The sequence below is a fragment of the Pseudorasbora parva genome, chromosome 15 (genome assembly GCF_024679245.1).
Source record: "Pseudorasbora parva isolate DD20220531a chromosome 15, ASM2467924v1, whole genome shotgun sequence".
NCBI lineage: Eukaryota > Metazoa > Chordata > Actinopteri > Cypriniformes > Gobionidae > Pseudorasbora > Pseudorasbora parva.
In genome coordinates this window covers 1,803,146-1,906,437 of record NC_090186.1, presented here as the reverse complement: position 1 = coordinate 1,906,437, position 103,292 = coordinate 1,803,146, and the positions used below count along the sequence as shown (strand labels likewise).

General features: G+C 40.3%; 2 protein-coding genes across 3 annotated transcripts; one reads left to right on the top strand and one right to left on the bottom strand.

Annotated features, from left to right (window-relative positions):
* Positions 1-5,438: 5,438 nt before the first annotated feature.
* Positions 5,439-16,067, bottom strand: tmem244 (transmembrane protein 244). The gene is made up of 6 exons (XM_067416680.1): positions 15,818-16,067; positions 15,548-15,633; positions 12,164-12,240; positions 6,403-6,528; positions 5,738-5,782; positions 5,439-5,640 (listed from the first exon to the last, which is right to left on the bottom strand). Exons 1-6 carry the CDS (start codon positions 15,908-15,910, stop codon positions 5,543-5,545), a joined length of 525 nt encoding a protein of 174 aa, XP_067272781.1. The 5' UTR covers positions 15,911-16,067; the 3' UTR covers positions 5,439-5,542.
* Positions 16,068-23,528: 7,461 nt separating this feature from the next.
* l3mbtl3 (L3MBTL histone methyl-lysine binding protein 3) lies at positions 23,529-84,462 on the top strand. Of its 2 annotated transcripts, none has more exons than XM_067416678.1 (22): positions 23,529-23,791; positions 26,298-26,403; positions 26,547-26,658; positions 30,909-31,059; positions 33,756-33,867; positions 35,351-35,435; positions 35,726-35,820; positions 36,885-36,989; positions 40,222-40,357; positions 43,998-44,089; positions 44,285-44,436; positions 47,366-47,442; positions 50,614-50,699; positions 50,864-50,974; positions 60,725-60,839; positions 67,178-67,280; positions 69,150-69,293; positions 71,857-71,949; positions 74,302-74,393; positions 82,313-82,467; positions 82,552-82,614; positions 84,099-84,462. In XM_067416678.1, the coding sequence occupies exons 1-22, from the start codon at positions 23,739-23,741 to the stop codon at positions 84,240-84,242; spliced, it is 2,382 nt and encodes a 793-aa protein (XP_067272779.1). In that variant the 5' UTR covers positions 23,529-23,738; the 3' UTR covers positions 84,243-84,462. The 2 variants fall into 2 exon arrangements, with proteins under 2 accessions (XP_067272779.1, XP_067272780.1); XM_067416679.1 differs by having other exon boundaries at positions 23,530-23,791; positions 26,480-26,658.
* Positions 84,463-103,292: the final 18,830 nt, after the last annotated feature.

Sequence of the window (103,292 nt, the reverse complement as noted above, 5' to 3'; positions counted from 1 at the left end):
GAACCAGCATTAACTTCTGGAGCAGTTTGAGCTCCAGTAGCTCGTCTGTTTGATCGGACCCCACGGGCCAGCCTTCGCTCCCCACGGTCATCAATGAGCCTTGGCCGCCCATGACCCTGTGGCCGGTTCTCCACTGGTCCTTCCTTGGAGCACTTTTGATAGATACTGACCACTGCAGACCGGGAACAGCCCACAAGAGCTGCAGTTTTGGAGATGCTCTGACCCAGTCGTCTAGCGTCACAATCTGGCCAAACTCGCTCAAATCCTTACGCTTGCCCATTTCTCCTGCTTCACACACATCAACTCTGAGGACAAAATGTTCACTTGCTGCCGAATATATCCCACCCACTAACAGGAGCCGTGATGAAGAGATCATCAGTGTTATTCAGCGGTCATAATGTTATGCCTGATTGGTGTAAAAGGGTTGAATGTATGAGCTTAATAAATGCAAAAGTGAATATTAGAGAAAGAATTGTGAAAGTGGAATTAGATAATGTCCCGTAGACTTCCTGTCACGCTGCAGACTATTTAAAATATTTCACTTCCTGTGTGTCACAATTTTATGGAGGGACATTATATTATAACGGCGTCCTCTGCTCAGTTTGGGACACAGGCACATAACACATTATTAGTCATAACAATAATTTCAAATGTATTTTTCTATAACCAATTAAATTTCAATCAGATAATCACTCCGTTGTTTGTGAAGAGCAACCCTTTTTGTGGAAAGTGCTGTTTCAATGCAGACGTTCACTACACCCTCAGAAAAAGAAAAAAAGGTACAGTGAAGGTACAATTTTGTTTCTTGGGGAACAATACGTATAACGCTACCTTTACAATTAGTCCTTAGGGTCCAATTATACCGTAGTTTTCTTCAGTTCGGTCCTAGAGAGCCGCTGTCCTGCAGAGTTCGGCTCCAGCCCTGACAGACGTCTACAGAAGCTCGTATTGAGAATGAACAGGTTTAGCTTTTGATGTTTTATTGAAAAAGTTTGGTCACCATTATGGAGATCAGCGTTTCCTTTAGGTGGGCCGTTTGACTCCGACTTTTAAGTGAGTTTGTGGTTTTCGTTACAGTGGAAACAAAACACATAATCTGTTCAAAAACAAACGGTATCAGGAAGAATAGTGTTTGACTAAACTCATCACTGAATACAAATAATAATAAAGAATATTCACCAACAAAACTTTCTTGCCACAGATCAGACGTTCTGAATTTAGATTTTTAAACACATACTAAGGGGGAAAGTGTAGCCATAAACAGGTATCCAGAATCAGCATATGACTCAACAATGATGCATGCTGGGAGCCGTGAGTTTATACTGTGGTGCAGAGGAGGACAAACTACACAACTCCATTACTTGAGTAAAAGTAACAGTACTACAGCACTGTCAGAAAAAAAGGTACAGTGCTGTCACTGGGGCGGTACCCTAAGGTACAAAACTGAACCTTTAAGGTACTAATATCTACTATTTAGGGCTAAGTAAGGTACAAATATCTACCTTTTTACTTTTGTAACTTAGGCCCCAGTGATAGCACTGAGAGAGTGTGGTCAAATATTACTCTGTTACTCTGTTAAGTGAAAGTTGTAAAAACTGATTTTTACTCGAGTAAAAGTACAGAAGTATTTGTTTTCAAAAGTACTTAAGTATCAAAAGTAAATGTCCTTCTTTATGTCGCCGCATTATTGTATTATAGTTGTAAATGTGCTTTTTCTGCCAATGCATTATTTTATTAGTTGTATAAATGCACATTATGCCATCATGGTTTAAGCCAGTCAGTGACGCTCCATCTGACACACTAGCAGACGACTAACTTAAACTCATTTAAATACTTGTAGAAAAGTTACAAAGCTCTTTATAAAGCTGCTGTCACTTTAAGGGCGAATGCACGGATCCAATACACTGATACACATCTGATATTCTCACACTTTACCTTCCCAGACGTTTACATTTTTAACATTTTATAAGACATGCACCAAGTGTATGCCAACTAAACTAATCTTGAATTTTTTACTGAAACATACTTTCAAAGTATGGCTATGGGTGCACACACTGTGCCTAAGAACTGTCGTCTTCCATTTTGCTATAAACTGATCAGTGTTTAAAAAAAGTTGGGAAAATATATACGACTCTATAAGAGAGATTCCTGATAGACTGTCTGAAACAACAACAACAAAAAACCTTTGAAAGAAGGAAAAAATCATCCTCTGACTTTCAAAGCTGCGACAGAAACGACTTTCCACTTCGAGGACCTTGATAGAAATGTAGTGGAGTAAAGAGGACGATATTTGTCTTTCAGATGGAGTGAAGTTAAAGTCAGAAGTTTACAGAAAAAATAATACTCCAGTAAAGTAGAGATACTCAAAAAGTGTCCTTAAGTACAGGACTCGAGTAAATGAGCTGAGGGACTGTCCAGCTCTGGTGTGATGGGTTAGTAGGGTTGGAGCTAAACTCTGGAGGACATCAAATCTCTAGGACTGAACTTACCTATCCCTGACTGAGAGGTACAAAAATCTACAGCCCCTGTGATCGCCACTTCTACCTTAAAAGGTACCATTTTGTATTCTCAACTCAAACTCAGAGCAATACATCACAAAAGAGTAAATAAAACACGAGGAAGACGGCTGAAAAACTCCACAGAATCTCTTCCTGCTTCGGCGCTTCTCGTTTCTCCGTGTGAAATGGATACAGGCCGGCTGGAGAATGGACTGAAATGTTATCTGTTAATAGCAGAGGTGTCAGTACTGGAGTCGCTCGACATATAGAGCTGCTGTTTTACACACATTTTCAATGAGCGTCTTTAGGATGCTGTTTTTCTAAGAGTGCAGCAAATACAGACCCATGATCTGATGCAGACTTTAAGCAAGACTCAAACAGCCAGAAGTGTCTGAATGCCTTACAAACACCTCATTTTCTAAAGGACTCCAGCCGCCTTACAGAGAATAGAAAAGCAGGCGTACTTACCAGAGCTGCAGATAGCACCCCAATTTGGTGACCATGACCTCAGGCCGGGGTCAGAGGGCTGTGTGACCTCTGTATCGCAGCATGTACTGAATGCAGTCTACACACACACACACCTGTTTCCAAACGCCCTCCCCTTCTCCCTGCCTATGCATAATCTTATTAAATCATTAATGAATTTTTGACACCAAGAGAGAATCCTCAGTCACAGGACCTGAGCACAGACCGCATGCGCCAGGGAGTTCTTTGCTATTTTACTTTTTTCCTTATCTTTATGCTGAATCTGTCATTTTACAACTGCTTTAGCGTATTAACCATATCAGAAAGACTTCTCCATGTCTCCATATATATATATACACACATACACACACCAATCAGACATAACATTATGAGGTGAGGTGAATAGCACTGATGATCTCTTCATCACAGCTCCTGTTAGTGGGTGGGATATATTAGGCAGCAAGTGAACATTTAGTCCTCAGAGTTGATGTGTGTGAAGCAGGAGAAATGGACAAGCGTAAGGATTTGAGCGAGTTTGACTAGGGCCAAATTGTGATGGCTAGACGACTGCCTCCAAATTCCCCAGATCTCAATCCAATCGAGCATCTGTGCGATCGAACGATCCATGGAGCCTCCACCTCACAACTTACAGGACTTAAAGGATCTGCTGCTAACATCTTGGTGCCAGATACCACTGCACACATTCTAGAGGAGTTCATGCCTCGACGGGTCAGCAAAAGAGGGACCAACACAATATTTTAATAGTCATAATAAGATCATAATGTTATGCCTGATCAGTATGTATGTGTATATATATATATATATATATATTGAGTTCACCAAATACACCATGTAATGGGCACAATTTGGTAATGCTTTCCACCAGAGCTATCATGAGGCGGTGGTGTGTTTCTAAGGAACTGCTAATACTTCATTCACTTAATCCAACCTGATTAGAGGACAGCAGCTGTTCAGGATTAGAATGACTGCACTACATCCATAGTTCCCTTCTTAAACTTAGAAGCTCACATTTCACCACAAAACCAAAAGAGAAAAAGCCTATTTCAGTTCCTGTAGATCTCTTGCATTGTGACAGTTTCCCTCAGAAGTGGAACTTCGACACTGTGTCATTCGCTTGATGCTATGTGTGCTGTGTGTGTTAGCCTCGCTCCCCTGGCCTCAACAGGTGCGCTAGTGACATTAGCGGCTGAACGCCTTGTTAGAGCGCCTGCCTCCCACGCCGGAGACCCTGGTTCTAATCCGGTTTATTAGAACCCTGTCCTACTCTACCAGCTCTAACCCTGGAGCCGGTTGAGTAGGACCGGTTACATTTGGTGCCATGACCAGGATGGAGTAAGGTTTAGGGTGTCATTCAATCAATCAACAAACCAATCACAACCAACCAATCAACCAATCACTCAATCAAATAATCAACTAACCAATCACAACCCACCAATCAACCAATCAACCAACCAATAAATAAATAAATAAATAAATAAATAAATAAATAAATAAATAAATAAATAAATAAATAAATCCACCAATCAACCATCCAACCAACCAATCAACCAACCAAACAATCAACCAAACAATCAACCAACCAACCAACCAAACAATCAACCAACCAACCAACCAACCAACCAACCAACCAGCCAACCAATCAACCAAACAATCAACCAACCAACCAACCAAACAACCAACCAACCAACAACCAGTCAATCAGACAACCAACCAACCAGCCAGCCAGCCAGCCAACCAATCAACCAACCATCCAACCAACCAACCAACCAGCCAGCCAGCCAGCCAGCCAGCCAGCCAACCAAACAATCAACCAACCAACCAACCAACCAACCCAGTCAATCAACCATCCATCCATCCAACCAACCAGCCAGCCAGCCAACCAACCAACCAATCAACCAACCATCCATCCAACCAACCAACCAACCAACCAACAACCAGTCAATCAGACAACCAACCAACCAACCAACCAACCAGCCAACCAACCAACCAACCAACCAACCAACCAGCCAGTCAACCAACCAACCAACCAACCAACCATCCAACCATCCAACCATCCAACCAACCAACCAACCATCCAACCAACCATCCATCCATCCATCCAACCAACCAACCAGTCAATCAACCAACCAACAAAAATCAACCAACCAACAAAAATCAACCAACCAACCAACCATCCACCCACCCAACCAACCAACCAACCAGCCAGCCAGCCAGCCAGCCAGCCAGCCAGCCAACCAACCAACCATCCAACCAACCAACCAACCAACCAGTCAATCAACCAACCAATCAACCAACAAAAATCAACCAACCAACCAACCAGCCAGCCAGCCAGCCAGCCAACCAACCAACCAGCCAGTCAATCAACCAACCAACCAACCAATCAATCAACCAATAATTTTTATTGGAATTATATTATTTTATTAGCATAAGCAGTTTCAAAACAAATACATAATGCAAAATATTGTGTAGGAAAATCAAAACCATTTCAAACTACACCGTGATGTAAAAAAAGAAAACAACATGATACAAAACTGAGAATATTCATATTCCACAGCGCATCAGAAGTTCTGCAGATCTGCAGGATGCACAAGATTATTTCTGAAGAGCCGGTAAGCCAGGAGTTGCCCTCCAAAAATCATCATGGATAACCCCGAGCCTGGAGGAGAGAGGACAAATGTACAGGTTATTATATACATTTATATTCTCCCATTCTGTCTAGATGATATAGTGTAATGATATGCCAGAGAACTTACCGAGAGCGATCCACCAGTGCTCTGTCGAGGGGAAATCAGACATAACTGAAACAAAAATGACAAAAAAGAGCCATCATGTACTTTCAAATGTCCAATTACAGTGGATATAAAAAGTCTACTACACACAGTGTTTTTTATGATGCAAACAATGTCTGATAAATCTTATCAGAATATCTTGATGTTGAGTGGCATTGCCAAAAAAGGTTGTAGTTTTTACATTAAAGGGATATTTCAGCCAAAAATGAGCCTGTGATGTTTATCTGCTGACCCCAATGCTTTCCTTAGACGTCTGTATGTGTGCATGGGAGGCTTTTCAATTTGGGTCGGCCAAATCCAGGCGGAAATGGTCCCAGAGTAATTTAGTGTAAATACATTACTTTGTGTAAAACAAATGCCAAAGTGATGCATATCTCCAGAAAGACGAGACTCTAAGCTTTCAAATGGTCAGAGCTCCTCCGCAGACATTTAATATTTAAAGTATATATGATGATGTCAGGGTCCGTGGACTTTAAGTGGTTAGTGTTTGGTGCAAACAAGTAAATGGGTTGAACTTTCTTATTCTTTTTCAATCCAGAATGGCATGCACAGCTGAAAGGATTTGGATTTTGGATTTGACCAAATATGCCTAATCTCAAGTCTTCACTGTGTGTTTAGACGTTTCTCACCGGCTCCAGTCAGTCCGACGTGCAGCAGTGTGACGGTGAGGGCGTAATCCCACACCCATTCCTCCACGATCCATGCGAATATCAGACCGGCCAGAGCATACGTCACCTCTGTGGAGATCACACACACTGCACACAGACACACACACACGTCTGAAAGACAACTGCCAACGCAAACGTGTTTTATTATGCACATGATACAAGAGAAGCATCAAATCTTCATTAATCAGTGCTCTGAGAGACCCTTACACCATTTGAGATATTCAGTTTTAAAACTTACCAAGAGCCCATTTCTGTGCAATATGAGAGCTATTTGTTTATTTTGTGTAAAGTATGTATGCTCCATCCCTGAACTGTGTTTTGTCATGTATTGTAAAATATACATCAGCATTGCACTGTTGAAAAAACAGCATATAAGCTGGTTAGGTATCTATTGAAGTATGGCATAAGCTGGTCAAGTGCTGGACCTGAGCTAGAGCTAGTTTCTTAGGACCAGCTTAGGACCAGTCCTTTACCATCTTAAACCAGCTCATGACCAGTTAATGACCAGCTCAAACCAGCTCATGACCAGTTAATGACCAGCTCAAACCAGCTCAAACCAGCTCATGACCAGTTAATGACCAGCTCATGACAAGTTAATGACCAGCTTATGACCAGTTAATGACCAGCTTATGACCAGTTAATGACCAGCTTATGACCAGTTAATGACCAGCTCATGACCAGTTAATGACCAGCTTATGACCAGTTAATGACCAGCTCATGACCAGTTAATGACCAGCTCACACCAGCTCATGACCAGTTAATGACCAGCTTATGACCAGTTAATGACCAGCTCATGACCAGTTAATGACCAGCTCAAACCAGCTCATGACCAGTTAATGACCAGCTCATGACCAGTTAATGACCAGCTCAAACCAGCTCATGACCAGTTAATGACCAGCTCAAACCAGCTCATGACCAGTTAATGACCAGCTCAAACCAGCTCATGACCAGTTAATGACCAGCTCATGACCAGTTAATGACCAGCTCAAACCAGCTCATGACCAGTTAATGACCAGCTTATGACCAGTTAATGACACGCTCATGACCAGTTAATGACCAGCTCATGACCAGTTAATGACCAGCTCATGACCAGCTCAAACCAGCTGATGACCAGCTCATGAGCAGTTAATGACCAGCTCATGACAGCTCATGATCAGTTAATGACCAGCTCATGACCAGCTCATGACCAGCTCATGACCAGTTAATGACCAGCTCATGACCAGCTCATGACCAGCTCATGACCAGTTAGTGACCAGCTCATGACCAGTTAATGACCAGTTAATGACCAGCTCATGACCAGTTAGTGACCAGCTAATGACGAGCTCATGACCAGTTAATGACCAGCTCAAACCAGCTCATGACCAGTTAGTGACCAGCTAATGACCAGCTCATGACCAGTTAATGACCAGCTCAAACCAGCTCATGACCAGTTAATGACCAGCTTATGACCAGCTCATGACCAGCTCATGACCAGTTAATGACCAGCTCATGACCAGTTAATGACAAGCTCAAACCAGCTCATGACCAGTTAATGACCAGCTTATGACCAGCTCATGACCAGTTAGTGACCAGCTAATGACCAGCTCATGACCAGTTAATGACCAGCTCAAACCAGCTCATGAGCAGTTAATGACCAGCTTATGACCAGCTCATGACCAGTTAATGACCAGTTAATGACCAGCTAATGACCAGCTCATGACCAGTTAATGACCAGCTCAAACCAGCTCATGACCAGTTAGTGACCAGCTAATGACCAGCTCATGACCAGTTAATGACCAGCTCAAACCAGCTCATGACCAGTTAATGACCAGCTTATGACCAGTTAATGACACGCTCATGACCAGTTAATGACCAGCTCATGACCAGTTAATGACCAGTTAATGACCAGTTAATGACCAGCTCATGACCAGCTCATGACCAGTTAGTGACCAGCTAATGACCAGCTCATGACCAGTTAATGACCAGCTCAAACCAGCTCATGACCAGTTAATGACCAGTTAATGACCAGCTTATGACCAGTTAATGACACGCTCATGACCAGCTCATGACCAGTTAATGACCAGCTCATGACCAGCTCATGACCAGCTCATGACCAGTTAATGACCAGCTCATGACCAGCTCATGACCAGTTAATGACCAGCTCATGACCAGTTAATGACCAGCTCATGACCAGTTAATGACCAGTTAATGACCAGTTAATGACCAGCTCATGACCAGTTAATGACCAGCTCAAACCAGCTCATGACCAGCTCATGACCAGCTCATGACCAGTTAGTGACCAGCTCATGACCAGTTAATGACCAGTTAATGACCAGCTCATGACCAGTTAGTGACCAGCTAATGACGAGCTCATGACCAGTTAATGACCAGCTCAAACCAGCTCATGACCAGTTAGTGACCAGCTAATGACCAGCTCATGACCAGCTCATGACCAGTTAATGACCAGCTCAAACCAGCTCATGACCAGTTAATGACCAGCTCAAACCAGCTCATGACCAGTTAATGACCAGCTTATGACCAGCTCATGACCAGTTAGTGACCAGCTCAAACCAGCTCATGACCAGTTAATGACCAGCTTATGACCAGCTCATGACCAGTTAATGACCAGCTCAAACCAGCTCATGACCAGTTAGTGACCAGCTAATGACCAGCTCATGACCAGTTAATGACCAGCTCAAACCAGCTCATGACCAGTTAATGACCAGCTTATGACCAGCTCATGACCAGCTCATGACCAGTTAATGACCAGCTCATGACCAGTTAATGACCAGCTCAAACCAGCTCATGACCAGTTAATGACCAGCTTATGACCAGCTCATGACCAGTTAGTGACCAGCTAATGACCAGCTCATGACCAGTTAATGACCAGCTCAAACCAGCTCATGACCAGTTAATGACCAGCTTATGACCAGCTCATGACCAGTTAATGACCAGTTAATGACCAGCTAATGACCAGCTAATGACCAGCTCATGACCAGTTAATGACCAGCTCAAACCAGCTCATGACCAGTTAATGACCAGCTCAAACCAGCTCATGACCAGTTAATGACCAGCTCAAACCAGCTCATGACCAGTTAGTGACCAGCTAATGAGCAGCTCATGACCAGCTCATGACCAGTTAGTGACCAGCTAATGAGCAGCTCAAACCAGCTCATGAGCAGCTCATGAGCAGCTCATGACCAGTTAGTGACCAGCTAATGAGCAGCTCATGACCAGTTAAAGGGATCCCCTGGTGTTGAGACTTGTATGGCTTAATATAACATAAATGATGTCTCTTACTGAAATATGTAGTAGAAAACCCATGAAAGATCTACGTTATTTAAAAAATCGATTTTATATTTGGACCATGGGCGGCGCCATTTTGTTTGCGTTCTAGGTTGATGACGTAGAGTGGTTGAACTCCTCAATCAGCTGGCGTTACCCGTTGCTATTTTTACCACAACGCAACTCGAAAATTGTTTCAGAGTTAAACAAAACCAATGAATTGCTTTGTAATTGTACTTAAAACACACTCAAACATACATGTGCACACAAACTCACCTACACAAGTCACAAACAGATCGGCGGGCGCGCACACACACACACCTAGGTCAGCGACAGACTGCTCTGTCTCAATCGCATGCATCATCACCAAAACATCCTGCCTCTCTTCCTCACGTTACTTTATCCCATCGTCCTACCTAGATATTTCCCTCTGCTGGTCACATTAGGCATTACAGTTAATCTACTATCAACAGTCTATCTAGGATATCAACACAGGGAATAGATTGAGGGTTATGTATGCGCGCACGCAGTGCGTGCGTGTGTGTGTGTGTGTGTGTGTGTGTGTGTTCGCGCCGATCTGTTGGGGTGTGTGTGTGTTCGCGCCGATCTGTTGGGGTGTGTGTGAGTCTGTGTGAGAGAGAGAGTTTGTGTGCACATGTATGTTTGGGTGCGTGAAGTCGGACAGCTGTTGTGTGTAAATCGGCTGTACACTCGTTTTGCGGTGAACGTGAGACTGAATGACTGCACTCGAACATGTCCACTATGGTTTCGGACAACACTACAGATGGCCGTCCCTTCAAATAATGCCCTATTTAAGGGTATAGGGTCGATTTCAGATTCAGCCCCTGTCGTGGAGACTGAGCAGCCCAACATCTCGATTGAAACAGAGCCTGTCGTGTGCGCGCCCACCGATCTGTTTGTGACTTGTGTAGGTGAGTTTGTGTGCACATGTATGTTTGAGTGTGTTTTAAGTATAATTACAAAGGAATTCATTGGTTTTGTTTAACTCTGAAACAATTTTCGAGTTGCGTTGTGGTAAAAATAGCTACGGGTAATGCCAGCTGATTGAGGAGTTCAACCACTCTACGTCATCAACCTAGAACGCAAACAAAATGGCGCCGCCCATGGTCCAAATATAAAATCGATTTTTAAAATAACGTAGATCTTTCATGGGTTTTCTACTACATAATTCAGTAAGAGACATCATTTATGTTACATTAAGCCATACAAGTCTCAACACCAGGGGATCCCTTTAATGACCAGCTCAAACCAGCTCATGACCAGTTAATGACCAGCTTATGACCAGTTAATGACACGCTCATGACCAGTTAATGACCAGCTCATGACCAGTTAATGACCAGCTCATGACCAGTTAATGACCAGCTCAAACCAGCTCATGACCAGTTAATGACCAGTTAATGACCAGCTTATGACCAGTTAATGACACGCTCATGACCAGCTCATGACCAGCTCATGACCAGTTAATGACCAGCTCATGACCAGCTCATGACCAGCTCATGACCAGTTAATGACCAGTTAATGACCAGCTCATGACCAGTTAATGACCAGTTAATGACCAGCTCATGACCAGTTAATGACCAGTTAATGACCAGCTCATGACCAGCTCATGACCAGTTAATGACCAGCTCAAACCAGCTCATGACCAGTTAATGACCAGCTCATGACCAGTTAATGACCAGCTTATGACAAGCTCAAACCAGCTCATGACCAGCTCATGACCAGTTAATGACCAGCTTATGACAAGCTCATGACCAGTTAATGACCAGTTAATGACCAGTTAATGACCAGCTCATGACCAGTTAATGACCAGCTCATGACCAGTTAATGACCAGTTAATGACCAGCTCATGACCAGTTAATGACCAGCTTATGACCAGCTCATGACCAGCTCATGACCAGTTAATGACCAGCTCAAACCAGCTCATGACCAGTTAATGACCAGCTTATGACCAGCTCATGACCAGTTAATGACCAGCTCAAACCAGCTCATGACCAGTTAATGACCAGCTCATGACCAGTTAATGACCAGCTCATGACCAGTTAATGACCAGTTAATGACCAGCTCATGACCAGTTAATGACCAGCTTATGACCAGCTCATGACCAGCTCATGACCAGTTAATGACCAGCTCATGACCAGTTAATGACCAGCTTATGACCAGCTTATGACCAGCTCATGACCAGTTAATGACCAGCTCAAACCAGCTCATGACCAGTTAATGACCAGCTCAAACCAGTCCATGACCTGCTAAGGACCAGCATAAACCAGCTGCCATGCTTCAAATCATAACTAACCAGCATATGCTGGGTTTTTTGAGCAGGGTATACTCTCAGAATCTGCCTTTAAATCCTAATGCAGTGTTTGTGTGACTGTAAGTGTTGCTCTTGATCCAGTACTCAGTCTACAGGTTAACACATCTACTGGATATTTGAACCTACCTAAGTATTTTGGACTTTGCCATGATGGCTGAGTCGTGTAGTCAAAAGGTGCTAACAAGCTGTCCACCTCCTCCACCCTGAGGACAACAAACACACAAACAAACAAACAAACAGATAAACAAACAAACAAACAAACAAACAAACAGATAAACAAACAGATAAACAAACAAACAGATAAACAAACAGATAAACACCCGACAGCTGGATTCATGTCTAACATTAGCTCAGGTCAAGAATGTGATGATGTTATAATGTTAAAGGGGGGGTGAAATGCTGTTTCATGCATACTGAGCTTTTTACACTGTTAAAGACTTGGATTCCCATCCTAAACATAGACAAAGTTTCAAACACTAATGTTGGACGTTTGATGGAGTATTTCTGTGTCAAAAATACTCCTTCCGGTTTCTCACAAGTTTCGGAGAGTTTTTTTTCGAGTATGGCTCGGCTTGACGTTAAATAGAGCGGAAGGTCCTTGTATGGGCCGTACGGGCTCTTCTCCCGGTAGGGTGCGCGCGCGCGTGACTAGAGCACGCTGTAAACAGTCTCTCAGCTGCAGATCCAGTCGTCCGTGAACACTTATGTGGCGCGCCGCGCTCCACTTTATTCCTATGGGTGACGTCGAGCAACTTCAACGCTTCAGCACAGCATTCTGGGAAGGCAGCGCTGCATTTGAACCGATTTGAACGCAGAAATGACGGGAAGCTTCACAACATCGTTTCAGTTCCGTCTCAAAATGGATTTACACGCCACTGCTGTCACAGAACTTCACCAAATCAGACCAAAGAAGTGTGTTTTTGACGGAGCAGTCCCAGCGCTAAAGCTTCGGTCCTGCTTTGGAAGCAGCCGGTGAGTTAAACTGCTTCAGATGTCTGTGCTGTCGGCTACCGTCGCATGAGTAAACATCAGTAAACGACACGATCGCCGCTTCGTCAGTCAAATGCGCTAACGGTTACTCCATTGCTGTTCTCTGTATAACGTTACAGTATTCTGACGTGCAAAACCGTTTTGCTTGCTACTTCTAAGGTCTAGTCGCATACAATAGTCCATAAACCGAATCATGTCCTCATACACTGCGAGTAAAGACACAGAAATGTGGAGAGGCCATTAAATACAGTCCATACCACAGAGACGGACGTCCTGATGTTGCTTCTCCTGTTCAATTTATTTCTCCCTCAGATTTGATTGTGGATCATTATCTGTATTAGCTGAGATAGCGATGGGTCTCTCCACGCTTGAGGACGTCACCGCTTTGCGCGCTCGTCATTCTTTAGCTCCGCCCACACGATACGCCTCCAGGCGCTCGGTTTTTTCCGGAAAGACTCGGTACAGCCCATATTTCTTTTATAAATATGATAAAACTAAAGACTTTTCGGAGATATGAAGGATGCAATACTACTCTATAGGTACTCAAGATTGACATGAGATTGACTGAAACTGAGTGTTTCACCCCCCCTTTAATCGTTTTTTTCCATGACCTGAGGCTACAGGCTGTGTTTCGGCACAGTGCCATCTACTGGTCAGGAGATATGAATATATAGATATAAGTTCTGAACGTCTTATCATTTCTCTTTTGATTCGGTGCAACTCAACGAGTCGAATGATCTCCAGGTTTTCCCATTTTGGGCATTTGCCATTTAGGATTTTTTCACTAATTTCTGTATTCCATTAAGGCATTAGCGCATCATTACGGATCTCGGTGTGTGTCATCAGAACCAGGCCCTAAATCTGCTCCGTTTCAGAACATCACCACCTTCTGGTCAAAATTTATAATGAAATTTTAAAAAATGCTAAAAGCTTTTGAATAATAGTCTATTGTAATGTCTTAATATATTCCTCGAGTCATAGTGTGGACAATGATACCAGTTGTGCCATAATTGGTCAAACATTTTATCTGCTGATTTTATATTCTTTGAAAACCTACATTTTCAAACTCCTCCTAAAGTGCTGGTCTGATTTTCACCAAAAACCGCTCTAAAAGAATCGCAGCAACATATTTGATGGCATGGTGTCAATTTTCTTCTTCTTCTTCTTCTTCTTCTTCTTCTGCCATGGAAGTCAATGGCCTGTAGAACTGTTTGGTATAAAGTTGTGAAATTTGGCGCGCTGATAGAGGACAGTCCAACGGTCACTACAGCCTACACTCCATCCCTCTAGAAACAAAATTCGTTGAATGATAATTTTTCCTCTGATTCACTGGCTGAAGACGACTGCATGCCATTTTTTCATCAGGACGGTTTTCCTGCCAAATCCTTCAGCCCAAAAAACACTTTTTCTAACTCCTTCTAGATGGTCCGTCCAGTTTTCATGTAAATCGAATCAGATCTGGCAAAAGCTTCAATTGACCAAATCATTCTCGAGCAAAGCATTAATGAAGTTGTTGACATGATGCCAAGCTGATTCTGAGGCCATATCTCTGCAACACTTTGCTATTCACACCAAACTTTTTTTTCTGTTTCTGCTTTTATAAATCATGATTTATTCCTCACTTTTGATCTTAGATGAAATCCATGAAATGTAGGATAAATCCGATCGTATATGCGCTTTATAAATGAGGCCCTGGACTATTTAAAAGAATATGTTCTATATGGACCCATAAAGGGTTCCATCAGACACTTTATACAGTATATAGAAACGTTTAGGGGTTCCTATCATGTAGTCATTTTATGGATATAGTTTTATTTCATTCATTATATTTAAATTTTATAAATTAAACAGCTCATAACATACTTAATAACTAGAAAATAACCAATTAAACATGAAAGTATTGTGCCATAAATGTCTTTATGGGCCGACGCTTTGTGCACTGGAGCGCAGTCATGCTGGGACAGGAAGGGGCCGTCCACAAACTGATCCCACAAAGATGGGAGCATGAAATTGTCCAAAATGTCTTGGTGACGCATTAAGAGTTCCTTTCACTGAAACTAAGGGGCCAACCCCCGAAAAACAACCTTACCCCATAATCCCCCCTACACCTAACTTTACACTTGACACAATGCAGTCAGGCAAGTCCCGCCAAACCCAGACTCGTTCTATATAGAACCTTTTCGCATTAAACTAAATGTCTCGTATTAAACTAAAAATATAGGCCCAACAATAACATGCTAATTAATAACATTATATTCACGGGTGGAATATAGGAGAACTGACCACTTTGTGAAAAGATAAAGAACAGCTGCAGTGATTTAAATGAAACAATCAGTGGGACTAATATTACAAAGTGCTGAGAGCCACTGACTATATTCTCTGTACAGGAAGTCAGACAAATCACCACATAAGAGCCAGACACAAATACACAGATAGATAGAGAGAGAGAGAGAGAGAGAGAGAGAGAGAGAGAGAGAGAGAGAGAGAGAGAGAGAGAAGGGGAAGTTGTGAGAGTCTCACCTGAGAATGCCGATGCAGAGACTGACCACAATGTAGTACACCGAGTAGAAGCACACCATACACATCAACAGGTTTTGAAGAACAACCTGACAGTAAGCACACAACACGACTGGTTTTGCAGTGTCTAATCAAACATGTGTTCATAAAAGCCTGAGTTATTCTAATGGTGCCTGTTTTACATTACAAGTGCTCTGGAACTGATGCATAGACATGTGGCTATTAAGTGAGCTCTGCTCAGCTGTGGATCAGGCGAGGATAACGCGTCTTTACCCAGGTGTTATGGATCTTGCTGTTGATTGGCAGCTGGCCATGGCGTTTGATCAGAGTGGTCCCACAGCACCGGCAACAGTAGTCCAACAACATGAATGGCCGGCGGTGCTCTGATCGACGCTACCAGGTAGCATAACACTGAATCTGTGCATCTGTCATGGCTGCTCTTAATAAGATTAGCAGCACTAAAACGCTGCCGTAAATCTGCTGAGGATAAAGCCCACCGGCAGGCCTGGACTACGCTAGCTAATTACCCACACACACTAAAAATACTCCTGGCCCTCACATTAGCATCCTGCTAACATTGGATACTGGTTTACTTCTGTTTTTAGTGCTCAAGAACAGATTTTAGAAATGGTGCAGATTTCAGATAAACAATAAATCAGAATAAATTCGGGTCTTTCTTTCTTTGTAGTATTGTTTGTCAACTCTGTTACCGCATTGTTACTCTACATTGGTAACATAGTTGACCATTTTAAACTTTTGGGGCAAAAACTCCACTTTAAATCATGATGAGAAGACTTTAAATCAACCACTGAATGATCAGTGATGAACTGTTAGTAGATATTTCCTAGTTGTGTGAGATAATTCCACTACTTTAAACGGCACGGTAACAGGATTGACGCAAGATTTATGGACACATTTTTATAAGACAAAAGTCATTTTTAAAGGAAATGTTGTAGAATTAGGAACATTTATATTTAGGGATTTTGTAAATAAAATAAAATAAATGAAATATTACCAAAAGGAAAGTAAAATAAAAAATTTGGATTACACAATGATGTTAAAAAATACACTAATTAGGACAACAACAACAAAAAAACATGATTTAGAGGTTCTGTTCAAGACACTTTTACAGAAAATATTACATTGTTATTGCCTGTAATATCTTGTGATTTATGACAGTCAGCAACAAATTATTAAAATCATTTAAAATAATAATAATTTGAAAAAATAATGACTTTCGACAACAAATGTACCTGCAATTATACAATCCCCCAGAATACAGAATCATTAAAGCTCAAACTGAAAGTATACCACATTTATTTTCTGTTTATTCATGTGTTTGTTCATTCTGCGATTAAAAACCAATAAAATTCAAATACATTGTTTTTATACATTATTATACAATATATTGCCAAAAAATGTTGAGCTTTAATGCCGTCCCATTGTGAATCCGTGGGGTTTAATCTGGAGTCGGCCCACCCTCTCTAACAGCTCCAGCTCTTCTGGGAAGGCTTTCCTCAAGGTTTAGGAGTGTGTTTATGGGGATTTTTGCCCATTCTTCTAGAAGCTCATTTGTGAGGTCAGGCACTGATGTTGGACGAGAAGGCCTGGCTCTCAGTCTCCGCTCTAATTCATCCCAAAGCTGTTCTATCGCGTTGAGCTCAGGACTCTGTGCAGGCCAGTCCAGTTCCTCCACACCAAACTCCTCATCCATGTCTTTATGGACCGACGCTTTGTGCACTGGAGCGCAGTCATGCTGGGACAGGAAGGGGCCGTCCACAAACTGATCCCACAAAGATGGGAGCATGAAATTGTCCAACATGTCTTTGTGAAGCATTAAGAGTTCCTTTCACTGGAACTAAGGGGCCAAGCCCTGAAAAACAACCCCATCCCATAATCCTCCCTCCACCAAACTTTACACGTGTCACAATGCAGTCAGGCAAGTCCCGTTCTCCTGGCGATGGCCAAACCCAGACTCGTCCATGAGATTGTCAGACTGAAGCGTGATTGGTCGCTCAGAGAACACGTCTCACTGCTCTAGAGTCCAGTGGCGGCTGCTTTACTCCTCTGCATCCCAAGATTTGCATTGCTCTTGGTGATGTAAGGCTTGGATGAGCTGCTCGGCCATGGAAACCCATTCCATGAAGCTCTCTCCGCTGTTCTTGAGCTCATCTGAAGGCCACAGAAGTCTGGAGGTCTGGAGCTGTTGACTCTGCAGAAAGTTGGTGACTTCTGCGCACTGTGACCCTCAGCATGCGCTGACCCCGCTCTGGGATTTAACACTTCGTGGCTGAGTTGCTGTTGTTCCCAATGGCTTCCACTTTGTTATAATCCCACTAACAGTTGAGCGTGGAATATTTAGTAGTGAGGAAATGTCAGGAATGGCCTTATTGCACAGGTGTCAGCCTATCACGGCCCCACGCTTGAGTTCACTGAGCTCCTGAGAGCGACCCGTTCTTTCACTAATGTGTGTAGAAGCGTCTGCAGGCCGAGAGCTGGAGTTATACACCTGTGGCCATGAAGAGACTGAACACCTGAACTCAGAGATCTGGAGCGGCGGCCCAATACTTCTGGCAATATAGTGTGTCAAATGTGAACAGGTTTGGGGCGGCAGTGGCTCAGATGTTCATATAGGTTGTCTACAAACCAGAAGGTTGGTGGTTCGATCCCCGGTTCCACCTCAGCTGCTCCCGACGAGCTGGATGGCGCCTTACATGGCTGATACCGCCGTCAGTGTATGAATGGGTGAATGTGAGGCGATATGTAAAGCACTTTGGATGGCCATAGGTCTGTTAAAAGCGCTATATAAATGCAGTCCATTTTTTGTCTATCAGTGCTGCACATACAGTGACACTCTAGAAAACTGTGTTGTTTTCCAGTTTTTGTTAAAGGAGGGTCTGTTTCACAATAACAACACCCCTGGGAAAATAGCGAGTCCATCCAGAAAAACTCGGCCGCTAGAGCCGAGTCCCACTGAACACCTTTATGATGAGGAATGTAAACGGTGACTGTAAACCGGACCTCAGTAATGCTCTGAATTGACTGCAAAAGCCTGACGTTTCTCCTCTTAAAGTAAAGGTTCTGTAGCAATATCATAGAGCAGCGCTGTCCAAACCTGTCCTGCAGAGTTCAGCTACAACTTGCCTCAACACCTGCCTGGAAGTTTCTGTATGCCTAATAAGACCATACTGCGCTTGAAATCAGCCCCTATACCCTCATTCACTATTCCCAACATCCATGGGCGTCGGAACCATTGTGTGTGTGTGTGTGTGTGTGTGTGTGTGTGTGTGTGTGTGTGTGTGTGTGTGTGTGTGTGTGTGTGTGTGTGTGTGTGTGTGTGTGTGTGTATGTGTGTGTGGGACAAGACCAACCCACTTTTTACAACACTGTAAAAAAATATTTTGAAAAAAAGTAACCTGGTTAACCTGAGTTCATTGAAATAAAAATTTTGAGTTAATACAATGAACACCCCCTACACTATATAGCCGGGGTAATTGATCTCCGTAGTTTTGTCTGGCTCAATCAATCGTTGAGTAAACGGTGGTATATTTGTATTTCATGTAAATGGCGTCTAACGTTACTCCAGTAAAAAAAAAAAAGAAATCTGAGAGGACCCACCCACTTTGTATTTGCTTCTGACAGCCATGCCAACATTATGCCAACCACACGCAAAAATTATTTAATTATTTTATATATTTTTTTATTGGTGAAGAGTGTTACCTGAGCTTATTATTTCACTTTTGGTGTGAAAGGGTCTCCACATTTGCTCAAAAACACAACTATAAACCTTTTTTTTTTTGCTATACATAAAACAAGCCCAGCTCAGGTGACAAAAAGTAACGCAAAAGTAACGTAACGCATTACTTTACCTAAAAAGTAACTACACTCTAAAAAATGCTGGGTTAAAAACAACCCAAGTTGGGTTGAAAATGGAAAACCCCAGAAATTGGGTTGTTTAAACCATTCAAACGACCCGATTTCTGGATGTGTCCATTTTAAACCCAACTTGGGTTGTTTTTAACCCAGCATTTTTAAGAGTGTAAGTAATTAGTTACTCTTTACGGGAGTAACGCAATATTGTACTGCATTACTTTTCAAAGTACCTTTCCCCAACACTGGTCAAAACGATGATTTTAGCGACGTCTGGACTTCCTTTCTGGAGCCTGAAAGTTGCGGTAATGCGGCTGCCTGTGTGTGGTGCAGAAAATGATCTAGTTTCATCAGAAATATCTCACTGGTTTGGAACGACTTAAGGATACATTTTGGGTGAACTAGCCCTTTAACCCACATCTCAAATCTACCTCTCTGACCTTTGAACTCAATTTGCAACATGCATTATGTATGTTAGCGTTTGCTGTTAGTAAACTTAACACTGATGACACTGCACTACTGGAAGTGGTAACATGAAAACTAAACCCAGCGCTGCCTACTACATGCATCTACATAAAACAAGTTGTTTTAATGAATTAGCAAACTAAATATTTGCATCTGGAGTCTGAATGGATTACCAGACCCATCACATGAGTCTAAACTAGAGTTTGATAAGCTGTAATGGTTGTTTTTATTGTGAAAGCATGTTGGATTAATCTATAATGTGTGTAAATGTGCTTTATAAATAAATGTTGTTTGATTAGATCAAGTGTGGGTGATAATAGTTAATGCCTGACTTACCAGTCTAGTCGGATCGCATTAATAAACTGCAGTTTTAACCAGAACAAACTGCTTAATACAATCAATAAATCCGGCTCTATAGGCGATCTAATAATATGGCCGGTTTATTTTATCAATGTTCGTCATTTTCCCCATTTCACAGACAAGGGTTAAGTCTAGTCTCGGAGTAAAATGCATTATTAGGCTTAAAATATATATCATTGCCATTGTTTTATCTCAAGATGCACGTCAGTAATGTTTACAGTAAAGTCAGGTTTATATAAAAGTTACTTAAGGCCTAATCCTGGCTTAATCTGAGCCCTGTCTGTGACACCAGGCCATAATACTTCGGCCAAAGATATGAAGATAAAATGCTCTACAGCTGAATATAGTGTTGCTCTTTATAGTTTAGAATAACTCAATATAGTTTCAAGTGGTCCATTATTGGGCTAAAGCCAAACAATTCAGTATAGATTACATTAGTTCAGATCAAAATAGTATAAATTCAAGATTTAAAAACTCCTCATAATACAGAAATGATAAACTAAACATTCAGAACACATTTAGGATTTGACAAACGTTTTTTGATATAATATTAAATGCGTGTGATTACCCATTTAAACAGCACAAACATCTGCTTTACATATTAAAATATCGTCTGTGTGTATATAGCTGGCTACTTTTACCAAATATTGGCTGGATTTATGTTTATTAGTCCAGTCAACATTAGTCATTCTGAATGCTGACTGGATTTTAAAATAACCCTTTATTCAATGTTCTTCCCATGTATTTTATGTTCTCTTAACTAAGCCCAAGCAAATATGAGTTAAACTTAGATATTTTTACTCTTTTAACTAATTGGCTTTTTATATTCTGTGCATTTAGTATCTTTGTCTTGTTTCTAGTCTAAATATCTATAAATTCTTACATTAAGAAACATTTACTAGACAAGCAAAAGTAATTGTCTTGTTTTGGGGAAAATAACTCAAAATGAAGAGAGTTTTTGCTTAAAATAAGATAAATAATCTGCCAATGGGGTGAGAAAAATAATCTTGTTTTCTGTTTGAATTAACATTATTTTGCTTATTTTAAGATAATTTTGATAATTTTCCCCCCAAAACAAGACAATTACTTTTGCTTGTCTAGTAAATATATGTTTGCAACAGAACGGCATGACCACAAAACCAAGAAAAGAACACTGTTCAGGCAGAAGTGGCAGCAGCATCATTTACAGCACAGGTGTTAGCGTCATAAAACACTCATTTAAAGACTGGACTTGTAGAATATAATTCAGCATATTTTATTTTGATATAGTCTGGTATATTTATGGTTGTAAAATACACTATACACATTATACAGTGCAAAACAAATGCTCTTCTTACTCAGTCATTTTGTCTTGTTTAGTCTAAATATCTTACAATTCTTAAATCAAGATGCATCTACTAGATCAGTAAAAGATATTTTTTCTTGTTTTGTTGAGAATAAAATCTAAATGAAGTGAGTTTTTGCTTAAAACAGGCAAAATGATCTGCCAATGGGGTGAGAAAAATAATCTTAATTCTGATTGAAATCTTGTTTCTTGTTTCCGTCCCAATCAGAAATAAGATTATTTTTCTCACCCCATTGGCAGATCATTTTGCCTGTTTTAAGCAGAAACTCTCTTCATTTAGATTTTATTCTCAACCAAACAAGAAAAAATATCTTATGTCATTTTACTGATCTAGTAAATGCATCTTCACTCTCAGAAAAAAAGGTACAGTGCTGTCACTGGGGCGGTACCCTAAGGTACAAAAGTGAAAAGGTACATCTTTGTACCTTACCCACCTCTAAAAGGTACTTATTACTACCTTAAAAGGTACATTTCAGTACTTTAAGAGTGCAAATGAGTACCTTAAAGGTACATATTAGTACCTTTTCGGTTTTGTACCTTAGGGTACCGCCCCAGTGACAGAAATGTACCTTTTTTTCTGACAGTGTTGATTTAAGAATATTTAGATATTTGGACTTGAAACAAGACAAAAATACTAAATAAGAAGAGCATTTTCTGCAGTGTAGCCTTGTGTTGTTCTAGAGCCAAACAATTCAGATAGATTAATTTAGTTTTGATCAGAATAGTTGCTATATTTTGTGGTTATGTGGGCCTGCATAGTTTAGTAACATAAGGCAATATAGTTTCGCCCCAGATAACGAAATTAAGGAAAAATGAACAAACATTCTTCCAGTAACGGCAATATAACATTTGTTCAGTGTTATCTCAAGCACAAAACATTATTTATACATCATTCATGGAACGTTAGTCATTTTTGTTCCAGAACATTCAGAAAACACGTTTCATTTAACCCACTCATTTAAAGACTGGACTACAGCAGAATATAATTCAGCATATTTTAGTTTATAGTTTATTGTAGTGTTGTTCTGGACAGGACAGATAACTTATTTTGATGAGTGATATTGTTTTTATGCTCACACTGCAAAAAAAGCATTTTTAACTTAGTGTTTTTGTCTTGTTTCTAGTCTAAATATCTAAAATATCTTACATTAAGAATCATTTTCTAGAAAAATTGACTTGTTTTGGGAAAAATATCTCAAAATGAAGAGAGTTTTTGCTTAAAATAAGATAAATAATCTGCCAATGGGGTGAGAAAAATAATCTTGTTTTCTGTTTGAATTAAGATTATTTTTCTCACCCCATTGGCAGATTATTTATCTTATTTTAAGCAAAAACTCTCTTCATTTTGAGTTATTTTTCCCAAAACAAGACAATTACTTTTGCTTGTCTAGTAAATACTTCTTGTTTTAAGAATATTTCGATATTTGGACTAGAAACAAGACAAAAACACTGAGTAAGAAAAGCAGTGCAGCTGAATACAGTGTTATTCTTTATAGTTTAGTTTAGAATAATGTAATATAGTTTCAAGTGGTCCATTATAGCATAATGTTGTTCTAGAGCCAAACAATTCAGCATTAGGATCAGAATAGTAGCTATATTGATAGCTATTGATTTATATAGAGATTCTGTAGGCCTACAACATAGAACAATATAATTTAAACATGACTTTTTTATGTTTGACACGCAACAGAATGGACTGCTCACATAAGGATCTCGAAATCAGAGGCTTTTTTAATGCTCTTGTGATATATTAGTGTTAGCCAGTGTGCTGTTTTAAGTTTAGTAGGCTATATGGCTAAACAGAGCCAGCTCAGTTCAGTGTGGCTATAGTTAAATATGCTCACTATCTTCACAATGCACACAGCCAACACACGGTTCGTCACATTTCTCCATCTCAACACTTTGATTGTTTGTATTTACTGAGGTGTTTATGCGCATTTTGGAAGGTTCGGTCGCACGCAGGAATTTATTTTTAGTAACAAAACAGTAATGGCGATGTTTTACGCCGTGGGACCACCTTAACACACACACACAGGCGGGTTTGAGAGGATCCGTGACCGAAAGCGACAGCGTCGCGATTCGACGGAATTGTTTTCAGCGCAAAACTTTCGATATTGTCATGATGGGCGAGTGTGAAGCGCGACGGCTCTGCGCATGCGCACTGGAGTCCGCCTGGCCAATTTCTCAGTACTCGTGGGAGAATTTGGGTAAGAAACAGACAAATTAAAACAATCGCACGCTAGGATAAACTGCTTGTATTGCATTTTATACTGTGTAATGAACCTTTATGCGGCGTGTGCGACTTTCGCGGGAGGTTTAATGCATCGGAATAATAATGAAAGTTAGATATAAAGTAGAAAACGCCTGGACGTGTCATCAATAATATGAGCACAGGAAGAGAGAGAGAGAGAGACAGAGAGTGTGAAATAAAGAATAACGCTAATGAATGACACTCAAAACAGACGCAGTCGATAGAAAGGATCAAAGTGTGTTTTTGTGGCTTATGGCAGGAATAAAGCGTGTATTTATGAGTCTGTGTGGAATAAGTGCATATGGCAGGAACTGATCGTGCGAAACAAAACATGCCTCGATCAGCTCAATCATTCACTTTAAATGTCATTGATCAGCAATAACGACGCGATTCGCCAGGCCTGTGTCTTTCAATTATATAGTGAATATAATTCCTGCTCCGCCATTTTGAGAAACTGCCTTTAAAACACATTAAAGAAAAGTGTTTTAATATCTGATACTGCGCCGTGCGAAATATGCCATCGCTGCTCGTCGTCGACCATATCTAAAGAAAAATATCATATTTTCAGCTCATTCAGGGGAAACTATTTCAATGCAAGAGAGCTGCACGTGAGAAATGCATGAAATAAACGCGTTTAATAGGGAAAAAAACCCGGTGCATTAAAACTCGAGGTGAAAAAATAACATGTAGGATTTTTTGTATCATCATAATCATCGACAATACATTTAATAAAATAAAAAATGGTTTGTGTAAAAAATAGATTGTGCTTAACATTAGAAAAAGTACATATTTGCACGGATTTTTTAAATATTCATTAAGAAAATTATTATTATTAATTGTGCCACGTAATAAATAAGCAGTGGGAATAATTTTACAAGAGAGCTGTTCATCTCTGACTTCGTGTAGTGCTAAACGATGTCAAAATTAATCAAAACACATTGTAAATGTTATAGTGTTGCCTGCATTTGTGTTGATTTCATTGTTTTCAACGGGAGGCTTGAAAGTTTGCAGCGCCGCGGATGAGTGCGGGCAACAGCGACCTCTGGAGGCGGCGGCGCGATCGACACGCACATGCTGTAGGCCTCATGCGCCACTAACACACACACACACACACACACACACACTGTGTGCTGTTCGGTTATGTGTCCTTACAGATCACTTCAGCTATAGGAACAGCTGTACTGCTTTACAGGAGTGACTTAGGCTATAAGAAGAAACAATCCGTCTTCCTCTAATATTTTTATGGTGCATAGAGTGTGCATTAAAGTAAGCATGCAAATGTATTGTCTCCTTTCTAAATGCACAAGAACAGTGCAGTTCATTAGGCGATAGCTGTTAAACCAGTTCTGGGCTAAAACAACATTGTAATTGTTCACATAAAGTTTTCTACGCTGCAAAAAAATGCTTTTGTTATTTTGTATTTTTTTGCCTGTTTTCAGTCCAAATATCAAAAAATTCATAAAGCAAGATGCAATTAACTGGATAAGTAAAGTTGTGAGATATTTTTTCTTGTTTTCTTTTCTAAAATGTCTGCCAATGGGGTTTATTTGGCTTGTTTTAAGCAAAAACTCACTTCATTTGTTTTTTTTCTCTCTAGAAAACAAGAAAAAATATATCTTAGATATTTAGACTGGGAACAAGACAAAAATATTACGAATAAGAAACACTTTTGCAGCGTAATTGTAGGATAACATGTAAAATAGTGTTGTTTTAAATAATTTTTCATTAGTAGATGGGTGAAACCCACAATACCTGTCAATAATGGGCCTAAAAAGCCATATCTTACAGAAAAAATAAATGTGATTCTGATTTAATTGTTAATCTTACAATCTATGATCTCAAAAAAGGCACACACTGCAATAAAAGCTTTTCTTACTTTGTATTATTGTCTTGTTTTAAGTCCAAATATCTATAAATTCTTACATTAAGAAGAATTTACTTGACAAGCAAAAGTAATTGTCTTGTTTTGGGGAAAATAACTCAAAATGAAGAGAGTTTTTGCTTAAAATAAGATAAATAATCTGCCAATGGGGTGAGAAAAATAATCTTAATTCAAACAGAAAACAAGATTATTTTCCTCACCCCATTGGCAGATTATTTATCTTATTTTAAGCAAAAACTCTCTTCATTTTGAGTTATTTTTGCCCAAAACAAGACAATAATTTTTACTTGTCTAGTAAATGTTTCTTAATGTAAGAATTGTTTTATATTTTAACTAGAAACAAGACAAAAATACTAAGTAAGAAAAGCATTTTTGCAGTGTAAATCAGCATTTAGCTTTGTTTTCCAGGAGTAAAAACGCACCAACCCAGAACCGGCCCGCATCCATGTGTTCCAGATGTGAGCCGGATCTGGGCCGACACCATGTTGGCATCTGGGAAGTGTGTGTCTAGATGAAGTACAAAAGCGCCAGAGGGGAATTGACTGATGTGAATTATTATTATTATTATATATATATATAGTGTGATGGCGTCTTCGGGCCCCAGTGCAGCGGCTCCAGAGTTTGACGTATACGGAGCCATGGACTGGAAGGACGGAGTGGGAACGCTTCCTGGCAGCGAGCTCAAGGTGAGGATTTGACATGCGATAAACGGCCTGTCAACCTAAAAACTGCATTAAATCCTTGTGTGTGTGTGTGTGTTAGTTGTGTACACTCAGCAGTGCAGACAGTGTGTGAGCGTCTTTGTTGTGTGTCTGTGTGTGTGTGTCAGTTCCGGGTGAATGAGTTCGGGGTCCTGGAGGTTATAACGGATGAGATGGAGGAGGAGAGGGGCAAGAAAGCTCACGCCACCACCACATGGAGCGTCCCCACGGCTCAAGAGGGTACAGCACAATAACACACTCCCCTTAAGCCCTGCCCCCTTAGTTACCGTCTCTAATGCTGCCTTCACATGCTATCGGAAGTTTCCCACTTCAGAAGTCATGATTATGAGCTTGTTGTGTTCAGGTGCTTTGTTGTCGGAAAGAATGGAGGACGCCAGGTTTATACATTTTGTGTCTTGGGAAAATGTTACTTTAACACTATAACCATTTCAGTCATTTCCCAGGAAATCATACTGGCAAACACTAGCAGCACAACACGAAAGCATATCGTTTATAATCACATTCACAGTAAAGGAATAATGTGGACAAGATAAGGCTGCTTAAAGACTAAAATGGCAATAGTTTTCAGCCATACATGATCCTATTGTATAGTATTTTTACCACACTATCTAGATAGTCAGCTTGCTCGCTATTCTGGAATGATGGTCAACTACATGCGATTCTCGATGTGTTTAAAATACACAATATGCTTCAAATGATTATTAGTTTATGTAAATATGTACTACTTTAACAACAAGACAAGACAATGAAACTACTGCGGAAAAAACCGAATAAAACACCTGCCACAGCAGAAATTCATCTCCCATCTGCCATTTATAACGGTTATGCCACACCCATCTCGGGAATTATTTCCGAACTTCCCAGTGGTAAACACGACATCATGTGCAATTTTTACATCGGAAACTCGTATTTATGATAATTCCAATAGCACGTGAAGGCGGCATAACCTAAAGCAAACGATCAAAGCATCAGTGATTACAGCTGCGCTTACAGACAAATAAGTGTGCTTCAAGTTCACTTTATTAAGGATACTTTAGTATCCTATATATTTAGGTATACCTTATGTAGTAAGTATACTAATATCAGTGTACTAGAAGTATATATACTGCTTCGATACTACTTGGGACTAAACTTGCCCACTTTTACAGTGGGGCAAATAAGTATTTAGTCAGACACCAATTGTACAAGTTCTCCCACTTGAAAAGATGAGAGAGGCCTGTAATTTGCATCATAGATACACTTAAACTATGAGAGACAGAATAAGAAAAGAAGAAAAAAATCCAGAAAATCACATTGTCTGATTTTTCAAGAATTTATTTGCAAATTATGGTGGAAAATAAGTATTTGGTCACCTACAAAAAAGCAAGATTTCTGGCTCTCACAGACGTGTAACTTCTTCTTGAAGAGGCTCCTCTGTCCTCGACTCGTTACCTGTATTAATGGCTCCTGTTTGAACTCGTTATCAGTATAAGAGACACCCGTCCACAACCTCAAACAGTCAGACTCCAAACTCCACTATGGCCACGACCAAAGAGCTGTCAAAGGACACCAGAAATTAAAACTGAAGACCTGCACCAGGCTGGGAAGACTGAATCTGCAATAGGTAAGCAGCTTGGTGTGAAGAAATCAACTGTGGGAGCAATTATTAGAAAATGGAAGACATACAAGACCACTGATAATCTCCCTCGATCTGGGGCTCCACGCAAGATCTCAACCTGTGGGGTCAAAATGATCACAAGAACGGTGAGCAAAAATCCCAGAAGGATCTACACGGGAGGACCTAATGAATGACCTGCATAGAGCTGGGAGCAAAGTAACAAAGGCTACCATCAGTAACACACTACGCCATCACTCAAATCCTGCAGTGCCAGACGTGTCCCCCTGCTTAAGCCAGTAAATGTTCGGGCCCGTCTGAAGTTTACTAGAGAGCATTTGGATGATCCAGAAGAGAATTGGGAGAATGCCATATGGTCAGATGAAACCAGAATAGAACTTTTTGGTAATAACTCAACTTGTCTTGTTTGGAGAAGAAAGAATGAGAGAAAGAGAAAGTTACAGAGAAAGTTGCTTTGAAGCATGAGGGTGGAAACATGCTTTGAGGCTGTTTTTCTGCAAAGGGACCAGGACGACTGAGCGGTGAGGATGTAAAGAATAAATGGGGCCATGTATCGTGAGATTTTGAGTAAAAACCTCCTTCCATCAGCAAGGGTATTGAAGATGAAACATGGCTGGGTCTTTCAGCATAAGAATGATCCCAAACACACCGACCGGGGAACGAAGGAGTGGCTTCGTAAGAAGCAATTCAAGGTCCTGGAGTCTCCAGATCTCAACCCCATCTTTGGAGGGAGTTAAAAATATGTGTTGCCCAGCAAAACCCCAAAACATCACTGCTCTAGAGGAGATCTGAGGGAGGAATGGCCAAACGACCAGCAACAGTGTGTAAAAACCTTGTGGCGACTTACAGAAAACTTTTGATCTCTGTCATTGCCAACAAAGGGTATATAACAAAGTTTTGAGATGAACTTCTGTTATTGACCAAATACTTATTTTCCACCATAATTCGCAAATAAATTCTAAAAAAATCAGACAATATGATTTTCTGGATTTATTTCTTTTCTCATTCTGTCTCTCATTCTGTTGAAATGTACCTATGATAAAAAATTACAGGACTCTCATCTTTTTAAGTGGGAGAACTTGCACAATAGGTGACTTTTTTGGCCCACTCTTTAAAAGTATACTTTTAAGTGTAACAGTACTAAACTTCTGAAACTATGATTCAAGTACTGTATACTGATTAAAGACTATTTAATAGTTTACTACTTAAAGGGGTAGTTCCCCCCAAAATTAAAATTCTGTCATCATTTACTCTCCCTCAAGTTGTACCTTTATAAGTTTATTTCTTCTGCTGAACACAAAAGAAGATATTTGGAAGAATGTTCATAACCAAGCAGAGACAACAACCATTGAATACTATAGTAGGGAAAAAATACTACGGTATTCAATGGTTGATCTATCTGCGCCACCTACTGGTCCGGAGATACGAACAATTTCTATTTTTGCTTATAATTTCTGAACGGTTTGCCCAAAAATCATAAAAAAGGTCTCGATAGATTCAGGGCAGCATGTTTTCCATATCAGCCATTTTGGGCGTCTGCCATTTTTAATTTTGTAGTAAAATGCTGTATTTAAACGCATTAGCGTATCATTACGAAACTCGATATGGGTCATTGGCTCGATATTCACATGCTTATAACTTTTGGTGTGGTCGACTTATTAAGTCCAATGATACCAAACATGCTAGGTTTCGCCTTATGGTTTGTTTGCCATTGTGATTTAGCATTTTAACAACTTTCACAAATATCTTTGAAATAATTAGTCAGATCGAGACAAAAAAAAATGCAATCAAAGTCAGGTGTGGGTTATTTTTTATATGCTCATAAATACAAATGTCTATAACTCCTAAATGAGATAATTTCACTAAATTGTACATGCTTATGTATGGAGGTAAGCGGTGGGACTGCGCCCCCCTCAGGGCCTGTTTTGTGCGAACGCAACAGTTATAAATGAGGCCCCTGGTTAAGTACACTTAAAAATACTTTTATAAACTAAAAAGTGGGCCAATTTAGTCCCAAGAAGAAATTAAAATAGTACACGCACAATTATACAGCTAGTATATTGATTTTAGAATGCTCACCACATAGAGCAGTGAGTCCTAGATGTAGGTCTGTCACGATAACTACTTTTTTTGCGATATTTTGTGCCAGAAATAATTGCGATAAACAATATTATTGTCATTTTAAGACTATTTTATGCCACTGAATATATAATCCTAATATAAGAGCATAATAATGCAAGTAGACCTACACACTTTCTAATGACAACCTTTTAGTTCTTTAGATCATGGAAATTAAGGGTAAAAAATATATTATCTGAAATTAAAAATGTAAAATTGTAATAAATAATAAATAAACATGTTCCCTTGTGAAATGGCTCCCTTGTGAAATGAGTCCATTTGGGGACTTTATTATTCTGCCAAACGGTCAGTAGTTGTCAGGAAAACACTTTATATATATTTTTTCACCTGTGGATAACCGCTCTGTGTATGAAGGAACGGCCCAAAAAACACTTTCGCCTCCGGCACGGAAAACATACAAGATGACGGCACAATCCAGTAAAGTATTGGAGACATTCATTATCATGTAAACATAATGGCCGATATATTGCATCACAAAAAAAAAGGATTGAGGTCATGTACATATATTGTGTGATATATCGATATATTGATTATTGTGACAGGCCTACCTATATGTTAATTTGGCAATGATTCGATATTCATTTAACCTTGTGTTTGAAAGCGAAGACTTCCATCTGAATAGAGCACAGCCCTGTCTGATACCACAGATGATGATTGATCAGTAATATTAGGATCATCTATTATTAATATTAATATTATTGTTGACTTTCCTCAGCTGTGACGGAGCGACCCGTCTCAAAGGAGGAGTCTTCATGGGCCCAGCGAGGCCTGGTTTGTGTGCGCTGTAACAGGAAGGGCTCCGTGGTGGACTTCCTGTCTAATGGACTTCACTGCAGCGAGCGCTGTCTGCAGCAGGAGCAGCAAGAGTAAGTCAAGCTTCATCACTATCACTGCTGATCAGATGATAAACCATTAAAACATCCTCAGCCAATCAGAATCCATCCTGCTTTAACGAGCTCAAGCATTTAAAGGGGCAGCACAGGCTTATAATAACATCTCTTGAGTGAATGATTCAACGACTCACTCATGAAGACTTCACTTGTTTCATTACTGGATGAATCAGTGTTTTTGAACAAATCTCTTGAGTGAATGATTCAATGACTCGCTCATAAAAACTTCACTTGTTTCATTACTGGATGAATCAGCATTTTTGAACAAATCTCTTGAATGAATGATTCAGCGACTCACTCATGAAGACTTCACTTGTTTCATTACTGGATGAATCAGTGTTTTTGAACAAATCTCTTGAGTGAATGATTCAATGACTCACTCACGAAGACTTCACTTGTTTCATTACTGGATGAATCAGTGTTTTAGAACAAACCTCTTGAGTGAATGATTCAGCGACTCACTCATAAAGACTTCACTTGTTTCATTACTGGATGAATCAGTGTTTTTGACCGAATCTTTTGAGTGAATGATTCAATGACTCACTCATGAAGACTTCACTTGTTTCATTACTGGATGAATCAGTGTTTTTGACCGAATCTTTTGAGTGAATGATTCAATGACTCACTCATGAAGACTTCACTTGTTTCATTACTGGATGAATCAATGTTTTTGACCGAATCTTTTGAGTGAATGATTCAATGACTCACTCATGAAGACTTCACTTGTTTCATTACTGGATGAATCAGTGTTTTTGAACAAAGCTCTTGAGTGAATGATTCAATGACTCACATGTTTTATCAGTGTCTTGTCTCCACCTACTGGTGTAATGATGTAACTGATACAACCTTTTTTAATAGCATCAGGTCACTTTCTAAAGGTGATCGACTCTATTTTGATCTCTACCACAGACATCGGTGTTTATATCTGAACTATAAACTTTTATCCAGCACTTCTGTGATAATCTCAATGATTGTAAGACAGAAATAATGATCCTGTGTGGTTGAAAAGACTATTTGTGAAGCTATTTCATGACAGCGGCTCTCTCTGGATCAGATCTGAGTGTTCGCTGTGATCAGACTGTCAAAGCTTTAATAGACTTACAGCCGAGTCGCTGTCTTTTAGGAGTACGATCATGTGGTAGTTTTAATTGAGATTGCTGTATTTTAATAATTAGTTGTGCAAGAACAGTTTTTAAACCGTGGCATGCTGAGTTATAGTCACATGACCTTATTACAGTAAGTGGCATTTAGGCAGGTTGGAAATCAAACAATTATTGTGATTATTATTAGTTTTCCTCTACTCTAAAATCATCCTGACCGTCAGCTCTCTGACCAAACGAGTCGAGAAGGAAATGACTGGCAATATGTCTTCCGGAGCATTTATTCATGCAAAGGAAAGGTCAGCTTGAGGACACAGGGTTGGCACCGTCATGGTAAACCTGGAGATGTCAGGCGGCTCTAAAATGGCTGCTTCAGTGCTGAGTTCAGTTCGCCTCAGTAATCGGCTCGACTGATCCAGCATTTTTTGGTCTTACACATATCAGTAATTTTGCACAGAAACATTTTCTAGCAAAAATTGTATGACTGTCACCAAGTGACAAAGAAAATGTTTAATGAAAAATATTACAAGAAGTATTTTTCCTGACGCAGCAATGTGTTGTTAAGCAGAGCTGTTTATCATGGTTGTGGTAGGTCTGGTGCAACGGTTGGCAAAAAATCATAACACGTATGTGCTGTTTAAAGAAAGAGGCCCAGGATGTTGTGAAAGGGGTTTCCTGTGTCACACACTCTCTTAACCTGAGAATAGATGCAAAGTTTCTGAATGAGAAAACCCTGTGTGACATAAACAACAATGTAATGAAGATAAGCTCTATACCACACACACACGCGCACACACTGCATGCATGCATACATGCAAGCTCACACACATACACCGCACACACACACTCACACATGCACGCAAGCTTAAACACACATGCACACACACATATACACACACACACTGTCACACTCACACATGCACGCAAGCTTAAACACACATGCACACACACATATACACACACACACTGTCACACTCACACATGCAAACAAGCACACACACACACACACACACACACACACACACACGTTTGTTTTTGTGAAATGTGGGGACTCTCCATAGGCGTAATGGTTTTTATACTTTACAAACCGTATTTTCTATCCCCTTACACTGCCCCTAAACCACACACACATACACACACACACGCACACCACAGGAAACATTCTGCATTTTTACTTTCTCATAAAAACTCCTCCTGTGTGATTTATAAGCCTTTTGTAAAGTGGGGCCATGGGTAATGTCCTCATATTTCACCCTCTCCTGTAATACCTGTGTCATACCCATGGCATTATACACATTTGAGTCCTCATGTCACAAAAACAAGCACACACACACACACACACACACACACACACACACACACAAGATGATGGCTAGTTACTGACGTGAACATTATTTTCTCATACTCATATCGACAGGTCATGTCTCTGATCAAGTATTATGTTGTTATTCACACTAAAGTCGCTCAGTGTCTACACATCAGGATGCAGAGATGTAATGAGTTAAACCTCGAGTGTGTGTGTCCTGATGTAATGAAGTTAAACCCAGAGTGTGTGTGTCCTGATGTCCTCAGAGAGCTGAAGAGGACGAATGGAGAGCTGAGGAAGAGATGCCGTCTGACGGAGAGAGCGGCTGAAGATCAGGACAGCTCAGTGGAGGTCGCAGAGGACGACGACGAGGACTACGTCAGTTCACTTTCCCCATCTTCCCTTATTTATAGAGTGTCACATTGTGTGAAGATTTTAAAGGGTTAGTTCACCCCATAATGAAATGTCTGTCATTAACTCCTCTCCCTAATGTCGCTCCACACCCGTCAGACCTCCGTTCATCTTCACACACAGTTTAAGATATTTTATATTTAGTCCGAGAGCGTATGCAAGTGTATGCACACTATACTGTCCATGTCCAGAAAGGGAATAAAAACATCATCACAGTAGTCCATATGAGACATCAGTGGGTTAATTAGAGTCTCTTGAAGCATCCAAAATACATTTGGGTCCAAAAATAACAAAAACTACGACTTTATTCAGCATTGGCTTCTCTTTCGGGGTTTGTGTTCAATCCTCAAATAAAGATTCAAACGGTTATGAATCAGCGAATCGATTCATGATTCATTGATCCGATTCATGAATCACTACACTGATTCATAACCGTTCGACTCTAATTAACCCACTGATGTCTCATATGGACTACTGTGATGATGTTTTTATTCCCTTTCTGGACATGGACAGTATAGTGTGCATACACTTGCATACGCTCTCAGACTAAATATAAAATATCTTAAACTGTGTGTGAAGATGAGCGGAGGTCTTACGGGTGTGGAGCGACATTAGGAGAGGAGTTAATGACATCAGTTTCATTGTTGGGTGAACTAACCCTTTAAGAGTCTCCAAAACAAAACATCTTCATATTAAAAGTAGGGCTGTGCGGTACTGAAGAAAAATGCGATATATAATACCTTGTTAAATAATGTGATATTCGATATGTGATATGAAATTGCTATTAGTGTGTAAAATCCATTTATAATATATATATATATCTCTGGGGAAACAAAGCATCGCTACAACTTTGTTCACTTTAAGCACAACCGACTGTGTTTACACGAATACTCATCAAGGCAGCCATTTTGACACAAATGTGTGTGTATTTTGACAGTTTGAGTGTGTAGACATGAAACAGAACTGAAGGGGTCACACACTTTCAAAGAGGCGGGTTTTATGCACACTTTTCGGTGTGTGTGTGTGTATGTCAGACAGCGAGAGACTGCAAGTTGTTTTTCGCAAGTTATTGTGTTTAGTAACACTCTTTATCGTCAAGCAAGTCACATGCTCATGTGTCTATCCTCTGCTATATGCGTCGAGCTAAAACACACACATTTCACAGTAGCCTATTAAAATCATTCTCATATTGCGTGCCGTTGAGATATGAATATTGCGATTTGTACATTTGCAATATTTTGATCATTTTTATATATTGCACAGCCTTAATCAAAAAAGACACACACTCACACACACACACGTCAGGACGCAGTTCTCTTAGCCACGGCTGTTGAATTAGCAGATCACACACACTCACACACACGTCAGGATGCAGTTCTCTTAGCCACAGCTGGTGAATAAGCAGATCTCACACACACACACACACTCCTGTTCTGTGTGTGTGTAACAGGAAGAGAAGGAGAGCAGGCGGCCGGCACGCGGAGCTACGAGAGGCCGCAGGAAGCGCAGAGGAGACGCAGCGCTGCTCAGATACAGTGAGACACACACACACACACACATTCTGCTCAGATACAGTGAGACACACACACACACACACACACACATTCTGCTCAGATACAGTGAGACACACACACACACACACACATTCTGCTCAGATACAGTGAGACACACACACATTCTGCTCAGATACCATGACTACACACACACACACACACACACACACACACACACACACACACACACTGCTGCTGAGAGTCACGTGTGTGTGTGTGTGTGTGTGTGTGTGTGTGTGTGTGTGTGTGTGTGTGTGTTTCCCATGATGCAGCGGTTCCGTACGGAGGAAAGAAGAAGGCCTGGTGTTGGGCCTCATACCTGGAGCAGGAGCGAGCCGCCGCGGCCCCGAGCAAACTCTTCAAAGAGGTGAGACGAGTTTGGCTTCAGCTTCTTCTGTTTAAAGGGATAGCTGAGCCATAAATGAGCCTGATGTTGACCTGCTGACCCCCAGGCCGTCCCAGATGTAGGTGTGTGTGTTTCTTCAGGAGAACACAAATGAAGATTTTTAACTCAGCTGTTGCTCGTATAATGCGTGTCAATGGGGTGTATTTCTATGAGAGTAAAACACACACAGACACACGAGTCCATATTAAACCCTGCTGCTCGTGGAGACACACTGATGTCTTAAGACACGAAGCGATCGCTTTCTGCCAGAAACACAACAGTATTTGTGTTATTTTACCTCATATCAGACGAATCTCATCTAGTGTTCCCAGAGCCGTTACTTCTGCTGAGTAAGGTCAAAATACCGGCGCGATCATAGATATATTTACATAGATGCCTCATTAGTGCATGTGCGGATCGGTCGAATGAGGTATCTATGTAAATATGATTGTGCCGTTATTTTAACATTACTGTGTGTGTGTTTTACTCTCATAGAAATACACCCCATTGACATGCATTATACGAGCAACGGCTGAGTTAAAAATCTTCATTTGTGTTCTCCTGAAGAAACACACACACCTACATCTGGGATGGCCTGGGGGTCAGCAGATCAACATCAGGCTCATTTATGGCTCAACTGTCCCTTTAATAAATGTGCAGTTATCACATTTATTAATGTCCCCACTTTTCAAAAGGCTTATAAATCAGACAGGAGTTTTTTTGAGAAAGTAAAAATGCAGAATGTTTCCTGTGATGGGTAGGTTTAGGGGCAGTGTGTGTGTGTGTGTGTGTGTGTGTGTGGGGGGGGGGGGGGTAGGTTTAGGGGCAGTGTAAAAGGATAGAAAATATGGTTTGTACAGTATAAAAACCATTATGCCTATGGAATGTCCCCATATGTCACAAAAACAAACGTGTGTGTGTGTTTAGGTTTAGGGGCAGGGGAAGTGTAGGGGGAATGTACAGTTTGTACAGTGTAAAATGCATTATGCCTATGGAATATCCCCACAATTCACAAAAAACTAACGTGTGTGTGTGTGTGTGTGCAGTATCAGTCATTACCGCAGTGTAAGAACGGCTTCAGGCTTGGGATGAGACTGGAGGGCATCGACCCTGAACACCCGTCCATGTACTGCGTCCTCACCATCGCTGAGGTACCAACACATCTCTAACACACTCTGACTCTAACTCTAAAGCCGGGGACACACTGCAAGCGTGCCGTGAGCGTCTCGGCTGCGTGGCGTGTCCGTTTTTATTTCGGTAAACGTGCATGCTTCAAATAGAAGAGACGCCTATTTTTCACGCGACACGCGAGCGTGTCGGAAGCGTTTCTAGGCAAAATAGCATAGGAAAAGATGTTTATATGCCATTTTGACACGGATACATATTAATAAACGACATTTTCATGTTTGAAAGTCTTTAGGTTAACATAAATGCAGATATAGTCCTACTTGTAATAATAAAAAACAACATAATTATTGATTTTGAAATATTAAACCTGTCAATACAGAACGAAATATTCTGTAGCCTATTTTGCCGTCTATACCATAGATGTGTATCGTCAATCGGCTACTGCCGACGTTGTCTTTGCTGTATCAATAGACAATATATTTATATTTAACATGAAGTATAGGGCTTCCCTGTACATTAATAGCAGCAGCAGCGCCGCGTCAGACACGCTTCTGGTGTGCAATGACAGAGAAAACGCCACGCAGCCGCCCCGCGACTGACACGCAACAGAAACGCCACGCTCACACCACGCTTGCAGTGTGTCTCCGGCCTAACACACCCTAACTCTAACACACTCTGGCTCTAACACACTCTAACTCTAACACACTCTAACTCTAACACACTCTAACTCTAACACACTCTAACTCTAACACACTCTAACTCTAACACACTCTAACTCTAACACACTCTGACTCTAACACACTCTAACTCTAACACACTCTGACTCTAACACACTCTAACTCTAACACACTCTAACTCTAACACACTCTAACTCTAACACACTCTAACTCTAACACACTCTAACTCTAACACACTCTAACTCTTACACACTCTGACTCTAACACACTCTAACTCTAACACACTCTGACTCTAACACACTCTAACTCTAACACACTCTAACTCTAACACACTCTAACTCTAACACACTCTAACTCTAACACACTCTGACTCTAACACACTCTGACTCTAACTCTAACACACTCTGACTCTAACACACTCTGACTCTAACACACTCTAACTCTAACACACTCTAACTCTAACACACTCTGACTCTAACACACTCTGACTCTAACTCTAACACACTCTGACTCTAACACACTCTGACTCTAACACACTCTAACTCTAACACACTCTAACTCTAACACACTCTAACTCTAACACACTCTGACTCTAACACACTCTGACTCTAACTCTAACACACTCTGACTCTAACACACTCTAACTCTAACACACTCTAACTCTAACACACTCTAACTCTAACACACTCTGACTCTAACACACTCTGACTCTAACTCTAACACACTCTGACTCTAACACACTCTGACTCTAACACACTCTGACTCTAACACACTCTAACTCTAACACACTCTAACTCTAACACACTCTAACTCTAACACACTCTAACTCTAACACACTCTGACTCTAACACACTCTAACTCTAACACACTCTGACTCTAACACACTCTAACTCTAACACACTCTAACTCTAACACACTCTAACTCTAACACACTCTAACTCTAACACACTCTAACTCTAACACACTCTGACTCTAACACACTCTGACTCTAACACACTCTAACTCTAACACACTCTAACTCTAACACACTCTGACTCTAACACACTCTGACTCTAACACACTCTGACTCTAACACACTCTAACTCTAACACACTCTGACTCTAACACACTCTAACTCTAACACACTCTGACTCTAACACACTCTAACTCTAACACACTCTAACTCTAACACACTCTAACTCTAACACACTCTAACTCTAACACACTCTGACTCTAACACACTCTAACTCTAACACACTCTAACTCTAACACACTCTAACTCTAACACACTCTGACTCTAACACACTCTAACTCTAACACACTCTAACTCTAACACACTCTAACTCTAACACACTCTAACTCTAACACACTCTGACTCTAACACACTCTAACTCTAACACACTCTAACTCTAACACACTCTAACTCTAACACACTCTAACTCTAACACACTCTAACTCTAACACACTCTGACTCTAACACACTCTAACTCTAACACACTCTGACTCTAACACACTCTAACTCTAACACACTCTGACTCTAACACACTCTGACTCTAACACACTCTAACTCTAACACACTCTAACTCTAACACACTCTAACTCTAACACACTCTAACTCTAACACACTCTGACTCTAACACACTCTAACTCTAACACACTCTAACTCTAACACACTCTAACTCTAACACACTCTAACTCTAACACACTCTAACTCTAACACACTCTAACTCTAACACACTCTAACTCTAACTCTAACACACTCTAACTCTAACACACTCTAACTCTAACACACTCTGACTCTAACACACTCTAACTCTAACACACTCTGACTCTAACACACTCTAACTCTAACACACTCTAACTCTAACACACTCTGACTCTAACACACTCTAACTCTAACACACTCTGACTCTAACACACTCTAACTCTAACACACTCTGACTCTAACACACTCTAACTCTAACACACTCTAACTCTAACACACTCTAACTCTAACACACTCTAACTCTAACACACTCTAACTCTAACACACTCTAACTCTAACACACTCTAACTCTAACACACTCTGACTCTAACACACTCTAACTCTAACACACTCTGACTCTAACACACTCTAACTCTAACACACTCTAACTCTAACACACTCTAACTCTAACACACTCTAACTCTAACACACTCTGACTCTAACACACTCTGACTCTAACACACTCTAACTCTAACACACTCTGACTCTAACACACTCTAACTCTAACACACTCTAACTCTAACACACTCTGACTCTAACACACTCTGACTCTAACACACTCTAACTCTAACACACTCTGACTCTAACACACTCTGACTCTAACACACTCTAACTCTAACACACTCTAACTCTAACACACTCTAACTCTAACACACTCTGACTCTAACACACTCTAACTCTAACACACTCTGACTCTAACACACTCTGACTCTAACACACTCTAACTCTAACACACTCTAACTCTAACACACTCTAACTCTAACACACTCTGCTAATGCTGGATATGTTCATGAGTCACAGGACTTTTCTCACCATCACCTCCAGCAATCTCGGTTACCTTGTGTGTATTTGCAGGTGTTGGGACATCGTATCAGACTGCATTTCGATAAGTTTTCCGACTGCTATGACTTTTGGTTGAATTCCAACTCTCCTGACATCCACCCAGCGGGATGGTGTGAGAAAACCGGACACAAGCTGCATCCACCTAAAGGCAAGAGACTCCAGAGACTCAGAGAATACCCAGAATTCAATACAAGCATTCAGTGGACAAATCTTAAAGGGGACCTATTATGCAAAATTCACTTTTACATGTTATTTAATCATTAATGAGTGTCGGCAGTGTGTTACACAGCCACCCTATAATGGTGAAAATCCACACACTCCTTTTTTTAATCCCCATAAATCATAAGCAGTGTCTCAGAATAAGCCGCTGGCAGTTTCTAGTAGTGTGACGTCACGTTTGCTTAACCCCCGCCCACAAATGCTGACTGACTCCACCCTATTCACATAGACTCCGCCCACTACCAATGACTGACTCCGCCCTATTCACATAGACTCCACCCACTACCAGTGACGGACTCCGCCCTATTCACATAGACTCCGCCCACCACCAATGACTGACTCCGCCCTATTCACATTTTTGTCTCATGGGGATGAAAGACTACAATTCCCAGAATGCTTCACTGTCCTGTGAGGCCACTCCCAAAGCCACCGCTACTGGATTACTGTGACTGAGTTGGAGAAGACTACAAATAAAAACTGAACGTGTGTGTTCAATATAACGATCGAGTCGCCGCGCGAGTCTCACAGCACTGAGCACTGACTGCAGGAGTGAGATTAATGAGCTGATGAGCTCTCGTGATGAGAGCTGAGGTAATCGCGACTACACTCGCGGCATACATTCACAACGCCAGTTCAGTCTGGCACGCGTTTCAGTTCATGCCTTTGCAGGCTTAACTTTCATAGAAATGAATTTGAGAAGTTAAAAGACTTCCATTGCTCACCATAGCTCTGTGTAAATGAGTGCCTGTAGCTGAGCTGAGCTGTGAGTGTGATCTCCATCCCTCATGAGCGAGTGTAAAACATGAGGAAATGGCTCCCTCTGCTGGCTGTAGTCTTTAGTCTTTGGCCAAACATTCCAAAGATGACGCAAATATCGTCAATTTGCGTCATAGGAGGAATTTTTCCAGAAATAAAACGCATAAATCTCTCGTCTCAGGGGGATATGAGGGGGGAAACCACAATCATTTGATTATACTCCAGGGTTTCTACTGATACAAAGCCATATGCTAATCGCTGAAGCAACCCTTTAAGTGCTGTATAGCACCAAATCTTGGTGATTGAGTGGTTCTTCAGTGGTTCTTCACCAGTTCTTTGGGATGACTCAAGTGCTATATGGCACCGTTACCATATCCAGAACCTGTTAAGGCCCTGTATGGTTCTTCAGCGGTTCTTTGGGGTGATAAAGGTGCTATATAGCACCACTGCCGTACAAAGAACCTTTCAAGCCCCTTTTAAGGTTCTTTACACACCAAAGAACTACTTTTGGTGCCGTTTGGCACCATTATTGAGGAAGAAATAAAATGCGATATGGCACCTCTTATGGGTTCTACATAGCATCATTTGACAAAGGTGCTTTGTCAAATGGTCATTGGTGCACTTTTAAAGATATGGTGCTATTTGGCACCAACAGTGGATCCCCTATGATTACAAGCCGAGAACCACTTTTAGTGTGAAATAGCACCAATTTATTTTAGAGTGTACTACTGACTGACTCCACCCTATTCACATAGACTCCGCCTACCACCACTGACAGACTCCGCCCATAACTACTTACAGACTCCGCCGTTTTAGCATAGACCCCACCCATGACTACTGACAGACTCCACCCTTTTAGAATAGACCCCGCCCATGACTACTGACAGACTCCACCCTTTTAGCATAGACCCCACCCATGACTACTGACAGACTCCACCCTTTTAGCATAGACCCCACCCATGACTACTGACAGACTCCGCACTTTTAGCATAGACCCCACCCATGACTACTGACAGACTCCACCCTTTTAGCATAGACCCCACCCATGACTACTGACAGACTCCACCCTTTTAGCATAGACCCCACCCATGACTACTGACAGACTCCACCCTTTTAGCATAGACCCCACCCATGACTACTGACAGACTCCGCACTTTTAGCATAGACCCCACCCATGACTACTGACAGACTCCACCCTTTTAGCATAGACCCCACCCATGACTACTGACAGACTCCACCCTTTTAGCATAGACCCCACCCATGACTACTGACAGACTCCACCCTTTTTCGAATAGGGCCAACAACCATTGTGTGTTTTTGACAGTTTAAGCGCAATAAGATGTGAAAGAGAACTTAGTTTGATACTCACGGGATGCTCTGTCTGCGCACTCTTCGGGTGTGTGTGTGTGTGTGTGTGTGTGTGTGTGTGTGTGCTCAGAAAACCGTATCTCAGAAGTTTAGGCGGATATGGCTTTCAAATAGCCTAGAAATCGAGACGCACCCTAGCGGCAGCAAATCTAATCTGTATAGAGTCGGTGGGCGGGGCCATAATGACGACGGCCGAGTTGCGTTTGCGTGCTTCTAGTAAACACAGAAACTGGCGAACGGCGGTCTTTCGAATCAGCTTTGACCGCGACTCTGGAAGACTTGAGTTAAGCTTTTCTCTGAGAAAAGAACAAAGAACGGCACTGAAGTCATTCTTAAGAAGGGAAGATGTGTTCAGAGTTTAGCCGACCGGATACAGCGAATGTTTAATCTGTCAGCGAGCTCTGCTTCACCTTCGTTGCTCTGGTTGGTGTAGCGCTATCCTATCGCGTGCAGAGGGAGTTTGACAGACAGCCGTTTATCCGCCCCTCGGATTGAGCCGTCAATGGAGAGTTTCAGACCAAACATCTTGATGTGGGTCCGGCTTGTCAGGCTAGTTTTCAAACACATGCAGATCATAAACCCTCATGATGATGAAGAACTGCAATGTCATGTGAGCACGATCGAGATGATCATCAAAACCAAACAGATGTTTTTGGCAGAGTATCGGAGGAACGAGCTGTACAGGCTCCGCCCTCTTCTGGAAAGAAGCAGCTCATTTGCATTTAAAGATACATGCACAAAAAAGAGCATGTTCTTCCTTCCACTCAAAAATGGGCATTTACATCATGGTGTAATAAACTTCACACACACATTCTGGAGACGCCTGAGACATCTTGTATAAAGAAGCATAATAGGTCCGCTTTAAATCAGCCTAAATCCCATGATCCACCACAGCAGAAACAACAGAAGCGGTTACTTTCTCCTGAAATGTTTTTGAATTAGTCCTAAATATGGTTCAGTATTTTTTTAGTGCTTTGTCCGTCATTCTGTCACTGGAGCTGTGATGAAATGGTTCTGTTTGGGGCATAGCAGTTTGTGTGCTGTTGTTCCTCACGTCCTGTGTGTGTGTGTGTGTGTGTGGGCATGTTTTTGTGACATGAGGACTCAAATGTGTATAATGCCATGGGTATGACACAGGTATTACAGGAGAGGGTGAAATATGAGGACATTACCCATGGCCCCACTTTACAAAAGGCTTATAAATCACACAGGAGGAGTTTTTATGAGAAAGTAAAAATGCAGAATGTTTCCTGTGATGGGTAGGTTTAGGGGCAGTGTGTGTGTGTGTGAGATGGGTAGGTTTAGGAGCTGTGTGTGTGTGTGGGTAAGTTTAGGGGCAGTGTAAGGGTGATAGAAAATACGGTTTGTACAGTATAAAAACCATCACGCCTATGGAATGTCCCCATATGTCACAAAAACAAACGTGTGTGTGTGTGTGTCCGCAGGGATGAAGGATGAAGATTTTAGCTGGTCCTCCTACATCAAACTAAATAAAATACAGACGGCACCCAAAGCCCTCTTTCAGAACCAGAACATTGTGAGTGTGTGTGTGTGTGTATGCATCACATGACATTTCCCCTAGATGGCAGTGTTTCACTGTAATAACACACACTACACTAGACATCCACAGCACATTTAACTCACATTAAACACCTCACTATTTGACAGTAATGTGACGTATTTGAGTGTTTAGTTTGCTGCAGATATTATGGGATGTGTGTGTGTGTTTCAGACAGTGACGCCGTCAGGCTTTAGGGTTGGGATGAAGTTGGAGGCCATTGATAAGAAGAATCCCTCGTTCATCTGTGTTGCCACGGTTACCGACATGGTGGACAGCCGATTCCTGGTGCACTTTGACAACTGGGACGAAAGTTATGACTACTGGTAAAATCACTGCTGTGTGTGTGTGTGTGTGTGCGTGTGTGTGTGTATGTGTTTTTGAATGAGTGTGTGTGTAATGTGCCTTCCTGAAAGGGAACAATTGTTTTTTATTATCTTTGAAAAGAGATAACTTTATGACAATGCATTTTTTGCATCAAATCATGCCCTAAAATGCACAAAACCGTGTGAGAAAGCCGTTGCTTAAGCGTTTACATGACCACATGAATTATTGAACTTTTAACCCTAAACCATTAAAATATGGTTATAGTGAAATACTAAAAGTGAACTTTACTCTCTAACCCTGAAGCAGGACATTTACCAAACAATTCGGTTCAGTTTTGGCATTTCTCTTAATTTAACCACATCATCACCACTATCACTATCACTATCATTATATTATATTATATTATATTATATTATATTATATTATATTATATTATATTATATTATATTATATTATATTAATTATATTATATTAATTATATTATATTATATTATATTATATTATATTATATTATATTAATTATATTATATTATATTATATTATATTATATTATATTAATTATATTATATTATATTATATTTATTGTATTATATATTATATTATATTATATTATATTAATTATATTATATTATATTAATTATATTATATTATATTATATTATATTATATTAATTATATTATATTAATTATATTATATTATATTAATTATATTATATTATATATTATATTATATTATATTATATTATATTAATTATATTATATTATATTATATTATATTATATTATATTAATTATATTATATTATATTAATTATATTATATTATATTTATTGTATATTATATTATATTATATTATATTATATTATATTATATTAATTATATTATATTATATTATATTATATTATATTAATTATATTATATTATATTATATTATATTATATTATATTATATTAATTATATTATATTATATTATATTATATTATATTTATTGTATTATATATTATATTATATTATATTAATTATATTATATTATATGTATTATATTAATTATATTATATTATATTAATTATATTATATTATATTATATTATATTAATTATATTATATTAATTATATTATATTATATATTATATTATATTATATTATATTATATTATATTAATTATATTATATTATATTAATTATATTATATTATATTATATTATATTATATTATATTATATTATATTTATTGTATATTATATTATATTAATTATATTATATTTTTTGTATATTATATTATATTATATTATATTATATTATATTATATTATATTATATTATATTATATTATATTATATTTATTGTATATTATATTATATTATATTATATTATATTATATTATATTGTATTAATATGAATTCTATTCTATTCTATTAATTATATTATTCATTATATTATATTCTATATTATTAGTAATTATATTATATTATATTACCAGCATAATTGTTGTTTTTGATTTTATCATATTTTTATTATATGAACGTATGAATAACCCATGACGTTTCTCTTGTGAACATAATGAAAACGTTTAGAGAAAGCTCATATCTTCTGAAAACATGTGGGGCAAAAACATCATAAAAGCAGCATATTTTAATTTCACTGAAAGCTTCATTTGGGTGGAGTTCATTTTTTATTTGTATGTAATTCCTGCAAACACAGATTGGCTGAAATTGTGATGAAATGGAGGAAACTGAACAGGCTTAGATCTATCAAATGACAAAGTTGAGTACCTTCTTATATAAGTCATGAGGACACAAATGGGGCACTTTCTCATTCTCAGGAGTTGACCCAGTTATCTGTGTGTGTGTGTGTGTGTGTGTGTGTGTGTGTGTGTGTGTGTGTGTGTGAGAGAGAGAGACTCCTGCAGAATGCTTTTAACTGCTCATCAATAACTCAGGAGGAGGAGCACACACTCCCTCGGTTCGACTGTCTTCAGCTCAGATCACACGATCAGATCTGACAGTGAACAGCATGTCTTCTCCAAGCATTATGCTCCCCAAACACACCACATTTGTTGCACTTTATTCAAACACAGTAGGAATAGGTCAGAAGAACTGGTGCGTGTTTTGGCACATAATTATTATTATAATCCTCCAACCTTCAGACGTCAGTGACCGTGAGCGATCAGGTGTTGGTCAGAATGGATCAAGTAGAGACCCAACACAGTCACTGCCATGTTTACCCCACAAAAACCCACAAAAGGACCTTAAAATCCAACACTGAGATCTGTTGAAAAAGCATTTGAAGCCACTAATGCTGATCAGATCACAAAAACGAATAGAAATAATGGCTATGTCTAAGTAAACATCAATATTTCTCCCTTTTGGACGTCCTTCAGCCATGCCATGTGAACACTCGAGTATGGCTGTCTACCGATCGATTCATTTGTACATCTTTGTACAAATGACTGTCACTGTTTCATAAAATATCCAAATATCGGCGCTATATTCCTGAATCCCTCTATTATGCAGCGTGTCCGGATTGACTAAGAGTGTCAGTGTGCAGCGAATGCAAATAACTGAGGCATCTGTACGTGTTAAGAGGTCAATATTAGCCGCAGAAGTGTGACTAAATACAGTTTTTGATGGTTTTATGACACAATAACTCAGTGGAGAAGTATCTGTGATGCCTACATGTAATGAAGACGTGCTTTCACATTAACAAGAGACACGTTTCCCCTCTCGTTCAAGCGGGGATGAGTTTTTACTGCTGGCTTAACTGCAGATGATTGTTTGGTTATTACTGGTTTGTGACTTCCATGTATTTTAATCTATGTTTCCTTTTAAAGAGCTCAATTTGAATGTTAATCTTTTTATAACGCATGAAATAGAGGGTAATGTTTTACTTTGCCGGTTGCATTTAAATGCACTTGTGTATTTCTTCTTTTCTCCAGGTGTGATGCAACAAGTCCTTATATTCATCCGGTGGGCTGGTGTCAGGAGTACGGCCGAACCCTCACCACTCCTCCAGGTGAGCCACCTCTGAGATCACACACACCATTATCACTCTCACTAATGATTACACTGCACACTCGTCGAGCTGGTTTAGATCGTCACATCAGCTGAATTATAGAGATCGCTAATGTGTCGTCACAATGACGTATTCACAGTGGTAAACGCAAAGCATTTTGGGAATCCGCGGCACAAACGGGCGCTAGGCTTCTTATTTTTGCATGAAGAACGCAGTGTTCAAGATGCCGTCTACCTGCTGTGTTATAAACTGCAATAGTCATTCTCACAATGGAAGGGGCATAAAGCTTAAGAACAGGATATTATTTTATCGTTTTCCAGCGTGGTAAAATAATAGTAAAACTAATGTTTCCGAGGTGACAAAAAAGGCGATGAATGGCATGGATAGCAGCAGTAAGGAGGCCCAAGATTACCTTCGTAATAAAGTAATACAACCAATAAAACAATTGATTTTCTTTTTCTTTTTTCCATCTAAGTGTAACTTAAAAATAAACAGATTAGAGCGTTTGAGGACAAGAAAATAAAACCAACGCAATATGATGAATGTCCAAAAGACGGCATTGACAACATTGTACATTAAATGGGGTTAGGTACATTTTATTGGTATAGATCTCATGTTTAATTCATGCATCTAAACACAATATAGTAGTAGTAGCCAGATTTTTCACGTGAATAAAGGCATAGAGTCGCAAACTTTGCTTATCCTAATGGTCCTTTGTTAAGCTTGTCAGAAGTTCTCGTTTCTAATCTGCCCCCGTTTTTTTTTTTCCTCATAAAAACCGAATCTCATCACGTTGTACATCGAGCAGGGACAATTTTGGTGAATTATGTTTCCTGATTTCACCAGAACAAATAGAAAATCTCTGTGACGGTGTTAAGCGCTCGTCTGTGTGAAGACTGCAGTATGCACGAGAAATCCGCGTCACTGATATCAGCGCCAACGAGCACCAGATCGCCTCGTATTTAACAAACGAATGAAATTATGCTCTTCTAGTTAACCAGAGATGTTTTGTTTGTATTAGTAGCTGTATTTTGTATGATTATATTCAGTTTTTCTCCCTAATTTCTAATTATTTTCATGCCAGAACACTAGCCTGCTATGTCAGGCAATGTAAACTGGCCAAACATACCCATAATTCTTTACGTTCTGAGCACAGTTGGTCACATGTCTTGGCAATCTCTATAGACGAGCTTCAAAGTGTCTTCAGGACCTACTCTAGAGGATGACGTGTGTTTATACTGACCAGACTCGGCAGGGGATTCATATAGTCAACCTGGCCTTTTTGGCAAAACGTACCTGTGGACACGTTTTTGCAAACCACAAAATACATACCAATAGGTCCATATCGCAACAGTTTCAAAGTGAAATGAACACTAGAGGCAGTAACACAGCAGTATTTTTTATCGTTTTTTTTTTTACCATAGTCCGTGATTTGTAAGCGAACACATTGTGGAGTTTGCGTGACTTAACCAGCTCCATATGTTCCTCTTTTCTGACATACTAAGTTTGCTCGATAGCTCAGCTGCTACAGATTTGACCTTGCGATGCTGAAAAACGAGTGATGATAAAAGAGCTCAAAGACGAGTTTAAAACACAAGATAAAATGACATCGACACAATCTTATTTTTGTCACATTTGCTTTTGTTAACACTATCCGGTCGGTTTAGGGTTTAGTGTGTGTGTACGTTAAAAAAACAACGTAACAAAACTTCAGATTCACGCACATCTGTTCTGGAAAAAGCTTTTAGCGCCACCCAGTGTTCATTTCACTTTGATTTGGTCGCGATATGTACCTATTGGTATGTATTTTGTGGTTTGCAAAAACGTTGCCACAGGTATGTTTTTTCCAATGAGACCAGGATGCAAATAGTACAATCACAAAGTCATATATTGGCATGAAAGTCATATTCAGCATTAAAATATTTAGTTAGCGGTTCAAGCGCCTAGATCTGAAACTCTGGAGTTGTTCAAATTTCCAAGGATTAGCATTCTCCACTAAAAGTGACCGGCAGACCCAACCGCAAGTCGTAGAGACGTAAAACTTTAAGGGACGGTAGTACTCACACCGTCTACAATCTCACCAATTCTCGCCCCAATCGGCCTGACGGGGGCGCTACAGCGGTGAAAAGGGCCAAACCGCTCATAACTTCTATTGTGTATTTATTTATTTTTTATTTTATTTTTTTGGTATCAAGTGTATACTTCTGTAAACTTCTGAGTCTTATTTGTGTTTTCCAAATCAGAACCAAACCATTGCAGTTAGATTCTCTGGAGTCTGATTGTCAATAATTATCAAAAAAGGTGAAATTACTATTCACGCTCTCTAAGGGGCGGCAAAATGTTCAAAGTGGGCGGAGCCACTTATATTAAAATGGATATAACTTATGAACGGAATGAGATAATTTCACCAAATTTGGCAGTCATATGTAAGAGCTCATTCTGTGGTCACGTCAGAAAGCATGCATTGCCTGGTCACTTGGTGGCGCTATAACATGGAAAAACATCAAAATGGCTTTAACTATGCAACCTTAAGTCTGAGTGACTAGAAAAATGGCATGCGGTGTGTTTGTCGAGGTTGCCATGATTGTCTTTCAGGACATTCACATAACTCAAAGAATGTGTCCGGCAGTGGCTCCTCATTCTGAGCAACTTTGCCTCTAGGACCAGCACTCTCAATCTCAATCGAATCGTTTGTTATTGGAGATTATTTTCAAAAACCAACTTTCACAGACTAGTCCTAGGTTTTCGTCTTAACCTCAATAAAACCCCTGCGGCACTCTCTTTGTCAATATTGATCGTAATATGTTGAACTTTGGCATTTGAATAGCTGTGCCCTTTAGAAAACAAGGCCAAGTCTGCCCAAAAGCCTGTCATTCCTAAAGGAAAACATCAGTAGGTGAGCATGATTCTAAAGAAGCATGCAAACTTTTATGGAGATTACAAGTTGGTAATTCCGATTTGGCATGAAACACCATTCCCAATGTTTCATGGCACAAGTAGTTCAGTCCTTCGTAAAATATATCCACGTTGGCTCTCTTCATGATGTCTCCGTCAGCTTGTTAGTTCAGTAGGCATTGTCCCAGTGATCCCGCAGTAATGAACGAAGACTGCACATGTAATGACTTAATCTCAGCTGCTCATGCAGTCCGCCTCACACCTTCTGTACTCTAGGATACCCTGATGTGAAGAACTTCTCCTGGGAGAAATACTTGGCAGAGACCAGCTCATTACCAGCTCCTGCTCGAGCCTTCAAAGTGGTGAGTGTGTGTGAGTGTGTGTGAGTGTGTTGCAAAACCCCTCTGAGAGACCCCTGTGCTGAGTGGTGCCATGTTGAAACATCTGCCTGAACAAGTCTCTCTCTCTCTCTCTCTCTCTCTCTCTCTCTCTCTCTCTCTCTCTCTCTCTCTCTCTCTCTCTTCAGAAACCTCCTCATAGTTTTCAGCCCAATATGAAGTTGGAGGTGGTCGACAAGAGGAATCCTGTTCTGATCCGAGTGGCCACAGTGGTTGATACGGATGACCATCGACTCCGGGTGAGAAGCTATATTTTGCACACGTGACCCTGGTGAAGCGACCAGCATGCAGTGTGAATCTCAATGTCATTTCTCAATACTTAGGTCACCTTTAGCTGAACTCTTCACACAGGGAATAACATTAGTCTATGTGAGCTAAACCGAGGAACATTTATCATTGCTTTGGCACATTGAGCATTCAATGACGAGATCTTTCAGTTTAAATGACGAGTTCATTTCTTACTCACAAACACCAGCAAAACTCAATGAACCTACAGAACAGACAGGAAGGGGCTGTCCCCAATCTGTTCCCACAAAATCGGCAGCATGAAATTGTCCAAAATGTCTTTTGTGAAGCATTAAGATTTCCTTTCACTGGAACTAAGGGCAAAAAAAAAAAAAAAAAAAAAAAAAAAAACATAATCCCCCCTCCACCAAACTTTACACGTGGCACAATGCATTCAGGCAAGTCCCGTTCTCCTGGCGACGGCCAAACCCAGACTCGTCCATGGGATTGTCAGACTGAAGCGTGATTGGTCGCTCAGAGAACACGTCTCACTGCTCTAGAGTCCAGTGGCGGCTGCTTTACTCCACTGCATCCCACGCTTTGCATTGCTCTTGGTGATGTAAGGCTTGGATGAGCTGCTCGGCCATGGAAACCCATTCCATGAAGCTCTCTACGCTGTTCTTGAGCTCATCTGAAGGCCACAGAAGTCTGGAGGTCTGGAGCTGTTGACTCTGCAGAAAGTTGGTGACTTCTGCGCACTGTGACCCTCAGCATGCGCTGACCCCGCTCTGGGATTTAACACTTCGTGGCTGAGTTGCTGTTGTTCCCAATGGCTTCCACTTTGTTATAACCCCACTAACAGTTGAGCGTGGAATATTTAGTAGTGAGGAAATGTCAGGAATGGACTTATTGCACAGGTGTCAGCCTATCACGGCCCCACGCTTGAGTTCACTGAGCTCCTGAGAGCGACCCATTCTTTCACTAATGTGTGTAGAAGCGTCTGCAGGCAGAGAGCTGGAGTTACACACCTGTGGCCATGAAGAGACTGAACACCTGAACTCAGAGATCTGGAGGGGCGGGACAATATTTTTGGCAGTATAGTGTGTATTCTGAAGCTAAAAAATGAAATGCTATCAAAGCAATTAACTCATCATGTTCTGCAGTTTCGCAGCATTATCAGTCTTGTGTAGCTTCTTCATCACTCCGGCGTCTCACTGTAATTGTCAGTGAAGCTCAGGGGCGATCCTATGGCAGCGTCTGATCGCTCAGCCGTCGGTTTGGGAGTTTAGAAGCGATCAGGATGACTAATCCTTGCTTCTTCTTTCCTGTGGGCTGAGGGAAGCTTTGCTCCGTTTAGAAATATGATCTGTCAGTCCTCCGCTGCACTGATGGAGCTGAAAATGCTCTTCACGCACATGAATGCGTGTAATATGTGGAGTTTGTACTAAGGAAGATTTTTCCCGGGCGGTGATAAATGTTTTAAAGGGGTGGCTGCATGCGATTTTAACTTTAGTTAGTGTGTAATGTCGCTGTGATCTGACTTGTTTAACTGTAGTTAGTGTGTAATGTCGCTGTGATTTGACTTGTGTAACTTTAGTTAGTGTGTAATGTCGCTGCGTGAGCATTAACAGTCTCTGTAAAGTTACAGCGCTGAAAGTTCACTGCAAACGGAGATATTGTCTTTTAAAGTTATGGCAGTTTATTGCCTACAAAAATGGCCGGTTTGGACTACAACGAGCTTCTTCCTGGGTTGGTGACATCATAAACCCTCGCTAGTCTCCGCAGATGTGACTTCTGCCCGTAATGGGAAGGGGCATGGCCTTAACCTGTGCTTGGCACTTCAGCCAATAAAAATACAGGAAACTACATTTGGCCATCTGACCAATCGAAGACCGTTGCGTTTTTCAGAGGGAGGGGCTTCAGAGAAGCAGGAAGCAGACGAGCCGTTCAAAGGACAGACAGCGGTGTGGAGTAAAGGGAGAATAGAAGAAAAATACAGCGGTTAAAAAAAAGAAGTGTTAAGACGTGTTATACTGCGCCCCATAAACACAACCAAGCCTAGAAAAAAAACACAGAACCAGCGCTTTAAATCAACTATTCAATAACAGCATTTGATTCACAATACTGAATAACACGCCAGCCCTGACTACCGGTGTGTGGGATATGCTCTATACAACTTGATTATACGAAACTCTCTTATTCGGCACAAATATGTATGTTTTGCATGCTGGACGTTAATATATTTTGCTTTGGAAAAGTCGCAGCATGTTTCAGAGCATCTTAAACGACATGATTTATATTCCAGAAAATATGGTGAACTAGCAGAGCTGTGGTGTTTTTCATGATGTTCAGAGCAGGCTTTATACTGGAGTTTAATGCCAAGAACAATTCACCACTGTTCACACCGACTGAGCAACAAAGCCACTGGAAGTCATTGATGTTTAATGAGAGTTGGCTTTGAGAGATTGTCTGAGGCAAGTTCAATCCTGACTAATGGGAGTGCAGACGTTATTCACCAAGTGCAGACGTTATTCACCACCAACAGGCCTCTTTCGCAGAATTTGCTCACTATAAGTAACTCTGAAGTTACATGTCAACTAGCAGCATTAGACTGTCTGCTTAATATCTCATAACTCTTTATTTTGATGCTCCCAATTCTACTGACTATCAGTCACTTTACAACTACATGTCAACTTCTTCTACTAACCTGAACCTAAGCGTCTACTAATACTCTAAAGAGAGATTCTTGAAATGGGGTTGCAAAGTTAAGACAATAACTATATCTTGTCTAGTAAATGCTTCTTAATCTAAGAATTGTTTGATATTTGGAGTGGAAACAGGGACAACAATAAATCATTCACAGTCGTCTAGCTGTCACAATCTGGCCAAACTCGCTCAAATCCTTACGCTTGCCCATTTCTCCTGCTTCACACACATCAACTCTGAGGACAAAATGTTCACTTGCTGCCGAATATATCCCACCCACTAACAGGAGCCGTGATGAAGAGATCATCAGTGTTATACACCGGTCATAATGTTATGCCTGATCAGTGTATATCTTCAATTAAAGGGATAGTTCACCCTAAAATTAAAGTTTATGCTGTTTCACACTGGATGTGTAAGCAGTAAAAAAATATTTCTGAGCCCATGTTGACGGATTAGATCAGTCACACTTATGCTGAATTAAAGCCGCAGTGGATTGCTTTTGGCTAACACACATAATTACAGACCCTTAAAATAGTGTTACCCATTTTTGTTCAGTTTAGTTCAGTCACATAATAACACATACTTTCTGATCAAATACATTTAGTTGAATTTGGGAACAATGGATTTCAGAGGGCCCTAATGATCTTCCATAACCATTAGAGTGTAATAGCACTTGATGGTTCCTTGGGGGCAGCAGAATACACACACACACACACACACACACACACACACACACACACACACACACACACACACACACACACACACACTGCCCCTAAACCTACCCATCACAGGAAACATTCTGCATTTTTACTTTCTCAAAAAAAAACATCATTTAGTATGTTTTTAAAGCTATTTGAAATGTCCTCATAAACCACCTTTATAGTGTAATACCAGTGTAATACCCATGTAGTTATACACATTTGTGTCCATATAAACAGGCTCACACACACACACACACTCACCATGTTCTGGTTCTGGAAGAGGGCTTTGGGTGCCGTCTGTATTTTATTTTGTTTGAGGACCAGCTAAACTCTTCGTCCTTCATCCCTACAGACGCACACACACACACACACACGCGCACACACACACACACACGCACACACACGCGCACACACGCACACACACTGACTGAGAGAAATAACGCATGTCACTGTCTGTCTCACACTCACCCAGAGAGCTGTCAGATCTCTCTCTCCCATCATTCGTGTTCCTCCGCAGACTTTCTCCCTTCAGTCTTTCTCTCACACGCACAATCAATTCTGGGCTCGCTCTCGGTGCTGTTCTGGTTCCTGTGGTACAGCCGTATAGAGCATGACCTCCACCTCAGTCTGCGCTCTCATCACCTGTGTTCGCTGACATTCACCGGCGCTCCGGATGGATTGGTCGGACTCCCGCTGTGTTTAAAATCCCCCATCAATATCTCCTCAAGCAGCTGTAATTGACTTGGGGAAAAAGACCTTTAGGTCCGAGTGTCTGATGGCTCTCCGTCGACTCTCCACAGGACGAGACAAGAGGGTTTGATTTTTTGGCCTGTCCGACATGCAGAGTATCTGTGGACCCTTAAATAGTTGATTTAATAGAAGTCTTGAATCCACGCTATACAAAACTAAAATATCTGAATACCCTGAACTGCTGATAATTAAGCCTAATAACAATTGTTTGTGAAGTCTAAACTGTAGAACCACCATTGAACATCACAGAATCAGCAGATCTTGAGGATGATCGACCAATATTGATTTTTTTTTAATAACCAATACCGATTATTTGCATGTTTATGTACCGATAACCGATATATAGAACCGATATTTATTTATTTATTTATTTATTTATTTATTTATTTATTTATTTATTTATTTATTTATTTATTTATTCATTCATTCATTCATTCATTCATTCATTCATTCATTTATTTATTTATTTATTTATTTATAAACACTGTAATTGTTGTAATTTCACTCCCTTACATACAGAACAAAAGACATCAATAAAGTCTGAAAAAGTGAATTTTTTAAATACAGTGCAAAGTCTTTTTAACATTAATACTGTTGCATCTTTTTATTTATAAATACAGCATATTAAAGGTGCACTATGCAGCTTTCCGTCCACTGGAGGGCGCCTATGCAAAACAAATGCGTAGTTTGATGACGCAAAGTGTGAGCGCAGCATCTTGGGAGATGTGGTCTTCTCATCACAGCCGGTGAAAAATAGGACTCGGGCAGAAATCACTTTCATGCATGCGGTTATTAACGTTACTGTAGTCTAAAGCAGAGCAGGAGCGAGTGTTGTGGACCTGAGCAAAGCTGCTGGAGCGATTGTTAAACAAATACCCGCCTTGCGAATACCGGGACTTTTATTATGACGGGACGGGAGACAGTCGCCGGGCGCCTGCACAGATCCGCTCTTCCGGTTATGATTTTGAGGTAATGTAGCTCTGTTTATCATATTAGATACATTTAAGTGTGTTTAAAACGATGTTATGACGTTACTCCGTGCGTTCAGTTGTTCACACTGCTAAGAGTAAAGCGCTCCTGCCAAATAAAACCCGAAACCGAGGGTAACGCAGATATGACGCAATTGACAGGCGACTCCCTCAAACGCAATGCTGCAACGTCCCGGTCCTCAGTTAAAATAGCAATTTTCTCACAATTTACAAATAGTTGGAAACATCTGGGATATTGTAGGTACTCAACTGAACAAAATATATAACACTGGCCTAGTGATTTTTGGATATTTTACTGCAAAAATACTACATAGTTCACCTTTAACAAATGTACAAAGTCTAATGTTTTCAAATGGAGAACATAAATAAATGAGAGTTGAGTCTATCAAGTCCCCATAACTATAAGCGCTCATTTTAAACTACAGTTTTAAAAGGGTTATGTGTTTAATAGACTAAAGAGTGAATATTCTCTGGAATATGCAAACATTGTCAGAAAAATTACCAAAACGGTGAATATATCATCGCTATTACAGAGTCCATCTCATCTGGCACGTCATCAGAATTATTAATAATGTTTGTGTGGGTCTAGATGATGAAATACTCATGACAGAGCGATGTGTTCATCTCTGCGTTTACACATCTCGCGGAGATGGGCCTAATCATACATTTTCACAGAACTGTAATTATTTAGATGTTTATTATATAAATATTATAAAGCAGACGTTAATATAATTGAAGGACTTTCACAACCGGTGAGTGAACAGCTGGACGTGATGAGCATAAACTGAGAGAGAGAAATAAGTTTGGCGCTTTTATTCCCAAAGTGCTCTCGTTCCTGGCTGCTTTATGTAATTCATGTGAAGTTACGTCTTTATGGTGACATGACGGATTACCTGACTGACTGTGAGATTTTCTCCTTTAGCGGCAAGTTTAAACTACACAACTACATAGTAGCATCTCATAAGATCTTATTTGTGCAGTACTGTTATGTTAAATAAAGTTTATTAATAAAGGGATGTGAGTTATTTACCTCTGAGCCCTGTTGACTCATCTCCCCTCAGACAGTCCTTTAATGGCGGACTTGTATGCAGTTCTCAACGTTGCTCTTATCGGTGAATCCGATATTACCAAACCGATAACCGATTATGGGAAAATGCTTAAATCTCGGGAAACCGATATATCGGTCGATCGCTAATCTTGAGCATGAAACTATAAAGATACAAAACATGTAAAACAAAATGTATAAAAGTGCAGTGTGAACTAGGGTTAAAACCCTAAATGTAAATTTATTAAAAATAAAATATAATTAATTATAAAACTTGATTACATTTACTCACCCGTGAATGTTTTCTTCCCAAGTCCGCCGAATTGCTTTCCATTGGCTGTGGAGGTGAAGACTACAACTCCCATGATTCCACACTCATTCTCAGCGTCATCAGGCCACGCCTTTGTTATCGTTTTGAATCAGCGACCTCTAGTGGCGAAAATTACATAATGTGCCTTTAATTTAAAACGATGTCCTAAAATTGCTCAAACTAAAACTTAGGAGTAAAATGTGATCCTGAAGCACAAAACCAGGCAAGATGAAGATATTTTGTAAATTCCTGTAAATATATCATAAATGTATTATTAGTAGTAATAAGCATTGCTAAGGACTTCATTTGGACAACTTTAAAGGAGATTTTCTCAATATTTTGATTTTTTAGTTTTTAGTTGTATCTTAGACAAATATTGTCCTATCATAACAAACATAACGAAAGATTATTTATTTAGCTTTCAGATTTTGTGTATAATCTCAATTTTTATTTTATTTTTAAAAATGTACCCTTGTGACTGGTTGTGTGGTCCAGGGACACACACACATACACTGTAACCTTGAAGAAGTTGGCAAACTTAAAAAAAAATTGAGGTAAACAGTTTCATGAAAAGGTTTGTTACATAATTAAAATAGCATAGCACACAAAAAAAACATAAAATAACACTTAATTTTAGCATTTACTCTCCCTTTCGATAGTCATGGCAAAGCATGCTGGGAAACAGAAACTCCAGCCCAGTTTCAGTTAAATTTAAGTTAGTCTAAATTAAAAGAAACAAGTTCATAAAACTCAAAACAATGAAACAGCTCAGATTACGTAAAATGTGTCCGCTTTGAGAACTCGAAAGAAAAGGAAAGTTCTAAATACTCATGAAAGTTCATTTGATTGAACTCATTTGCTGGATTTAAGTTTACCCTACTCAAATTAATTCATTATTTTGAGCGTTAGAGTTTACAGTGTAGACAAAACAACCAGATGACTAAAAGTTAACTTAAAGTAGTCAATAATATTATCCCTTAAAACTCTCCTTTGATCAACAAAAAAACATATTTAAACATTCCGTTAAGCAAAATCGCCATGCCTTAAAATAGCTTGAATGTAACCCGACACCCTTGCTTCATTTAGTATGCGCAGACTCGTGAATATGCAAATGAGCCCCGCCTCCACTCACTCACACCAGCTTCACTCACTCAACGCTCAGTAAACGCTGCACAATGGTATCGCTCTCTTCAACATCAGACACGTATCGGTAATTAATAGGATTATTAACGACTACTTTTGCTCGACTACGTTATCAAACAGCTAATAATGTGTTGCTAAGAAAGGCATATAGTTCATAATAAATAAGTAAGTAAGTAAATGTTATTTATATAGCACATTTAAACATAGCAAAAGCTATCCAAAGTGTTGTACAGAGTAAAGAAAAAATACACTAAAACTATAAAGACGGAACAAAAATAAAAACAACGTGAAAAACAATAAATAAATAAACAAATATTCAGACAGAAATATAATACCATTAAAATGCTAGGAAAAAAAGATAGTTTTTTATAAGATAGTTAATTTTTAATTTTGCTTTAAAAGTATTAATGGAAGGTGCAAGGCGGATGTCCAGGGGCACTTGATTACAGATTATAACATCATAATATACATCATATACATAATTCACCCACTATATTAATAAATATCCCCAATTTTTCATATCAACAGAAAAATATAGCAGGATAACCTGCTTCTCTTGACTGCCCTGCTTCAGAGATTAGTTAATGATATGCGAAAGCCCCGCCCCCCTCGTGACGTGATTGGCTACATGTTTGTGATGTCAGAAACACCAGCGATTTCGTGTCGCTGGAGAAAATACTCAGAAATGGTGTTGACGCATGAATTTGTTTGTCTCAAATCACATTAAAAACAGCATTAAACTCTGATTTCACCACATCTATAAGAGGAAAACACAATGAAATCTACTCTAATATTAACACAAACTATAATGTTATCTCATTGATACTAAAGTTTGAACAAAGCCAGAGGGAAGCGAGATGAGCTGTGAGATATTGATAAATGCAGATTTAGTCACGGGTGGAGGCGTGGAAAAGGAAAGGACATTAAAACGAGAGCGACTGATAAGAAGGATGCAGCATTTCTTTATCTCAAACGGACATGCAGTGATTTACAATAGCCAGGCTGGTCTGGACAAAGCCTGTGAGCCACTGAAAACACGGCTCGCCTTCTCACTCCGTCCCAGGAACCCGTTTTATCAGAGTCCCAGAGACAGGCTGTCCTTTACGGGCTGTTGCTCTTTTCTTCTCATTGTTTTGATCGCAGCGGCTCTTTTTAAAGAGTTCAGAGCGTCTAAATCTCTGCCAACGCTTCCAGCTCCTCCGCTAACGTCTCTAGAGATCCGCATTGCAATATGAAGATAATCTTCTCAAGGGAGCTTGAGATGCTACTGGCCAATCTGTTCATGCTTTCATCGGAAGGGCCTTGGGGTGTTTCGTACAGGAATGGGATCTTTATTTATCGCCACACATCCAGCTCCGTGCTGGGCATTGGTAGTGACTGTCAGGCGATGTCACCAGAGAAAGACCCTGCAGGAACAATTCCTCCGGGAGAAACCTGCGCTGAAGTGCCTTTATTAAGGGCATGATGTTGACGGATCCAACCGTGCTTCTTTTTCATCAAATGCCACAGTTTCTCAAACCGTGAGCACTTTAGCTGAATGAACCACCACCACAGAAACGCAAAATAACTGCCAAAGGGTTTTCATTTTCAGTGTTTTTCCAGCTAAAAAAAACTTTGCTCTAAGAATGTTTTGAAAACGTTTTCTTTAAAGTGATAGTTGAGCCATAAATGAGCCTGATGTTGACCTGCTGACCCCCAGGCCGTCCCAGATGTAGGTGTGTGTGTTTCTTCAGGAGAACACAAATGAAGATTTTTAACTCAGCCGTTGCTCGTATAATGCATGTCAATGTTGTGTATTTCTATAAGAGTAAAACACACACACACACACACACGAGTCCATATTAAACCCTGCTGCTCGTGGAGACACACTGATGTCTTAAGACACGAACCGATCTCTTTCTGCCAGAAACACAACAGTATTTGTGTTATTTTACCTCATATCAGACGAATCTCATCTAGTGTTCCCAGAGCCGTTACTTCTGCTGAGTAAGGTCAAAATACCACCGCGATCATAGCTGCGAATGAGCCATCTATGTAAATATATCTATGATCGTGCTGGTATTTTGACCGTTTTTAACGGTAGTAATGGAAGAGTGACCTGCATTGCTCTCTTTTAGATCCATTTTGATGGCTGGACAGATGAATATGATTACTGGATCGATGCAGACAGCCCAGATATTCATCCTGCCGGCTGGTGCGCCAAAACTGGACATCCACTGCAGCCTCCAGTCAGTGAGTACAGACATGATACACACAACCATTGTCCTTCCCATGGCACATGTTAAGCAGCAATAGTATCGGTCTCTAAAACACACTGCAACCAAATCAATCCAAAATCACAGCCAATCAGAAGAGAGTGTGGGCGGAGTCTCTGCAAGTGGACTACACTCAAAACCAAATCAATCCAAAATCACAGCCAATCAGAAGAGAGTGTGGGCGGAGTCTCTGCAAGTGGACTACACTCATAACCAAATCAATCCAAAATCACAGCCAATCAGAAGAGAGTGTGGGCGGAGTCTCTGCAAGTGGACTACACTCAAAACCAAATCAATCCAAAATCACAGCCAATCAGAAGAGCGTGTGGGCGGAGTCTCTTTCTCCAAGTGGACTACACTCATAACCAAATCAATCCAAAATCACAGCCAATCAGAAGAGTGTGTGGGCGGAGTCTCTTTCTCCAAGTGGACTACACTCATAACCAAATCAATCCAAAATCACAGCCAATCAGAAGAGTGTGTGTGGGCGGAGTCTCTGCAAGTGGACTACACTCATAACCAAATCAATCCAAAATCACAGCCAATCAGAAGAGTGTGTGGGCGGAGTCTCTTTCTCCAAGTGGACTACACTCATAACCAAATCAATCCAAAATCACAGCCAATCAGAAGAGTGTGTGGGCGGAGTCTCTTTCTCCAAGTGGACTACACTCATAACCAAATCAATCATAGAGCAGTATATTTAATTCAATACTGCAAATATCAGTAAAACTATTGTATCTTGTAGGACAATATATCCGTGCTTTATGCAGTTATTATATACTGTGTTTTAGCAACATCAGATTAGATTATTTGCATAGTATGTACAATGCAGTGCAAACGTTTTTTTTTATAGTACTGGCAATAATCAAGAAAGTGATTCAGACACCACTGTAAACGTTGAGTTAATGTCCTCTCTAACCGCGCTCTGCATCATACGGCGTCTGTAAACAGAATGGAAAAATGTAGCCGAGAGAGCGAGAAGTAATTATGCGATATAAAAGAGGGATGGAGGAGCTCTGGCTTCCTCTCCTGTCAATATCTTCTGTTAGCTCCAGAGGATGCTGGGAAAGGCTGCTGAACAATACGCTTCTTCAGTCAGTCTTACTGATAATCTTCCTCTCGTTCCCTTACTCCGTGTCCATGGAAACGGATCGAGCAATGTTTAGAAATCAGCAGCTGGCATCAGGATGTGACCGACTTACTGAGAGAGAGAGAGAGAGAGAGAGAGAGAGAGAGAGAGAGAGAGAGAGAGAGAGGAGAGTGTGTGAGAGAGAGAGAGAGAGAGAGAGAGAGAGAGAGAGAGAGAGAGAGAGAGAGAGAGAGGGAGAGTGTATGAGAGAGTGAGAGTGTGAGAGAGAGTGTGAGAGAGAGGGAGAGAGAGAGAGTGTGTGAGAGAGTGAGAGTGTGAGAGAGAGAGAGGGAGAGAGAGAGAGAGAGAGAGAGAGAGAGAGAGAGAGGGAGAGTGTATGAGAGAGTGAGAGTGTGAGAGAGAGAGAGAGAGAGAGAGTGTGTGAGAGAGGGAGAGTGTGTGAGAGAGAGAGAGGGAGAGAGAGAGAGAGAGAGAGGGAGAGTGTGTGAGAGAGTGAGAGTGTGAGAGAGAGAGAGGGAGAGAGAGAGAGAGAGAGAGAGAGAGAGAGAGAGAGAGAGAGAGAGAGAGAGAGAGAGAGAGAGAGAGAGGGAGAGTGTATGAGAGAGTGAGAGTGTGAGAGAGAGAGGGAGAGAGAGAGAGAGAGGGAGAGTGTATGAGAGAGTGAGAGTGTGAGAGAGAGAGGGAGAGAGGGAGAGAGAGAGAGAGAGAGAGAGAGAGGGAGAGTGTGAGAGAGAGAGAGAGAGAGAGAGAGAGAGAGAGAGGGAGAGAGAGAGAGAGGAGAGAGAGAGAGAGAGTGTGTGAGAGAGAGTGAGAGTGTGTGAGAGAGTGAGAGAGAGAGAGAGAGTGTGTGAGAGTGAGAGAGTGAGAGTGTGTGAGAGAGAGAGATGTCATTTAAATGGACAGAAAACAGCCGCCACTAATTACCACCAACGCTGTCGAATCCACAGAAATACAATCCCCTCTTAAATTCATTTCAAACACAGGTATTCCCTAAAAATCAATTCGGCATCAATCAGGAAGTTCAACATCTTAACAATCTATTCTACAAAACAGCACAAAAGAGTAATTTGACCTTTTTTAAACGAAAGAAAAAACATCTAGACACAGACAAATGGTTTGATTTGGACTGTAAGGCTCTGAGAAAAAACCTCCGAAATTTATCAAATCAAAAACACCGCCAACCAGACGATCCGGAGCTCCGCCTTCATTACTGTGAGGCGCTAAAACAATATAAAGCCACACTGCGGCGGAAAAAAGCACAGTTTTTGCAAAACCAGTTTGAAGAAATAGAAAAATCTACAAATTCACACAAATTTTGGAAAAATTAAAATTATTGTACAAACCAAATCAAGAAATTCTGGCAATACAAGATGGGGAGACATGGAAAACCCACTTCCAAGAATTATATAGCCCAATTAAAATCCAAAATTCTAACCAAAATAATATAAATAATAAACTAGACAATTTGGAAAGATCAATTAAAGCAAACCAAAACCCCTTAGATTTCCCCATAACAATGGAAGAATTGGAAGACAAATTACGGGCCCTTGAGCCCAAGAAAGCCTGTGGTGTTGACAGCATCCTGAACGAGATGCTGAAACACACAGACCAAAGCTTCAAACTGGCCATGCTAAAGCTGTTCAATGATGTTCTGTGTGTCGGCTTCTTCCCTGAGATCTGGAACCAGGGCCTCATCAGCCCCATCCACAAGAGCGGAGACAAATTAGACCCTAACAACTACCGAGGCATCTGTGTGAACAGTAACCTGGGGAAGGTCCTCTGCAGTGTCTTAAACACCAGACTTCTAGACTTCCTTATGAAGCACAATGCCTTGAGTAAATGTCAAATCGGCTTTCTTCCAAAATGTCGCACATCTGACCATATTTTTACACTACAAACACTAATTGATAAATACGTACACCAAAACAAAGGACAAATTTTTGCTTGTTTCGTTGATTTCAAGAAAGCATTCGATTCAATCTGGCACACAGGATTATACCTAAAACTTATTGACAGTGGAATAGGGGGAAAATTCTATGATTTGATCAGATCAATGTACACGGCCAGCCAATGCGCTGTTAAAATCGGAAACAAAAGGACAGAATTCTTCCCCCAGGGGCGTGGCGTGAGACAGGGCTGCAGCTTAAGCCCCACCCTCTTCAACATCTACATCAACCAATTGGCCAACATATTAGAAGATGCTCCCATTCAAGGTCTCACGCTACACGACACAGACATTAAGTGTCTTCTCTATGCAGATGACCTGGTTCTCCTGTCGCCCACTAAAGAGGGGCTTCAGGACAGCCTGGATCTGCTGGAGGATTACTGTCAGTCCCCTGGGCCCTGACCGTTAACCTCCAGAAAACTAGAGTCATGATGTTCCAAAAGCGCTCCAGATCTCAGGGACCAACACACACGTTCACACTGTCACACAGAACCATTGAGACCACCAAAGCATACACTTACCTCGGCCTCAAACTAACTCCAACGGGTAACTTTACTCTGGCTGTGAATGAACTCAAGGAGAAAGCTCAACGGGCTTTCTATGCCATAAAAAGAACCATTAAATTCGACATCCCAATCCAAATTTGGCTCAAACTCTTCAAATCTATAATTGAACCAATTGTTTTATATGGCAGTGAAGTGTGGGGTCCTTCTATAAAATTTGATTTCTTAATTGGGAAAAACATCCGACTGAAATTCTACATTTAGATTTCTGTAAAAGAATCCTCAAAGTCCAAAGAAAGACGCCAAACAACGGATGCAGGGCAGAATTAGGCCAATACCCTCTCCTTCTAAACATCCAAAAAAGAGCCATCAAATTCTGGAAACACCTGAAAACAAGCGACCCCAACACATACCATTACAAAGCCCTGAAACACCAAGAGCTGAGCGTGACGAGGAGTCCCCTGTGTCAGCTGGTGCTGAGACTGACTGAGCTCACACACACAGAGATCAGCCGGCCTCAGGACACACACACACTCGCACACATTCGGCCCTCAAAAATTATGATCACAGAACAAGAAAAGTACATCACCCATTGGACACACACCATTCAAAACCAGCACAAACTGGAATGTTATTCGGCCCTAAATCGAGAATACAGCGCAGCGCAGTACCTGAGCTCAGTGAGGGACGTGAGCCTCAGGAAAACCCTGACGATGTACAGACTCAGCGAGCACAGTCTGGCCATAGAGACGGGCCGGCGCAGACAGACCTGGCTCTCCCGTGAGGACAGACTCTGCTCGCACTGCATTCTGGGAGTGACAGAGACCGAGCTGCACTTCCTCACAGAATGCACAAAATACAAAAATATTAGAGATCATTATTACCCCCAAATTAATAAAATATTCCCCCATTTCAGCACCTGTAGCCCAACCCAAAAACTGAGCTACATTCTTGGTGAAGAAGCCAAATGCTCAAATATAGCTGCAAGATTTGTATCCTCTTGCCATCTCCTGAGGGACGAGCAAACACACAGCCCATACACACACTCTCTCACAGCCAATACACACTCCCTTTAGACCTGCACCCATGTATATAGTGTATATATGTTCAGCCTTTACATGTTTTCTATATTAAAATTAGCTTGATTTCCTTATCATAAATCTTTATTTATTTTACTATTCATATTTTGTTGTTTTTATTATTAATTTATTTTACTCTGAATTTTGTGTTGTTTTTATTATTAATTTATTTTATTATTAACTTATTTTATTATTAATATTTTGTTAAGTTTTTATGATCAGTTGTTACAAATCACTTTATGTTGTCTTAATGCTTTGGCAATGCAAAATGTATGTTTTTGTCATGCCAATAAAGCTTCTTGAATTGAATTGAATTGAGAGAGAGAGAGAGGGAGAGAGTGTGTGAGAGAGTGAGAGTGTGAGAGAGAGAGAGAGAGAGAGAGAGAGAGAGTGTGAGAGAGAGAGAGAGAGAGAGAGAGTGAGAGTGAGAGAGAGAGAATGAGTGTGGGCGGAGTCTCTGCAAGTGGACTACACTCAAAACCAAATCAATCCAAACTCACAGCCAATCAGAAGAGCGTGTGGGCGGAGTCTCTCTGCAAGTGGACTACACTCATAACCAAATCAATCCAAAATCACAGCCAATCAGAAGAGCGTGTGGGCGGAGTCTCTCTCCAAGTGGACTACACTCATAACCAAATCAATCCAAACTCACAGCCAATCAGAAGAGCGTGTGGGCGGAGTCTCTCTGCAAGTGGACTACACTCATGACCAAATCAATCCAAACTCACAGCCAATCAGAAGAGCGTGTGGGCGGAGTCTCTCTGCAAGTGGACTACACTCATAACCAAATCAATCCAAACTCACAGCCAATCAGAAGAGCGTGTGGGCGGAGTCTCTCTGCAAGTGGACTACACTCATAACCAAATCAATCCAAACTCACAGCCAATCAGAAGAGTGTGTGGGCGGAGTCTCTCTCCAAGTGGACTACACTCATAACCAAATCAATCCAAACTCACAGCCAATCAGAAGAGCGTGTGGGCGGAGTCTCTCTCCAAGTGGACTACACTCAAAACCAAATCAATCCAAACTCACAGCCAATCAGAAGAGTGTGTGGGCGGAGTCTCTCTGCAAGTGGACTACACTCAAAACCAAATCAATCCAAAATCACAGCCAATCAGAAGAGCGTGTGGGCGGAGTCTCTCTCCAAGTGGACTACACTCATAACCAAATCAATCCAAACTCACAGCCAATCAGAAGAGCGTGTGGGCGGAGTCTCTCTGCAAGCGCACTGCACCCTTTCTCACTCTCCACTCTCTCTTTTGTTTTGTCTACACACACAGACCAATGTGCAGTTCATCTACGATGGTAAACTCAATTGACCTGCAGTAAAATGCCTGATGTGGCGATAATCACAGAACCTGAAGTCTGTGACTTCTCAGACGCCATTATAGTGTCGGCCCAGATCCGGCCCACATCTGGTACGCGTTAAATCCACATGTTCAAACGCACGTCTGAAACCAGACGCTTAGGCCGGATTGTGTTGGACATTATGGAAATGATCCTACTGCGTGTGTGTTCAGTAATGTGTGTGTCAACTGTAGATCACGAGCTGAACTTCACACTCACTTCGGCACTTGTTTAGTAAATCTGGCCTTAAGAGTAATAAACTGTTGACTCTGTATAAGTGTAAGATGATTTTGTGGTTCCCAGAGTGATTATATTTAATGTGTGTGTGTGTGTGTGTGTGTGTCTTCATAGCTCCTCAGGACATGTTTGAGACGTCCGAGCAGGGTGGCTGTCCAACGGCAGGCTGTAAGGGAGTGGGCCACATTAAAGGAGCGCGCTACTCTGGACACCACAGGTATGTGTGTGTGTGTGTGGGCATGTTTTTGTGACATATGAGGACACAAATGTGTATAATGCCATGGGTATGACACAGGTATTACAGGAGAGGGTGAAATATGAGGACATTACCCATGGCCCCACTTTACAAAAGGCTTATAAATCACACAGGAGGAGTTTTTATGAGAAAGTAGAAATGCAGAATGTGTGTGTGTGTGTGTGTGTGTGTGTGTGTGTGTGTGTGTGTTGGGTAGGTTTAGGGGCAGTGTAAGGGGATAATAAAAACGTTTTGTACAGTATATAAACCATTACGCCTATGGAGAGTCCCCATATGTCACAAAAACAAACGTGTGTGTGTGTCCTGTCCATCATTGCAGTGTAAAGCTGTTTATACATATATACACACGTTACATGAGGTTATGGTCTGTGGACGTTTCTTAGAAGGAGCAGAATTTGCCATTGCAGGGTTTATTGTTTGATGTTGCGTGTTGTTCTTTACTTTGTGCCAAACTAAAAGCCATCATAATATAATTTTCCCGAGTCAAATTCTTCTTCCCTCAGGGCCATTTTGACCTGAAACTCTTTTTCTTGGAGTGGTCCAAGACTTTGGGACTTTTGTCATACTTGAACCATCGATACACAAACATTTAGTTTTGTTGAGTTTTGTTGTGATGTAAAACATGAACAAATCCTTCCCTCCTGACCCCTGAGGAACTGAACGGAGGGATTCAGAGCACACAGAAAAACCTTAAGCCATTGGTTTCCTGTATGTAAAAAGTAAATTATGTATGTTTGTCTTGTTTTCAAGTACAAATATTGCAATGCTTTTAAGTCAAAATTAATTTACTTGAAGCAAAATGACAAGAAAAAGTGAGTTTATGCCAATAATAACTGCCAATGGGGTCAGAAAAGGTCAGTTGGGGTCAGTTTCCTTTTGAATGGTTCATGTTTGGAGTTTATTTTCCTGACCCATATTGGCATGTCTAGTTTTAAGCTCCAACTCACTCGATTCTGATCTATATATCCGGAAACGGGACTTAATATCTTCAGTCATTTCGTTGATTTAAGAATGTTGAGATATTTGTCCTGGAAAATAAGAGAAGAAAATCATCACACTGATAACTAGTGTTGAAGACTCGAGACCGCTCTGAAGACCTTGTTTTGAAGGTCTCGGTCTCAGACTTAGAGGACTCAAGACCAGTCAACACCACATTTTTAATGATTTAACATCATTAATGTGATTTGATGTCAAACTTACTGCTCAAAATGCAATCAATAACTTCTCTGTAATAAGATTTCTGTGTTACTGTGCTGCCGGGTTCAAAAGCAATGCAGCATTGTCTCAAAAATGCCCAAAATTAACATAAATGACCAAAACAATCTGAGATTTAGTTTTATATATAACATAGAATATAATTAAGCAATATCAGCAAGAGAGCTGTTTTCATGAATATAAGCGAGAATTCAAATTATATTGATTTATACAAACATTCAATAAACCAGAAGTTAATATTAAATGGCACATTTTAAACTGTGCTTATTCAGCAACGTTTCGTTATTAAATGAATCCGCTGCTTTGAACAAATGATTCTGTGAATCTTAAATAATGTTAGTGTTTTAAATGAATCTGAACATTATTTATGAAGGTGTGATTGACCAGTTCAGACGCAGCTTCTGGTCCATTAATGTAATCGTCAGTGATTTGATTGGTGACAGCGCTATAGTGTCTTACTAATCTAATTACATTTATTCATTAAATATAAGTCCTTTCTCAGACAGTAGATATGGATCTTCTAGATGATTTTAAGGAGAGCTGGTCTCGGTTTAGGTGGTCTAGACTGATATCAGGTCCTGTGTGTAGGTTGAGCCATGTGTTCTGGTGTTTCAGTGCCGTGGGGTGCCCGTATTCTGATATTAACCTGAATAAGGACTCGGTTCTGCCGGACCGATTGAGCGGAGAGATGCCGGGAACCGGAGTGGGTCGACCGCGGAGAGCCGAACCCAACGCAGAGACCTCAGCGGACACTAATGAGTGAGTGTGTTCGTTTCCCAGAGGAAATCTGTTTAATAAGGCTTCTGTGATGCAAAACTGACCGGGAAATATCGATGATTATCACACCAAAGCTCATTCTTGCATTAATAGTTGCGTGCATAAGTTTGCACCCCCCACGTTTGCTCCTTATTCTTTGGTTTTACAACACCTTCTGCACATTTAAGTTCTTCTCAACACTGAGTGTGCACGTTCCTAAGCCGGTTATGCCCAATAAGCTGACAATGATCATGGTCATGTAAACGTGGTAACCCGTTTATTCGGAGTAAGGGCATTAACCGGTCCGGACAGGTCCTTTTTTGCCTCTTATCCCAATTTTGCGCGTCATGTTAACGCATTAACCTGCTTTCTGTTGGCTTATTGAAGTGTGTATGTGTGATAGGTGATAAAAACACAAACTTAGAGCAGATTTAACGCATCGGGCGAGTGTTTCGCATGAAATAAGGACATATATCACAAACGCAGACTCTTTTAAGACCCAGAGCATTGTAAAGATGTGTTCTCATCTCAGTCAGCAGAAGTAGAAGAGGTTCAGTCAAACCTGCATGAGGGATAATCTGAGCCGTAAATCTCCAGCTCACGCTTTATTAACATCACAACTGACGGAACATTTGGGATACAGAGTCAGATTTACAGACATTATTATGTTTGACGTCACTAAATGGAAATAACCAGCTTTATTAATAAAGTCATGTAAACCCGGTTTACTTGCGTTGTCAGTTCACTGGTTTGCATGTAAACGGGGAAAACTGGTTATTTTAATAAGTGGATATTTGTGAGTTATCAGCTTACTGGTTGTAAACATGCACAGTGACTGTGTAAAAGTATTAATCCATAGTTTTACACTGAGGACAACTGCGTGTGATTTAAAAAGCTGATGCTCAAAAAGGCAACAAGATGCATTAAGATCGGGGGGTGTAAACTTTTGCAAAGGAAGCTACAACTGTTAATGAGCCCTCACATTAACACATCGAGACCATTGAAAGAGCACAGAGTCAAAAATAGAGTTAATTTACATAATGCTAAAGCTACAGTAGCTGTTTCTTTGTGTCTACATGAGTGGCGTTTTGCGACGCATTAGAAGCGAAAGACTCCCATTATAATTAATGAAGCTGTCTACACTAGAGCTGCGCCGTCAGCTGACAGGCACGCCGTGTGAATAACCTCTTATTATTACATCAAAGTCAGCTCGTGATGTCTCTGGCCTATTCATTTGATATGTTATGTTGCTAACCATGTCAGAGATTGAAACTGGAGTCTGGAAACCTGAGTCTTAGAGTCGAGGCTTGAATACGGCACACATCTTCAACATCATACACTGGTTATATTTATATAGTGTAATCATTTCTCATTGAGTCTCCAATTTAATGTTGAAACAACATGGCCAGTATATTTTAGATATTTGTTTAATGTCATGTTTTTATAAATGAAGGCCAGTATCACCGATACACCGATACTCTACTGATGTCTCTATGAAACTGACTTTATTGTATATTATTGTGTATATATTTATAAATCCTTCTTGCTCGTGCACATGTGTTAGCACAGGGCTTTTCAGTCTTTTACATCCCCATTCTAACATGTAAAAGATAGCTGTATATTTTTATGTACAAAGACCCAATTAATACTGTGAAAAATATATATATTATAAATGTGTAATCTATTTATTTTCTGTTAGCCTTCATTACATCATTGTGTTTTTTTTTACACACTGTGGATGTAAGTTAGATGCATTTTATTAATGTTTTTATTTTTTATATATATTTATTGTATCATAATTTGTTTATTTTAATCAATATATTTATTTACTAAGTTTAATCTTATTTTATTTAAATCAAATTAGATTTATTTTAATTATTTATATATATTAATCCTTAATGTATCATTAATGTATTATTATTATTTTTATTTTACTTAAATAACATTCTATTTATTTATATATATATATATATATATATATATATATATATATATATATATATATATATATATATATATATATATATATATATATATATATGTAATATTAATTAATTAATTTAATATTAATTAAATTAGTTAATTTAACTAAGGAAAATATATATATACATTTTTCTTAGGTAGTTAAATTAACCTTTTATTCATTTAAATAAAATGTTATTTATTTTAATTATTTATTTATTTTAATCCAATGTATTATTTTACATTACATTTAATTTTTTTATTTTAATCCAATTTTTTCTTAGTTAAATTAACCATACTTTTGTTTATTTTGTTACTAATTTATTTATTTTAATTATTTATTTATTTTAATCCAATGTAATATTTTTATTTATTTTCAATAAATAACATTTATTTATTTTATTTCTTGAATAAATAAAAAAATCCTTAGTTAAATCAATCTTTTTTTTTAATTTTTATTGTTATTTTTCACATTTTTAGTATAGTTTTTTTCCTCTAAACCTCCCCCAGTTTGATGGCCCATCATTAGCATATTCACGGTTCTGAAGTGTGTGTTGTTTGAGATAAACCTCTCACACACCTTTACCTGACTCCATCTCTCCAGCAAACCCGTCACCTCTGCCCCAGCTCACCTGGAGAAACCCGTCGCCATGGAAACCGCAGTAAAGAAGCCGGTTGTCACAGAGACCAAGCGAAGGTGAGGTTCAGTCGCTCTGGTGCTGAAAGAAGAGCATGTGCTCTATCAGTGACTGCTGATGATTTGACCATCAATATACAAATAATGACATATTACAGTAATGGAATGAAATGATCTTACTTGACGAGTGATGAGAATGTCAGTTAATAAGACATAATGCTCCACAAAGGCTCTGCTGTGTCACACACACACACACACACACATATTCACACACACGTTTGTTTTTGTGAAATGTGGGGACATTCCATAGGCGTAGGTGTCATTATACACATTTGTGTCCTGATATGTCACAGAAACATGCCCACACACATGCACACACACACACACACACACACACATACACAGTGCAGCGAGAGTAAAACGCTGCTCAGTTGTGCTGTTGGCATAATGACCCGTTACTCAACAAAGCTTTCTCTTCCACGCGATCCGCTGCGAGGATGTACAGGTCCGTTCTCTCAGGACCACATCTCTCTCTCTCTCTCTCTCTCTCTCTCTCTCTCTCTCTCTCTCTCTCTCTCTCTCTCTCTCTCTCTCTCTCTCTCTCTCTCTCTCTCTCTCTCTCTCTCTCTCTCTCTCTCTCTCTCTCTCTCTCGCTTATTTATTCTCTTATTCAGCTGTTCAGAAATATCCAGCCTTGGGGTTCTCTGTTTACTTTACAGAAAGGATTTGCATAATGAGCTTTATATTACACATGAAATGTATGCAAAATCATATCTCGGCTCGAAATATTTGTGCAGATTTTGTCAACAAATGAGATGCCAGAAGCATCGTCTAGTGTTCAGACGGGAATACCAGCACATAGCTTACTTCAGTGGTCAGAATTATATTAAATATCAACAAAAATGGCTGTAAAAATAATTCTGCGTGGGTTATGACCTTTAATTTAAAAAATGTGCAAAATTCTAACCTTTCATTGACGTAAACGAATTGAAAGTAGGAGGAAAATCTCCTTATGAAATAAAGGCTTTTCTCTAGTTCACGTTTCACGTTCACATTTAGTCTCCTTCTGTAAAGCCTGATGAGTTTGGAGATCAGAGATCATTCCCTCATCCCGAATCTCTCCCAACTCTTCTCTTCTGTCACTCATTCTCTTTAGGGTTCAGGAACTGGGACGGCCTTCATTTTGTGCTCAGTCACACATTTTTGTGTTGATTTTGGTGTTTAGTGTTTTTTTGGGTCATTGTCCTGATGGAAGTTCCAACCACGGCCCATTATCAGATATCTAGCAGAAGCGTCAGGTTTTGATGTTTTATCTGCTAGAATCTAAAAAGAAGTCCAGGACCTCCAGCAAAAAAATAGACCCCAACATTAAAGCTCCAGCGGTGTATTTAGCCGTGGACATTAGGGGCTTTATCCCATCTGGAGTGTTTGCTGCCAAAAAAGCTCTTAGTGTCATCTGAGCACAGATCCGTCTGAAGATCCATATAACCTGAATATGCTGGAGTTTGATTCTGGATGAGCGAGGAGGATTTTTCTTCAAACCCTCCCAAACAACATGTGGTGATGTAGGAGCTGTTTGATCATTGGTTTAGCCTTTCTGAGCCCAAGACTCAATAATCTCTGCGATTCTCCATCTGTGATCTGTGAGAGTCTTTGTCCACTCAAACACTCCTCCTCTCGTGCATTAGGACGACACACACACACACACACACACACACGTCCTCGTCCAGCTTCATAATATCTTTAGTTGATAGAACACCTTAAAGGGTTAGTTCAGCCTGTAGTGTAAATAGTGTGATTAATTCCTCCTGTGGTTGGCCAGCCGTCAGACCTCCGCTCATCTTCACACACAGATGAAGATATTAGTGTTGAAATCCGATGGCTCAGAAAGGCCTTCATTGACACCAATGTCATTTCCTCTCTCAAGACCCATAAAGGCACTAAAGACGTCGTTACAAAGCCCATCTCACTACAGCGGCTCTACAATCATTGATGAAGAGGCCAGAATAGAAAAAAACTAAATAACGACTTATATAGTGATGGCCGATTTCAGAACAAAGCTTCCTGAAGATTTATAACGCTCTTTTCTGAAAGGGGGCGGGGCTCATCAGCTCATTTGCATTTAAAGGGACACACACAAAAACTGCGCATTTTTGCACACTCTCAAAAAGTGGCTATTTTTACATGCTATGAAACATGATCTGTGTGGTATTTTGAGCACACACAAACACACACACACACACACACACACTCATCAGAGACTTATTTTACATCTTGTAAAGGGGCATTATAGGAAACATTAATTTGTAAGAGCACACGTTTGTTATCCGATCTGAACCCGTATATCCCATACTGCCTCTGTGCGGATGTCGTGATGGAGTGATATATATGTGTGTTTATGCTCTCCCTCAGGGTTGGGCGGCCATGTAAAGTACGGAAGGTGGAGGAGCTGCCGCAGGAAGAGGAGGTGGAGAGCGAGGTGTCATCAGTCACGGAAACCAAAGGTAATATCTACACCACCCTCAGTATATCTTCACACAGTTTTTATCGGTTAAATCATGTGGAAGGAGCTCTTCAAGGCTAGCCAGGGAAAACCCAGACAACTTCCGGCAAATTTAGATTTGCTCTGCAAGTCCTCTGGCAAAGAGCTCATTCAAACCTGTTTCTAATCCGTCGAAATTGTGGCACTAATCAGAAACGTTAGGGCTTTACACGATAACGACAGCGCAGCGACGGTGAAGAAGAGTTTGTACATTACTGAGATGGATCATCACTCGCTCGAATCAGCTATCGAGTCTCTTTTAAGCGATTTAAAATGTTCGTTTTTGTTAAAACCTGAGCAAAGTACAACATCGGCTACTGTGATGAGGAGGATGAGGACTGTGATCATACACACACACACACACACCCCTCTGGATCTGGCCTTTCTGTGCTTATTTAAATCGCGTTCTAATCACACAAATGCTTTACAATGGGGCGAATGCGACTAGAGCTCGATGTTTTCTGTTCGACCGTCAATCCGAGATGTTTCAGTCGCTCTGAGATGCTGTCAGGGTTTCCACATTTTGCACAAATGTGTGATGGAGCGGCGGTGAATTAACGGCGGTGAGATGACGGCAAAAGTCGTCAGAAGCCACTGCAGCATCTTCCTCGAAATCACAAACGGAGAATTGCTGTCTCAGATATTTCTCCGTCGCTCTGCACACGTCATCGTCCCCTGGTGACACACACACACACACACACACACACACTCGCCCCTTTGGAAATGATTTGTCTATGAAGCTTTGCCAGACCATAACTCAGTTACTCCTGAGAATGCTCTGGATGAGCAAATCTCCAATCATATGCACTAAAGTTAGGCGGTGTTTAGCCACGCTTGAAATGCTGGAGTTAAAGTTATTCTCAGTTCATTATTTGCTGTATTTTAAAGCCTTGCCGGTTAAACATTTCATTGGCATACTTATGCACTGTTTTACATGAGCTGAGCGCGCACTAAAGCCTGTCACACACACGCCATTACTGGACTAAGTGTCTTACTGCGCTAATACTGTCAAACACACACACGTTCACATATCAACGACACGAAGTCGTTATGTCTAAAGTGAAAGTAAAGTGTGTGTGTGTGTGTGTGTGTGTGTGTGTGTGTGTGTGTGTGTGTGTGTATGAGATGCGAGCAGGTCTTAAAGTGACAGTAGCGCAGCAACACTTGTTCTTAAAGGGACAGTTCACCTCTAAAATGAATGTTAATAAAACAACAAAAGACAAAGATTTAATTGTTTTAATTTTAAATGTATTCATTCAATTCCATGCTTAAATGCTTCAAACATCTCTGAGCTGCCACTGTAAATCTTTATATATATTTGTTTTATATTATACAATACATTGGGAATGTGTACAAGGGTTTTCTAAGTAAAATTTTAAGTTTAAGTAAGGCTTTTTAAGTAAAATAAAGAAAGAGTATTGCAATCAAAAAAAATTCTCCTTAACCTCTTTCTGTTCCTGTCGCACTGAACTAAACACTGTGGTTAAAAACCGAGGTGTGTGTTGAACAGAGGTGTGTGTTGAACAGAGGTGTGTGTTGAACAGAGGTGTGTGTTGAACCGTGGACTGACTGGATTGTTGCATCTCTAGTGTTGATGTTGTGATTCATTTTTGCAGACGAGCTAAACTCATTTCTTTCTGTGATGACTCACTCCATCTCTCTCTCTCTCTCTCTCTCTCTCTCTCTCTCTCTCTCTCTCTCTCTCTCTCTCTCTCTCTATCTCTCTCTCTCTCTCTCTTCCTCCACTAATGAGGAAGAGGGTTGGATTCAAACCGCCGGTCCTTTGTTCCTCGGCTTAAAAGCTTTTGCGTCCGCTCTTGGGCGTGCGAGGCGGTCAGAGAGTGAAAGATGTGAGGATGGACTTGGAAGCATCGAGGGCGTTTCGAGATAATCTAACCACGGCTCAAGCCACATATAATTGTAATGTGAGAACAAATAATGAGTCTTCCTGTTAATGAAGAAGTTTAGTGCAGCTTAGCAGTGTCAAAGCACTTCACAACATCCTAAACTCACACCGCAAATGGAGCCGATATAACGAGTGTGGACTCTCATCTTCTCCATCACAGCTCTTTGAGTCTAAGTGTGCGCTTATTCTACGGAACCAGATCTCAGGCCAGGACTCTTCTTACAGTTATCTAGCTAAATGTTTAGCATTTATTAATTTAGCCATTGCTAAATTAATTCACCATTTGCAAGTGACTTGAGGGATACAACATGAGCGTCTCATCCTGAAACATGAGGAATGCTGCTGGGTTTTGGTTGTATAAAGACTTAAAGAATTAACGGATGGCATCTTTAGATGTCTCTTGTAGCGAAGTGAGATGAAGATTTTCGGTATACTTCAAGTGAAGTCAAAGAACGAACAAAATCAGGCCAAAACTAAGTTCTTGTAGAGTTTGTTGGAGTTCGAAACAGCTTGCCAAAGGCAACACCCTGGAAAACTTCACTCTGGCTGGTAAAAAAAAAAGAAATCTCGATCATTTCTGTAATACATTAGAGGATGATTTGAGCATTTGCTCCAGGTTTAATCGACTGTAAGAGCAAACACACTCTATTGCCACTTAGATATGGAGATGTGTTCTGACGCATGTGTTGATGAATCCCCTGGAGGCAGCTAATGACATGGATATGGCCATTATCAGACACATTTATAATGTGTGTTTATATAACCGACGGTTCCCACTGGCTATGTGCTCCGCTGATGAATGTCTGAGGCGGCGTGGCCTCGTAACTGTGCAGTGATTATAATCCAGTATTGACCGCTCTCGCTCACCTCAGTGTCTAACTCACTGAAGAACAGGCATGCGCTCTTCAGAAGGGGTGAAGGGCTGAATATAAAGGAGCGGAGTTCGATTGCGCCTCCTTCATCGGCTCCGCTGGATTGTGTTCGCGCTGTGTTTTGTGCCAGACCCACGATACATTTGTATTATTAAAGCGGCAGCTGTTGCTAGGTAACGACGCACAGGAAAAAACGGCAAAATGGACAGAGATGTTCACCTTACTTTTACACTTTTGTTTTTTGATCCTTTGGTTTGGTTCAGAGCAGAACGTCACTCATTGGTTAGGGCTAGAGGGATGGGTAGGTTTAGGGATCAGTGTTTGGTGTAAGCAATCATTGGTGTCATTGACATGAGTTCATTCAAATGGCTGATTCATTCAGGAACGAAGCATTTGAGAGTGTTAATGAGTGAGTCATTGAATCATTCATTCAACAGATTCATTCAAACCGCTGATTCATTTCAGGAACGAAGCATTTGAGAGTGTTAATGAGTGAGTCATTGAATCATTCATTTAACAGATTCATTCAAACGGCTGATTTATTCAGGAATGAAGCATTTGACTGTGTTAATGAGTGAGTCATTGAATCATTCATTCAACAGATTCATTCAAACGGCTGATTCATTCAGGAACGAAGCATTTGTTAATGAGTGAGTCATTGAATCATTCATTCAACAGATTCATTCAAATGGCTGATTCATTCAGGAACGAAGCATTTGAGAGTGTTAATGAGTGAGTCATTGAATCATTCATTCAACAGATTCATTCAAACGGCTGATTCATTCAGGAACGAAGCATTTGTTAATGAGTGAGTCATTGAATCATTCATTCAACAGATTCATTCAAACGGCTGATTCATTCAGGAACGAAGCATTTGTTAATGAGTGAGTCATTGAATCATTCATTCAACAGATTCATTCAAACGGCTGATTTATTCAGGAATGAAGCATTTGACTGTGTTAATGAGTGAGTCATTGAATCATTCATTCAACAGATTCATTTAAACGGCTGATTCATTCAGGAACGAAGCATTTGTTAATGAGTGAGTCATTGAATCATTAATTCAACAGATTCATTCAAACGGCTGATTCATTCAGGAACGAAGCATTTGTTAATGAGTGAGTCATTGAATCATTCATTCAACAGATTCATTCAAACGGCTGATTTATTCAGGAATGAAGCATTTGACTGTGTTAATGAGTGAGTCATTGAATCATTCATTCAAACGATTCATTCAAATGGCTGATTCATTCAGAAACAAAGAATTTGAGAGTGTTAATGAGTGAGTCATTGAATCGTTCATTCGGCAGATTCATTCAAACGGCTGATTCATTCAGTAACAAAGCATTTGACTGTGTTAATGAGTGAGTCATTGAATCATTTATTCAACCGATTCATTTAAATAGCTGATTCATTCAGAAACAAAGAATTTGAGAATGTTAATGAGTGAGTCATTGAATCATTCATTCGACAGATTCATTCAAACGGCTGATTCGTTCAGGAACAAAGCATTTGACTGTGTTAATGAGTGAGTCATTGAATCTTTTATTCTACTGAATAATTAAACAGGCTGATTCATTCAGAAACAAAGCATTGGACTGTCTTAATGAGTGAGTCATTGAATCATTCATATAACCGATTCAATCAAACGGCTGATTCATTCAGGAACGAAGCATTTGACTGTGTTAATAAGTGAGTCATTGAATCATTAATTCAACAAATTCATTCAAACGTCTGATTCATTCAGGAACGAAGCATTTGACTGTGTTAATGAGGGAGTCATTGAATCTTTTATTCTACAGAATAATTCAGAATAATAATTCATACAATTCTTTCCTGTAGCTCAATGAGTAGAGCATGGCGCTAGCAACGCCAAGGTCATGGGTTCGATTCCCAGGGAAAGCAAGACTTGACAAAAATGTAAAATGTGTACCTTGAATACAATGTAAGTCGCTTTGGATAAAAGCGTCTGCCAAATGCATAAATGTAAATGTAAATGTAAATGTAATTCAAACGACTGATTCATTCAGGAACGAAGCATTTGACTCTGTTAATGAGTGAGTCATTGGATCATTTATTCTACAGATTCATTCAAATGGCTGATTCATTCAGAAACGAAGCATTTGACAGAACGTCTCTAATTTCATTGGTTAGGGGTTAGTGATGGGTAGGTTTAAGGATCAGCGTGTGGCGTAAGCAATCATTGGTGTGATTTACATGACCAATAAAACCTTAAGAATCGACTGCAGGGAGGAGTTTTCGCTGAACTCTTCTGGGGGGACAATCACGCGTGTTCAACAGCACATGTGAGTTGCATGTTGAGACAGAAGAGTCCACAGGGTGGCACTACACACAGTTGTCTTTGATCCAAACTTGTTATGGCGGATCCGCTACTTTACTTCTTTTTTCTTTCTGAGTGAATGTCATGTAAATGACAATTTAAAAGTAAAATAAATCCAGAGAGAAGGATGATGGTTACATGCAATATAATGACAAAATGCTGATCATGGTGAGTATTCATGTAATCACAGTCAGTTCTGTTGTAAGTGACTGTAAACGGTTGAGAAAGTAAACGCGTGTGTAACAGTGTAATGGATCCGTGCGTCAGCTCTTAAAGTGACAGTAGCCTAATAAACCGGCTGCCAAATTATGAGATATTAAAAATATCTAAATGGCGATTTTCCCCATGGTTTTGATGTCAAAATAGTGGCCAGTGAAAATGCTGAATGGCTAGTGACTTCGGAAAACCACTCCAGCCACAGTGGCCGGTGAGCAGAAGGATCATGTCAAGCCTGATGCATGTGTTCGTGGCAGACTAAATCTGCTGTGCTTCTGAGCATGTAAGATCAGCTGCATGATCAGACATACATGAATCCTCTGTCAGATCGAGGCAGGTGGAGCTGGGGAGGTGGAGCGGCTCAGAGGAACTGAACCAGACCATTTAAATGTGGAGCAAGCATCTCATTGGCTGCAGAATCAGCAGTAGCCAATCAGCTTGAGTCTTGTGGTAATGGTGGGATAGCTTTCAGATTGCATGACAGACTCATCGTCCTGCGCCCTCTTGAGTCTCATGACTGAACTAGATATTTAAGACTTGTGTTATATCTCTGAGAGACTGCTTTAGCACCCCTTGGCTAATTTACAGATCACAACTTACTTTGTTTTCAATATAAGTGCATACTCGCCAGATATATTATTTTCCCGTATTATCATTATCTTGAGTCTTTGTTAAAACGCTGCAGTGTCTGAGAGAACATTTGTGGCAGTGGCCTCCACAATGAACTTGGACTTGATGCTTTTAGGAAACACAGCCCTGTTCCTTTCATTCCCTCTTCAAAGACGGGCTCTGTCGGAGTGAGTTAGCCGTGTGCGGTCAGCGCTGGAGGAGGGAGGGGTGGACGGCCTTCAGCACGGCTCATACGGCTGGGCATGCTGCTCTAAGGTGGACTGCATACTGTGAGAAGCTGACGGATTTAAATGGCTTTTTGCACTGCAGGAAGGCTACTTTATTCATAAGGCTTCACAAGGTGAAGTGCTCAAATGAAGGAAGGCATTTTGCCATTTATGAACAAGGTAGTGATTTACTTTTACTTGGAATTTCAAAGCACACAATTTGCTCTAACAGCGTAACCGCAGCCGATTAGACTGTCTATGACGTTATCAATAATCAAGCAGAAAAATAATGAATTGCTCGACTGTCACGTATAGCGTGGGATTATTCAGATGCATACCGCAGGATTCAAACAAGAATACTTCTAATTTAACTCAGAAGATCAATGCAACGGGAGAGACCGATGAGAACCGACCACAGAACAAGGAGTGTAAATACCCCTGACCCGTCGAGGCGTGGACTCCTCTCGACCCCTGAAGGTGTGCTGTGGTATCTGGCACCAAGATGTTAGATGCAGATCCTTTAAGTCCTTTAAGTTGCGAGGTGGGATGGATCGGACTTGTTTGTTCCGCTCATTGAGATTTGGGGAATCTGGAGGCCGAGTCGACGCCTCAAACTGGTCGTTGTGCTCCTCAAACCATTCCTGAAGCATTTGTGCTTTGTGTCAGGAGCATTATCCTGCTGGAAGAGCCACAGCCACCAGAATACCGTTTCCATGAAAGGCTGAACATGGTCTCAGCAATGCTTAGGTAGGTGGAGCGTGTCAAAGTAACATCCACATGGATGGAGGACCCAAGGTTTCCCAGCAGAACATTGGCCAAAGCATCACACTGCCTCCGCCGGCTCGCCTTCTTCCCATAGTGCATCCTGGGGCCATGTGTTCCTCAGGTAAGCCACACACACACAACAAACTGAGCTGCTCTGTGTATTCTGACAGCTTTCTATCAGAACCAGCATTAACTTCTGGAGCAGTTTGAGCTCCAGTAGCTCGTCTGTTTGATCGGACCCCACGGGCCAGCCTTCGCTCCCCACGGTCATCAATGAGCCTTGGCCGCCCATGACCCTGTGGCCGGTTCTCCACTGTCTCCATAGATCATCAGTGCTATTCATTTAACATGCTTGATCAGATAGTAATATTAATGGATGTTGACATTTAATTGTGAACATTTCCCCCTGTTTGAGACAAAGCTGTAATAATGTAACAGTAGTAGAGCTGTATGTCCTTTTGCCCTCATGAAAATATATTAATGTCTAGTTCCTTTTTCAGGGTGCTGCTGTAAACAAACACGTCACAATTTTCCTCATTAACATAATTAATGCGCATAATAAAGGGGCGGGGCCTGGGTGAGTTAGTTAGTCGTGTGTTGAAACTGATGTTATGGTAAGGGGCGGGACATTTCCCAAACACCAATCACAACACACTGCTCCAGCCGACCAATCAGAGCGCACTGTGCTGTTTAGGAGGAGGGGCTTCATAGAGACAGGAACTAACAGAGTTACTGACAGACTGGGATGAGAGGAGCCGCAACAATGGAGAATATGAGGAAATAATCAACATTTAAAAGCACATAAACGATATAATATGGGCTCTTTATTAATTCTCTCTCTCTCTCTCTCTCTCTCTCTCTCTCTCTCTCTCTCTCTGTCTCTCTCCCCCCCCTCTCTCTCTCTGTCTCTCTCTCCCCCCCTCTCTCTCTCTCTCTCTCTCTCAGAGTTGACTCTGCAGCAGGCTTTGCACCAGTCTGTGTTCATGCCATGTTCCAGCCCGTCTCCCAGCATGCCTCATTGTTGGGATCAGCACAGTAAGCTTCTTCCCACAGTGGCGGGCATCACGGCCAGTAAAGTGGCAGCGTGGAGCGTGGATGAGGTACGCAGGTCTCCAGCGGTGTGAAATGCGAGTTTGATTTGAGGTCAGCTGAACCCTCCTCTGATCCTCATTGTTATTCTGTAGGTGATTGAGTTTATCCAAGGACTTCCAGGCTGCAGAGAACAAGTGCGCACCTTCAGAGACGAGGTAAATGATTCCCTGTAATCACGAGAAGAGCTAAACTAGTCCTCCTTCGTGAGGTTTGGCAGCCGGAGTATCTGGGGCATTTTTCGGAACAGAATCTCCTGGAAGAGAGTGCAAGGTGCATGATGGGATATGAGAGAAGATCTCACTGAAGCCATTTATAGGCATGTCAAGTCATCCCACGTCACAGCATCATGGCTGTTTATCACTAACAACACTGCTCAACAGGCCGGAGGGCTGGTGCTGTAAATAATCCTGCTCTCCCTCCCTCCCTCCGTCTGTCTGCTCGTCCTCCTCTTATTTCACATCCCTCGCTCCTCTTCTTCTCTTCCTTTTGTTTTCTAATTATGTACTCTGTTACTATGTCCAACAGACAACTGGTGAAGATGAGTTTATCTTCCTATATTATGAAAGAGTTTATTTTGAGTGTTTTTGCAGGAGTGAGAGCGCATGATGGCTCATTCGGTGATATCGCATCTAAAATGGAAGTTACTTAACATTAAACACTTGTTGGTTATTGAACTGTTGGATAAAATCACTCTGAATATCCTGCAGTCAGTCCAGTCCGTGCACACAACGGGAGCGATTGATCAGGATCATGTTTTAAATTAATACAGATTTTTTAATTTACAAAAAAGAATAAAAAAAAATGTGTGTGTGTGTGTGTGTGTGTGTGTATATATATATATATATATATATATATATATATATATATATATATATATATATATATATATATATATATATATATATATCATTGTTTTGTAAAATGAAATGTACAGTTAAAAAAATACATTGGACGAACAAAATATTTTTGTTTTGGTTCAAACCTTAAATGTCTATTTAATATTAAAGAAAAAATACTTATTTTTCAAAGACAGATACAATTATACAAAGTAAAAGAATATGGTTTAGACCAAAGCAAAATGATGTAGGTCAATATAATAATTATTTGGCTTTTTACAACTTTTCACCATAAACAAAAGCTAAATTAGCTATGAAAGAAGAATTTTCACTTGTTTATAATGTTTAATTTAGTTTATAATAGTTTAGATATGCAATATTTAATTGTGCGTCCTCATTTCATTCATATTACTTTTAGATGATAATATCTGCCGTGCCTCTTAAAATTCGTCTTTTAAAAACACTAATGATTGCAATGTGTGCATTCACTTATAGCTCTTAAAGTGACTGATTTAGTTTTCACTGCTTTCATTTCAATTTATTTAGACAAATAATAATGATTATGTCCATTAATCAGTTATAACATGAGAATAATTATGGACTAGTGCATCAATGAGCCTTGGCCAGGAGCCGTGATGAAGAGATCATCAGTGTTATTTTCCGGTCATAATGTTATGCCTGATGTCTCAAATGTCTCCGTTTGTAAACAGAAGTGAGATCTTTCAGCAGCCAGTTGTTTATAACGGTGTTGTAGAGGTTAACCTTGACATTATAAAAGATTTGACAGCTGTGTTTGGTTTCAGCAAATTGACGGCGAGGCCTTCCTGTTACTGACCCAGGTGGACCTGGTGAAGATCCTCAGCATTAAACTAGGACCGGCCCTGAAAATATACAACTCCATCCTGATGTTTAAAACCTCGGAGAACTCGGCCTGCAACGAACTCTGACCCGCGCTGATCATTACTGCTTCAGTCCAAGGGCTCGGCCTGACGGTTCATACGCTATAGATTGTGTCAGATTGAGGACATATAATGACATTCATAATTAATTTAGACTGACACGTGTATATGTATGCCCTTATTAAAGGGTTAGTTCACGCCATAATGAAATGTCTGTCATTAACTCCTCTCCCTAATGTCGCTCCACACCCGTAAGACCTCCGTTCATCTTCACACACAGTTTAAGATATTTTATATTTAGTCCGAGAGCGTATGCAAGTGTATGCACACTATACTGTCCATGTCCAGAAAGGGAATAAAAACATCATCACAGTAGTCCATATGAGACATCCGTGGGTTAATTAGAGTCTCTTGAAGCATCCAAAATACATTTGGGTCCAAAAATAACAAAAACTACGACTTTATTCAGCATTGGCTTCTCTTCCGCGTTTGTGTTCAATCCTCAAATAAAGATTCAAACGGTTATGAATCAGCGAATCGATTCATGATTCATTGATCCGATTCATGAATCAATCCACTGATTCATAACCGTTCGATTCTAATTAACCCACTGATGTCTCATATGGACTACTGTGATGATGTTTTTATTCCCTTTCTGGACATGGACAGTATAGTGTGCATACACTTGCATACGCTCTCGGACTAAATATAAAATATCTTAAACTGTGTGTGAAGATGAACGGAGGTCTTACGGGTGTGGAGCGACATTAGGGCGAGGAGTTAATGACATCAGTTTCATTTTTGGGTGAACTAACCCTTTAAGACACATGACGGTTTCATGTAGTGTAGGTGTGGTAGAGAATGTATATTTCGCTGAAGGGTTATTCTGAATTCAGGTGCTAAACGAATGCCGCACAGCTTCTGTTTCTCTCAAACGGACACTGGTGTTTCCAGACGGTGTTGAATCCTCATGTTCTGGATCCGACTGTTGCTGTCTGAGCTCTCTAGATGAAGATCATTAAGCGTTTGCAAAGCGAGATCTGCATCCTTTGCAATTATGCATTTGCTTCCATTTGAGTCAGTCTCTGTCGAATAACTGATTATAATTAAATTAACTCACGAGCGCAAGTGTGAGGTTAGAAATCAACGGAAGCCCGTTCATACCACTAAATAAAAAAATACAAAGCGTAATTGAGCAAAGCAAAGACTTTATCTCACAATTCTGACTTTTTCCTCGAAATTGCGAGTTATATAGTCACAATTCTGACTTTTTTTCTCAAAATTGCGAGTTATATAGTCACAATTCTGACTATTTCTCAAAATTGCGAGTTATATAGTCACAATTGCGAGTTATATAGTCACAATTCTGACTATTTCTCAAAATTGCGAGTTATATAGTCACAATTGCGAGTTATATAGTCACAATTCTGACTTTTTTTCTCAAAATTGTGAGTTATATAGTCACAATTCTGACTTTATTTCTCAAAATTGCGAGTTATATAGTCACAATTCTGACTATTTCTCAAAATTGCGAGTTATATAGTCACAATTGCGAGTTATATAGTCACAATTCTGACTTTTTTTCTCAAAATTGTGAGTTATATAGTCACAATTCTAACTTTATTTCTCAAAATTGCGAGTTATATAGTCACAATTCTGACTTTTTTTCTCAAAATTGCGAGTTATATAGTCACAATTCTAACTTTATTTCTCAAAATTGCGAGTTATATAGTCACAATTGCGAGTTATATAGTCACAATTGCGAGTTATATAGTCACAATTGCGAGTTATATAGTCACAATTGTGTTATATAGTCACAATTCTGACTTTTTTCTCAAAATTGTGAGTTATATAGTCACAATTCTAACTTTATTTCTCAAAATTGCGAGTTATATAGTCACAATTCTGACTTTTTTTAAAATTGCGAGTTATATAGTCACAATTCTGACTATTTCTCAAAATTGCGAGTTATATAGTCACAATTGCGAGTTATATAGTCACAATTCTGACTTTTTTTCTCAAAATTGTGAGTTATATAGTCACAATTCTGACTTTATTTCTCAAAATTGCGAGTTATATAGTCACAATTCTGACTATTTCTCAAAATTGCGAGTTATATAGTCACAATTGCGAGTTATATAGTCACAATTCTGACTTTTTTTCTCAAAATTGTGAGTTATATAGTCACAATTCTAACTTTATTTCTCAAAATTGCGAGTTATATAGTCACAATTCTGACTTTTTTTCTCAAAATTGCGAGTTATATAGTCACAATTCTAACTTTATTTCTCAAAATTGCGAGTTATATAGTCACAATTCTGACTTTATTTCTCAAAATTGCGAGTTATATAGTCACAATTCTGACTTTATTTCTCAAAATTGCGAGTTATATAGTCACAATTGTGAGTTATATAGTCACAATTGCGAGTTATATAGTCACAATTGTGTTATATAGTCACAATTCTGACTTTTTTTCTCAAAATTGTGAGTTATATAGTCACAATTCTAACTTTATTTCTCAAAATTGCGAGTTATATAGTCACAATTCTGACTTTTTTTAAAATTGCGAGTTATATAGTCACAATTCTGACTTTATTTCTCAAAATTGCGAGTTATATAGTCACAATTCTGACTTTATTTCTCAAAATTGCGAGTTATATAGTCACAATTCTGACTTTATTTCTCACATTTTCGAGTTATAAATGTAAAACTCTGACTAAGAAAAAAAGTCAGAATTCCTGGATAAAAAGTCGCAATTACTCTTTTATTTTTTAAATTTAGTGGCGCAAACAGGCTTCCGTAGAAGTCCTCTCCAGTTGGCAGAATGAGGCTGAATATATCAGATAAACACACACTGATCCTCTGGTTTTCCAGTGTGCTGATCATGATATTTGAACATCATATGACTTTCATTTGTCATATTAATGCGCAGTCCTTCTCTTCTTCATCTAGTTATGGATTTTATGAGTGAAGTATCAAGGCCAATGTATGTTTTTTGTTTTCGATACGGCGGATGTAATGATGGAGAACGGAGAGTGAAGCGACACTCAAGGCACAAATAAACGTTGCGAGAGCCATATTTGGTATTTTGTAATAGAATGTAACTTATGAATACCTTCATGTGCACAGTATAAGAAGTAAAACAGTGTCCTTTTCCTTTAATATACAGACATGCGTATTACTTTAGTTTCTGTCGCTGAGGCATGCCGCATTAAATACTTCACATTCATTCAAATTTAATACTTTGACTATTTAAAAATGAAGTGTTGGGTGTGTGTGTTTAAATCTAAACCGTTGTATAGTGTTGAAATGCTGGTTATTATGATTTCTCCTTCAAAGCTCATTTATCATGTAGAATTGTTTTCCTTTCTTGTCACGGGAGCTTATAATGAACATGTTTGGGGAATGAAATGAAATGTAAAGACGTGTAAATAAGGAAGGGTTTGGACGTGCAGCACTGGTGGGTGGACTGCTAAACTTCACTGCAACTCATTTGCAAATAAACTCGATGATCCAAACTACACCACTGTCTTTTTAATGTTTGCTTAAGACACACATCATGTGACTCTTGTAATGCGTTAAATGACCTTTAAAAACCCGGAACTGGTAGAATAGATAACACACTTCAATAAAACCCTGAGAGAACACGCATTGTGAGCTCGCTAAACTCAATCTAAACCGGGTTCAGCTAACTTCTGCAACTGGCAAAAGAGAAAAGCTGCAAACAAATCGTGGCAGCTGGAGTCACTTAAACATGGGCTCATATCGAAGAGAGGAAGATTTCTTTTTTTTGGTGCAAAATGGCATTGAGTGTAACATTGCGAGAACCTGCTAGCCACTGCTTGCTTCATACGGTTCTGCCTACACTCACCGACGGCTGGTTTTGTGCTGAGCTCTGGAGATGTTGGAGATAATGATAGTAATGATATTCTCCAGGGATTCATCTGTTATTACACCGACTGGGCAAGTCTAAACATGTCTCTGATGTTGGAAGGAAGCTTGATATTCGTTATGTGTGTGTCCCGTCCTTTAAACTCATTCATCTAGATTAACACACATCACCCAGATTCATATTTGCTAATACCTGCTGTTTGTTCATTTTTAATTAAGTGTTGGCGATGTGAGGAATTGGGTTTGAAACTATTGCTGCATTTGACACTATAGATCATAAAATACTCTTGTACTCGTTAAACCACATTCTTCCATCTTAAAAATATATCTAAATTACAGCACATGCTCTCAATGCCAAATGCTGAACAGTTAGTACATGCGTTCATGAGCTCAAGGCTAGATTACTGTAATGCTCTACTGGGTGGTTGCCCTGCTCGCTTAATAAACAAACTCCAGCTGGTCCATGATAGATAGATAGATGGATGGATGGATGGATGGATGGATGGATGGATGGATGGATGGATGGATGGATGGATGGATGAGTGGTTGGTTGGGTGGATGGATGGATAGATGAGTGGATGGATGGATAGATGGATGGATGGATGGATGGATGGATGAGTGGTTGGTTGGGTGGATGGATGGATAGATGAGTGGATGGATGGATGGATGGATGGATGGATAGATGAGTGGTTGGTTGGGTGGATGGATGGATAGATGAGTGGATGGATGGATGGATGGATGGATGGATGGATGGATGGATGGATGGATGGATGGATGGATGGATGAGTGGATGGATGGATGGATGGATGGATGGATGGATGGATGGATGGATGGATAGATGAGTGGATGGATGGATGGATGGATGGATGGATGGATGGATGGATGGATGGATGGATGGATGGATGGATAGATTATTGTAATGCTCTACTGGGTGGCCACTATGAGTATTGGGTCATGCCTTATGGGCTAGCTCTGTATTCCAGGAGTTTATGGACAAGGTTTTACATAACTTCACTTCATTCTGGTCTACACTGGTAATATCGGTTTTCTCCAAACCGGTCAAAACATTATTAGCATGTGAGGGAGAAACTGCAAAACTGTTCCTCAGGGCTGAGAAGTCTCCATTACACCGACTATTTGAACGATTCCTGGGCTACAACTTTACACCTGAGGGTACGCAGATGGAATCATTAGTGCCTGTGCGGATCGGTCGGATGAGGAATCTGTGTAAATATATCTATGATCGCGCCGGTATTTTGACCTTACTCAGCAGAAGTAACGGCTTTGGGAACACTAGATGAGATTCGTCTGATATGAGGTAAAATAACACAAATACTGTTGTGTTTCTGGCAGAAAGTGATCGTTTCGTGTCTTAAGACATCAGTGTGTCTCCACGAGCAGCAGGGTTTAATATGGACTCGTGTGTGTGTGTGTGTGTGTTTTTTACTCTCATAGAAATACACCCCATTGACACGCATTATACGAGCAACGGCTGAGTTAAAAATCTTCATTTGTGTTCTCCTGAAGAAACACACACACCTACATCTGGGGGTCAGCAGGTCAACATCAGGCTCATTTATGGCTCAACTATCCCTTTAAGCTTTGCCTGTCGTCAACAAGCGGAGATGGAGATCATTATTTTATAAAACGGATCAATCTGTGGCTAGTTGTATAAACTTAGCCACTATGTTAAGACTGTCTAAAGCACGAATTTGCCCAACTAGCAATTAGTCAAAATGTAATCAGTCTTACTTTCCTAATTCAAACTGAACTGATCTACCATTTTAACTCATTTTAAAAAGTTAGGACCAGTCTTTAAGAAAAAAATGTGATGACTTACTTGTAAGACTAGTCTAAGTGGTTTATGCAACTGGTGTTCTGATTGGACAGCAGAGCGATTGCCGAGCTGTCATGTTCCTGTGAGTCCAGTATGAAGGGGATTTTGGCGCCTTCATTTCGGCTCATGTGCTTTGTGTTTCCATGAGCAACAGATTCTGAACGTGTTCAGATTGAGATCAATGGCCATTCAAAACTTCCTCTAGGTTTGACAGACCTACAGTGACTGTGATTTGGACTTGTGTGTGGAGTATACAAATGAATAAGTGGATAATGAAGATCAGATCTGTGCTCACTGATTATCACACACGCATAATTAAATCATAACAGCGCCTGTGTGACTTAATAAGCCGTGCGACTGAAGCAATAACAGATGAACTGAAATATTATCATCTGCAACACGTGTAGTCAGACATTCAGTGGCATAGCAAGGGTTAAATCCAAAAATAATCAAACATTACGCATCGAGATGGATTGGAAATATAATATATCCTTCAGTTTGACAGCTCAGATGAGTTTGCTCCGTTATGCATTGAATCCGTTTTGGTCATTTATACTGCACAATCCACAAAATATTCTTCAAAAAGAAACTATTTTTAAACTAACCAAGCCTCATTCATCCTTCGTATCATAACACTCGATAATGCTCGATCATATTTAAATATGTTTTGGTGGGCCTTTTTTATTGCTGTATAATTTATAACAGTACACTGTTTTGTTACATTTTTGGCAAACATTTGACAGCTGTGATTGCCAGAACTATACAGCTAAAGAAAATACAATGACAATGTTACAGGCATTATGGGATGTCAACTGCATTTAATGTCACTAAATGATTAAATGTTAATTTACCGTCATATCTAAGTATACAGTCTCGCTCAAAAGTTTACACACCCCTTGCAGAAACTGTGAATAATGTAGTGCTGTCCTGAATAAGATATTTTCATAGTTATAATTATACATAACTATTATTGTAAAAGGTTGAAACCTTCACTGACGCTCCAGAAGGAAACATGACGAAGGGGTGAAAACTTTTGGGATTTGAAGATCAAGGTAAATTGAACTTAATTTGTCTTCCAGGACATATTTAAGTATATTCTGTTGCTTCTGAATGGCAGGACTAAATGAAAATATATATATATATATATATATTTAAACGAAATGAGAAAAATTTGGACATCTTCAACCTATGCAAAGGTTTTCACCCCCGGGTCTTAATGCGTCGTTTTCTGTCACAATTTGCCATTGTTTCCCTCTAACACTGAAACTACTTTTTCTATGAAATGCGCAGTGTTTCCATGACTGTCCAAAGCACATGATTAGCTACGAGGCTCACGATTGGCTGTCGGTTGCTAAGCATCTATCCGAAACATTCTAACACTCAACAATATTGAACATACCCTGCGTCCCGATTCGCCTACTTATACTACATCCTAAAAGTGTGTACTCTTTATGTGAACTACATGCCTTTGAGTGTGTAGCAGAAGAGTATGGGACTACTTACGCTGCGTCCCAATTCGCCTACTTATACTACGTCCTAAAAGTATGTACTCTTTTTGTGAAGAAAAAGTATATACTTTTGAGTGTGTAGTAGAAAAGTATGCAAGCTTCGGGAGATACTACTTCGCCATCTTTAACGGACTCTGTCGCTTAGTTACGAGCATCCCGTCACCGTTTATCTGCCCTGTCAATCATCGTCAGATTCGTCACAGTTCAAATCCTCCACATTCAGTTTAATCTCCTACCGTATCGGAGAGAAATGTAGCCGCTCGTTGATCTGCTATGTGTGGGTCTTTAATGCAGAGACTCTCCTCATGTATTTACAGTTTAAATATAATGATGCATTTAAAAGTTAATGGCCAAACGTGTCATTTCAAAAGTCCTCAATGCTGCTGCAGGTGAAATATAATGTGACAACACTGAATAAATATATTTTTGTCAGGTTAAATACTGATAGTCGATCACTCAAACCCCTTTATCCAAACTTCTCTACTTAACCGTCGAACTCGCACATCCGTCATGTTTGTAGTTTTTTAACGCTTTTTATCCGCGTTTGTAGTTCTAATCGAATCCTCGGCCAACTCGCAATGGGTTGTGGGCAATATCAGCCGTTAGAGTGCCCATCGATCCATACTGTGAATTCGGACCGGAAATAGTAAACCATCCGGGAATCTTTGGAATACTCTTTTCAACATACTACGATTTGGGACATACTAATTCTATTTTCGAATACTATTTAGGATGGATAGTATGCGAATTGGGACGCAGGGTTAGTCTCTTGGTCACGTGCATCCCATCACCGTTCGAATTGGGACGCGGCACAGGAAAATGGTGGATCCTATTTAGTATGGATAGTATGCGATTGGAACTGAAGTTTCAAACCAAATGTCGTACACAAGTGTTGAGTTTCAGATGCAGCTCTGGCTTCTCATTTGTGGCGTCCGGTGTAATCTCCGGCACCTGTTGTCAATCAGGAGGGTAGATTACACCGCCGTAAAGCCCCACGGCTAACTCTGAACACATGCCTGCAGATAACCGTGTTGTTCTGGTTCACCTCGTGTAACCAGCACACTGCAAATAAACCTGGCACACTCTTAGAGAAAAGGCTTCATTGGGGTTCGATATAGACCATTGGGTTCTGTACTCAACTGATAAAACGGTTCAATAATGACAAGAAACAACCCTTTTGGCACAAACGTTCATTCATTCATATATTACATTACTCTAAAACATTTTGTAGTTGTAATTAAATGACTGTTTCTTAAACTGTTGTAGTAACTTAAAGGGATAGTTCACTTTGAAATTAAGTTTTGATATATTTTAGCTTCCCTCATGGGCATCCGAGATGTAGGAGTATTTGTTCCCCCAGTCGTTTCAATTTTGATCATTTTAGGTCAAACCGTTGTTGTCTGTGCCTCACATAATGCAGGTCTATGGTCACCACCTCAAAGAGCAGACACAGAGAAGTCCAAATAAAACAATCCCCCATCGTAAGTACACACTGATGGGCTAAGACACCAAACCAGCGGTGTGTGTGAGAAAACCAACAGTATTTATATCGTTTTTACCTCTTGTACACCACAGGAAACACACGCGCGCCCTCGGATCAGTCGGACGTAGTGGTGTATAAGAGGTAAAAACAATATAAATACTGTTCGTTTTCTCACACAAACCACAAAATGATCTGCCAATGGGGTGAGAAAAATAATCTTATTTCTGTTTGGGACGGAAACAAGAAACAAGATTTCAATCAGAAATAAGATTATTTTTCTCACCCCATTGGCAGATCATTTTGCCTGTTTTAAGCAAAAACTCACTTCATTTAGATTTTATTTTCAACAAAACAAGAATAAATATCTTATGTCGTTTAACTGATCTAGTAAATGCATCTTGATTTAAGAATTGTTAGATATTTAGACTGAAAACAAGACAAAATGACTGAGGAAGAAGAGCATTTTTTGCGGTGTAACAGTTTCTTCTAAGAGAGATATACTTGTCGTGTAACTCTGAGGTTTAGCTGTCAAGCGTACGTATATTTAATCAGTTTTAAGTTAATCTTCTTCCTGCTATGTTAACTGTTGTTAAATGACTGCAGTTGTCAAATGTGAAGTGTCTCCCACTGTTTTGTAATGAATATGGAAAATATGACTGGCCTTCTCGGATTGGAAACAGATGGTCCTCCGTGGCTGTTTTTGAGGAGCGATGTCCCGATGTCTGAACATGAGACACACACACACATGTGTGTGTGATGAGCTTCATCCATTCAGCACAAATACCTCAAACAGCACAGAGAAGAGAGAGAGAGAGAGAGAGAGAGAGAGAGAGAGAGAGAGAGAGAGAGAGAGAGAGAGAGAGAGAGAGAGAGAGAGAGAGAGAGAGACAGAGAGAGAGAGAGAGAGAGAGAGAGAGAGAGAGAGAAGAATGGGGATTTTACAATAAAATATGTAAGATTTTAGGAAAAAATGTACATTGGATTTACTAATTTTGGTAACACTTTACTTTAAGGTTCAGTTATTAACTATTAACTAGTTGCTATGATCATGCACTTCTAAAGCTCATATTAATGCCTTATTCTGCATGAGCTTATTCTACATCCCTTAATCCGACCCAATACCTAAACTTAAACGCTACTAAAACTACCTTACTAACTATTAATAAGCAGTAAATTAGGAGTTTATTGAGGCAGAAGTCAGAGTTAATAGTGAATATGTGTTCCCCATACTAACGTGTTACAGAATATAATTAAGCAATATCAGCATGAATATGATTTTTCTGCACAACTCCCATGATCTCGCGAAATCTAGGCGTCATCAAGCCACGCCTTTGTTTTGTATAAGCGACCTCTAGTGGTGAAAATTACATATTGTGCCTTTATATGGGTCAATTTATCAAATTGTGTGTGTGTGTGTTCTAAATGTCCTGTTTTTGATTCCTTAATGTAGAGGATTTTGATGCAAACCAATTTGTTTATAAAGCACTATGAAAGGGCATGTGTTGACTTTTCCGTAATCTAATATACCGGGAGTGAAGGATCCGATACTCTCGCATCTCATCGCACTCCACAGATCATCATATCTTCAGGCTGTTACAATATTAATTTGGGTACTCATGGAGCATCTAACAGCATTAACTATGATTTATATGTTTTATATACTGCTGGCAAAATATATACAGTCTTGCTCGAAAGTTCACACACCTCTTGTAGAATCTGTGAAAAGTGAACTACAACATAAGAGGATCAGCCAAAATGCATGTTATGTTTAATTTAGTGCTGTCCTGAAAAAGATATTTGACATAAAACATGTTTACATATAGAGATCACAAGACAAAAACAGCTGCAATTATAAAAACGACCCTGTTCAAACGGGGGTGAAACCTTTTTGAATTTGGAGATGAGTAAATTGAACTTAATTTGTCTTCCGGGAAACATGTAAGCATCCTCTGTTGCTTCTGAAGGGCAGGACTACATGAAAAAATATATAGATTTAAACACAATTAGAACATTTTGTGGACCTCTTCATCCTGTGCAAAAGTGTTCACCCCCGGCTCTTAATGTGTCGTGTTTCTTTCTGGAGTGTCTGTGAATGTTTGAGCCTTTTTTAATAGTTATGTTTGAGTCCCTCAATCGTCCTCAGATCTCAGGATCACACACCTACTGCTGGAGAGGCTCAAATATACCGAATATGCTGAAAAACTGAAGGATTTGAGTATTTTTCTGAAGAACGCTGGGAGGTTTAACTGATCAGGACAAACAAGAGACTCAAGAACAACCATCACAACACACACACACACACACACACACACACACACACACACACACACACACACACACACACACACACACACACACACACAGCCGTGAATCATCGGGGAATGACACACAAGATTAAGAGTCAAGAGCTCATACACTTGTGTCTTGTGGACTATATGTAAACATCTTTTATGTAAAATAACTTAAACATGTAACAGAACATTAAATACAAAAATAACATGCATTTTGTATGATCTCTTTAATTTACTTCAAATTATTCACCTTTTCACAGATTCTGCAAAAGGTGTGTGAACTTTTGAGCAAGACAGAATGTCAGAAAGGGAAAGAAAGGTGATTTAAGCCGTTTTGAGCGTGGCATGGTTGTTGGTGCCAGACGGGCCGGTCTGAGTATTTTACAATCTGCTCAGTTACTGGGATTTACACACACAACCATTTCTAGGGTTTACAAAGAATGGTGTGAAAAGGGAAGAGCATCCAGTCTGCAGCAAAGCATTTGTGAAGCCACAACACACACAACCTTGAGGCGGATGGGCTACACCAGCAGAAGACCCCACCGGGTACCACTCATCTCCACTACAAATAGGAAAAAGAGGCGACAATTTGCACAAGCTCACCAAAATTGGACAGTTGAAGACTGAAAAATGTTGCCTGGTCTGATGAGTCTCGATTTCTGTTGAGACATTCAGATGGTAGAGTCAGAATTTGGCGTAAACAGAATGAGAACATGGATCCATCATGCCTTGTTCCCACTGTGCAGGCTGGTGGTGGTGGTGTAATGGTGTGGGGGATGTTTTCTTGGCACACTTTAGGCCCCTTAGTGCCAATTGGGCATCGTTTAAATGCCACGGCCTACCTGAGCATTGTTTCTGACCATGTCCATCCCTTTATGACCACCATGTCCCCATCCTCTGATGGCTACTTCCAGCAGGATAATGCACCATGTCACAAAGCTCCAATCATTTCAAATTGGTTTCTTGAACATGACAATGAGTTGACTGTACTAAAATGGCCGCCACAGTCCCCAGATCTCAACCCAATAGAGCATCTTGGGGATGTGGAACGGGAGCTTCGTGCCCTGGATGTGCATCCCACAAATCTCCATCAACTGCAAGATGCTCTCCTATCAATATGGGCCGACATTTCTAAAGAATGCTTTCAGCAGCTTGTTGATCAATGCCACGGAGAATTAAGGCAGTTCTGAAGGAGAAAGGGTCAAACACAGTATTAGTGTGTGCTCCTAATAATCCTTTAGGTCAGTGTATAGTATGTCTTGCTTTGCTGTCCAGACGTTTCAAAGCCCCATCTAGATGCAATTTAAACATGCAAAAAAAGATTTGTTGCTAAGAATGTCTGAACACAGCCTATATTCCACTGGTTGGGGTTTATTGAGGCGTGTGAACCCGTCTTCAGTTTATGCTTAATATACTCCCACAAACACCTCTTTAAGGGTTTAATCTGTCACCTCCAAACCACTCTGTGTTGGCAGGAAACGTAAAACACTGTGTATATGTGTGTGTGTATGTGTGTGTGTGTGTTGCGCTGAGAGTCGGATCCCCACACACTAAGGGAAATCCATCTGTTGTCTGTATTATCCTGATCTGTCCTCAAACATTATTATGTAACCGAGAGCTGTCGGAGCAGAATTCAACACAGAGCTGTCAGCACGTTATAACGCTCGCACTTTACATAATCCTAACACATTAGAAGTGGAGCGTTTACTTATAATGAGCTTAAAACTGACTCATTGTATGTAAGGAGCATGCATGCTTTCCTCCATATATATCTGGCATTCATGACCGCATCCGGCTTCCCTCGGCGGCCTTTAAAGATGATCGTCTTTTCATGAATAATGACAGAGCAAATATCAAAATCCTGCGTCAATGCCAGGTGGGATTCTGGATATTTCCCCCTCCACATGTGCAGAAAGGCTCTCATTAAGAGAGGAAGGGGTATTTTTAGAGTCTCTTTGACTGTAGTGATCACACCTACGCTGTCTGCGGCGTTAGCTTCATCCTCCACTGCTCTTAAGACGCACGGCTCTATCCATCGCTCCTAATGTTGGCTGAATCACACGCTCGTGGAGAAAATGAAGATGTTGTCGTAAAGTGCTCGCTCCACAATCTCAAAGGTTTCCCAACAATTATATCTAGTCTTAACACTCGAGTAACAAAGAATTTCTGTTACTCAAAAAACTATAAATCATCATTTACTCCACCTTATGTTGCTCCAGAACTGTCCCAGAAAGCAACTCAGTGTCGGCCCAGATCCGGCCCAGATCCGGCCCTCCTCTAGAAGAAAAGGTTCTATCAGGCGCTACGTATCTGGAACCTCTATAAGGTTCTATATAGGACCCTTTTTAAGGCTCAAAATAGGATTCTTTGTAACCAGGAAAAGGGTTACATATGGAGCCTTTTAGGGGTTCATTCATTATCATTTATTTTTTTCTTTCCGGATTAAAATATTTTTGGACTGCATTATACAGTGTTTTCAAGTACATTTATGAATGCATGTGAATGATCACAAAATTCAAGATGTGGGGTTTAGAAATGTATATATTTATCTCATTTTATGTAGTGTAGCGACTCAGGCGAATCAAACACACAATCGCCAGTTACATTTAACAAATATGTTTTGAAAGTGTGCTCACTAGCAGACCTTCCCCCAACACAGCAGAAGGAGATTCTTCAGTCACCCTGGAAACCATCTGATAAGGTGTTTTTATGGCCCCGAAAGGAATTTGGCCACATGAAGTTTCAGACACAAAGACACAGAGCTTTTGCCTCAAATTATAGACAAACCATCTATAAATGAACATGCACCCCAGGACATTATATGTAAACACATAACTGTCTTGTAAAATGTTTATTCTGTATGGTATTTTGCATATTTTTATCTTTGTCTTAACAAATTACTAGTTCAGATAACCTCATATATGTCATGTCTCCTATCAAATTAATGCTCACTTCACGACTTACACTTCCATGTATATCACTTATTCAGAAAATGCAGTGTGTGTTTGTTGCATTAATTATAGTATGAAGACTCAGAGACCCACTGAGTCGAACCTTCAAACAAAGAGCAATAAAGTCTGCTGAGGAATTTCCCGCCGGGAAATCCCAACACTCTCATTGGTTAAGTCTAACCCTGGAGGGTGGGACTACGGCCAGACCATAAAAGGAGGACCTCGGATGCCCTCCTTCTCTCTTACACTCCCCACTCTCTCTTCTCTCTCTGGCTGAACCAACACGTCTTTGTGGCTGGCCCTTGAGCCAGGCCACCAATGCAGGCCCTCCAAGCAGGCCTCAGCTCTTCCAAAAATCTTCTCTTCTACAATCCGATCTTCAAGAACACGAAGCATCGCTAAAGCAAACAGCCGCTTCCCTCCCAACCTCGGAAAGGACCGCCGGACATGCAGGACATTTGAACACGCAGAGACACATACGCACACAAGCGAGAAGCCAAAACGAAACCACAAAGAATGCAAGTATTCTTATTCTTACTGCTGTAAAGAGGGTGTGTTATTCTCCCGTTGGGATAAATTAACTCCGTGAAGGTCGTATTTGGTTGAATTGAAGGAAAGTTGTGTTTCTTACCCTCCCCCACTCTCTTTGTCTCTCTCTCTCTCTCTCTCTCTTTGTCTCTCTCTCTCTCTTTTATCTCTCTCTAACTTCAGTCTATTCAGTATTCTCTTTTATGTATTCTTTCGTTAATATCTATATTTCTACTCTCTTGATGCATATTTAGTATGTACTTTCTGTGTGAATTGTAGTGTTATTTTTAGTCTGTGTTTATTAAACCTTCAAAAGACATTTAATGAGTTGAATCTGTTATTCTGCCACATACACGAAGTCAATGAAACTTGCGATCTAAACGTTACCTAACTGCTTATGCTACTATGTTAGTAAAGTAAACTGTATGACCATTTGAAATATTGAACTTATCCTGATCAGTAAAGTTAATGTTTCTTATGCGCTCGTAAAGCAGTAATCCATTATTGAGAATTGATTTGAAAAGTCTATAACTAATTTGCAGGACAAACTTAGTAGGATAATTTCAAGCAATTTCATAAAGGGTTACTTGTATTTAATTAAACAATTTTCCCTATCGGAAAATTTTAATACGTAATGAACAACTGGCAAATCATATTCATAAATTCATGAATATTGAATATTAAATCCCTTTTGAGTTAATTATTCCCCGAGACATTAAACTCATGAGTCGTTGTTGTTACATGTATATGGTGGAGAAAAATGCGAGCAAGTTTCAAACGTTTGTGTATGTGTGAATGATATTCATATTCTATTCATTGTGTATTTTTGAGGTATTAATAACTTGCACGCGCGTCTTTGTTTCGTTTTGTTTTGGTGTTGTTTTGTGAATTGAACGGTACGCGCAAGGCGAACCCAAGCATAAACAGATGCTGAGAAATGTTGAAGTAGCCGGATTATATTAATAAAAATATGAACGGTACGAAAATCCGCGTGATCTCCGAAAAACTCTGCAGGCCGTAGGCGCAATAGGTTTTATCCGCGTGATTTCCAAACAAATGTATTGTAGGAAACCCATACATTTGACTCGAGCAATATATTATGTGTTCCATCAAAATAATGAGATTTTGATGATGTCTGTAGACACGTACGTTGCGTTATCCCGCTTGATCTGAACTACGGAAAGTTTCTATCATTGCGGAAGATTGGGACAGGGCGAGACTCTCCTGTACAATATAAGGGGCCTCAGAATAATTATTATATCGTTAAGATAAACGATAACTCCTGGTTTAAGTCTGGCTTAGCTAACCAAAGACTTGAGACCTAAAACATTTGAATCAGAGATGCTGAAAACCGTCAGCCATATTGATAAATGTCTATTGGAGTCCATGTAAAATGCGTGAATAGGCAGAAGATAAATTCCTGTTTTTCACCCGTTTCGTTGAGTCATTTGTAAATGATTTGCAAGAGCCAGTAAAGCGCAGAACGCCAGGGCGACCCAGAAATTGCAACGCCGCTTGCAAACCGCCAGAGGGCGACTCAAGAATTGCAACGCCGCTTGCAAAACGCGAAGGCGACTCAGAAATTGCAACGCCGCTTGCAAACCGCCAGAGGGCGACTCAAGAATTGCAACGCCGCTTGCAACCCGCCAGAGGGCGACTCTAGAACCAGACAAAGCCATCTGGTGAGCATTTCCGCCTAACTAACTCTAGTCTAGGGCGGGCGCAATAGCGCCATCGTGTGGATAAATTCGGATAGTTTCACTCTCCGTTATGTGATTCTGCCTTAACAAAATAAGTTTGAGCCTATAAATTGTTTATTGCTTACTGTTGTACACAGTTTCATTTATACAATTTTTCTAGCAACAACCAAATCTCCCTTCTCGCTGATTAAACACCCTTATTCGAATTTGAAGTTTAAAAAGAAACATAACTTCCTCTAACTCAAAGTGAAATTAGGTTTAAGTCACACAGTCCAATTGGAAGGAAGGACGCCACCGTGTGGTTATACCCTGTTAAGTCAGCGCAACACTAAATCACTACTCCCTTTCTGATTAATTCTTTTATTTGGATAACTCCCACTTAGAGATTAATCGTTATAGGATAAGATTTTTGATTGGCTTTCTTTTATTTGATTTTCCTTACAGGCTTATTTAAATTTCATTTAAACTTGCTTTGAATTTAATTTGAATTAAGTTGAGCTTCTAATTCTTTTATTTTATTTTATTTATAATTTTATTTTAATTTTTAATTTTAATTTTTAATTTTAATTAATATTTTTTTTATTTATTAAAATTTTTATTTTTATTTTTATTTTTATTTTTCTCTGCAAAAGTTTTTCTGTTCCCCTCCCATTGGGAATAAAGCTCAGTCTGGTAATTACAAACGGTATCAAAAGTGCTTTTTGTTTTATCATTACTTGACAGAAACTTTTGCCTTTTTCTAAATTGCTCTTGATATTTAATCTTCCACGTAAGCGACCTCAATTCACCCCAGGATGAGCTAAATGGGATAACCCATAGTACAAGCCGAATTTTAGTATATCTTGAGCATTTAGCCTATTAATTTTCCCTAACACTCCCGGCGCGCACGCTGACATTCCTTTCATTACAGACCAATTCATCTTGTGTTTGTTTCCACTGTGCTCTTTCCTATCCTCACTGTTGGACTATCACGATTGTGTTTCTTTCAGTTCACCAAGAGACCCCAAGGAGAATTAAATAGTCCCGGGACGACCGAGCAGCAGTTCACCAAGTGACCCCCCAGGGCTACCGCCCACCTAATTGTCTGAATTGTCTAATTATCTAACTGTCTAGATCAGTTAGCCAAAATTCCCAGCTATCCGTACGATAGCTCGTTAGCTTAGAACAAGCTTGCATTGGCTCTCTCTCTGTGTGTGTGTGTGTGCTGTGTTTCTTTCGTCCGCAGTAATGTTCCGTGCCCCCAGTTCCGCCGTCCCGTGGGATCGCCTAACGACATGGCTGGAAGCGCTAACGGCCACCAGTCAAGGAAGTCTGGGCCAGCCAAGCCAGGAGCAACTGGACACCGAGCTAGACCAGCTGATGACACACGACCCCACGCACAGCTACTCCAACAAGGAAGTGGCCAAGATCCTCGGAAGCCTCGCCCACGTCCTCATCGCACAGGCACGGCTAAGCGAAGGGAGCTACGACAACCTGGAACAGGAGGCAGCAACGCTAAAGCTTCAAGCCAAGGAGGCCCAGAGAGACCAAGCCCTCACCCAGCTTCGTCTAGATCAGCTTCTAGACACAGAGAAAGACGACGAAACAGACAAAGAACAAAGACAAGAAATAGAAAGGCTTCAAAAGACCCTGAAGGAGCTCCGTCGTGACACCGACCGACGAGTACAGTCAGAGAAAGACGCCAGGAAACACCTCGACGAAAAGCTTCGGCGTGGCGAATTCCTCCTGGAGAGAGCCACTGATGAACTTAAAGACAGAGACATTAAAGCTAAAGTCTATGCAAAACATTTGCAGTCGGCACAAGCCGAGATCGACGAGCTCGTCCAGCAAAGACACGAGCTCAAAAATGAACTTGACATGGTGCAAAGAGAACTGAGACAATCATATATAGTGCAACGTTACCGGAAGGGGGAAACACACAACACACAGTTTCCCCTGACCAGTTACTCCGCACATTTTAGCCACGAAGCAAGAGCTACGAGGGGGGACGACAGCCCCCTGTTTAAAAGATCACCTGCCAGTCTCCACGAATCCCCGTCAGCAGCAAAGGAAAGGACGCCCTTCCAGGAAGTCAAGGTCAACAGCCACGTAGCTTCAAAGAACCTTGACAAGCTGGCCAGAAATATTCCTACCTTCAGCCCAGACCCGGCAGGAGGACACGACGTCAACGCATACTTAAAAGACATAGACTTTTATTTGCAAACTGTCGCTCACGCGAACAACTGGGACAGACTGTACCTGCTCAGGGCCACGTCTAATCGTGATGTACGGTGCTTTCTGGATCGACAACCAGAGGCCATCAAAGCGGACTACTGGCATCTACGACAAGCTCTAATTCGTGAGTACTCCGACCCCGAGTCAGACCAGGGGTTCATCACTGCCATGGACCTCAAGCAAGCTCGACGTGAGACCTCACAGAACTTTTATAACAGACTGCGACGTGCCTACTTCGGGGCACGTAACGACCCAGGCATGGAGGAGGACATCAACTTCAAAACTCTTTTCCTCCGAAACCTGCACCCTACCATCAGTTACCACCTGGGGGTGCTGGCGTGCCCGCGCAGCATGGGCACGCAACAGTTAAGAGACTTGGCTCACAAAGCTTACGTCAAACAGAAAACCATTTCTGAAAAGACTGAAAAACAGCCCACCATCTGCCCTGTCTCTGAGCACCACCCAGAGCTAACCCTAGAGGGCGCCAAACAGAACCACAGGTACCGACCCCTCAACAGAGAGTCCAAACCACTCCAAGCCAGCAGAGGGCAGCGTGGTCATAATGGCGACCGTCCACGGTACCAGAGCGATCGCTCTGAAGGATCCTGGGACCCGCCTCGCCCAAAAAGCCAGCGAAGAGGCCACTCTCGACGGGACAATGGTAGGCCCAGACCTGAACCCACGTCTGGCAAAGA

Coding starts and splice junctions, on each gene's coding strand:
- tmem244 (XM_067416680.1), bottom strand. CDS start 15,910: ATGTTGTTGGACTACTGTTGCCGGTGCTGTGGGACCACTCTGATCAAA. Junction 15,634..15,817: donor GCAAGATCCATAACACCTGG/GTAAAGACGCGT, acceptor GCTTACTGTCAG/GTTGTTCTTCAAAACCTGTT. Junction 5,641..5,737: donor GCACTGGTGGATCGCTCTCG/GTAAGTTCTCTG, acceptor TCTCTCCTCCAG/GCTCGGGGTTATCCATGATG.
- l3mbtl3 (XM_067416678.1), top strand. CDS start 23,739: ATGCGCACTGGAGTCCGCCTGGCCAATTTCTCAGTACTCGTGGGAGAA. Junction 23,792..26,297: donor GTACTCGTGGGAGAATTTGG/GTAAGAAACAGA, acceptor ATATATATATAG/TGTGATGGCGTCTTCGGGCC. Junction 44,090..44,284: donor TCTTTCAGAACCAGAACATT/GTGAGTGTGTGT, acceptor TGTGTGTTTCAG/ACAGTGACGCCGTCAGGCTT.